The following is a 144,179-nucleotide window of genomic DNA, read 5'->3' on the forward strand; positions in this document are numbered from 1 at the left end:
TCTGTGGACGTAAAACACAGGGCCGAAGCCTCCCAGCATGTCCTAATGCCCCGTTTTAAATACAAAGGTATTAAGAGAGAGCTTCTAGGGGCAGAAAGGGCGGGGCAGCAGCAGAGGAGATGCAGCCATGATTCGGAGTGGTAGTTGCACAGTCTGCAGGTCCCCCCCTCACTTGTTGAGGCCCATCTGTTAAAGGCCGTCGAACGCAGGCCTAAAAGTTGCATAAACAGTATGTTCTTCCGTGCCGCAGCATTTAAATTTTCCTGGAGATAAGGTTGCGGTTTCCCGGGAAGATACGAGGAGTTCAAGGGGAGCAAAATGGTGGACGTTTTTACAGCCTGAAGGTCCATATGATGGGAGATTAGTTTGACCTGCTTATTGATGAGTTTTTACCAGACTGAGTATGGAATGGTGTCTGAAAGAAGAGATGAGTTATCAATCTCTATCACTGTTAAGGCCTTTACAATCTGAGTGTTCCAAGGGTTACCAGGACTAGAAAGAGTTTCTTTTAGCAGGGATTTTAAGGTATTATCTCCAGCTTTTAATGTCCTTATAAAATATTTCAGGGTGTCTGCCTCACAATAGATTGATTGTCTTTGTAGGCCCAGCTCCAAACGTAGTCTTGCCCACTGGATGAAACTTGGGAGATGGAAGCTTTTTTAAAGGTGGAAATTTGAGCAAGATCAAGACTAGCAGAGCATGCACCGGGGAAGACCTGATGCCCGTAGGTTAAGGTAGGAAGTAGAGTAGCTTTCGTCACCTTCAGAATGGATTCTGCGGAGGGGCTGCTCAGGGACAGGTTCAATCGGGTCAGGGAGTATGTAATTGCTCCTGCTCTCTTTTTCAAGGCGGCTAGATGAGCTACTGGTCTAGATGTCTTGTGGAACCAGATTCCCAGGTAATTGTATTTTAGGGTTGTATTGATCCTGGCTGGCCCAATGTTCCACTTTAAACTTTTCTTATTCTTGCATCCGCCAAATATCAGTACCTTGGTCTTTTCCTGGTTAATTTTAAGGGCGTTGACGGTATTGTATGTATGGAGCATACTTAAGGCTCTTTGGAGACCCGATTTTGCTTGGTCCATTCTTACAATGTCATCAGCGTATTGTAATATGTGCAGAGTCCTTTTTGCAGGGCCCAGTTTTGGCGGAAGAAGATTACTATTCTCCAGGAATGTTCCAAGGTCAGCTGTATAAAGATTGAACAAGAGAGGGGCAAGAACGCAGCCTTGCTTTAGCCCGTCTTCAATTGCGATTTTTGAAGAGACTGTCTTCGGACCGGTTTTAATTCGCACCCACGTGTTCTTATGCAGAGAGATGAGTGCTCCTAGCAGGCTCTGCGGAATCCCCCACTTATTCAGTTTCCTCCATAAGATGTTACGAGACACTTTATCGAAAGCCGCACTGTCGTCTGTAAAGCAGCAGTAAAGTGGGAGATGGTTTTTTTGTGCTGCTTGTTTACTTAGAATGGCTAAGGTTGTAATGTTGTCTATTGTGGAGGCAGATACCTGAAACCCTGTTTGGTAGTAGGGTATGATGTTATTTTCTGCAACCCATTTTTCAAGCGACCTTAGAAGACACCGGGCGTATGCCTTTGCCTCAAGATCTAGTAGTGCGATGAGTCAATAATTGGCTGGTAGCGTGGAGTCTCCTTTCTTAAATATGGGGCACAGAGTCGAGCCTAACCATGAGTCCGGTAGCTGACATGTCTTAAACACGTTGTTATATAGGGGAGTCAAAAGTTCCGCCCACTCTTCCAGGGCACATTTGAATACCCCGGCAGGAAGGCCGTTGGGCCCTGGGGCACCATCGTTCTTCATGGCTCGCAGGTACTTGGAAACCTTGGCTACAGTGGTCAACTCGTGAATTTCTGTTTGGATGGAATCAGCACGGTCTCCTAATTCAATCACCACGGGGTCCAAGGCGTCACTGCGATATAGTTGGGTCACGTGCAGGGCCCAATCTTCTTCGCAAACCGCGTTTCCTCTCATCTTGTTTGTGGAACGGAGCTTGTTCATGTAACTCCAAAACTGGGACTGATTGTTGCCCTTTAGCAAGGTGAATATTTTTAGCCACTCATTCTGCTCTTTGAGTCTCTTGGCCTCCCATGAAAATTTCTTGAAGGCCTTTCGCAGTGAGGCCACATTATTCACAGTGTGTACAGTTCCAATCAATTTGTGCCGGTGCACAGCCCTCCTAAGGGTCTTTCTTTGGGAGGCAAATACTGGATCATAGGTTTGCCTCAGGCGTAGCCCGGGTGATCTATGATGAACCACAGGGCCCACTAAGAGATCTTGTAATTTAATGATGGCGTTGTCCCACCGGTGATGTAAATCTGTGGGAACATTGTTCCTGAAATTAGGAGTTTCTCCCTTAAGCCAACTTCCCACCTTGACAGAACCCAATGAGTCCCATTTGATTCTTCTAGCCAGAGTGTGGAGTTCGACCCTCATTGAGTACCCCACTTCTGTTATTTCAATGGCAGCTGGCATTTGCAAGTGCATTGTTACTGTTAGGGGTTTGTGGTCGCTCTCTGAATGATAGGGAATTTCCATCCTAACCAGTTTATTTTCCAGAAGCGGTTATAGAAAAATGTAATCAATAGTCGAAATAGTCCTAAACGTTGGCAAAAAATGAGCACCCGGGTGCTGTTCCAGGGTAATTTGCTGAGCAGAGCCGAGGTTATGAATTCTTAGAAAGGTGGTCATCGTTTCTTGCTCTTTGGTTTTCATTACTATGAGGGCGTTGGTAGCAAGGTTTTTGATGTTAAAGTCCCCTAATAACAGTACCTCCGTGGATGCAACCTCCAGTAAAAGATCTTCCAGGTGTTTTATCAGAAGATCTGTTACAGTTGATTTTGTGGTTTTCGTTGTATTATGGTAACAATTAATTAGGAGCATAGAAAAGGCCCTGCCTGAGGATGAGAGGCCGGTGATAAGTGCAGTCTGTCCTGTCATCATGTTCCGAAAAATAGGTGTGGCCGTTATCTTACACCTGTGCTTGATAAAAGTTGAGAGGCCACCGGAAGGTCTTAGGTGTGAGTTGGCCTGGACGGCTGGTTGAAAAAGTTTGTAGTACCTGAGCAGAGGCGATGGAGATAGAGACCAAGTCTCCTGGAAGCAAATTATGTCACTTTTGTTCAGAAATTAGACGGCTGATTTTGAGGCAAAAGTTGACTTTAGCCCGGCCACATTCCAGGACGTGATTGTTAGTTTAGAGTCAGATCAGTTGGCTTCCTTGTTAGGAAGGGCGCTGCTGTGCAGAGATATTTGGAGGTTCTAGGGCAGGATGCCCGTGGCGGCTGTCATTAGCGTAAGAGACAGGGCAATTGAGTTTGCAACTTATCAAGCGTTGATTGTTATGACATGCGATGTTTATGAGATTGTCCACTTTCGACGCTTTTGGAAGCCAGGCGTGGGTTGCACCCCGGGACCCCTTCAGTACACTAGTAAGCTGCTTCACTGGGGTCTGCGGGAGAAGAACGTGGGGATATTTTTGTTGAGTACGAACCCACATTTCGATGCCCCAATTTTCAAATAGACTGGCTTCCCTGAAAATTGCATCCCTGATGGATTCCTGGGACCACGATGTAGTGGTGGCCTCTGAGCCCCCTTTCCCTGGTATTAAGGAAAACTTGACCGATGTAAGGTCTGAGGAAGTGACTCCAGACAGCGCTGGAACACAGTTAAGTAGACGGATAAGGTTATTTCTGTTAAGAATGTCATATGGGCCCTTATGGTCGTAGTGAGGAAAAAAGACGAGTTCAGCTCCATTTTCCAGGTGCTGGTGATTCTGACTCCTAGCTATTTCAGTTGGAAGTGCTGACACCTTCCGATGTTGGGGACGAGCTTCAGGTGGGTGATTGTTCCCCCCGGTTGGGTTGCCATTCCCAGGACTTGTGTCAGTTGGGGCAAAAAGTGCCTCTGCATGTCCATGGAGGATTCCCAACCAACTTTAGTTGGATCCTCTGGTAGATGGCACACACAGCGGCCTTTCGCTTTACCCTCTATCGGACTTTGAAGGTCCGTGTTCAACATTTTTGCCATTCCCTGGCATTTGAGTGGACTATTCGGTGCATCTGGCATTGCTGCTGCGGACTGTACAGTATTGTTCTGACTGCCAAGGGTTTGGTCATGGATAGTTGTTCTTAGAGTTTTATTTGGCGACGATCCATTCGCTGTCATTGTGGAGTATAATTCGATAGCTCTTGTGGCCCCAGGTACTCCCTGTGTTGATAGCCCGGGCTGTCCACTGGTATCCTTTGAACCCGCGGGGGTCGTGCTTGTCTCGGTGGTTATCGTTTTGGATATTGAGGACAGGTTGAAGATGGGAAAGTAAGGGAGGACCCTTGATTTAATGTCTGGCATGCTGGGTGCCGCTGACCCTTCAAGCCCCGCTCTCCTTTTCGCTAAGCGTTGTTTTTTAGAATGTTTTTTAAGTTTCTTTCTCTCCCTCCTTGACAATGAAGGTTTCATTGGAAGATTGGAGGAACTGTGGATCGTATCAGTATGGGCAGTGTCAGCGCAGTCGGGTCGCAAGATTGCTAATTGCGTTGATGTTAGACTACTAGTGTCAGTGAGTTCCAAGCCCGCTATGGAAATGCCATGGCTGGTCGCCGATGACAAACAGGCCGAACTTTTAGTAGATGAGTCTAGAAAAGGGGGAGTGTTTTTCCTCCCTGGTGGTAGACCGGCTAGTGTGGTGGAGCATGAAGGCTCTTCAGAGGTGAATGAAATTTGAGACTCTTGCGTGGGCTTAGGTGACACATTTCCATTGCTGTGACACTTCACGCTTTTCATGATTCAATCAATCAATCAGGAGTTTGTTAAAGCGCAACTACTCACCTGTAAGGGTCTCAAGGCGCTAGGGGTGGGGGGGTGCAGGTTCCATTCCATCAAGGAGGGGGTCTGTCGAAGAGCCAGGTTTTGAGGTTTCTTGCGAAGATGGGGAGCGATGTTGTCTGTCTGAGGTGGAGCGGAAGGACGTTCCATGCTTTGGCCGCGAGGAAGGAGAAGGAGCGGCCTCCCGATTTGGTCTTTCTGGTGCGGGGGACCTCGGCGTAGGCGAGCTGGGCTGATCGTAGGGTCCTTTGGGGTGCGTGGAATTTGAGCCGGCTGTTCAGGTATACTGGTCCGGTGCCGTGGAGGGTGTTGTGTGCATGGGTGAGCATCTTAAAGGTGATTCTCGCCTCGACGGGGAGCCAGTGGAGTGTGCGCAGGTGCTGGGAGATGTGGCAGTGTTTTGGCAGGTTGAGGACCAGTCTTGCGGCGGCGTTCTGGATGTTCTGTAGCTTGCGGATGAGGTTTTTGTTTATTCCAGCGTAGAGTGCGTTGCCGTAGTCGAGTCTGCTGGTGACCAGGGCGTGAGTGACTGTCTTTCGGTGTTCGAGGGGGATCCATTTGAAGGTCTTACGAAGGAGGCGGAGGGTGTGGAAGCAGGAAGATGAGACAGAGTTGATCTGGCGGTCCATTTTGAGCTCGGAGTCCAGGATGATTCCCAGGTTGCGTGCGTGGTCTGTGGGGGTTGGCGGGTTTCCGAGGGCGGTGGGCCACCAGGTGTCGCTCCAGGCGTCTGGGTTTGGGCCCATGTTGAGTACTTCTGTTTTGTTGGTGTTTAGTTGTAGGCAGCTGTTTTTCATCCATTTGGCGACGGCTTCCATGCCTTCTCGAAAGTTGCGTCTGGCGGTGTTGGGCTCGTTGGATAGGGAGGAGGAGCTGGGTGTCGTCTGCGTATGACACGATGTTGAGTCCGTAGGTTCTGACGATGGGGGCAAGTGGAGCCATGTAGACGTTGAAGAGCGTCGGGCTGAGGGAGGAGCCCTAGGGGACTCCGCAGGTGGTAGGTGTGGGGTCTGAGAGGAAAGGGGGGAGTCTGACCCGTTGCGTCCTGCCGGAGAGGAAGGAGCAGATCCAGTCGAGGGCCTTGTCCTGGATTCCTGCGTCGTAGAGTCTGCGTATTAGGGTGCGGTGGGAGAGTGTCGAACGCCGCTGATAGGTCTAGGAGGATGAGGGCTACTGTTTCTCCTTTGTCCAGTAGGGTGCGGATATCGTCTGTTGCGGCGAGGAGGGCGGTTTCCGTACTGTGTTTTTTTCTGAAGCCGGATTGGGAGGAATCGAGGATGTTGTGTTCTTCAATGAATGCAGCGAGTTGGCTGTTGATGACTTTCTCGATGACTTTTGCTGGGAAAGGGAGCAGGGAGATGGGTCTGTAGTTTTTGAGGTCGGTGGGGTCCGCTGAGGGTTTCTTCAGGAGGGGGTTGACCTCGGCGTGTTTCCAGTCGTCGGGGAACGAGGCGGTCGCCAGGGAGCGGTTGATGGTGTGGCAGAGCATGGGTGCGATGGTGTCAGCGGCTCTGTTGAAGATGTGGTGGGGGCAGGGGTCCGTGATTGCGCCCAGGATTTCGGGGAGAGACGAAAGTTTATTAATTATTGGAGAGCAGGAACAGGAGTTCAAGTTGCCCATTAGTCCCACCGAGCCTTCAAGAGAGCTTAGCCTGCAACCCAGGTCTGACAGCGCTGAAGCCAAAGTTTGCATTAGATCGATCTGCAGTTCCATTTTCTGCGACTGCCATAGCGTGGCTTTAGCGATTGCATCTTGCTTTGCATGAAGGGATGTCAGTGAGACCGAGATAGAGTTTGTGGGGTCCAGGAAGGCAAACACGGGTGATTCCTGGTCCTCTAGTAGAGTTCTAAAATAATTGGAATGCGGGCTGAAGCCCGGTGAGTGGGCGAGTGAATCTTCGATTTGGGCTTCTAGAGAAGCCAAGAATCGGTTGGATAATTTATTAGGTAACAGAGGGCTTCATAATTTGAGCTCTTATTTAAAGATGAAGGGTCCTTGTGACTGATTGGGGGAGCACCTGGGCATAAGCTTAGACTGTGTTGTGATGAGGGCTTCGGTGTTGAATCAGCCACGTTACAGTTGTTGGAGTGTTCTGTCGATGTGGACAGGGCGCTACCATGGACTTGAGCTTGGACTTCTGGCTTGGTCGCGGTGTTTAGTACAGTGAAGTTTATGGAATCTGAGCCGAACACTGGTGAGGATGGATTTCCCAGGGCTATGGAGGAGGCACTTAGTGAAACAAAAAAACTGTCCTGGGTCATAAAGGAGTCTTCCTGGGAGAGCGTGTGCGGCTGGTGGGTCTCATGTGAGGCAGAGGCTTTGGGCGAGGTTAAAGTGGGTTTCTCTAGAGTTGGTTTTTTTGTGTAGGCAAGGCTGGGAGAACAGTGGTTGTCAATCTTAATATCAGCATTTGAATCCGCGTCATGCTGTAATATTGGGGTAGAGGGAGAGCCATTTTGGTGAGCAGTTTTACTAAAAAAGTCGCTAATCCGAGACTGCGATGGAGGGCCGCCTGAGTGTGACATTTTATCTTGAGGTGGCGGCGACTCCCCGGGGGAGGCGGAGCGGAGAGTAGTGCCCTTTCTCCGTGGTAGTTTTCTAAGTGGCTTAGAGGTCTCCATGGCAGCCACAGCTGGGCCAGAAACAGATTCCGTGGGGAGCCGCGGGAGGACCGCGTTGGTCCTCCGCAGTTGTCCTGCCGATTACCGCAGCTCCGCAGCACTCCCCAGGACCCCCCTGTCTCCTCAGGGCCAGGTACCAGGTGCCAGGAGCCAGGTGCCCCGGGCCGAGTGCTGGCGTGGCGGCGGGGGATCAGGCGCGAGTGGTAGAGTTAATAGGATTCGCCCGCCGGCTCAGCTCGGTTCGGCTAGCTCGGCTCGTTTGCTGTGCTGTGCTGTGCTTCGCCGTGGAGTAATGGCGATCTGGCGTTTCTGGCGTCCCTTGCTCCTTGCTAGTACTAAACAATCTCAGAAAGGTTGGTGTGGCTCTATGCTGGCTTAGTGTACAAATGGTCAGCAACACGACAGCTTGTGACAAAACTTTTCAATTTAGACTTTGCAGGCTGTATGGGCTTTGTGGATTTCACAGTTTTAGTAGCTCTAATGGCGGCTAGCTCACGCTAAGAGCAGAACCCACTGCTCCCGCAGACTTTGCCTCTGCTCGCTGCTGCAAATTGAGGGTCTCACCACTCTCTCTTCCCTACTGCTGCCGCCGGAGCCGGCAGCTGCTCCTCTGCTCAACTCTCACTGCGCGGGGCTCAGCTCACGGTACTCTCCTTTCGCGGCTCACAGCCGCCGCTCACCAGCACCACTACAGCTTCAGTTTAGGCTCCTGCTCCGGTCCAGGTAGCTCTCATAACTGCTCCAGCAACTATTCCTCTGCTCCACTGTTCGCTCGGGTCATACAGTTCGAGACTCGAGACTCACTTTGTCCAGCTGACCCGCTGGGAAGACTCGCGGCTCCAGCCGCCAACCAAGCCAGCCCAAGTTCACTCACTGGAAGTGTTTGGAAGTGTCTTGGAGGCTCCTCAGCGGCTTGATGTGACCCGATACATCCTTCGGCTCTCGGCGCGGCCACAGGCCACACACCACGCGCTGGTCACCGTACCGCACCGCAGGCTGCGGGGGGCTTACAGATGGGCACCTCTCCCACCGCGGCACACAACGGCAGCGGCAGAACAATCGGAACCGCAAGCCGTTGCAGATCCGCAGGTCCGCAGCTCCACGCCAACACCCACAACAGTCTCGAGCCTCAGCAAAACGTGGACTGGAATCTCAGCCTAGACATTGGGTAGGTTCACATTCATTAGTCACTTGCCGTTCTCACACATGCCTGCTCGATGCCTCTCCTCACATTCTGCTTTTGTGTGTCTGTGGTGCCAGGCCATGGCTGGGTTGTGGGCATGGCAAGGCCGAATTCCCAATGGAGTCGTGTTGTTGTGTCTGGTCAGTTGGCATGTTGTGTGTCATGTTGGATGTAGTTGTGCTGCGTGCCCATTGGCAGTGTCGTGAGTTTCATGACTGTGGGCAGAAGGTGCGTTTCAGGTGGATCCGCTGTCTTTGTGTACGCTGCCTCTGTGATGTTCCCGGGGGGGGGGGGGCAGGTCCTGGGGGTGGGGGCGAACCTGGCGTGGTTGCAGTGGGTGTTGTAGCCCTCATGGTTATTGGTATTGCATGATCATTGTCTCCATGGCATCTGTGGATCTTCAGGTGTGGCTCTTGGCTGGGCTCCCTTTTATGCTGCAGGTAGTCGTCCTGCTTAACACCAGCAAAAGGCAGGTGATAATTACCTGCTTCTACCACGGCTTATCACCTGTTTTTTTTCCCATCGCAGATCTGGCAGTTTGTTGTGAAAGTGGTGTAGTGTTTTTTTGTGTGTTTTTGCACAGGAACGCCTACTCTGCATCTCATTAGGGTTAGTTGATGGTGTCCACTGTGGAGATAAATTATGGGGCAGTTGTCGCGGGAATACAGGCGATGTCTGCTGTTTGCACCAGCTTGTAAATGGGGTGTTAAATCTATCTCCACTTTTGATGCTTTAAGGTGGGGATACATCAGAATTAAGTCCTTGGAATATCCCCCTTAGTTTGCAATAATGTGTTCCAAAATGCACCATCAGCTACATACCACCTCCTTCCCACTCTGCTGCTGAATGGGCATGGCTCATTTACTACCCATGTTATTTGTGTAATGCTCGGATTTTTCAGAGTCAATATGACTTCACAGATGTAACACTCATGACAGCACCCCCATTCAAAACAAGTGTTGCAGCACCACTGTATATTAATCATAATTGTGGAGAATAAAGATGATGTACAATTGCAGATGAAGAATATCAGACGTGTGCCAATATTTAGAAATAGTACGTGTGTTTTTAATTGGATTAGGTATACCACACGAATTATATAAAACTAGCCAATGCCTTCACATACTTAATTATAAAGATGGTCTTACATTACATTATTATTTAAAAAAATCTTTGATAACGCTGAAATGTAGGCAATTAAATACAACTATGTGCAGTACATATATTGCATGCGTATATTGCAAGTTTTTTGAGAATTCCCAAACAAAGTAGAAACAGAAAGATGGAGACTTTTGCTACTGGAAAAAGGTTTATTTTTATCTGAAACAGTAGCACAGTATTTCCAAAAGCTCTATGACCTCTCCATAAACACCTGACAAAAGGTCACAACTAAAGATACAGAAGGCGGCTGAAAGCAACGATGATTCTTCCCAAGAGCAACCAACAGCCAAATATTTCACTATCAGAAAACAGAACGCCATTTCAGCTTAACGGCCACCATCCGTGGTTCATTACTGGTATAGCAATTGGACGAAATGGCGGAAGAGATTGCCTCTAAGGGTCTGTGTTTGGCTGGCGAGAATTCTAAAGTTACATTTAGCTGCAAAAGCAAATAATCTCATCTGTAAATGTCTAGAGAATCGTCAATGGACCAACCAATGCATGCATCGGAAGTTTGAACAAAAGTGAATGTGCAGGAATAAATCACCTAGAATTGTAAACCAATGCATGGTTCGTTTTTAAACAGAGAATGCATGTGTGTGTGAAAATGTACGTGCTAGGATGTTCAGTATTCCAAACTGCTATTGCAGGTTATAAATGTTCAGCATATTGACACTCTATTGTTATTCTTTTTAGGTCTCTCTACAGACAGTTTTACGAGAACGTTTGTTATGGTATCAAAACCTCAAAAATAATTATAAAGAAGTATAAAGAGAGTTGGGGCAGTGTTCTTCAGCCTTTGGCTTTCATGTGTTTTCCTTTCTTTTCAATTGCTTGGAATGGCTGTCCGTTGAGGCCATGACATTTTGAGGATAGGTACATTGTCAAATGTGAGGTTCCCATTGGCATTTGGTGATGGGATGAAAAGTATGCTGTTTTGTTAAACTGCAGACACAACATTACATGTAGCTTGAAACTGAGACCTCCCTGTACATAAACAATCCCCCCCTGCAGGCAAACACCCTTGCACTATGGGTCAAGGGTGCCTGTGTTGGCGCTACACTGCTAAGTGTAGCGCCAGCGCAGGGGGAAACTCAAGGCTGCACCACATTGTTGTAAATATGGTGCATCCTTGCGTTTCTGAAGTGAGGTGTTAAGCCATGACAGCTAACGCCTCACTCCGATACTTCCTTGAACATATGCCCCTGAATGTTTGTATTTCAAGCTGTGAATTATAAACAACAACCATGCATATTTTCCAGCATTGAATATTTTAACTACTAATCTATAAATAAAAAGTGTTTTCTTTTTAATAAAATGTACTTTTGTGCTTCCCAATAACAATGCTTTGGTTTATAATCAAGAAGTCTATGAACTATTTAAATAGCACAACATTTTAGATGCTCACAGAAAGTAATTTTGTTCTACCACACCTGACCTAGCATGCCATACATAACTATCTACCTAACCCATCTACCTACTATATATAACTTCTACCTACTATATATAACTTACCATATCAACATACAATACCTATTATGCTTACCATGCCAAACCTACCTCTCATACCTATCTCCTATATCTACCAACCATATCTAATCTATCATATCTACATGCCTACCTAGAAAACCCACCAACCACATCTACCTACCTTTCTTATCTCCCATACGGTACATAATTTACATACCCTACAATAGCCATTGCAACTAGCCTATCAGACCTTGCACACCTATCTACCAAACCTGACATATAATCCCTAACCTACCTACCGCAGTTAACCTAAACTTCCTTACCTACCATATCTACCACATGTGTTTCCATACTAACGTACCTACCATACCTACTTGTATATCATACCTACCTACAAGTATCATACATACAATACATTACCTACCCCTGCCTACCATAAATAACCTACTATGCCTAAAATACCATACCTACCACACCTAACCTACCTCCAATTCTGTAGTGAGTATGTCATCTGTCTGCCCTAAGGTGACAGGTTTATGAAAAAGCTAAGCTTATGGGACCTCTAGTAAGCCCCTAATCTACTGCAGCATGCACCAAGATACATTTATTAATGGACCTAGGCACTGCAGACTGCATCAGGAAAGTGCCAATTGCAGCTTTTTCAAGGGCATGATATTTAAAAGAGCAGGGTCTATTGGCTTTTATGTAACACACAATCATCCTTTTTATTCACTGTAATCACTACAATCATAGGCCTTTCTATAATGTGTGTATCAGACTTAGTGGGTTGGGGTATGAAAAGTGAGGCAGAAGGGATATACCAGGGTCATTCACATCTCTTCTTGTCCTATATGATTGTTCATTGCCAGTTGTATATCTGTATTATGATAGTCAGTGAAGTCATGTGCTGTTGAGAGTGCTAGTGTCAGCTATTTGCTGTGTACATTGCTGACGGTCTACACATAATTGTGAGACTGCTAGAATATTATGAGACAGTGAATTGAATGTTTAATTCTACATGCAAGTGAACAGATCAATGCCACGAGATAACATTATTCTACCTCGAACGAGGATGCATCACTGTCATACAAAATATATTTAAGCTATGCTGGGGAAAAGAAATGTGGCTCAATAAAACACAGTGAGCCAGATTTTCAAAGATGCTGTGTGATGTTTGCATCACTTTTGTGATGCAGACCTGACGCAAAATCCTTTGTGGTACTTACAAAATAACACTTATGGTTATTTGAGTTGCTTTGTAAAACAAACTGACACGATGCAGCCTATTGTGCTGCCTTGTGTTGCGTTGTGTGGTGCTTGGCCCTTCTCCTGCTCCACCCATGGACTTTGAGTCAAACCCATAGGTACAGAGGCTATGTTTTGGTGATGAAGAGGGTGTCAAGGTTGCGATAGGTGATGAAGAGATGGTGATAAGTAATGAGTGATGATAGGATTAATACAGTGAAATCCATGCCAAGCTACAAAGTGACAAAGCCTTTTGGCATTTTTACAGCAAAGGTTTTAAGTATAGGATTAGCAAGTGTTATCTAAGCTGAGCAGACAAATGACAAAAGTTTTTTTTACCATTCTAGGCACAGTATTACAGCTTTGAACTGGTAAAGTACCAACCCAGCCAACCTAATCCTATGCATAAAAATTCTGTTAGAAAAGCAGGAACAGACATTGTAGGTGTGCAGTTTTGGAGTGTCAGTGATGTTATAGAGTGTTCTGTATAATAGAGCTGCACTTCACCATGAAACTTGGGAACTAATCACACACACACACACAACCACACACAAACACACACACATACTAATGTAAAAATATTATTTAGGTGAACATGTCAGTTAAAACATACTGTATTAAACAAACAAAACCACTATAACTCACCGGTAATGGTGATCTCAAGTAACTATAACTCATGTTGTTACAGTGATGTCATAGAGCATGCCATGAGTTATGTAATATGTGAGGTCATAAGCAGTGCACGGCAAGGTGCATGAGTTAAAGTTACTTGAGACAACTATAACTGATGTATTTCAGTTGTTGTGTGCATTTAAAATAGTATGCTTTAACTGGCATTTTCCCCTAACTATAACATCCCTATAGCCTTTGATTTTTTTCAGCGAATTTCAAAATGTTTTTTTCTAATGTAAAGTAAGATAAAATTACAGTAACTAATTGGAAAGTCACTTTAACCTTTGTTTTTTTTAGTGACTTGCTTAGGTTTCTTTAATGTGAAGTGAGCCATAATTACAATTACTAACTATAACGTCACGTTAACCTTTGTTTTTTGATGAATTCCAAGTTTTTTCTAAATGTAATGTAATACTTTATTACCATATGTAAAGCCAGGCCAACACCACATATAGCCTTTGGCCATGTGCGGTGTGGGGTTGGCTGCAGGACTTGGCCTGTGGCAAGCCCTGCATTCAATCCTCAATGAGGAACCAAGATAGGGCAGTGTCCTGGTGGTCAAAACACCAAAATATAAAACGTGGGCCTACTGAGGGAATCAACAACATATATAAATCTCACCTACTGTCTTTCTCAAAAAATCATCAATGATTACATGTTTCATTAGATCACACAGTGCAAAATGTGATGCAAGTGACTGTCATAAAAATGACAAAATATTATTTTTTAAAAATCAAGTTGAGTCTTTTTTCAACAATTTTTTATCTTCAATATGCAGTTCTAGAAACAGCCACAAGGGAGATCTGCACTCCAAATGAAGAGCATAGAGCTCCAGCTATGAGTGCTTTATTCAAATATAGTAAGCTCTTCTGGGGTCATGGAGTTAATGACCTATGCCACTTATGTTTCTTCCATGTTGCTGGGGGTCCGATTCAGTTTCTGCAGCCCCCCCACAATATGACAAAAAGAGATTAGTGCTACCCCTTTTTGGGGCACTACTAGGAATGGAAAATAACTATATAAAGCCCTTGCAGTGCATCATTGGGTACTCCCCGGGCAGAAGCAGTGAACATGAAATGAGCGCTAGTCCTTGCAGACCCTCCATGGATACAATAGATCTCAAAATGAGGTCTGATTTGCAGATAACACTTCAACCAGGAAGTGTTGGAAGTCATCCTGGGACAATGGACTCAGCTAGAGTCCCCCCCAAAAACCAAACAAACCAAAGGGGGCACGGTAGGAATATCCTGACCCCCTAGGCCTGGATATGGGGCCAAAAAGGTTTTCTTTTTACAAAAGAAATTGCCACAATTTGTGGAGGATCAGCAAATCTTCATCAAAAATAAAAAAACAACAAGGACTGTCTCAAACACTTGTTTTACATTTGGCCCCCTGGATAGGCCAGGTCTGGGGGGAATATGCTATTATTATTAAGGGGAGTGTGGTACATTGGGCTTCCCTCCCAGGCCAATTATAGCCCTGGAAACCTGCATCTCCTGAGGCCTGGCTGAAAGTGAAAATGTGGAGGGGGCCACACCACCCCTCTCCCCTGCCTATCTTGCCCCCAAGGACCCCATCCCCAAGGTACAGCAGAATGCATGGCCCCCCTCGCAGTACGTTTTTGTCCCTGTGACCCCATCCCCCAGGGCTTGCTCAGTTATGTCCTGGGGTACCCACCCCATGGCAGTTTCCCTGCCTGCACTGGTGCAGGCCGGTAAATCTGTTTGCTCTCACTTGGCATGAGCAATTTGAAGCTCCCGCCATGTGAGAGCAAACAGTAAGTCTGCTCCCAGTAGGAGGGAGCATTACCAGAGGGAGGCATAAAAAATTCTCCCTACCACAAGGGACTTTATTAAGTGGGCAGGGAATCAGATGAAAAAATTGCTCTCGTCCACAGGGAGTAGTATTTTTAGCTGCACCTTGCAGGCAACAACAATGCCAGTTCCTGATGGAGGTGGGAAGCTGGCTGAGGCCGCAAGGGAATTGGGGATCCCCCAGCACCCATTATAGTGAAGTGGGTGCCCTATGCGGGCTCCAGGGTACCCACTCTTTGTTGGCCAGGCCCCGGGGAAAGAGTCCCCAAGGCTAAAATTGCCATGGGGATGGGGGCTGTATACCTCCCTTTTTTATATGGACTCCCCAGGAGATTGGGTACCCAGGGAGATTTGGGTCATGTGGCCAAATACGGACTTGGGAGAGGGTTATGTACCCCCTCCCCTAAAAAAAAATTGTAGACCCCTGGAGATGGGGTCCCTGCGCCAAAATAAGCCCATGGAGGGAAGCTTTATGCCCCCTCCTGGTTTGGCTGCCTTTGGAGTGGTTGGCCACAAATCCATGTGGTTGACCTCACACCACTCTGGCATGGCATGGGGTTGCCTGCATGTTGGGCTAGCCGCTGGACCTGAACGCATGCTGTCAACTCCACACTGCGCATGTCCTTTGGCAGTGTGGGGTTGGCTGCATCCAGGTTGGTCTGTGGATCCGGACTCCAAATAAAAAACACATACATCGGGGGGCGTGGCCAAGTGGCGATCAAAGATGGCCGCGTAAAGTGAGGCTCCGGTACCCGTCCCTTCTCCACGTATATCCTGGCTGATGATCCATCCCGTCTGACGACGGCCCCGTGTGGCGGAGTAGCAGCGGTCACCATCCCAATTCTCCCGACTTGCCCCGAAGGTCGGAAACCGGAGGTACAGGCTCTGGAGCAGTAAGGCCTTCTTTCACGTCCGAAGCTGGGACCCACAGTGAATGGGGAAACTGGGAGAAAGAACCGACCGCCTTGACGGCCTCCTGCAGTGGCGCCGAACCCTGAGGGTGCTGCCGCGGTTTCGACAGAGCCCCGCAGTGGAGCAGAAACCGAGGTCCCGGCATTCCCATGGTGACCGTAGGCCCGCGAGGAGACACTGGTGAGCCAGAGGGACACAGTTCCTGAAGCGGGCATGGTGCTCAACAGCCGCAAATTTGCAAATGGTGGCGGCGCGACCATAATCAGCGGTATGTTCTGCCACACTCCTCTTATCAGTGCAGATTGAAGCTGCAGCAACAGACCACCACTGACGTTGCTGAGCCCACCTGCTGTTCCCAAGAGATGTTGACCGGTACCCAGGGGTCCTAGGAAGTACAGTATTAAGGTGATGGGCCGCCTGGGATACACCCAATAACTAAAGCTGTTTAAAGCTAACAGAGTAAAAGATGACCCCACGGGTGGTCTGTGAGGGGTGCACGGCTGGGCATCATAGTGGACAATGCCCTTGAGACCTGTCACCAGCGAGACAGCCTAGCTCCCGGCACCACCACTGCCACAGAGGACTGAATTGAGGGGCGCATACCCCCGGTGGGTGCCAGAATTGGTGCTGGGTCCCTCTGTGGCCGGAACCAAACAATGGGACCCCTGCCGGCCAGCACATCTGTTCTAAGCTGGGAGAGGCTGCGCGTCCATCTGCCCTGGGTGTCCCGGGCTTGGTTGGGTGCAGACACTTGAAGTCATAATGGAGAGTTCTAAAGGCTTGGGGTCCCAAGGGATGAAGCTGACGCAGACGAACAAACTGGACCGGTACACGGTATCAAAAGACTCGCAGCAGAACAGATTGTCTAGGGATGCCACCCAGGGGAGCCTGGGGGACGAGGAACAGGAACTTTCACTGAAAGATGTCATGGAGGCGATTACCGGAGTCAAAACTTCCCTGGAGCACAAAATGGACACAATGACGATTGACATCAACCTTATCAGAGTCGATCTGAGAAAGCTCAATGAAAAGGTCAAACAGGTAGAAATAACAGCTGCCAGTCTTGCTGGTGATGCCTTGCAGCTGCAGGGGGACGTCCGCAAGCTCCAAGAATCTCGCAAACTCACAGACCTCAAGCTGGATGACTATGAAGGCTGCCTCCGGCACAATAACCTCCGCATTTTGGGTGTTCCAGAGAAATCAGAGGCAATCCCCGGATCTTTTTGTTGCGGATCTCATTCTCAAACATCTGCAACCCAAAAGCCTTGGTAAGTTCTTTGTCATTGAGCAAGCTCACAGGATTGGCCTGGGCGGTAAATTTCGTTCCGCTCGCGGAATTTGGGTAATTTCGCATTCCGCGGAGAACGCGAAATTGCCCAAAATTCTGCGTTCCGCGACTTTGCGACATTTTTTGCTTGTTCGTGTTCTGAAATGTGTGTTCGTGAGATATTTCCCCCAGAGCACGCAAATAGCGATTGGGAGCAGTAAAAAAGCATTGCAAACAAGCAATTCTGCATGTTCGTGGAATTTCTGCGTGTTCGGGGATATTTTTTACCATTTAGCAGAGATTTGCTTAACGCGATTACGCAAATTTTGTCCAACCCTACTCACAGGGTCCCGGGTGACCGTCCCAGACCGGGCGCTCCCCTGCGGCACATGTTGGCTCGGTCTTGAACTATCGGGACAGAGATGTTATTCTCCAGAACTCTAGATCGGGGGCACCCTTTTGCTGCGAAAATGCGGACATCTCCTTTTTCCCAGACTTCACGCAGAGAGTGCAGAGGCCAAGGAGGTCATTCCTTTCCGTGAAGTGTGACCTCAGAGAGAGGGGACTGAAATACGCGATGCTGTTCCCGGTGCGGCTCTGGGTCGAGGCTGAGGGCAGACCGTGGTTCTTTGAACAACCTGAAGCAGTGGCGGAATGGATTGACCATCGTGGGATGAGGAGCCCAAACGACCGCTGCGAAAGGGAGGGCGCAGACAGCCGACCTGCCTGAGAGAGAGACTTGGCTGACGGTGGCATTTGGACTAATGGGGATCTGGAATGGGGTGGGCCTGGGAGGGTGGATTCTTGTCTCTGATTGAGGGGGCCTGTAGACTTATATAGTTTTGAGTTGCTCGCCTTCATGGACACCCCCATGTGGTATGGTTGGGGGTAGGGAAACGGAGAACTTTAATTCTCCCCTTTTTTTATCTTAGATTTCTTACGAGGGTGACAGGCACTCTGCAAGTTTCAATGGGCAGTTTTAGGCCCAGAGTGCAGGGCAGCTGGGTTGCGGGTTGTTGGGAGGGGGTGTTTTGTTATGTTCTTATTAAATTCATTATTTCAGCAACGTCTATTGTAATCTTTGAACGGGTAGTAGGCACACACATTGCCCTCTCCGTAAAGGAGATGTAAAGAAATTTCAAGTGGGTATGGCTGCACGAGGTGACGACGGGATTAAACTGTTAAGCTGGAATGTCAATGGGTTGGGGGACAAGATTAAACACAGTGTTGTACTCCAATGCCTTAAGCGACATGCCCCTGATGGTATTTTGCTTCAGGAAATGCATCTTATCGGAAATGTATGCCAGACCCTACATCACAGGGGTTACATGTTGCTGGCACATGAAGGATTTACCTCTAGCTCACGAGGGGTGGGTATCACGGTGAAGAAATCATTTCAACTTGTGGTGCAGGTGACCTAGACAGGCGATCAAGGACGATACAAAGGTCACCCCATCACACTTATATCAGTTTATGCGCCCCAGACTTGCAAGCTACAACCTTTGGGGACCTAGGGGCGCTGCTGTTAACATTTGCAGAGAGCCTGGTGATATTGGGAGGAGACTTCAACTCGGTAGTCTCGGGTACACTGGATCGCCACCCCCGTGAAACTAGCTCCACTTCCTGTTGGTTCCCTGACTTCCTTGAGACTATGGGGTTGGTGGATAGTTGGCGGTTGTATCACCCGAACACAGTCCAGCACACTTTTCACTCCGGGGCCCATGGGAGCTTATCACGTATAGATTATTTTCTCGTCCCAGCGACCCAGGTCGCCCACATTCATGAGATTAACCATTTGCTGGAGGCATCTCTGACCACTCGCCAGTTTGGCTCCACATGGTCCCCAGCTATAGACAGGGAAGGGTGGTCCCCATCAATCCATGGTATTTCCGTGATCCAAAAATCCGCAAGGAACTCCTTGCGGCCATAGATAATTATTTTATCGACAATGAGGGCTCTGTGGAATCCCCGCAGATCCTGTGGGAGTCCTTCAAAACAGTGATTCGGGGTCAGGCCCTCCCCCTAATCTCGGGAAATAAGAAAGAACGTCGTAGGGAAATGGAGGCTATTGAGGCGGAGATTAGCCAACTAGAGTCTGACCTGAGTTCGGACGTCTCACCTGAAAACTTTCACCGCCTTACACTTAAACAGCAGGAATTTAGAGCGCTAGCTACCAAACAGGCTAAAGCTCTGGGAAGAGCACAACAGTGGCGGCTATACGAGGTGGGAGACAAAGACGTGAAACTCCTGGCGTGGCTAGACAAGAAAGAGTGGGCCAGCCGGCTGGTGCCTGAGCTCCATGACCAGGGGGGTGGGACCCTCACTGATCATCAAGACATCGTGGACAGGTTTGCAGCTCATTTCAAAACTGTATACACCTCAGTGACTCCTTATTTTGTGGAGGACTCCCGCCAGCTGTTAACTGACATAACGCTGCCCAGGCTTTTGGTTACTGACCGCGACTTCCTAGATAGTGCTATATCTAATGATGAAGTAGCAACAGCAATTTGATCCCTCAATTCAGGTAAAGCCACTGGTCCTAATGGATTACCAATCGAACTATACAAACTTAAACCAGACAGGCTGGCCCCATATCCTAAAACTATGTATGAAGATGCCAGAGTCAGGGAGTGCCTTCCGATAGACCAGAGAATGGCAACCATAATCACCATTCACAAGGAAGGGAAGCCCCAAACTGATTGTGGGTCATACCGGTCTATATCCCTTTTAAATGTGGAGCCCAAGATCCAAACTGCTGGCTAATCGGCTGATTATTGTGATCGAGAAACTGGTCCATCCAGACCAATTGGGTTTTATTCTGCATCGAAACACAACCCTTAACCTGCGTAGGGTGCATGGAGTTCTGGGCAGGGCAGCCTCCATCCTAGAGCCAGCTATTATAGTCTCACTCAGTGCCACTATGGCTTTCGACACAATAGAATGACCGTATCGTTGGGCGGTGTTGGAGAAGATGGGGTTTGGCCCACAATATATTCAGTGGGTACAACTTTTATACGCTCAGCCTCTTGCCCAAGTAGTAGTCAATAACAAAAAATCGCAAACCTTTGAGTTGAGTCGGGGGATCCGACAGGGATGTCGATTATTCCCCCTCCTGTTTGCCCTGGCACTGGAACCACAAGCGGCTTGGATATGCAACGATCCAATGATTCGTGGACTCCGGAATGGGAAGACCATATCTCCCTCTACGCAGACGATATTCTGCTTTATCTAAAGTATCCGAGGTGATCCTTGATTGTGGTTTTAGATATTCTCACTGTTTTTGGTAGATTTTCTGGATACTCGGTTAACTGGAGTAAAAACCTACTGTTTGTAGTAGTGGGGTAGCCGCCGGTCCCACCGCGGGGGGGGGGGGTCCAATGCAGATACGGACTGATGGCTTCAAATATCTGGGAATCTTTCTTTCCTTGGACCCTTCTCTTCGCTACACCCATAACCTATGCCCCCCCTTAATTCGGTGGCGGAAAGACATAAATAACTGGAAGTCACTTCCCCTTTCCCTGCTGGGAAAGGCAGCACCTTTTTAAAATGATGTATTTGCCCATGTTTTTATATGTACTGAAAAATTCCTCAGACCAGGTCCCGGCCTCCTACTTCAGGGAGGTAGAGAGCCTCCAGCGAGATTTGTTATGGGAGGGAAAGCCATTTATCACTCTTGGTAAACTCTCCCTGAACTGGTACGATGGGGTTATTAGCCTCCCCGATATAAAAAAGTATTATTGGGCGGCTCAATTGGCCTCCATCAACCACGGTACCTACGCCCGACCCGGAGACCCAGGCTATAACATGGACAGATGGCAGATCTCTGGTGGGAATTATAATAGAGCCCTTTATTCCAAACTGCAACGCTTTCCAATCATGGGCCCCACCAAGCACTCAGTACATGTTTGGCCCACAGCTTCCAAGGGCCTGGGTTGGGAACACAGACTTACGCTTGCAACACCAGTATGGGACTCGGAACGGCTGGGTAATTTGTGGAAATGACAAATGGGACCTCATAGACCTCATAGGCCTCTCACACATGGGTGACCTGTGGGACAAGGCAGATATTAAACCATTCTCTACACTGCAACAGCAATTTGCATTGGCTGACTCAGAATTTTACCGTTATACACAGGTTAGGCATACCCTGAGCTCCCACTTGAAGCGCGGAACTACCCCTCCTGAATTCTCCCCATTGGAGGATAGATTATTAGATGGCCACATCCCATATAGGACTATCTCGTTTATATACAAAAAACCTATAAATAACATATTAGACCCTCTTCACACACTTCGAGAGAAGTGGTCCAAGGATGGATGACGAGGAATCGCAGGACGCCGTCTCCTCGCCCAGAGTCGTGGCCATACCTGCTCGCCTCAGACTAGTCCAACTGAAAATCCTCCATAGGGTTAATGTGACAGTACCTCAGTTGGTACGCATGGGGAGGCTGGACGGGGATGAATGCAGATGGGGTGTGGTCAGGTGGGCACCTTTATGCAGATAATTTGTGAATGCGAGTTTATACAACGTTATTGGTGCCTCATACACAACATAATTATACAGTCTTGGACACACAACTTCGTCTGGTACCCTGTAGATGCCTATTAAATATATGGGAGCCGACAGACCCCAATGACTGCACAACACAGTGGGTTACTTTGGGGCTAATGATTGCCAAGAGAAATATTGCCCAGCAGTGGGGAGCGCTACTCCCACCTAAAGCAGGAGACTGGGAGAAAGATTTGGACTGGTCGATGTTTCGGGAAAAACCAGTATATGTGTCCCGGGGATGTCCTAAGAAATGGACTCTAGTATGGGGTATGTGGAATGCATATCAGGGGGATATCTGTCAACCTCCCCTTGCCATAAGCAACGAAGATCCCCCTTCACCCTAGACTTTCCAGGAAAAATTATGTATTGCTTTTTATTGCCTACTGTAACCGTGCTGCTGGATTTATTACCCCCGATGTAATGTGATTGCAATGCTGATATTTGTTAATAAAAAGTTTGATAAAATAAAAAAAACACATCCTGTCATACACCCACTCACATACTCTCTCACATACCCGCACAACACCTCACACACTGAGTGGCACATCCATACAGCCACTCACATACCCACTCACACAATCATATAGTCCCTTATACATCTACTCAGAGATCCCAAGAACCACTCACACACCAACTCACAGACCCACATAGCCACTCACAAAGCCACTCATACACCAACATACTGAACCAAAAAAACCTCTCACACACCCAATCATAGACCTACAGAGTGACTCATACACACACTCACACCACCACTTGAATGCTCACATAACCACTCACACACCCATACAGCCACTCAGATACCCACTCACAGATCCACAGAGCCACTCACACCCCCACTCCTACACTCACACAGCCACTTACACTCCCACATACTATTCACACAACCACTCACACACTCAGATACCCACTCACAGACCCACAAAACTACTCTCACACCCTCTCACAGACTTACATACCCACTCACACCCCCATTTACACAGCCATTCACACAGCTACTCACCCACCAATACAGCCACTCACACACCCACTCACAGACCCACAAAACCACTCGCACATACCCCAATAGCCACTCACACACATCCACAGCCACACTCACGTACACACCCACAAAGCCACTCACATACCCATATAGCTACTCACACGCCAACATAGACACTCACACAGCCACTAAAACACCAACACACAGGCAGTGCTACACCTATTGAAATTGCAATAGCATATGTTTGTATTAAATGTTTTGCTGTTTTAGTATTGAATGTGTGCAATATTACCAGCAGACCCCGTATTTGTCCTTCGCAACAGATATATGGATCAGTAAAATACATTTAATAAAATGAATTTAAAAAAAAGAAAAACTTGGTGCATTGCATTTATAGAAAGATTACATAAGTTACCTTACATTCATTTTTAAACCTTTAGTTCTAAAATATATAATAAGAATGAATGTGTGAATAAAATGTATTTAAAAACTTGTAAAAATGCATAATAGTAAATTGAATTTATGGGTCAAATCATATTGCAATTTATATAAAAAAGGACCAGTGAAATTCACACTAAAAACAAAGGTTACAGGTATGTTATAGTTAGCAACTAGCATTGAAAAACCATAGAAACTCACAAAAAAAATAAAAGTTTACAGGGGCTGTATAGTTAGAACCAAATTTTACACAGACAAAACCATAGGACTTCAGCAGTTATAGTTATCTCAAGTAACTATAACTCACGCCCTAAAGTAACTATAACAAGCACCCTTGCCCCCACTGCTATTTACCCCACCGCTAATCACCCCACTGCCACCGAGACTGTGGCAAACAATGGTTGCAAATTGCAGAAGACCACGATTTTAAAAAGCAGTACTGTTGATCACTGCCCTTGACCGGTCTGGTCCAGCCCACACCTGTCTCTGGGATCTGCAATCTTGCACCTTGGCCCCTTGTTCAATCTCTTCTGTACTGACTGTGATGAGTGGGTTCTTTCTTGTCTCTCCTTGTGACAGAGGAGTCCACAATTCTCCCTTTTACTCACTATGAGTGTGTAAATACTCAAAATCACCTGCAAGCTCTTCCCCTTTGCACCTATGCCATCCAACTTAGTAGTATGCAATGGACCTACTACCTTTTTCTAAGTTGATCCACAGCTTACCAAAAGGCCCCCAGCGCATTTCCTGCATGTTAGTAACGCATTCTTGATGGAGAGGAATAGGAAGACAAGAAAAGCCAAGGACATTATAGTTAGGAAATAACATTAAAACATAAGAATTAACTGAAAAAAACTCAGGCTAAAGGGATGTTGTAGTTAGGAAATAGAATGAAAAAAGCCTTACAAATTCACTGAAAAAAACAAAGATTGCAGAGAAGCCCAGATTTCACTCATTCAAAACCAGAGAAATGCAGCAATGAAACTTACTGAGCTAACCATAACGTACACACCCACAACTCACTGCTGTAACATCGCTGTAACCTTTGTTTTTTCAGTAAATTTCTAAGGTTTTTAAATTATATTTCCTAATTAAAATTTCCCTCTAGCCTTAGTTTTTTTCAGCGAATTTCTAACTCAGTGACCAAAGAGGCCACGCATGTAGTAGTGGGCCCCCTTGTACGGTAGTTTGGGAACAACTCTAAAATGGCGTAGAACACGTGTGCCCCGTTTTTTTTATACATAGGGTCACGTGTGTAGTGACAGATGTGCTGGATAGGTGTGGTGTGGGTGTATACCAGCCATGAGAGAGTGTGTGTCGATCTGACAACTAGACCTGCAACTAAGAATTCACTACAATGGAAATCTGGGCTTTGTACTGTTGTTGTGTTTTTCAGGTAGCGTAAGCACAGTAGGCTGTACTAACGTATTCAGTCTCGATTAATTTATCACCTCCCCCAGGGGCTTTTAAATGTTGGGAGAGGGGTCAATATTTGTGTTGACTTTTCTTCTTTAGTGTGCAGTGCTATATTGTTTTATAAAATGTATAAGTCTTCAAACTATCTTTACTCTTACGACGTACGTGCAATATTTCCGTAATTGATCTTAAAAGTAATATACGCTTTTTTACAGTTTTAAAAAACTATTTTTATGATTATCCCAGATAATGTCTTGTCTTAATATGTACATTAAATACATAAATATATGTTTTTGAACAATTAGAATCTTACGTGGTGTACGTGTATGGGGCGCCGTATACGACGTCACGCGGGATATATATATATTTTTTTTTTAAACACAGGGTACGCGTTTTGGTCGAAAAAGAAAAAAAACGTGAAGCCCGTTTTATTGCTAATTAGCCTCCGGGGGGGTCAAATCTCTGGGGCAATTTGTTTTTCATAGTTGGGGGCCTAGAGGGTCTCCCCTGCGCGGGGATCGCTACCCCCGGATCTTTAACTATATGTATGCGGGGGGCTCATGGCCCCCCGGAGTTCCGGGGACAGCTTTCTCCTCCACTCGATCCCCCCCACCCCCGGGGCCTCTTTTTATTAAAAATAACTGTGCAAAGGGGTTGCAAATGTGGTATTTTGGTTTTGTTTCTGTCTTGTAGAGGATCCAAGGTAAATATAACGTTTTTTTGTACAGCCACTACTTTTCTGCCTGTTACCATAGTAACAGTTCATGGATCAGTTCCGCGAGTACAGAGGTTTAGAAGTTCATCACAATATGTTGCTAATTGAAATAGTAACTGTGCTGGAGATTTATATTTATTTTTGTTCATAGGAACCGTTAGTTGTAGAAGAAGTTCGTGGAAACGTTTTATTAAGGATTCCTTCCTGTTCGGGGAGTATTAGGGTAACGTGCTCCAAGCGGGACTTTGCGAAGTTTAATGTTCATTGGCTGTAAAGTATTAAAAGTAGAAGGCTTAGCAGTCATTCCTTGCTCGTCTTTGGAACAAGATGGACATTTTATTGGCTAAAGTGTTCCGAACACAAGTGTGCTCCTTATTGGATGGGAATGGTTCACTGTTGTCAGTGATATTGTGATGCATTTTCCAAAGGAGTATGGGGAAAGAAAGTAGTAGAGGGTAGTGTTGGAAAACTATTAGCTCTGTACAGTGCCCATAAGGTGGTGGAGAGGAATTATGAGGTAAACTATTTTTTAGATATGTTTCAAGGGCCATTTATATAATTGCTGTGTGGTGTATAAATCACGGCGGAAAAATGACAGTGTCTTGCGCTGTTTTCTTTGATCAAGTTTGTAGGTGACATACTTCTTAGTACTACTATTTACTTATAATGTGGTGTTTACTTTCATGATGGGGAGGTGTGGTTGTGCAGCAAAAAATTCAGTCTAGGTTTGAAACAGTTTTTATTAAGCAAATACAAATAAACTTTCTTCAGAAACTGTTGCAGTATATATGAAAGGGGTGACAATTAAAAATGGAATTTCATAAAATATCAGTTAAGCGTGGCTATATAGTTCATTTTTGTGCTACAGTTTGTAAAAGTGTTGCCCCACATTCTTGTTGATGTAAGAGGGCATCAGTTACTTTTAGATAAAGTAGAATAGAAGTGCTACAACAAACACTCCCGCACTACATTATCTCAGATCAAGAGAACAAGTAAAACAGCAAAATCTAAATTTTTCATATTACATAGAAATGCATGCATTATTATTTTTAAAATGTGTATTCTGTACAATTCAGAAACGTGCTGTCGTAGAGTCTAAAAGTTGCAGACTGTTCCACTAATAAATCACATACTCACCAAAGAATATATAGAATGTTACTCTTATAATATATAGTACAGGTCCTATATATTCTTTAGGGAGAAGGTGAATAGGAATCGCAAATAAGAATAGAAATTAGAAAATAACATTCAGAAATGTAGGGTTTATTAAATATTTAAAGTAACAAAGTATGCATGATAGCTATATTTTAATATATTTAAAAATATGTGATCAGGTTTTTATAAATATTTGATAATTATATTACAGATGGCGCTGAAAAATCTCCCATTCCTGTTCTTTAGCAATAGGACAATCTATTATAATATAATGATTGATACCATTGTTACAGTAAAAAGAAAAGGAAAATAAAGTTATGTATTTAGCAGAACATCCATAATGAAATAGTTTCGAGCGGTAATTATTTACTGAACTTCTTTTCTCCGGGAGGTGAAAAAATTAGATCTTCGTGGCGGCGTGTCATAAACTCCTCTGAGATCATGACGTTGAGAATAATAATATGTATATATTCTCACAGCATATGATCACAAGGGGAAAATAGACTGAAAGCCGCAAGCCGGTAACGTTGCTTACTTATCGTTACTGTTTGAGACGACGGATTATGAATTACGCTAGGATCACTAAGACTGTTAATGTTATAATATACATATTAACTGTATGTGATCTCTAGGGGAAAACATAATAACAAGTGTATCATTGTCACGTTGATTGTAAATGGTTAGGGTTTGCGTCGACAGGTTAGCAACACCTCTCGAGCGAAGTACAGTATCAATATTTTAACATAAAAAGTCACTATATATAAGGTAAAAGGAGTCAGAATAGGAGTAATAATTGTTATAATATATCTGTTTCTAAGAACAAGCTGCTGACGTTACAGAGAAAAAGCGAAAAACATGCAATAACATTTTTTTCTACATATAAATGTTTAAATATTGACAAATAGTCACAATTTATAACTAAGTAGTATGCCTATGCCATCTTGAAACAACCTACAACTCCGGAATATGTTTGTTGACGCAAAAAGAGAATCCGATGCTAGAGAACGGAACCTGCAACAGAGATTGGCGATTCAGAAATAACTCAGAAAACTAAACTAATTGCACTGTAGGTGTGGTTTATATAGTTTTTTGTTGTTTAGTAGTCTATGGAAGGAAGATGTGGCTCCGCCTATGTAGATGGCATGTTTTGCAGTTTACACGTGCTCACGTTTTAACTGTTTTTCATCTGCACGTGTTCGGAAAAGTTTCAAACTGTGAAGCTGTAAAGGTTTCGATTTTGATAGTAACACGTATAAGGTATTATTATCTACATACGTTGGAGAGTTTAAAAAGTGTTACTGGGTAAAATGTGTTCTTTGCATTTTCATGATTAAAAGCATCTAAATAGAAGACGTATAAAAAAATATCGTTATCATTAGAAGAAAAAAAAAAGGTTTAATATGTGTTATTTTTATGGTTCTTAATTTAAAAAATGCTAGCATTTGTAAATCGTAATCCTACCCTCGTAAAGGTGTGCTGGCGCTTGGGGCTTTGGGAAGGTTATTAAATAATAAATGCCCTTTTCTATGCACCTGTAGACTAGGCTTTTAAAATTTCAATTGCCTAGTCTGTATATTTACACTTCCTCCTAACATTTTGGTACTGCTATTTTAGTATTGTAGTGAGCCATTCAGCAGTATGTGTTTATGTATACACTGTTCTAAAAGTGAAGCTGCTGTACATTTTGCCAGACAGTCTCTTTGCAGAATTGTAATAATTCAGCCAGTACCCAAGTAGTCATGGTGCATAGTGGGCCTTAGGGCATGGACTGCTTCAAACTCTATACACTGTGCATGCAGTCTTCTATGCATGGGAAATTTGTCTTTTATAGCATTTATTATCCAGTCTATATTCTTACACTTCCAGCAAACTCTTTGTGATTGCTGATTCAGTATTGTAGTGAAGTATTCAGCAGAATGCCCTTATGTATGCACTGTGCTAAAAAATAAAGCTTTTCTAAATTCAGACAGACACTCTCCTTGCAGAACTGCAATTATCCAGTCAGTACTCAAGTAATCAGGGTGTAAAGTAGGCCTTAGGCCATGTACTGCTTTAAACCTGTATAGAGTATGCATGCACTCTTCTATGTAGCTGTACATTTGTTTTTATACATTCAATTGTCGAGTCTGTATCATTAGACTTTCACAATCACTCTCACTCTACTGTTTCAATATTGTAGTGAGCCATTCAGCAGTATTTCCTTATATATGTACTGTGGTAAAACTGAAGCTCTTATAAATTCAGTCATGCACTCTCTTTTCAGAACTGTAATCATGTAGTCAGTACACAAGTAATTATGGAGCAAAGTAGGCCTTAGTATATGGACTGCTTCAAACTCCTATTTACTATGCATGCACTGTTCTATGCACCTGCAAATTTACCTTTTATATTTTGAATTCCCCAGTCTCTATCCTTACACTTCCACCAAACACTCTGTCATTCCTGTTATAGTTTTGCAGTGACTCATTGATCAGTGTGTAGTAATCCATTCACTACATTGAAACAGTAGTCAGCAGATGTACAATAAGTGGTACATTCCCAGAGATATGGCAGTTATTGTGCACTGTGATATCAGCACAATGGATGCACCGTATTCACAATGTAGTGTATTATGGAGCAAAAGCTGCACAGATATGTGATGTATCTGTGTTGTGAAGGTGGTGCATTGCTTGACTTGCGTTCCAAGTGCAATGCAGCTCCAGCAATGCTATTGGGGTTCTATGCTCACAAAGCTGTGTCAATCCTTACACCGGTTTCAAGCAGGTGCAGGGTTTTGACGTAGCATAGGACTAAAAGTGACTGAATGAAATATTATAGATTTCACTCAGTCACTTTTAGGAGGTGTTCCTATGCTAGAACACCTCCACTCCCTCCCTCCCCCCCTCTCTGCGCAGGAAAGTCTCTTTCTGGCGCAGGGCTTTAGAATGTGATGCACCTACCATATGCATCACATTGTAAATATCAGGTACTATGATACATCTTTTGCAACAATGCTGCATCACAAAAGTGACCGAAAAGATGTGTAAAAGAGGTACTAGGGGGTTGTAAATTCACTCCTAATACATACAAATTCACCCAGGCAGTTTCACTAGCAGTGCAAATTGAAGTATAGACTTCTAACATATTTATATGGATGTGTTACATTGAAGTGCTTCGGAGGTACTACAGTATAGTATAGGTAAACACCTTATACATTTACGCTGAGGCACTCTCTTATAGTTTTGCACTTTCACATTCACCATACACTACTAATTCATTCGTTCATTTATGCACTGCACATTCATTCTGACAAAGTTTTACACACTAATATAGAAATATCGTTCTTTTTTAAGCTAGTGGAGGTAGTTCTGAATAGAAGTGGGTTTTTTTTCTTTTTAGTTTTCTATTTTTTTGTATTTTTTCAGCAAGTTTTTAGTTGTTTTTTTTTTAAACCAAAAAATGAAACTGGAAGCAAAAAAACTGTGGAACAGGAAGAAAAGAGAAAAAAAAATATTATTGTTTTGGGCAACAGTGCTCTTCTTTGCTCTTCACAATGAGGTGAATAGACTGCTCACCGTAACAAAGGAGTTCTCTGCAAAATTTACAATGAATTGTAAGATCTGCAAACTGAGGCACAATAATAGGATGCGGACTGCTCGGAGGAGGTGGTGGTGCAGTTGAGGTAGAAGGAACTGCAGGTTGAAGGTTTTCCTGGAACCTTTCTGTTGCCATTCTTCCATAATCATTTGGATGCAAATTTTGGACATGGCGAACCATTGAGGCTGTCCAAAAAGAGTACTTTTCAGTAGGGTCAGCCTTGGAAAGTGTAACCTCACAGATCTTGCATGTTACTTTCGGTACATTCACCTTTTTCTGTCCCTCCGGAAATGAAGAAAGTTTCCAAATGAAAGCTTCTTTTCTCTTTTTCTGAGGTGGCTCAGTAACAAAATCTTCCTTAGAGGAATGTACTGATGAAGTCTCTAAAAGAGCAGCCATTGTAGAGTTTGGTTGTAAAAGACTACAGCTCAACAGAATAGATGTTTTTCCTGGGAAAGCCGAAGTAGGATGATCAAAATAAGAGGGGTCTTTCAACAGTTGGAATAGGAAGTATTATGAACCATTCAAAACTCTCCTTTTATGGTCACATGACTTTGCGTACGCTTACAGTGCTCTTAGGGTGCTCTTAAGATGCGAGTATGTACGACGTACCTTTGCGATTTGCGTAATTGCTTTTAAAAGTAAAAAAAATCTATTTTCATGATTATCCTAGATACTGTCTTCCCTTAATATGTACATTAAATACATAAATATATGTTTTTGAACAATTAGAAACTTTTGCGCTGTACACTTACGGGGCGCCGTATATGACGTCACGCAGAAGCGTTGATGCGATGCGCAAGGTCAAAGCATATCCGTAACGAGTGCGCGGCTATGCGCAGAGGAACATTTGCCGTACAAAGTGTGGTGCAATCACTATACGCATACGGTGCGATTACCCAAAAAAATATGAAAAGGGAATTATACAGTTTGTAATTGTAAAAAATGGAAAAAAATTATTTTATATTAAAAAAATGTGGGATTTAGTTTTGTTATTATTTTAGATTAAGAATATGAAATATAATTTAAAAAATAAAATAAATATAAATATCTATACTACTATAATAAAGGAGTAACTTTCAGGCTTTGAGGCGGGTAAACTCGAGAACCACTGTGCCAATCTACACACCCGATACACCGTTGAAATCGGCAGAGTGTGTAGATGGTTATAGGCTAGATAAATGTAAAAATTAACCGGTATTTACAATATTTCTATTTTTTAAAAAAGTAGTCCCCCCCAAAGTAGCGCCGGCGGCGACGTGCGTGCTCACGTCAGCACGGGGAGGAGAGGCGTCCGAGGAGCGGCAGACATGGAGCGGGGGAGGAGCGGTGACGTGAGGCCAGCGGCAGTGGGAGCAGCGGAGAGGCGGACATGGCACGGGGGAGGAGTGGCGGCGGACAGGCGGTGAGGAGCAGAGCGGCGGCTCAGGTAAGGCTCGCGGACAGGCGGTGAGAAGCAGAGCAGCGGCTGAGGTAAGGAAAGCCAATGTCGGGGCAGGCGGGAACATTCCAGGCGGGGGTCGGGCCAGGCGGGAAAAAAGAAAGCAAGAGGAAAGGCAATGTCGGGCCAGGCGGGGGTCGGGGCAGGCGGGAAATGGAGCGGGCGGGGGTACGGGCTGCTGGGCAATGTCGGGGCAGGCGGGGGTAGGAGAAGCCTGAATGCTCCCGGACAAGGTCGGGACAGGCTGCTAGTTTTTAATAAAAATTTAAGAAATTAGTATAAAAAGAAAGAAATGTAATAATGTATACATTTAAAAATTATCATTTACTAAACCTTTGAAATTCACTGAAAAAAACCATAGGTTGCAGCCACGTTATAGGTAGGAATTAGCATTTAAAAAAACCTTGCAAATTCACTGAAAAAACCTAAGGTTTCACACATGTTATAGTTAGCTGGAGATTTCACTCATACAAAATCATTGAAATTCCCCCGTTATAGTTAGTTCAGCTAACTATAACTCACGCGCCCGCAATGCACTGCTGATTACATCACATACTACATCTCTCATGACATGGTCAGTGACATCGCTCATGACATAACTGATGACATCTCAAATGACATCACTGATGACATCACTGATGACTTCATCCTTGTGAAAGAGTGGCAGACCTCCTCTCACCCTAGTATAACCTTTGATACACACATTCAAAAATAGAATGTAAAATTTTCTAAAGAATGGAGATACCAATGCCAGTTAGAACAACCTATTCAGTAATTCCTAAATCTATATACACATCCACTCATTCACCAATAGTTCTATATAGTCAATCATGCATGTACTCACTCATCATATGTACTCATGCACCTATACATCCTGTTACACACCTACACTTATACATAGAGTTATTCACACATATACTCACACATGGAAATAAACATCCATTTACTTGCATATACAGCTCTATACACACCACTACACTTATTTCCACAGAAACGTACATAAACGTACTCTCTTAAACAATCAGTTATAGAAATACATACTTATTTATACAGGAACTCTTCCAATCTGTCACTGTCATATATCCTTACTTATATACATCAATACTCACATATACTAGTTTAAAACATATGTACTTACTCATAAAGACACTATGGAGGCAGTCATTCACTCACTAACACACCCATTCACACAATCATCCACCCATACAGCCCTGCACACATGTTGTCTTCAAAACACATACAGTGAGTCAGTCATTCATGGATCTGTGTGGTAAGTAATACCCCCCACCAAACCATACAGACACTCATTCTGATACTCAAAAAACCAACTAATAACCCATATAGACACTCATGTAGCTACCCATTAACCCATGCAGCCACTTATACACAAAGTGAGACACTGATACAGATATTTACATATTTAAACATTACTCGCTAATACATGTATTCACTAAGATATACTTAATAAGTCAGTTATACAATCAATTTTACAAAAAAAACCATTTAGACACGTATTTACCCATTTATTCTTCCATCAACCTTTAGATATACATATAAAAAATATATTTATATTTCAGAAAGACACACATTCACTGGATGATGTCATCAGTGATGTCATCAGTGATGTCATTTGAGATGTCACTGACCATGTCATGAGTGATGTAGTATGTGATGTCATCAGCAGTGCATTGCGGGCGCGCAAGTTATAGTTAGCTGAACTAACTATAAAGGGGGAATTTCAATGGTTTTGTATGAGTGAAATCTATAGCTAACTATAACATGTGTGAAACCTATGTTTTTTTTCAGTGAATATATATATAAACACTTGAACTTACTGTAAGTTAAGAAAAAAACGCTCGCATTTGGAACTCCGTTTCCCAGCATGCACCTACGAACTGCACTGAGCATGCGCCCAGAAGAGGGCTGTAATGATGACAAATAAAAGCTGAAATTGAACTTTGCGAGGCTCAGGTGTTTGGTTTGTGGCAGCCCTAGAAGAAGGGATATTGTAATCCTGAAACGCGTTGGCAATCTCATTTGAAAAGGAGCACCAAGCAGGTTGCATTCTAAAGCCGTATGGGGAGGCTTTGTCGAGTGACCTCCTAAAGCTTCAGGGCACTTTGAAATACAAAAAAAAAAAAATATATATATATATATATATATATATATATATATATATATATATATATATATATGTATATTGCTGCTCCAATACACCTTTCCGGGAGCACACTCTCGGACGGGTGCTGTGATCGTGGCAGTGCTCCTTGAAATAGCAATGCTCCATTTCCTCCTCCACTCCTCAAGCAAAGAGCACTTACGTGGTAGTGTATTCAGAGCAAACAGACGCATTTTGGCTTGTGCCTTTATTGATGTTTAACTTGCATGCCAAAAAAGAATGTTTTTTCATATAAATAGACATTGACACGTGCTAAACATGATATCAACGATGGACTCACATACAAAGTAATCACAGCTTCCTTATTGGAACGGCGTCATATTAGCACCATAATACAGTCCCTCTCAAGTATAATCAATTCATTTGACCTTGCCGTGAATATATAGTTGAATACATAATAAACATCTTGCTGTGTTTCGGCTTGGAATTATATCTTCTGATATTTTGAACAAAGAATATAATTTCTAAGTGTCGACAATGGACTAACATACATAGTGATTACATCCGTCATATTGAAATGGTATCAAATTAATAAATCAGTCCATCGAATAGACCTACTTCCTCAGTACATCATATACATAGATTTATTACGAAATTCATTAGTTATGCAATACGGCTGTATATCAGCTTTTTATTTATCCTGTACCACATATGTGTTTAATTTAATTACTTCTTTGATTCTAAAATAATCTGCATGCACACATTCACGATTCATTTCTGTTACCAATGGTTCCTACCCCTGCTCCTGCCATGTATTGGCTTGCAGATTGTCAGTAATGACTTTATATTCCACATTATACACAGTAACCCATATTTAATCCCCTAGGTGTATTGCAAGTTCTTCCCCACTATTCCTCCCTTTTGGGGTTTTTGTCTGAAGGTCTATGATGTACCTTGATTCTAACCTCCGAAGTGAAATTCTGTCACCCCTCTCACATTTGGCGGTACATGATCTATGCCAAAGTATTGTAGCAGTTTGAGAAGATCCTTATTAACTACCCCCACAAACATATCGATTGCATCTATGGGTAATTGGGGCAAAAAGTGTGATGCTGGTTTGAAAGGGCTGATTTCTTTTTCTTGTTTAATACCCAATCTGATAGTTCTTTCTACTATATCTAGGGTAATAGCTGTAGTCTTCTCTATCTCTGTATGTAATGTCTCCATATCTTCCAAGGCCGGCAGGTTCTCAGCAGTAAAGGCATCAGTTGCCATATATTTTCTATGCAATTTAGTTGGTTTTGTGGCATTTGGTTTCAATTTAAAGTACTTATGTAGCTTCAGTTGGGTATATTCCAACCTGTTGGACGGGCAGAACGTTAGACCTGACCTTAATACCGACTCCTCATTGCTTGTTAATTTATTTGCTGTAAGTTTAATAATAGTAAGATTTTCTACTTCCATATGTTGCCACTCTTGCTGCGCATCACCCGTGGAGACATATTTGTTCCTACAGCTCCAGCTTCCCCTTCTTGTTTGTCTCTTTTGAACTTTTCTTGTTTTCTTTGCTTAATTTTCAATTCATACTTGGTTAAACGTGTCTTTATTTGTTCTCTTAATTCTTCTGATTTGGTCTAATCCTCCTCCTAACTGCTATTTCAGTTTCCAATTTTTCGATCTCCTGTAATGCTTTATCCCTGTCGCTCCAGGCAAATTTGACCAGAATAACTAGCATCTCTTTACTTGATTGGGTCGTATGCTCCGCCCACTCCTCCAGTAACTGTGGGTCAGGGTGTATATTTGTAATCCCCTAGGGACTCGGTTCTCGTTGATATAGCTCTGAAGGGAGGTTGACTCCCACCGCTTTCTCATTTCATGTTCGTAAAGCCTTTCTAAAGCTGTAAATTTTGATGCCAAGTTTGTAGTAACCATGGAACTTTTGATTTTACATGCTTGTGCAGATGCATAACTAATGAATTTGGTAGTAAATCTATTTATGTGATGGACTGTAGAAGTAAGTCTATTCGAGGTACTGATTTATTAATATGATACCGTTTCAATATGGCGGATGTAATCACTATGTATGTTAGTCCATTGTCAACACCTAAAAATTATATTCTTTGTTCAAAATATCGGAAGATTTAATGCCAAGCTGATACACAGCAAGATATTTAATATGAATTTGAATATATATTCACAGCAAGGTCAAGTGAATTGATTTTATTTGAGATATATGTTACTAATTTGACACCGTTCCAATATGGCGGCTGCGATTACTTTGTACATGAGTCCATCGTTGATATCCATGTGTACCATGTGTCAATGTCTATTTATATAAAATATATATATATATATATATATATATTTCCTGATTTCGCCTCTCACACACAGGATTCGAATCCAAGGAGACGATGCAGACCCAAAGTTCGTGCCAAATATTCCTTTATTTTCGTTTACTCGCCCAACACCACCGCCATGACGCGTTTCGGTCCCTCTCGGACCTTGATCACATGACACTATATATATATATATATGAAACCGACAGGCGAATAAAACATTGAATGCCGTAAAATTGGTCCGTGCTTGGTGTATCTGTGCCAGCTGTAATTGCGACGCGCGGAATATACTGTGGTCGACGATATATATATATATATATATATATATATATATATATTCCCTGAAAGAACCAAAGGTTACAGGGACGTATAATGAGGCTCAGATTTCACTCTTACAAAACCAGTGAAATTCTGCAGTTCTAGTTACCTGAGCTAATTATAACCTACACCCCCACAATGCACTGCTTATGACCTAACATATTACATCACTCATGACATGGTTAGTGATATCACTGATGACATCTCAAATGACATCACTGATGGCATCATCCACACACCCACATAACCCCCAACTACCCATACAGCCACTCACAAACCCACATAACCATTCACATACCCACTAACAGACCCATACAGCCACTCACACACACACTCACAACCATACAATCACCAACACACCCACTCTCAAAGGTTGCCGGTTATATTTAGGAAATACAATTTAAAGCACCTTGGAAATTCACTGAAAAAAACAAAGATTAACGAGACGGTGTAATTAGGCTCAGATTTTATATACACAAACCATAGAAATTAAGCAGTTATACTTACCTGAGCTAACTATAACTTACACCCGCAATACACTGCTTACAACATCACTTATTACATCACTCATGACAGTATCAGTGTAATCACTGATGAGATCTTAAATGACATCACTCATGACACTATGATTGTGTGTGTGTGTGTGTAAAATCTGAGCCCAACTATAACATCTTTGTAACCATTGTTTTTTCAGTGAATGTTTATAAATATATATATGTTACCTACTGGCGGTTGCCAGTAGGTAGTTATAGTTAGGATCTTGTTTCTATTCAAAAAGCGTTTTTTCTTTTGCCAATATCTTTTGCACCGTTTGACAAATGTTTGCAAAATTTTCAAAACTAATAGTTCACACCGGTCAGGTCCTGTCTTGAAAGGTTCGGGGTGATTCGTGAAATGTGATCCGAGAAAAAGGGTGGTTCAAAAGGCATTTTCTCCATGTTAAGTTCCAAAAGAAACTTTAGACACAGCTATGGTGTAAATCCGTTCAGCAGTTCATGAGATATTAATATTAAAAAATATATTGATATCTGGGGACAGGGGATTCTCCTGATGACGAGGTTCACTCTGGTTGGCTACCAACACTTCCTGGTTTGAAGTTTTTGTCACTCTGCAGAACCAAGTCTCAAGAAAACATGTGAAAGAAAAGAAAAGGGGCCTGGTAGGAACAGTTTGACCCTCTAGGGCTGCCCAGGAGGTGCCAAAGAGACCCTGAAGGGTCGGGAATGATGCAGCAAAAAGAGAGAAAAAAATGCGCTGTTGCGCGGTTTGTTTAATTAAGCCCCTGGGTGGGCCAGGTCACAGGAGCAATGGCTAGTTATGTATTGGGTGGCTACTTCTGTACCGGGGACCGGCTCCTTCCTGGGGCATATATAATGATATGAAGGGGGTATGCGGCCCCTCCTCCGGCTTGGAGAGCACCATGTACCCAGGACTATATGTGAAATTTGAGTGTGCAGGGGCTGATGCCCTCAACACTGCTCCAGGGACTAGTATCTCTCAGGGGCATTTGTTTTTTTAAAATACGGGGGGGCCCTTGTGGAATGCCGGTCCCAATGAGTACGATCTTGGGGGCTTTAAATTTGATGGAGGGGGATCGCGTGTGTCAGTTGGGGAGCTCTACATGGCTCTGGGGAGCAGCATCCGTGAGGGCCGGTCCAATGAATGTTTTGTGGTGTCTAAAGCTGGGACATGGCATGGCATAGAAAACTTCTGCTTCCCTTTATAGAAGTGGGAGTAGGAAATTAATTTGTGTTTGGAATTATGGAGGGAAGCGTAATTGCTATTGGGCAAAGGGAAGTGCATGTCAGTAGGTGCCTTTGTTAAAAAGCAATGCCGGCTCCTGCAGGAGTCAGGAGGTTGCAGGGGCCGCCACAGTATTGGAGCTGTCCCTGCTTGAGCTTACATGAGGGCAGGCCCCGGGAGATGGAGTCCGTGGAACCTAGAATGGCATGGGAGGGGGCCAGAGGGCGTCAGTTGTTTTTTAAAAAAAAATAGAAATGGCCAATAGAAATGGGAGGGGATGGGGTTCCCGGAACCCAAAAAGACGAATGAAAACAGGGGTTATTAACTAATGTATTTTTTCATTTCAGGATGTAATTTGTAACTGGATCGCTGCTCACAGCGCGGGCTCCCCTGCCCCGTCACGAAGGGTTCGAGAATCCAAACTAAATTTAATACAATTGAGTTCTAGGTTATAGGGTGGCTCTAAAAAGAGCCCTTGTTTTCATGATGACTTTGTTGGAGCTACATGTAAGTGTGGATGCAGAGCTTAAGGTAGTTGAGAAATACTCAGTTTCCTTCATCTGTGAAGTGAATGCTATCACTTCTGTAGATGTCATCCATATGAAAATGTAGATTATTGTTATAGATGGTGCCCATTCTATGAGCCTAGGTCATTGCCACCACAGTGTACTATCATGAGGTCGGGAGGTTGGGAATGCAAAACGTTTTCAACCAAAGGCATCAAGTGGTGCCACTTTAATCCTCTCTGTGCAAACCATTTAATATCCACATTTTGCAAACCTAGGTCTTTGTCAATCCCTCTGTGTTCAGCACACCTTTTGCACCAGAAAACATAGCTGTGTCCTACGATCCATGCTGTAAGAATTTTGTAAGGATGTGTGCAAGGACAGAAAAGATGTTTGTAGCTGATGAAGTCTGTTGGTAGAATGAAAAATATGTTAAAAAGATTTTTTTCCACAAAACCGATAATTGATTGGCTGATGATCAAGATTGTGCACTGAAAAATAGGATGCATGTTACTTTTGTGAATAAGGGGGATTGTGATTGGTTAATAAAAACTGTTTCAAATGTACAGTTGATAGGATAAGATAAAAGGTTGCAGGAGTCAACCCCACCTGCTATTTGCATTTGTAACTTTGTGTTGTGAAGTTAAAAATATGGTGAACTTGTGACCTCTGACTGCCGTTGAATGTTTCAGAAACTGTTACTATGGAAACTGCCATTAAGGAGAGTGGGGGGAGAGTTGAAACAACTTTGGAATTAACATATGAAATGCCGATTTAAATACAAGTAATAAGCAATTACAGTTAGTTTTTCTAAATCAGTAGTATGTTTACAAGAAGTGTGTTGTTGAAAAAGAATGGTAGTATTACTGGAAATGTGATTTTCAACTGTTGTACGGGTTTGGGAATCCATGGCGATGGTGGAGTGGGGGCTGCAGCACTTTATAGAACTACTTTGGGAGCTTTTAGAAAAGGTTTAATATGAGTAACTAATAGAAATGTGTTTTACAATCAATATAATGAAGGAAAGAATTTCATTTGTTGCTTACATTTATTTCTGGTGAGAAACAGAGGGAAAGTTTGCTATTAATGGTTTTACCTTGTTGAGACTGGTGCATTACATTTATTGTGTGAGAAAGAAAATGTTTCATGCATTTGAGATATTTTATATTCAGTAATAGTATTACTGAGGTGAGTTACAGATTTGTAACGAGTGTTATGTATTGTGTAGTAGTCGTTCAGTTAATAGAGTGATATTTTTAAGTTTGGTCAGAATTTTATTAGTTCTTAGAAAGGTGTGCTGTTTGAAATATGTTATGGAATGTAGAAAGCGTGTCAGTAGTTGTTGAATGGTGAAGCCGGAAGACAAAAGTGAGGTTAGAGATCATGCTGGCAGAAGGATTAGTGATCGTGGTACTTGGTACTTGTTTTTTAAAAAAAAGTACAGTTGAAGTACGGGGTATAGTTTTAGGTCTCTTTGTGAAATAAGAAGTACAGTGTGTTGTTGAAAAGAGTGCCTGGTCATGTAACTGAGTTAAAGGGTTGAATTGGTATGCAAAAGGGGCCCAGGCAACGTTAAAGAAATGGCCCACATTTGAGATTGTGCCTTGCTACTAAATACTGGGGGAGGGGGATTTAAAAAAACGATATTTTATTAACTTTTGTGAGATTAAAAAGAAAGTAAATGTTGCCTTCACAGTTTCAGCATGCATTTTTACACTCTACAGAACCGCACCGGAATAGAAGTGAAGCCCATTCTGAGGCTCTTTGCCCATGCTGAATCTGCGTACATTACAGGGCCGCCATATTGAGAGTCTGGGATTGACACTTCCCTCAACCCCACACCCCGCCCTCCCTCCCCTAATTTTTCCTGCCATCCCTGTTTGTAAAAGGAAGGTAACACAGATCAATGTGCATGGAAAAATCCACTTTGCCCCTCAATGGGCTGGTCACGGCATCTGACCAGCAGAGACAAAATCTCAAATAGCTTCCATGCAGAGGCGCAACTAGAGCCAAAATTGGAGGGGGGCTACTAAATATTTCGGGGGGGGGACTAAATCTTATAGGAATAAGCAGAGTGACAATGAAGGTGTGAATAAAGAACAAAGCCTCGCTAACATGTACATGGGCTTTTAAAGACCTGTGAGTACTTGGGTGGAGCTTCGACAAGCTGAAAAACTGTCTTTTGTGTGCCTGGGAAGCTTCCTGAGCCCGGGCTGACATACAGTTCAGTTTAGTTCAGTTCAGTTTTTAAGCTTTATTCGACATTTGTCATAAAAGCATTCACCTAACCCTAATACAATAAATACTACACATAAAATACTTTCTAAAATGCATATTAAACATAGATTGTCGAATAAATACATAGTAAAATACAAAGCGTTATCACAATTCATATAAAATGTAGATCTTAAAATTTGGGTATAATAATTCATATGGCAAAGTGCAGAATTAATAGCGTACATAATTCATTGGGATGTAATTGCCATTAATGAACGAGTGCGAATTAACCATGCCCAGGCCAAAAATTTTGCTACACCAACCACAAACACAGTGGAACAATCAGATTCAAGTATCCTAAGGGCTACAGATTGGCTGCGAGTTCCCATATTTAGGCACACTGGTTTTAGCCATTTACGTCTAGGGATCGAATACAGTGGACAACAGAACAGCAAATGGGAGATGTGCTCAGTTTGTTCATTGCAATGGTGACAGTGTTCGTCCCAAGCTGGGGACCAATGTTTCTTAAAGGCATTCACCGGAAGTGTACCTATGCGAAATTGGAAATATAATTTTCTATCATACGGTCGTTCAATAACGTCCCAGAAAGGTTCGCATGAAGGGTACATTTTTATATCCAAGAAACGAGATGTTAAACTAGAACTTGAGCCATCACAAGACATTGTAAGATACACCATTTCCCAATATAGTTCTTTCAGCTTTGCTTTCGTGGGGAAGCTGGCCACATCTTTAGTATCCCATAGATATTCCAATTTCAGTTTTACAAGGAGTCCCCGGAGTTCCTTTAACCATGGGATACTATGGAAATGATCGAACTTGATGACGTCCATCAAGGCCGCCGCATAGTGGCTTAGTTCTGGGGTCACCATAGTCCGTCTCCAGTATAGGAGAGGCCGCAGCCTAGCTATGTCCTCTATACTTTTTCTACCGAGGTCCAATTTTAGTGGAATTGTGGGTGTGCTTTGTGGGACCATCACAAGCCCTCGCAGAAACCTGTTTTCTGCACGGCCCAGTTCTCTCAGGTTTGAAAACCCCCATAATTCAGATCCATATAAACAAGCCCCCAGAACTTTCATGGTGTAAATTTCCAATGCACAGTTTACCGGCTTAGTTAGCGAGGTTCGATGTTTTAGGGCAATTGCACCTGCAACTGCCTAAACTTTAGTATGGTTGTATTAATGTGCGATTTCCAGCTCATATTTTCCTGTAGGATGATGCCTAGGTAAGAAAAAGAGTCCACCCTTTCTAGGGGAGTACCTTTATATTTTATTACACCTTTAAAGGTGGACTGCTGGTTAAGGCACATGAATTTGGTTTTAGTGGTATTCAGTTCAAGGCCCCTACCATCACAAAATACACCAAAGGCATCAACCACTTTTTGGAGACCGCTGGGGGTGCGAGAAAGTAAAAGCGTGTCGTCCGCGAACATGAGGACGGGGACACGGGAGCCTGCAATTACTGGGGCGTCACTAGCAATATTCTGTAAATGTTCGACAATACCATTTATGTAGATTGAGAATAGAGTCGGCGCTGATTCTTGCAAAATTATTTTCGTGGAGACGAACAAGGAGTGTAAGGAGTTCCTAGCTTAGGCCTGCATCCGCCAGAGTCTGCCAGAGTTTTTCTCTGGGGACCAAATCGAAAGCGGCTTTTAGGTCCACAAAAACTGCATACAATGTCCCCTTCTTTAGTGTGACGTTTCTCCAGTAGATGGTTAGAAAGTGGAGAACTTGATCAACGCTACTAGTTAAAGGGCGAAACCCTGCTTGGTATGATGACAGAATATTCTTTTCATCAATCCATTGTTGCAGTTTATTCTGGACTAGGCGGCCCATTAGTTTTTGCGCTGTATCAATCAAACTAATGGGTCTGTAGTTTTTAGCCAGAGTTCTATCGCCTTTTTTGAATATGGGAATAATTTCAGCTCCCTTCCATGAGGCAGGTACTTCCCCTCCCATTGCCACCGCATTAGCCAGCATTGTGAAATAACTACACCAGGAGTTCCGGTCCGATAAAAATATGTCAGCCGGAATTCCATCCATACCTGGTGCTTTGCCCCCTGCTACACAATCCAATACAATGCTTACATCCTTTTCAACAAATATTGGAGATTTATAATAAACATGTGGAGGGGGACAATCATGGGTAAAGGCTGGATTTCGGGCATATTGTGGTTGGAAAAATTCTACCCAGTTGTTTTTCGGGACATGGTTCAGAGGCTGGGCAGCTATGCCCCCCTTTTCCCATTTTACTGTGGCCCAGAAACGTTTGGAGTCCTTGGAAGCACATGCCTACTTAAGTTCGCGCCAGCAGTCCTCATCCCAGCGCTTCTTGGCCAGTTTTTGGGTCTGCCTGTACTGATTTCTCGCCAACCTAACTGTTATTGCATTTCCAGTTCTCAACTCCATACTAAGATTTTGTCGTGCTATCCTGCAACTCTTATCGTACCATCCTTGGCTCTCTTGAACCTTTTTCTTTTTATTAGAAACTACCGTTTTGACAAAGAAGCTTTGGATTTTAGAGAATAGCTTCTCATGGGCCTCCATCATGTAGTATTTAAAGTCAAACATCCCACAATGGGACTTAATCTTAGAGACTTCATCCACCATTAATTCTTTAAGAATCTCTAGTTTAGAGACATCTTCTAGAAGCATACTCCACTTCAGGTGGCGAAGGTTATTTGAGCTCACAAGATCTTGCGTCACCATTTCATTTTTGCTTGGATCCTCAGAGGCTTCTTGGTAGGAATGGAGTGTCAGGCATAAGGGATTATGGTCACTTTCTATTTTGTCTTTCACTTCCATATCTACCAATTTGCTCCAAGCCCTTACATCCAGTAGTAGGTAATCTATTCTGCTGGCTGCTCGGCCATTGTCAAATGTGTTTTTCCCCATTAAATCAGAGGGTGCCCGTCCATTAACTGCTCTAAGCCCTCTTGAGAGACAGAAACTCTTTAACTGGATTGCTACTGTGCTCCATTTTCTAATGGCTGGTACCTCTAAGTGAGGAATTCTCCACTTGGCATCCTCCTCTTCGGCCAGGATCCTATCCTCTTCACCCAAGGGTTCAAAGGTGGTATTGAAATCCCCGCCTACTATTACATGGGGTAGCAATGGTAACATTTCGACATGATGCTCTAGAATTGTTATGGCCTCTGATGGTTTTCCCCCACCAACTCCCCTGGAGTAGACATTAAACAAGGCGAGTTGTTGGCCATTTTGCCAACTAATATCAAGGTCTAAGATGTCATTAGAAGGTATAAACCTTTGCTTGATTGTGCAATTCAATGTCTGGCGTATCCAAATTAGCAGGCCCCCAGAAGGGCGGCCTACTCGATTTCTTACTGCTGGGACATAGAAATTCAGATACCCTTGCCGGAAAGTTGGAGTGAGCGACCAAGTTTCTTGCAGCATAATAATATCATAATGGTCAATAAAATCGACCCATTCTGGAATGTTTAGCTTATTTATAATGCCGGCTATGTTCCAAGAGACAAGTGACAATGGTAGCATATCCAGTTGGCGATGTAACTGGTCATTTTCAGGTGCGTTTACTACTTCTTCAGTTTCTAGGCTTATTATTAGACCTTCCCTCAGTATTGGGAACTTCTCAGTCACCTCTGGTGCTCTAGTATGTCCCTCTAAAACTATGTTTAGTTCTTTAGGAACAGGGGTATAGGATTCCTTAGGGGCCAAAGTCAGATTTCCTGATAAGTGCTCATGTAGGTTATCTGTCCTATCATACCCAAGGAGCAGCTGGCTTTTAGGGGGGGCAGAGAGAGAGCCCACGAGTCAGTCGCACTCATTTAGGTCGGATAGTGCAGAATAGTGGTTTTCCAGGTTTAGCCCCCACTCGCATAATGGGCCATTCCTAGCCCTTCTATTTCCCACAACTGTCCACTTTGTTCTCAGTATGCTTGGTTTTGCTACAAGACCTCTTCTACTGTAGAAGAAGTCCAGTGTCAGTGGTATAATTTCTGCTGTTCTATGCTGTGGTGAAAAAATATTCCGCAAGACATCAGGTAATACTTCGGGGCCTTTGAAATTTAAAACCACACAATCCCCTTGGAATTTCTTTGTTTTAGTTTTAGTCCCTATCCACTTTACCCTTCTCGCTGTAAGCTGATAACTTTTCTTTGCCCCAAGGAGATACATGCATATTGTTACTCAACCACTGTAGAGCCTTATTTCGTAAGGAATCTGGAGACTCAATCTGCCCTAATTTCAGTGGTGGTGTGTTAGCAAGCACTAGAATCAAAGGTGATGCTTCAACAATTAATTCGACTGGGCTGGTTTCTGTATTGAAATTGTCAGGGGTGGTGTTGCCTGCTGTTTGCACTGATTCTATGATTGGAGCGTTAATAGGGATATCACCGGGTCTGGAACTAGCTTGCTGAGTTTGGGCAAGTGTGTCTTCTGAGCCATCATTCGAGTTCCCCCCAAGCGTCTTCCCTGCGGCCTGTATGTCCTCAAGTTTATTTATTATTAGGTTTGGTATTACCCCCACCCCATCGTTAGTTTTTCTCAGGAGGGTCTCTAATTTGTTGACTTTATTAGTTAGCTGGTCTATTTTGGATATAAGGGGTTTCATTAACCCTGATAGTTTGGACTCCAGTATACCCATAAGCTTGTTTGAGAACATGTCCTCCCAGGCTATACTTTCATTCTCTTCCTCCCTTATTCCTTCTTCCGCCCTTCTATTTGTTCTTCTAGGTGGGGTTGCGGGTTTATTCTTACTGGAACGCAGTCCACCTCTTTTGGGCGGGGCCTTAGTGATCCCTCTTTTAGCTCTTGGTGCGGGGACAGGGGTAGGAGGGGAAATGCTCTCAGAGTCTAACTCTACGATTGTATTAGAATTATTTAACTCTTCTGCAATTAAAAGGTCGGCAACAGGATCGGGTTGTTGAACAATGGATGCCATGGACACATTTGTTGTAGAACAATCATTCAGGTCCTCGATAAGCTCAGTGATGTTTGTATCATCACCGACAGAATGGGATACCCCTAGTGGATCAATTTGGGCACAAGGTGGAGAGTCCATAAGTCCCAAAGAAGACCTCCGATCATTATTGATTTTGGCCACCTTCTGGACCAAATAATTGTCCATTGTGTTGGCTGGGGTGACAGGTGTTTTTTGTCTCGACATATCAATCGATCAATGCTCTGAACAACAGAGCCCTATGTAGAATTACAACAGTAATAGACAAGTTAAACGGAGTCCGCAGAGGTATATATCACCTTACCGCATGTAGACTTTGAGGTTTAGGGCGAAGAGGGATGGCCCAGTCCAGTCTATCACAGTCTAGAATGGGCTAAAACGGGCCCGCCCTTGGCCCGGGCTTCGCCCTGCGTCCCACTCGCGTCCCGCGAGACGGGGGTGACACGCTTTTTCAGCGCCTCCAGGCGCGCAGGTGACGCGGCGAGCGCCGCTTGGGCTTGTGGGTAGTGTAGTTCCTACCCCCTCGACCGCACTCCTCCAGCCACCACCACACTCTTAGATGAAAGCCGAGTCAGGCAGCGGGAGGCGGGAGGGCAAGCGCCAAAGACCAGAAGACTTCAGGAAGGCAGAGGTTCGTCAGGACACAGGAGCGGTGTTTTTCCAAAGGTTCCCCCCTCGACCGGGGTGACGCGCTTTTTCAGCGCCTCCAGGCGCGCAGGTGACGCGGCGAGCGCCGCTTGGGCTTGTGGGTAGTGTAGTTCCTACCCCCTCGACCGCACTCCTCCAGCCACCACCACACTCTTAGATGAAAGCCGAGTCAGGCAGCGGGAGGCGGGAGGGCAAGCGCCAAAGACCAGAAGACTTCAGGAAGGCAGAGGTTCGTCAGGACACAGGAGCGGTGTTTTTCCAAAGGTTCCCCCCTCGACCGGGGTGACACGCTTTTTCAGCGCCTCCAGGCGCGCAGGTGCTCGGCGAGCGCCGCTTGGGCTTGTGGGTAGTGTAGTTCCTACCCCCTCGACCGCACTCCTCCAGCCACCACCACACTCTTAGATGAAAGCCGAGTCAGGCAGCGGGAGGCGGGAGGGCAAGCGCCAAAGACCAGAAGACTTCAGGAAGGCAGAGGTTCGTCAGGACACAGGAGCGGTGTTTTTCCAAAGGTTCCCCCCTCGACCGGGGTGACGCGCTTTTTCAGCGCCTCCAGGCGCGCAGGTGACGCGGCGAGCGCCGCTTGGGCTTGTGGGTAGTGTAGTTCCTACCCCCTCGACCGCACTCCTCCAGCCACCACCACACTCTTAGATGAAAGCCGAGTCAGGCAGCGGGAGGCGGGAGGGCAAGCGCCAAAGACCAGAAGACTTCAGGAAGGCAGAGGTTCGTCAGGACACAGGAGCGGTGTTTTTCCAAAGGTTCCCCCCTCGACCGGGGTGACGCGCTTTTTCAGCGCCTCCAGGCGCGCAGGTGACGCGGCGAGCGCCGCTTGGGCTTGTGGGTAGTGTAGTTCCTACCCCCTCGACCGCACTCCTCCAGCCACCACCACACTCTTAGATGAAAGCCGAGTCAGGCAGCGGGAGGCGGGAGGGCAAGCGCCAAAGACCAGAAGACTTCAGGAAGGCTGACATACACGACGGGGGCCCTTTGAGGACTAGGGGTGTTGCTCGCCTGCCTCCATGCTATATAAAAAATTTGCACACAGTTGAAAGTTACATAGCGGTGCATTGAACATTCCCGAAGTGTCCATCTTACTAATGTGACCTTCGTTAGCTACTTTTTGCACTGCACAACCACACTGGAATATTAGTGAAGGTAACTCTCAAGCTGCGTGGCCATGGTGAATCTGTGTGGAGGGCCGGCATATGGAGAGTCTGGGATTGACAACTCTCTTGACCCCCCGCCCCTCCTGGTTCCCTTTCTTAATGCTTTCTGCCATCCCCATTTGTAAAAGGAAGGTAACTGAGGCCGATGTGCGTGGAAAAATACCACTGAGGACCTTAGTGGACTGGTCGCGCTATGCGACGAGCTTCCATTGTATATAAAAAAGCTGAACACAGTTGGAAGTTACTTACCAGCGCATTGTAGATTGTCAGAGTGCTCGTGTGATCTAGGTGACCTTGCTAACTTACTTTTTCACACTGGAGAACCACTCCGGATTATTACTGAAGGTAACTATGAGGCTTTCTGCTCATAGTGAATGTGTATACATTACAGAAGTGCCATATCCAGAGTCTGGGATTGACACTTTTCTCGACCTCCCTCACCCCTTCAAGCCTCCCTCCGTCAATGCTTCCTCCGATATCCGTTTGTAAAAGGAAGGTCACAGAGGCCCATTTTTGTGGCAAAATATCACTTAGATCCTTAGTGGGTGGTTAAGGGATCTGAAACGGAGACATTAAAATCTGAATTGGCTTTCATCCGATCACAAAAAAGCGACACACACTTGAAACTTACATACTGGCGCACTGTACATTAGCCAAGTGTCCGTGTTACCAATGGGACCCTGCTGAGCTATTTTTTCACACCAGAGAACCACAGCGGAATATAAGTAAAGATCGTTGTCAGGGTTTGTGTCGATGCTGAATATGCATGCATTACAGGGCCGCCACATCAAGAGAGTGGAATTAAATCCTCACCGTATCTCCCACTCCCCCGGTTTCTATCCCCAATACTTTCTCCAATCCCATTTTGTAAAAGGAAGGTAACAAAGGCCCATCTTTGTAGAAAAATATCACTTAGGCCCTCAGTGGATGTTTGATGCATCAGAACAGCAAAGACAAAATCTAAATTGACTTTTATGCAACAGAAAAATATAAAACACCATTTCAAAATACATACTGGTGCGTTGTATATTGACTGAGTGTTCGTGTTAGGAATGTGATCTTGGTGAGGTCTGTCTATATTTCTACACGTATTTTTACTTGTGTTATTGATCAGAACAGGCCACACCTATGAACCACAGCTATATATTTATTTGTATGTTTATTTCATGAATGGCGACAATAGCAAAAATCACAGCCATATGCCTGCATGCTTTCAGTGATATAATGAGAGTTACAACTGTAACATGTGATTGCTTCTGCATTTATATTTAACTAGGCTGAACACTGTTAGTAGTTGCAGAATACTGAAGCTGCTGAACAATACTTAGGTTTAACACATTCTGGCATAGGGAAAGTGATTAGGCTACTTTGTTCAATTGTTAGTGCCATCCTACATAAAGTAAACAATACAAGTAGAGGCGTAGCTGTGTTTAACCCTTTTGATGCTAATGACGGAACGGTTCTGTCACAAGCATCGGTCGAGCTGTGCTTATGACGGAACCGTTCCGTCATGACCACACCCATTTGCATTGGGGCCCAGCACCGGGGGTAAATCTGCACCGCACGGATGTGGTTAAAGGTGTACTGTGTTTACATGCATAACACATGTAAACGTAGATATTCAAGTAGAAATACAACTGAGTCACAAGATTATGGACTCTTGTGAAATAGAGAGATGCAGTTTGCATTTGAAAAATACACCAAAACTTATATGCTGTAGTTGAACTGTACCTTTCCAAAGACTTGTATAAAAGAACTATAATGACTAAAGCCTTCGATAGCATGTTTAAGACTGGATTTATTTGTAGTAGCTTCAGTATTAAGTGACTAGTCACAGTGTTTGGGGTAGTGAAATATATAGCAGCAACTGTACACATGTGACTGTTGTAAGTGTGTTCACGTTCTTGAAGGTATGCATGTATCTGTTTGTGTTTTGCTCGTTCCCTTTTAGAACATTTTCTGGACTTGTACAGGTCTGTTGGTTGCTTGTACACTTTTATTTCTTTATTTATAATAAAAAGAATAGCAATATAAATGTAATTAATTTCTAACAAGTTAATATTGATATACATATATATATTTTTTTAAATAGTTAAATAGTGTAACAAACTATTGGAATTATTCTTTTATTTTTTTAGATATTTACTTTGTTTGGATTACAAATTCAAGATGAGAAGAAAACAAGAAAAGAGAAAACAACAACAAAAACAGATCTACTTACAGAAAAAGAAAAATACTGCATTAGAAAAAGATGAAAATATTAGTAAGGATGAAGTTTATACGGGTAAGAACACTAAATACTTTCTTAAAACAGTTGGAGAGAAATTAAAGGAAGAGACTAGCAATGAAAGAAAAATAAGAGTTTTACAAGAAATCAGAAGGAGAAGAATATATGTAATGGTAAAAAAAGAATAGTTTGTGGAAAAACAACACATGTTGGAAGAAGCGAAAAACAATTTAAGGAAATACGTACTTGAATGTTTCGAACTAGAATAGTTTAAAATGTATTGAAACGTGGTAAAAAATATGAAAGAAGATCAGCAGTGTTAAAGCAGAAGCAACATATTGAAAGTGTAGGATATACTGCTTTTGATTTGAAACTAAAGTTATTCATCTTAATGTTGAAGAGAATGAAAACATTGGATAAAACACTGAAATGTATGAAGGACAAAAGAAAAAGTAATTTTTGTAAAACGTTCGCTGGTGAATGGAAGCACACTTCTACTACAGAGCTTTTCTTTAATGAAGTAAGCTACTTCCAACAGAACACATTACTGCTTTCAGGTGATATCAGTGGTAGATGTTACGAAATTAAAAATGGTTGTCCCATTCCAAAAGAACAAATGGTTGTTAGGGATGTTGGAGAAGTAATAGCTGAAGAAGTTCTAGGGAAGCGTACACAAGGTCCTGTATTTAAGTGGGATTACAGCAGTATTTGCAGTTTTCGACAGGAATCTATTGATATATTGCAATTTATTTTACAAGACTATGCAAAATAAATCTTAAACAGAAGATTAGGTTATTACAAGGACTAGATCCATGTAAAGTAAGAGGATATACTAAGTTGCATGGGCATTCTCTGGCTTGTCTTTCAAGAAATGTCTGTAAAAGTACTTTTCATCACTTAAGAATGTTAGCAGTACACCACTCAGGAATGCGGAGTTTAGTAAGGAAAGTGTAATAAGTAAAAGTTCTGCATAATGTTTAAGTGAAATGAACACAGCTCTTTTACACGGTTCTTTATCAGATGTACAAAAAGTTTGTGATGGTATACAGTTTTGCTTTTTTGGGTCACAGCAGGATTGTGGAGAAAATGAAAGCTTGGTAAGTGTAGATGTTGAAGAACGCAGGAAAGACATTAGTATTGATGACTTTCAACAAGAAATTACAACGTTTAAGACTGTTTGCTATGACAAACTAAACTTAGGGGCCGATTATGATGGAGGATTTTCCGCATCCTCCGGGCCGGCGGAAGCCACCGCCGACCAGGAGGAGGCGGAAAATCCTCTGCGGACCCACCAAAGACCCACCGCCACATTAGGATGGCTGGTGGGTCTTGGTTTCAGTCCGCCGCTTTTCCGCCGCGGTTGGCTTACAACCGCGGCGGAAAAGCCCTAATATGCTGGTGGTGTCTCTCAGACACCGCCAGACATATTAGGATGGCTGGCAAAAAATGCTTTTCCGCTGCGGTTTCTCCGCCGTGGAAAAGCATACGGATCTTCACCTTGGGGCCCGTAGTGGGCCCCCTGGGTGAAGGGGGGTGGGGGGCGCACATGGGGGTACCTATGGTAACCCCCTGCATTTGTATGCAGAAATCGGCAGGCACCGCGCGGTGCCTGCCGCTTTCTGCATACAAATGCAATGTATGCATTTTTAACATTGCGGCGGGTGCAGCTTGAAGCCGCACCCGCCGCAATGTTAAACATAGAGGATGGGACCGCCAGGGTGGCAGTCACATCCTAATTGCACAGGAGGGAACGCCGCAGCCCATGCGGATGTTCCCTCCTACTCAGGGCTCGCGGACGGACGCAAGTCCGTCCGCGATCGTAATGTGCCCCTAAGTTTGTATTTGTTGTCGACATACTCATTATAGAATACAAACTAGGAATGTTAATTTGTATTTAAAAAGTGAAAAGGAAAACAATGAGAAGTGGCAGCAATTTGGTGTTTACTTGTTGGTTGAAGGTCGGTTGGAGTTGGGCACTGGTTAACGTGTTTGTACATATTGTTACAATAAATTAAATGAGAACAAAATGCCAGCTAGAGATGTAAATAATAAGTTAGATTTAGTAGCTATTCCAGAGGAACTGGGAGATTTGAATACACAAGAATTAATTCTTATTCAATAAGTACATCCATTTCAAGCCATAATTCGTATGGAGACTAAAACAGGTAAGCTGCCACCAACAGATTTACAAAAGGTTGAAAGGAAGAGTTGTGTATTTACCTTTACATTTTAGGAAAAATATTGAAACTGTTGGCGTAGAGAGATAGGAAAATGAACCAATAGGTATTCTAGTAAGTGGCGTCCCAACTAAAAGTAAAACAATATGGCAAGAATTTGTAGATGTTAATAAAGTTCAAAAGGCTACAATGTATCTGGTTTATTTAGTATAAAAGTGTAAATGTTGATGAAGACACAGTTTCTTTAGAAGATGAATCAGAAATATCAAGTGGCCAAATAGAAAAAGTGGACGAGTCTAGAAGTGAAGAGATTTATGAACATTAAAAAATACATTCACTACATTCAAAAGAAGTGATAGGAGACAGCAATGAATTAATTCAAATTAAGAAAGCAAAGGGAACTCCTTTAAGTGTATTGGAAAGAATCTTAGAAGCCTGTTGTATTCCACAGCTGTTCCCCACTGGAGAAGGTGGATGACTTGATGACCGGCCTGTTCCGATTCCAGCTTCAGAATATCGCACAATAAGATTGTACTCTGAATATCCTAAATTTCGACAATGCATTCCATATATATTTCTTCTACTATTTGAAAGTGATTTGTCTTGTCTTTCATATGCAGTGAACCACAATTTAAAAACAAGAGTTTATCAATCAAATGTTTCTTCAAAAGAATTCATGGACAAAGTTCAACAAAGAGATGAACATTTAGAATAACAGTTAATGAATTTGATGGCATGTCAACGGGGTACCAATGAATATTGGTTTCGTTGTCACAGTGAACTAAAATGTATGTTAAGAAACTTAGGTACACCAACATGGATTGTAACACTAATCTGTGCTGAATACGCCTGGGACAATTTACTTGAATTTCTACGAGAAGCAAATTCAAATATAAAAAATATTGAAATGAAGACACCTGGAGATCTGTGTTCTTTGGATCCTGTTATAGTATGCAGGTATTTTAACCATAGGTTTCAAACTATGATGTCATTTATCTGCAATAAAAATATTTGCCCTCTTGGAGAAGTTACTGATTTTTTTGGGCGAAAAGATTACCAAGCCAGAGGTGCTCCTTATATACACATGCTGTTACGGATAAAGAATGCTCCAAAATTTGGTACTCAAATTGATGAAACTGTAGTGCTTTCATCGAACAGTATGTTACCTGTGATTCCAAGAGAAGGAGGAGAAAAAGGCTTGAGATCAGAAATTGTACGTTTTAAAAGTCACCGCTGTGGAAAGTACTGTCGATGAAAATACAAGTCTAAAGGGAAATTTTATACAAAGTGTTGTTTTGGATTCCAATGTCCAATAATTTAGAAAGGAAGAGTACATAGTTTTTTCTCAGCAGTAAGGCATACAATCAGTCGAAAATCTCCCAAAAAACATACAACTTGAAAAGAATAGAACAGTCAAAGTATATTAATGACTACAATCCTGTTACTTTTAAAATGTGGAATGCAAACATGGATATTCAATATGTTGCAGATAAGTATGTTACGTCATATTTAACTAAATCGGAAAAGACAGAAATTAAAGAGATGGGGGAAGAAATTTCACAAGAGTCTAAGTAAGAAATTGTACAGCTTTAGCTTGAAAATGCTTTCCAATTGAGAAATTGGATCCTATGAATGTTCAGATCAGTTGAATTCTTCTAGTTTATATCCAAAGTCAAGAGGAATCATTTGGCTAAGTTTAGGTCTTGCCTGTACATGAAATAGAGTAATGAAAACGTTAGAGGAAATTGAATACTTAGCACAGAATGATCCATAAAGTAAAGATATTGTTAAAAATAATATGTTGGATACATACTATCCAAAAAGGAGTCCACATTTGGAAAAGCATATGTCTGTATGAAATACTTCAACATTATAGCTTTAAGAGAAATGTTACACAAAATATAAAACAAGGAAAATATACAGTGATTGTATGTGACGGATGTTTAGTAGAACATGCCAAAGGAAACAGTTGCGAAACTCCAGATAAGAGAGAATTTTTCAATTTAGCACTTCTGCAACTGTTCAAGCCATGGCATAATGAAACAGAATTACTTGGAGAGTTTGACTGCTACGAAGATTCTTTTAATGCATATAAAGATAGCATTGAATGCACAATCTTCCCTACATATCTACAAATGATAAATGATGAGATTGAACAATAAAATACTATTGCAGCAGAAATAGCTAAAGACAATTCTGAAGATAGTGAAAGTTCTAGTCCACTGAGTCAAGAAACACTGGGACAGCCGATTATTGAAAATGAAGCAGCAATAGCCATGAACGAGGTAGAAACTGCAATGCAACAAGCAAAACAGGATAGTATTAAGTTGGAAAAATTAGAACAACAACTAAATATTGAACAGAATGAAATATACCTACAAGCACAAGAACAGATACAACGTGGTTTGCTACATGAAAAAAAAGGATGCCAATGCTCATCACTTAAACCTATTCTAATGTACATCCATGGTCAAGCTGGAACAGGTAAAAGTTTTTAATTAAAGTTCTAACCAGTTATCTACAGGAAACTCAAAATTCACATTTATCTTGTGTTGTAACAGCTCCACTGGATTAGCAGCACACAATATTAAAGGGATTACTTTACATAGACAACTTATGCTACCAGTTGAACATGATAATAATTTGGAATATCAGAAGCTGTCTGGGGAAACTTGTTATGAAGTGTCAAGAGTACTGAAAAAATGAAACTTTCAATCATTGATGAGGTAAGCATGGTCTCAAACTTAATGCTTGCCTTTGTACACTTGAGAATGTAACAGGTTTTTAAAAGAGAATGCAATATTCTGATTGGAGGAAAACATTTCATTGTATTTAGAGATCTACTATAGGTAACTCCTGTAAAAGGAGAACCAGTTTTTAAAAAATGTGCTCATGAAGACACTAGAACATCTTTGGGAAAAATTGGAAATGTGAACATTTGGTTGAATTTCGAATATAAAGAACTTACAAAGAATATGAGACAAGCAACTGATGAAAATTACGGAAAAATTCTTAAAGATATAACAATTGGTGTCTTGACAAAGCATGGCAAGGAAGCTTTAGAAAATCGGCTAGTAAAAAACTTGTTTACAACTGAAAACACAGCAGCTGAAATAATGTACAAAAATATTGGAATAAACAAGTCTATACTTTACCTAATGCCTACACTTGAAGAGTGTTCTACATTCAATCAAGATCTATTAAAACAGGAAAAAGAACAAATAGTTGATTGATAAAATTGAACACCAGTGAGTGACTATTCTTCTTACAGAGAAACTAGAAACTAAATTGTACTCTTTGGAAAAGTCTGTATCTAAAACTGCAGGCTTAAAAAAAGGTTTTACATTTACGTACAAACTGTCGGGTAATTTTATGGTGTAATTTGAATGTAGAATTAGATTTTGGAAAATTTCAGAGGAGAGATGGAATAGATGTTTTAAAAATAAAATTTGATCAAATTGAAGAGGTGAAACAGATTGAGCACTGTGTTGCTCATTTTTTACTTGTGAAAGATTTGAATGTTCGCAGAAAACAGTTTCATCTGTCTTTAGCATATGCAGTAACTATTCATAAATGTAAAGGTTTAAGAATAGATAATGCTTGAGTAAATATTTGAAGTACAGTGTTCAAAGACAGAATGGCATATGTTGCATTATCTCGAGTAAGAACCTTGGCTGGTTTATATTTGATTGAATTTGATGAGAAAATGAATGAGAAACGTGTAGTGTGTGCAAAATGGAAATATGTGAAAGAGTCAAGTGAGGTTGAAAAAGTAAAAAAATTCAAAGAAAGTTGCAGGTGTAAATAAACTGAAAATAGAAACTGTTGAAGGAATTATAGGATACCCGTCAGAACATAATTCAGGTATCAACTGTTATGCTAATGTGATTCTGAATGTTGTGTTTTATCTACAGGATCTTCATCATGGGAACCGTGAAAAAAGATTCTGTTCTGCACTGCACTACATGATGTATTTCAACAGTTAGTGACTGACAGAAGTAAAATCCATACTGCTTCTGATATTCACCATCTTTTGGATATATGTACTAGTTCTTTGACCTTTACTCTTAATACACAACAAGATGCACAATAATTTCTGATGATTATGCTTGGAGTATTACAATATGAAGGAATACAGATTGAAAACCTATTTGGACTAAGTTACACATGGGATCATGAATGTGAACAGTGTTCATTTACTTCCAGAACTCCAATAGACACAGAACGATTCATATAATTAACCATACCAGACTGCAAACCAGTATCTTTTAACAAATTAGTAAAAGCAGCCAATCATGAAATGAAATGTTCGCATTGTAAATCAGAGATGTTGATGACATTACATATAGAATGATATGGAAAATATCTTATTTTAATGCTACAGCATTGTAGACCAAATGACAGAAAAGTGGAGAGTTAAATCTAAAATGTTGTTGCTAGTCAAATATCTATTTGTGGACAAACTTTTACAACAGTGGCTATTATTTTCCATGCTGGACCTACTGCTACTATGTATTTAAAGTGTAATAAAGGATGGACATATTGTAATGATGCCCACTTGGAATTCAAACCTAGATTGCCTTATGAATTACCAAATTCATATTTGCTATTTCTCCAGCCAAAGTTTTGAGTACATCATTTGGCCTTTTGGGAAGATATGAGCACGAATTAATGAATTCATGTTGGATATTTTGGAAGCCAAAAATTCAAAAACATAATTTGGCCTAGTGGGAAGAGGTGAACAGGAAGTAGACACCACTGCAAATAACTTTTAGTAATTATAATTAGTGTTTGGATTATTATCTGTAGTATTTGGTATTGGATTTCGAAAATTAAGTTGTAAAGAAAATAGTTTACATATTCTGTATATCCTACCAGATGTAAATGAGAGTGCAGATTTTGGAAATGTCTGAGATAAATGATAGACGTAGTGTAGAAAAAGGATGTAATAAAGAAACTGGAGTTAGGAAACACATACCTACACATATTGTAAATAACTTTCTACCCTATATATTTTTTGTCTACAATCTAGTTGATTGTTTTTTCCCCGCTGTTCCAAGATGATACTAGGTTGAAATCACTGTCTGTGGTGATGTTAAATGGAATCTGGGAACAGCAAAAAGGAGAAACTGAAAATGTTACTTAATTCTAAAATTATGTTTTCCACTTAATAATGTAATAGTATTATTGTTGAAACACTTTACATTACATAACAGTTTTTGTTCTTCTCTTTACAGTAGGTTGTTGTGAAAATTGAAAATAGTTATAATCCTGTTTAGGAGATTAGTTGTGTAAAACAGTTCAACAGACTCATGTTTTCAAATTACCTAAAAAGGCAAGAGTACATAGTATAATATGTGTGATATTCTGAAACAATGTTTAAAGTTTATTTAAATATATAAAAAAATATATAAAAATCATTCTTTATGGTTCATAATATTTCAAAACTTTCATGGTGTTTATGATGTTTTAAAGCCAGGTGGTCATTTTTTATACACAAAGACTACGTATGCTGTTCTCTAATCTGTGTAGCACAACTGTAACATTAATAGGATGACTAAGGCATTATTGTGTTATTTTTCCTTTCACAGAGGCACAATCGATGCAATTATGCTACCACGCAAATACTATGCAGAGTTATGTAATCACCAATACACTATCCGTGTACTTATATAATAACCTGGGCATTACTCTTGTAGTTATGATGTCACTGAAGCACTACCAAAGCTGTAATACCATCAACTTAGGCACTAGTCTTGCATACAACCATTTACTCAGGCATTACCCTGGCTCTTGCAGAGATGTTGGCTAAAGTCACACTATGCATAAGATTATGGAACCTTAGTACATTCGGACTGACTTATGATACCATCTCAGTGCCCATAAACTCTTTAGTATCTTGCTATACTGTGTCTTTTTTGGTCTCCTAGACTGTTACAGAGAAATAAGTGATTCGATATGCCAGAACAGTGCCACATGTCTTAGGAATTGCGGTACAAGACATATTCTTTTACAGTGTCTATTGTACTTCTAATATCTCACACAGACATAAAACATTTTTTAATATTTATTTTAAATAATGTGGCATAACGCAGTATATATGCCAAAACAAGAAAAAAATGTATGACACAAATATTATCAGTCTAGTAATTAGTGCATAGCTTATGAATGTAATTGTGAACAAAAAAAGTGAAAGGAGAATAGAGTACACTGCTTAATCTTCCTCTCAAAGGTAAAAATAAGTTTTAATATATAATGGAATCTGTGCTTTGTCTGCAGATGACATAACTTTGCATATAGATGGTAAATTAAAATTATTGCTGCTGTTTCACTGTTTCCCCTTAAACATTTGAATCCAAGTGTGTATTCCACCTTTTGCTGTAGAGCAATTGTATCACAATATGGGTGTTAAGAACAAGTGCTTTAGTACATTTTGTACAGATGCTACGGCATCAGTAGAGGACAATAAGAAGGGATATTGTTTATCAACGTTGCCCACATTGTTGAATTTAAAGTTCAAAAAGATGCGGTGAACAAATACTGCAGACAGTTCTCGTGTGAAAAGTACAGTTTTCTGAAGTGTAGAAATAACAGGCCATAAATTCAGTTTTCCATGTGCAGGTATGGAGATCCATTGAAAGCCAAGAATTCAGAAGCACCCCAGGATGCAATCTGCTCCAAAAGGTCATCTGCACCTCTCCAAGCAAGTAGAGTCCCCATCCAATTCACTAAATCAAAAGAACAGATATGGTCATCGTAATCTTGTGCAAGCAGGGAGAGGTCAGGGCAACCTGCGTGAAATTAAATGATACTGTGCTCCAACAGGTGGTGCGCATCAGAACACGTATTCCAGCTCCCCCTTTTTGCATGATTAAATGCATCCATCAAGCGAGTGTTTGCGGAACAGTGGTGATTATGAGCCAGCAACTAAGCCACCAACCATTCACAATCCACATCAGTGTGTGAATCAATGGAGAGGCAAACTTCCAGCTCTCAGTCAAAGGGACAGCTGAGACAGTAGAAAACAGGTTGCACACACGTGAAATAGAGGTAGCGGAAGTTGAGCCTATAGCTCATGCCAAGACTCGCCAATGGCAAGAATCCGAAAAGTTGGAGCATTTGTTCACGGTACAGCTCCAATTGGTGTGGATGGGGCTCAAGCTGAGGATGGGCAGCCATTTCGTAGTAGGAGCACAAGGACGAGCACTGTCCAAAACAGTAGGAGCACAAGGTCAATCCTGCCAAATGTGCTTCAAAAATGAGAGTGAATAAAATTAGGTAGTACTACAAAAACAGTCAGAAAAGACAAAACGAGGCCAGAGTCGAGTAGTTTAAAAAAAATGTGGTTGGCCTTCAGTTTTACACGCATTAAATATTTGGTGTATTAACTCGGCAAAATATAGTTGGAGATTGATATTTAGCACTGAGTCAATGTCACTTGGTGGTTTAGCCACCCGCTATTTGATGGTCCCACAAGCTGTTGGGAGCGTTTCTTCTTGTTGAAATAATAGTGCTTTCAGTTATTGTACATTATTGAAGTCTGTTTTCAAAGTGGGAAAGGGAGGCCATAGGAAACTATGTACAATCTCATGTGGAGGAGGAGAACATGTAACATGTTGAGAAAGAGTTCCTGTGTACGGGCTGCCTCTTCGTAAGCCACAGCAGTTGTGGTTACTTGGGATAAGATAAGTCGCGTTCGAAACAACGAGTGTGGGAATACTAACAGGCAGTGGAATTTCTTTAAAAAAACACTAGAAATAACAGGATGACAATTGAAAATCCCAGTGTACTTTAATTTGTTTATAAAGTAAAGAATGTTGTACAGAACAATCTCTGTCTTTCACTGCGAGGAAAACTTATTTATCTTCACCGTCACAGCAAAATGCAAAAGCAACGAATAAAAATCATAAATAAAAGTATTTTCAAGGGAATTGAATGTAACAATAGGCTAATGTTACGTGCAATGGAGCATGCAGTACCTATACACACATCTTAATAATTACACATGACAATACGATCATGGAATCATCTAGGTAGCACTGTTACAGTCAATTATTCACTCATGCATTATCGATTTACTGATTCATTTTCTCAGGTACTACCCATGCACTTATACAATAACCGAGCATTGACTTGTAAAGTTATTGTTTTACTGAGGCAGCAGCGAGAAGTTTCACTGGGCCGGGCCTCACCTTTGTGGAGCACCCGTAGGTTTTAAAGGGGGCCTCCAAACGGGTCTGTATCGGTCTCTGTTTTCCGCCCTGGCAGAGGCGGTGCGTTTCTTCTGGAGTGCAGTGACAGCAGGTACATTGATGTGAACGTACTCACACTACTCACTTCTGACTATTCGAGAAGTATGTTATCATGCTGGGTGAGTGTTGTACAGGAAAAGTAATCCTTTAAGCAGAGCCATTTACTGTGTGCATTTCCCTTTTGTTTTTAAGACTGAGTACCACCAACATTCTCCTGCTGTTACCAGGGCTTTAAGTTCTAGTTTCCTCAATATAAATTGAAAAAACATAGGCTTCAGAGAGGTTATATTTACGAATTAGCATTTGAAAAACCTTGGAAATTCACTGTAAAACCAAAGGTTTCAGGGACATTATAGTTAGAAATTAGCATTTGAAAAACCTTTGAAATTCGCTGAAATAAACCATGGGTTTTAGGGATGTTATAGTTTGAAATTAGCATTTAAAAAACCTTAGAAATTCACTGAAAAAAAAACAGGTTTCAGGGACATTATAGTTAGTTGGACATTTGAATCGTACAAAACTAGAGAATTTCAGCCGTTAGCGTTAGTTGAGGTAACCATAACTTGCGCCCCTGCAATGCACTGCTGATGACGTCACATATTACATTACTCATGACATGGTCAGTGACATCACTGTTGACATCACTGATGACATCTCAAATGGTATCACTGATGACATCACTGACAACATCATCCACGTAATGTCTGATGCACCTCCTCACACCCTAATATAACCTTTGATACACCCACTCTAAAATACAGATGACCAATATCGAAACCATAGACAGACCGATAACAGTTAGTACATACCCACTCAGTGATTCATACATCTGCACACACATCCACTCACTAACCCATACAGTCACTCATACATGTAGTCATTCATCAATCCAGCCACTGATATATCCACTCATACACCCATATAGACATTCACACAGTGCCACTCACCCAAGGAGTTACTCAAACACCAAGTCAATCACCCAAAGAATTAATTACACTGCCATGTACGCACCTATACAGTTATACACACACACACACACCAACTCACTTATTCATACAGATAGTACCATATATGTACTCTCTTCCACAATTACTGTCACTGGATGATGTCATCAGTGATGTCATTTGAGATGTCATCAGTGATGTTATCAGTGATGTCACTGACCATGTTATGAGTGAAGTAATATGTGATGTCATCAGCAGTGCATTGCTGGGGGCGCAAGTTATAGTTAGCTCAACTAACTATAATGCCCACATTTCTCTGGTTTTGTACGAGTAAAATGTCCAACTAACTATAACCTCCCTGATACCTATGTTGTTTTCAGTGAATATATATATAGATGTAGCACTTGCACTTTATTGATATTCATTTTCAGCATTTAGATCTTGCCTGTGGGCTGCCTCAATTGTTAGTTTTGTTTAATGAGTATGGGTATTATATTTATAATACTCTTGGTTGCACTAGGTTTGCTATTTGCACTGCACTTTCATGACACAACAGACTGTATTGTTTTAGGAAATAAAATCGAATGATTATTCGAACAAAACAGGTCAAGTAACTAGTCATTAGAGGTTTAAATAGTACATCAAAACTGTGCCACATATAAAATAAGTGTATATACATGTTTCTTTTAAAATTCTCTTACTATTCAAGTATATAAATCTATATAAGCACTAGCACTTCATTTGGAAAAAGTTAGGACAAATATGAAACGTCACTAATACTGATGAAATAGAAAGATATTATTCCATTGGAGAACAGTTGTTTGTACTTATTGTTGTTAGAACAGGGTGGTCTAATTGTACATAATGATTCAACATGTATATATACGAAGTACTGTAGATATATATATTTTTATTTGATCAAGTTGCTCATCATAGTATTGTACTATGTAATGAATTAGTTTGGATTTTGCAGTTGGTATTATTTACGAATGCAGTCTGTTTTCTATACCTATTTACTTGCCGGAGAGTTTCTGTAACCGATTGGGCACACACATTATGTAATGGTCTAATGTCATGTGGCGTGTCATGTGATCAAGATCGCGTTCGTGCAATCGAAACGCGTCATGGTGGCCACTATGCCTGATTTATGCTGAGGTTCACGAATTGGAATAAAAAGACTTTGGAAGGAGCAACATTGAGTCTGTGCGTGGTGTGGTCCATACCTGTTTAGTCCCACCATGAAGGGAGGTGGGTCAGGACTGTTTAATCTTTATATATATATATATATATATATATATATATATATATATATATATATATATATATATATATATATATATATATATATATATATATAGCTGCACGTTCCTGTGTCCATTTGTAGGTATCAGAAAAAACGGCTGGCACGCTGGTATCCAGTTTAAAGATGTATTCCACCAAACCCCCCCTCACCCCAACAGACGCGTTTCGCCTTTGCAGGCTTCGTCAGTGTTACGTTTGTGCAAGATACTTTCCGCCATTTAAAGCCATCAGTCAGTTTCACATTTCATCCACATAAAAAAAGGACTACTGGCATCCACACGAATGGTGGCCATCTTGTAATGTGCAAATTGCATCCAAATCTCAGGCTTGCAAATGGCGATTTTAAGATTAAAGTGCATAGTGCTCATTAAAAACAATTAACGTAATTCTATTGATACATGATTCTATTATACAATTTTAAACACAGTGAAAATGATTTTACACACACAATTTTTCATATTCTTATACCGATTTCCTCTTTTTTTTATATATAAATGAGTTATATTTGCCGTGTCCCTTTTGGACCTCTATTTTATCGGTTAAGGAATTGTTAGGAAAGATAGTTTCCTATTCTGTGTGGTGTTGATTATTAAGCCCTGAATGGGCAATTAAACAGGCAGTGCAACACAGGTTTGTAAGAACATGCAGATCGGTGGAAAGGGCTTCTTACTTTAAGATGGTTTATGATTTATGTGTGTCAGATTTCACCACATGTCGGTTTCTTTACTCAGTTTATAGGTGAACCCAAAGCTCTTCATTATTATTAAGTCCCCACGGAGTCATGGTTTTTAGACTGATAATGTGCTTTGACTCCAAGATGCGTAGGGACTTATCCCTGTCACCACCCCGCTCTAATTTGGGTACCTGATCGATGCAATAAAAACTAAGTTTCTCCCAGTCGCTTTGATGGTGTTCAGCGAAATGGCGGGCAACCGGGTATGATTTATCTCTATTTGTAATTGCCCGCATGTGTTCTAGGATCCTTAGTTTTGCAGGCTTTATGGTGCTGCCAATGTATCGCAGCTTGCAGGGGCAAGTGAGACAGTAGATTGTATATTCTGAGTTGCAATTGAGCAACTGTTTTATTTTTATATTGGGTTTATTGTCACCTGTTCGATTCGGGTATTCTGACACTTTGCCACTGAATCTGCATGCCTTGCATTTAAGACAAGGAAAAAAGCCCACTGATTTCGATAATTTGATGGGTTGCTTCATTGTTTTAAAATGACTGTGAACCAGATGATCTGCCAAAGAGGGACATCTTTTGTGTGTAATGAGTGGTTTTTGCGGCAGATTTCTTTTAAGAATTTTATCGGCAGTAAGTATATGCCAGTGTTTTTGAAAAATATTTACAATTTCTCCTGACTTGGTGTTGAATTCAGTTATCATTCGCACCTCATCACTTGCCTCTGTTCTTACTTTAGGTATTAGGAGATCCCTCCTATTTATCCCAGAGGCTTTGACACTGGCCTGTTTGAGGATATTTTTCTTATATCCTCTTCTCTCAAACCTTTCTTGTGCCTCACTGGTCGCCTGCCTAAAGTCTTGTTCCAAACAGCAATTTCTCTTCAGACGGAGAAACTCGCCATATGGTACATTCTTTACCAAACTCTTTGGATGGTAAGAGCTGGCGTGCAAAACCGCATTACCCGCCGTAGGTTTTCTGTACAGGCGGGTTTGCAAGATGTTATTGTGCACAAATACTTCCAGATCTAAGTAGTTAATGCTGGTAGTACTAATGGTACTTGTAAATTTTAGGTTGAGAGTGTTGTTATTTAAGATGGCAATATACTTTTCCGCAGATAGACGATCACCGTGCCAAATTAGGAACAGATCGTCTATGTATCTGGTCCACATAAGGATCTTTTCTGTCCACTCATTGTTAGCATCTTTCCATGCCTCATGCCTCTCCCACCAACCAACCAACAAGTTCGCGTAGCTGGGGGAGAAGCATGAGCCCATGGAAGTACCCCGCTTCTGGTTATACATAGTCCCATCAAATAGAAAGTTGTTATTGAATAAGCAGAATCTAATCATAGACAAGATCATGTTACTGTGACTGCGAAAATGTTCGGGTTTTTGATCTAAAAACCACTTGATGGCGGTTAGACCCTCCTCGTGATTGATGCAGGTGTATAAATTCACTACATCTAATGTAATTAATAACATTTCGGAGTCCCATGTTATATTGTCCATGATACTTAAGAAATCTTGAGTGTCTTTCAGATAGGATGGAAGGTCTCTTACAAAGGGCGCTAGATATGAATCAATGAATCTGGAGGTATTTTCAAGGAGGCTCCCAATGGAGGACACAATTGGGTGTCCCGGAGGTTTTTTTGCATGTTTGTGCACCTTTGGAAGGTGGTAAAAGGTTGGTACAATTGGTGCTTCACATTTCAAGAAAAGGTACTCATCCATAGTTAACATGCCTTCCTTCTGCCAGTTCTCTAGCATATTGTGAAAAGTCAGAATGCTTTTGTTGTATTCCGTTCTTTGTATGGGAGTATAACATTCCTTGTCTCTCAATTGTCTATGTGCCTCTGCAAGGTAATGATCTCGATCAAAGATAACAACGTTTCCTCCCTTATCTGAAGGTTTGATTTGAAAAAAAAAAAAAAAATATATATATATATATATATATATATATATATATCTATATATATATATATATATATATATATATATATATATATATTCACTGAAAAAACCATAGGTTAGAGACCATATATAGTTAGCTGGACATTTTATTGACATAAAACCAATGAAATTCCATATATAGTTAGTTGCACTAACTATATATTGCGCACCCGCAATCCACTGCTGATGATGTCACATATTACATCATTCATGACATGGTCAGTGACATCACTGATGACATCACTGATGACATCTCAAATGACATCACTGATGACATCACTGATGACATCTCAAATGACATCACTGATAACATCATCTAGTGTCTGTGTGTTTTTGTAAAGTTTAATTATGTTTTACATATTGAAGAATGAGTGGATGTATGGAAGACTGAGTGTGTGTGTGGCTGGCTGGGAGGTGTGTGACTCTGTGCATATCAATGTGTACTTGTATCAGTGATTGTATAAGAGAGTAAGTATGTGTTAGTATATGTGTGAAAAGTATGGTGTTCTGTGTTTAACTGTATAGATGAGGAAATCGAAGTGTGATTGATTCTTCACAGGACTAACTAGGTGTATGAGTGCATATGATATTCTTGTAATAATGAGTGACTGTATGTATGAGTGATTGTATGGGTGAATGAGTGAATGTGTGTGTAGACGTAGGAATCAGTGAGTGCGTATGTAGTAACTGGTATTGGTGTGTCATGATGTCATCAGTGATGTCATTTGAGATGTCATCAGTGATGTCATTTGAGATGTCATCAGTGATGTCATCAGTGATGTCACTGAAGTATGGTGTTCTGTGTTTAACTGTATAGATGAGGAAATGGAAGTGTGATTGATTCTTTACAGGACTGACTAGATGTGTGAGTAACTCCATGGATGAGTGGCAGTGTGTGAGTGTCTGCATAGGTGTATGAGTGCATCTGATAGTGTTGTAATAATGAGTGACTGTATGTATGAGTGATTGTATGGGTGAATGAGTGAATGTGTGTGTAGACGTAGGAATCAGTGAGTGTGTATGTAGTAACTGGTATTGGTGTATCATGATGTCATCAGTGATGTCATTTGAGATGTCATCAGTGATGTCATCAGTGATGTCATTTGAGATGTCATCAGTGATGTCATCAGTGATGTCACTGACCATGTCATGAATGATGTAATATGTGACATCATCAGCAGTGGATTGCGGGTGCGCAATATATAGTTAGTGCAACTAACTATATATGGAATTTCATTGGTTTTATGTCAATAAAATGTCCAGCTAACTATATATGGTCTCTAACCTATGGTTTTTTCAGTGAATTTTCAAGGTTTTGTAAATGCAAATTCCTAACTATATATGGTCTATAACCTATGGTTTTTTCAGTGAATTTCATTGTTTTTTTAAAAGCTAATATCTATAGCTGTAAAATATATTCTTTATTACGTGACGTATCACGTAGCCACGTGAGACGCCTCATGACGCGTCGCATAACCGTGACGTATCGGCTCTGCAGCGCAAACAAAACCCGTAACGTAAGCGTGCCGGAGCATGCTTACAGATATATATATTTTTTTTAACCTTAATTAGACAAAATCCACACGTGCACATATCTTGAGGCCTTGCAAAGGCACATCAAACAAACAGTCCCTACAATTTTGTCAAGTTTGCTGGAAATCTATTCCCTTAATTTTTTTTTCACTGTTTCTCTTGGTTTTCCCCTTGTTACGCTTACCGGGACGCTACCCGGTACACGAACCGGACGCTCCAAAAACACAAGATGGCAGACTCCCGTTACGCTGCCGGTTAGCTGCCCGGTTCGCGTACCGGGAAGCGCCTCTACCGCGAAAAATCGCTGGGGACTTTAATATCCCCCTCATCAATCCTAGGGGGTCAGGAGGGGTTTACCTTGCCCCCTTTCCTTCATTTCCCCCTTCTTTTTTCACCACATCTTGTCTCTCGAACCTACCGAGAGACAAGATGGCGGCCGCTCCGGACTGTTTACAATGTTGACAGCTGCGCTGCCGGTTAGCTGCCCGGTTAGCTGCCGGGTGAGCTGCCCGGTTCGCGTACCGGGACGCGCCTCTACGGCGTAAAATCGCAAAAAAATTATTTTTATTTTTTTTGCCCCGCGGGGCACTTTAATATCCCCCTCATCAATCCTAGGGGGTCAGGAGGGGTCTACCTTGCCCCCTTTCCTTCATTTCCCCCTTCGTTTTTCACCACATCTTGTCTCTCGATCGTACCGAGAGACAAGATGGCGGCCGCTACGGACTGTTTAGAATGTTGACAGACACCGGAGAGCCAATCAGCTTCGCTTCGCGAAGTTCCGTTACGCGTCAGGTACGCAAACCGGGGCGCTAACCGGAGCGCTGTCACAGATATATATTTTTTTTTAAACGTTAATTTCTCAAAATCCACTGGAGCACATATATTGAGACATAGCAAAGGCCCGTCGGGCAAACCATATCTACAATTTTGCCAAGTTTCATGTAAATCTATTCAGCCGTTCGAGCTAAAAGTGAGTCCAACCGCCCTATGGAAAAATGAATGGGAAAAACGTGTTTTGGGACCCCCCTTGTTTCTCGACCCCCCCTTGACGAAACCCCCCCAAATTTTCAGGGGCTGCTAAGAAACGAAATGTGCCATTTTCCTGAAAATCTCAGCCAATTCCGTCCACAAACGCCAAAGTTATTAGACATAGAATTTTCAGAAATCCCATAGAGAAAAAATCCTAACTATATATACCCACTGGCTATCGCCAGTAGGTAATATACATATATAAACATATATAATCTGCATATCTATATAAATATAAATGCATGCATACATATACATATATGCATACATATGCATGTTATTTACATGAAAGTTTTAAAAACACTAATAAAAGCAAAGCTAAAAAGCCACCTCATTACAAACAGAATGGCTTTAACTTAAACGAGGGCGAGATCTATTGCATTTTCAATGCTTGTTTACTTTGGTTCTATCAAGAAGGCATTCAGATGTTTCACACATTTGCCATAAATTCTGAATGTTAGCACTCTAGTTGCTCATTAGATCACTGTAGTAAAGCTAGTGCTCACCAGGGAAGTCTGCTGCTAATCATGGTTTGCAGCCATTTTCCAGCATTTTTTATGCCGCAGACTTTCAGTCCGCATACCATTATCCCGCAAGGTCATTGACCTCGCATACCATTATCCCGCATTTTTTCAAAACGCATGTGCATTTATCGCGCATGCCTTTACAAAGAATTACGTTTTAAAGGCATGTATGGTAAATGCATTTGCGTTGTGAAAACCACGATGACGAGAGAGGTAAGTGGGTTTGTGTTAATTTTTTCGTGGGTTAGTGATTGTGTAGTGTAGTGTAGTGTTGTGTAGTGTAGTGTTGTGTTAGTGTAGTGTAGAGTTGTGGTGGTTGTTTAGTGTAGGGTCATGCTGGGGGTAGTGTTTTAGGGTTTAGGGTTGTGTTGTAGTGTTTGCGTAGTGTAGGGTCATGCTGAGGGTAGTGTTTTAGGGTTTAGGGTTGTGTTGTAGTGTTTGCGTAGTGTAGGGTCATGTTGGGGTGTAGTGTTTTAGGGTTTTGGGTAGTGTTGTAGTGTTTGCGTAGTGAAGGGTCATGCTGGGGGTAGTGTTTTAGGGTTTTGGGTAGTGTTGTAGTGTTTGCGTAGTGTAGGGTCATGCTGGGGGTAGTGTTTTAGGGTTTTGGGTAGTGTTGTAGTGTTTGCGTAGTGTAGGGTCATGCTGGGGGTAGTGTTTTAGGGTTTTGGGTAGTGTTGTAGTGTTTGCGTAGTGTAGGGTCATGCTGGGGGTAGTGTTTTAGGGTTTAGGGTAGTGTTGTAGTGTTTGCGTAGTGTAGGGTCATGCTGGGGGTAGTGTTTTAGGGTTTAGGGTAGTGTTGTAGTGTTTGCGTAGTGTAGGGTCATGCTGGGGGTAGTGTTTTAGGGTTTAGGGTAGTGTTGCAGTGTTTGCGTAGTGTAGGGTCATGCTGGGGTGTAGTGTTTTAGGGTTTTGGGTAGTGTTGTAGTGTTTGCGTAGTGTAGGGTCATGCTGGGGGTAGTGTTTTAGGGTTTAGGGTAGTGTTGTAGTGTTTGCGTAGTGTAGGGTCATGCTGGGGTGTAGTGTTTTAGGGTTTTGGGTAGTGTTGTAGTGTTTGCGTAGTGTAGGGTCATGCTGGGGGTAGTGTTTTAGGGTTTAGGGTTGTGTTGTAGTGTTTGCGTAGTGTAGGGTCATGCTGAGGGTAGTGTTTTAGGGTTTAGGGTAGTGTTGTAGTGTTTGCGTAGTGTAGGGTCATGCTGGGGGTAGTGTTTTAGGGTTTAGGGTTGTGTTGTAGTGTTTGCGTAGTGTAGGGTCATGTTGGGGTGTAGTGTTTTAGGGTTTTGGGTAGTGTTGTAGTGTTTGCGTAGTGAAGGGTCATGCTGGGGGTAGTGTTTTAGGGTTTTGGGTAGTGTTGTAGTGTTTGCGTAGTGTAGGGTCATGCTGGGGGTAGTGTTTTAGGGTTTTGGGTAGTGTTGTAGTGTTTGCGTAGTGTAGGGTCATGCTGGGGGTAGTGTTTTAGGGTTTAGGGTAGTGTTGTAGTGTTTGCGTAGTGTAGGGTCATGCTGGGGGTAGTGTTTTAGGGTTTAGGGTAGTGTTGTAGTGTTTGCGTAGTGTAGGGTCATGCTGGGGGTAGTGTTTTAGGGTTTAGGGTAGTGTTGTAGTGTTTGCGTAGTGTAGGGTCATGCTGGGGGTAGTGTTTTAGGGTTTAGGGTAGTGTTGCAGTGTTTGCGTAGTGTAGGGTCATGCTGGGGTGTAGTGTTTTAGGGTTTTGGGTAGTGTTGCAGTGTTTGCGTAGTGTAGGGTCATGCTGGGGGTAGTGTTTTAGGGTTTAGGGTAGTGTTGTAGTGTTTGCGTAGTGTAGGGTCATGCTGGGGTGTAGTGTTTTAGGGTTTTGGGTAGTGTTGTAGTGTTTGCGTAGTGTAGGGTCATGCTGGGGGTAGTGTTTTAGGGTTTTGGGTAGTGTTGTAGTGTTTGCGTAGTGTAGGGTCATGCTGGGGGTAGTGTTTTAGGGTTTAGGGTAGTGTTGTAGTGTTTGCGTAGTGTAGGGTCATGCTGGGGGTAGTGTTTTAGGGTTTAGGGTAGTGTTGTAGTGTTTGCGTAGTGTAGGGTCATGCTGGGGGTAGTGTTTTAGGGTTTAGGGTAGTGTTGTAGTGTTTGCGTAGTGTAGGGTCATGCTGGGGTGTAGTGTTTTAGGGTTTTGGGTAGTGTTGTAGTGTTTGCGTAGTGTAGGGTCATGCTGGGGGTAGTGTTTTAGGGTTTTGGGTAGTGTTGTAGTGTTTGCGTAGTGTAGGGTCATGCTGGGGGTAGTGTTTTAGGGTTTAGGGTAGTGTTGTAGTGTTTGCGTAGTGTAGGGTCATGCTGGGGTGTAGTGTTTTAGGGTTTTGGGTAGTGTTGTAGTGTTTGCGTAGTGTAGGGTCATGCTGGGGGTAGTGTTTTAGGGTTTAGGGTTGTGTTGTAGTGTTTGCGTAGTGTAGGGTCATGCTGAGGGTAGTGTTTTAGGGTTTAGGGTAGTGTTGTAGTGTTTGCGTAGTGTAGGGTCATGCTGGGGGTAGTGTTTTAGGGTTTAGGGTTGTGTTGTAGTGTTTGCGTAGTGTAGGGTCATGCTGGGGTGTAGTGTTTTAGGGTTTTGGGTAGTGTTGTAGTGTTTGCGTAGTGAAGGGTCATGCTGGGGGTAGTGTTTTAGGGTTTTGGGTAGTGTTGTAGTGTTTGCGTTGTGTAGGGTCATGCTGGGGGTAGTGTTTTAGGGTTTTGGGTAGTGTTGTAGTGTTTGCGTAGTGTAGGGTCATGCTGGGGGTAGTGTTTTAGGGTTTAGGGTAGTGTTGTAGTGTTTGCGTAGTGTAGGGTCATGCTGGGGGTAGTGTTTTAGGGTTTAGGGTAGTGTTGTAGTGTTTGCGTAGTGTAGGGTCATGCTGGGGTGTAGTGTTTTAGGGTTTAGGGTAGTGTTGTAGTGTTTGCGTAGTGTAGGGTCATGCTGGGGGTAGTGTTTTAGGGTTTAGGGTAGTGTTGCAGTGTTTGCGTAGTGTAGGGTCATGCTGGGGTGTAGTGTTTTAGGGTTTTGGGTAGTGTTGTAGTGTTTGCGTAGTGTAGGGTCATGCTGGGGGTAGTGTTTTAGGGTTTTGGGTAGTGTTGTAGTGTTTGCGTAGTGTAGGGTCATGCTGGGGGTAGTGTTTTAGGGTTTAGGGTAGTGTTGTAGTGTTTGCGTAGTGTAGGGTCATGCTGGGGGTAGTGTTTTAGGGTTTAGGGTTGTGTTGTAGTGTTTGCGTAGTGTAGGGTCATGCTGGGGGTAGTGTTTTAGGGTTTAGGGTAGTGTTGTAGTGTTTGCGTAGTGTAGGTTCATGCTGGGGTGTAGTGTTTTAGGGTTTTGGGTAGTGTTGTAGTGTTTGCGTAGTGTAGGGTCATGCTGGGGGTAGTGTTTTAGGGTTTAGGGTAGTGTTGTACTGTTTGTGTAGTGTAGGGTCATGCTGGGGGTAGTGTTTTAGGGTTTAGGGTAGTTTAGTTGTTTAGTGTATGCTAAAGGCATATTCGTTCTAAAAGTTTTCGTTATTTTAATTTCCGGCCTAATAGTACATGCGGGATTTTTTTTGCAGACTGATGGTATGCGGGATTTCGTCATATATTCGCTAATCATACTTTCTATGGCAAAATGAACCCCCTCATTTTGTTCCTTTTTAAATTAAATGTTTTAAGAGTTACCACTTTATTCCAATCAAGATGGCTTCAGGTGTGCCATACCTTTGTAATAAGTAGGACTGTTAGCACTCTAGTTGTTCTTTAGAACACACTGGGACATTCTGTCATTGGGCTATAGTTGGGCTACATCTGGCTGATATTTGGGCTACATTTGTTTTTTTTGTCTCTGGTGGCCATCTTTGGGCTACATTGGGCTACATTGGGCTACATTGGGCTACATTTGGGCTCCAACATATATATAGCCCAAAGTAGCCCAATATATATTTTTCAAAGTTAATTTTCGTAAAAACCACTGGAGCCTATATCTTGAGACATAGCAAAGGCACATCGGGCTACCAGCCCCTACAATTTTGCCAAGTTTGGTGTAAATCCATTCAGCCGTTCAGGCTAAAAGTGAGGCCAACCGCCCTATGGAAAATTGCATGGGAAAAACACGTTTTGGGACCCCCCTTTTTTCTCGGCCCCCCCTTGACGAAACCCCCCCAAATTTTCAGGGGCTGCTCAGAAACAAAATGTTCCATTTTCCTGAACATTTCAGCCAATTCTGTCCTCAAACGCCAAAGTTATTCGACATAGAATTTTCAAAAATCCCATAGGAAAAAAATCCTAACTATATATACCTACTGGCTATCGCCAGTAGGTAATATATATATATATATATATATATATATATATATATATATATATATATATATATTACCTACTGGCGGTCGCCAGTAGGTATATATAGTTAGGATTTTTTCTCTATGGGATTTTTGAAAATTCTATGTCTAATAACTTTGGCGTTTGTGGACGGAATTGGCTGAAATTTTCAGGAAAATGGAACATTTTGTTTCTGAGCAGCACCTGACAATTTGGGGGGGTTTCATCAAGGGGGGGCCGAGAAAAAAGGGGGGTCCCAAAACGCGTTTTTCCCATGTTCATTTCCATAGGGCGGTTGGCCTCACTTTTAGCTCGAACGGCTGAATGGATTTGCACGAAACTTGGCAAAACTGTAGGGACTGTTAGCCCGATGTGCCTTTGCTAGGTCTCAATATATGTGCTCCAGTGGATTTTGAGTAATTTAGGTTCAAAAAAAGATATATATCTGGGTGGAGCCTAACCACACATCTGATCTGATTAGCTGTCAGCACTTCATCCAAGAAGTGTTGGCAGCCATCTTGGGACCAATATACATGATAGCACCTCATTAAAAAGCATTGTAGTTAATAGAGGGTTTTAGGACTTTAGTTACATTATAAATCATTTGTTGATGGTACCATACTCGTTTTAGGAATTGTGGTGGGTTCTAAGGTGATTTTACCATGTGAAAAAACCTTCTGCTGTGATATCATGAATATTGTTTGAAAGAAAACTAATATCTCATGATTTTCCCACAGTGGTTTGGAAGGGGATCTATAAGCTAAACTGAAAGCATATTTTCTGTAAATTCACATTATCTTTCTCAGTCATGTGAAAATGAAGTCTGACATTCTCAGTAAAACATGTACATCCAACAAGGACAGAGACTGTCAGTTGATTCCTTTGTGTTCTACTGCAGCCTCCTAGAGTGTTCTAAAGAACAACTAGAGCGCTAACAGTCCTACTTATTACAAAGGTATGGCACACCTGAAGCCATCTTGATTGGAATAAAGTGGTAACTCTTAAAACATTTAATTTAAAAAGAAACAACATGAGGGGGTATATTTTGCCATAGAAAGTATGATTAGTGCTGCAGAATGAAAAATTAGGGCACATTTTGAGTGACTTCTCAAATCCTTTTCTATTTCATTAAAACATTCTGACATGCAGTCTCCCAAAATGGCCACCAGAGACAAAAGAGCCCAAATGTAGCCCAAATATCACCCAGATGTAGCCCAAGTATAGCCCAATGACAGAATGTCCCAGAGTGTTCTAAAGAACAACTAGAGCGCTAACAGTCCTACTTATTACAAAGGTATAGCACACCTGGAGCCATCGTGATGGGAATAAAGTGGTAACTCTTAAAACATTTAATTTAAAAAGGAACAAAATGAGGGGGTATATTATGCAATAGAAGGTATTATTAGTGCTGCAGAATGAAAAATTAGGGCACATTTTGAGTGACTTCTCAAATCCTTTTCTATTTCATTAAAACATTCTGACATGCAGTCTCCCAAAATGGCCACCAGAGACAAAAGAGCCCAAATGTAGCCCAAATATCACCCAGATGTAGCCCAAGTATAGCCCAATGACAGAATGTCCCAGAGTGTTCTAAAGAACAACTAGAGCGCTAACAGTCCTACTTATTACAAAGGTATGGCACACCTGAAGCCATCTTGATTGGAATAAAGTGGTAACTCTTAAAACATTTAATTTAAAAAGGAACAAAATGAGGGGGTATATTTTGCCATATGAATTATGATTAGTGCTGCAGAAAGAAAAATTAGGGCACATTTTGAGTGACTTCTCAAACCCTCTTCAATTTCATTAAAAAATTCTGACATACAGTCTCCCAAGATGGCCACCAGAGACAAAAGAGCCTAAATGTAGCCCAAATATCACCCAGATGTACCCCAAGTATAGCCCAATGACAGAATGTCCCAGAGTGTTCTAAAGAACAACTAGAGCGCTAACAGTCTTACTTATGACAAAAGTATGGCACACCAGAAGCCATCTTGATTGGAATGAAGTGATAAGTCTGAAAACACTCAATTTAAAAAGGAACAACATGAGGGGGTTAATTTTGCCATAGAAAGTATGATTATTGCTTCAGAAAGAAAAATTAGGGATCATTTTGAGTGACTTCTCAAATCCTCTTCTATTTCATTAAAAAAATTCTGACATGCAGACTGAAACATGCACTTTGAATACCAGCAGCAGACGTCCCTGGTGAGCAGTAGCTTTACTACAGTGATCTAATGTGCAACTAGAGTGCTAACATTCAGAATTTATGGCAAATGTGTGACACATCTGAATGCCTTCTTGATGGAACCAAAGTAAACAAGCATTGAAAATGCAATAGATCTCGCCCTCGTTTAAGTTAAAGCCATTCTGTTTGTAATGAGGTGGCTTTTTAGCTTTGCTTTTATTAGTGTTTTTTCAACTTTCATGTAAATAACATGCATCTGTATGCATATAAGTATATGTATGCATGCATTTATGTTTGTATTTATATAGATATACAGATGATATATGTTTATATATGAATGTATATATATATATTCACTAAAAAAAACATAGGCTATAGACCATATATAGTTAGGAATTAGCATTTACAAAACCTTGAAAATTCACTGAAAAAACCATAGGTTATAGACCATATATAGTTAGGAATTAGCATTCACAAAACCTTGAAAATTCACTGAAAAAACCATAGGTTATAGACCATATATAGTTAGGAATTCGCATTTACAAAACCTTATTTTACTCACACAAAACCATTGAAATTCCATATATAGTTAGTTGCACTAACTATATATCGCGCACCCGCAATCCACTGCTGATGATGTCACATATTACATCATTCATGTCATGGTCAGTGACATCACTGATGACATCACTGATGACATCTCAAATGACATCACTGATGACATCTCAAATGACATCACTGATGACATCACTGATGACATCTCATTTGACATTACTGATCACATCACTGATGATATCATTCATGTGATAATACGATGAACCTCTTCAGACTCTAATATAACCTTAGATACAATCAGTGTAAACAGACACTCACAGACTGTCACTCATCCATGGAGTTACTCACACACCTAGTCAGTCATGCAAAGAATCAATCACACCTCCATTTCCTCAACTATACAGTTATACAAACTTTACTTATTCAAACATATACTAACACATATTTACTCTCTTATACAATCCCTGATACAAGTTCACAATGATCCATACAGCCACTCACACATTTACTGGCTCTTATGCACAGTTATTTATATATGTCAACTCTCACATGTACTGTGTTTTACATATGTACTTACTTTGACATGTAGCACTGAGATATCCATTCACTCACCAATACACTCATGCACACAGTCAACCGCCCATACAGCTGTTTCCACATGCACTTTTGAAACCATACATCTAGTGAATCAACTGCTCACACATCTATGCACAGAGTCATACACCTCCCAGCCACCCACACACACACTCAGTCTCCCATACAAATACTTGGGCAACCAATCAATAACCCATATAGTTACTCATATAGCTACTTATCAACACATGCAACAGTTTACAGAACAACAGACATAATGATGCACAAATTAAGACAGTTTAGTCACTAACCCATGCACTCAGTGAGACACATTTAATCACTCACTCATACAGTCAGTCATGCACCTACTAAATCCTTCATCCAGACACTTATACATCCACTCATTCTTCAATATGTAAGACATATTTTAACTTTACAGAAACATACAGTCACTGGATGTTGTCATCAGTGATGTCATCAGTGATGTCATTTGAGATGTCATCAGTGATGTCATCAGTGATGTCACTGACCATGTCATGAATGATGTAATATGTGACATCATCAGCAGTGGATTGCGGGTGCGCGATATATAGTTAGTGCAACTAACTATATATGGAATTTCAATGGTTTTGGGTGAGTAAAATAAGGTTTTGTAAATGCGAATTCCTAACTATATATGGTCTATAACCTATGGTTTTTTCAGTGAATATATATATATATATTATTATTATTATTATTATTATATTTCTTATATAGCGCCAGAATCGACCCCCGAAGGGGTATCTCCGCGCTTGCCTTGGGAACCCGTCCTGGTTTTTCCCTGTGAGATAGCCCCTACAGGGCATCCCCAAGGTGAAAGCCAGGCATCCCGCCGCGGGGGGGCCGTTGTGGAGATTAAGCAAGCTTAATGCCCAGAGTTGCAGAGTGTGAACCCATGATTAGGTCAGGCACCGAAGCGAGAATTATCGAGTCCGTGGACATTTGAGCTCAACACCCTGCCGCGTCGGGAATCGAACCCTGGTCCCGGGTCTGACCTCTGCTTCAGGGTCTGCCTGCTCTAACCAGTGAGCCACACTTCTCCACTATATATATATATATATATTCACTATATATATATATATCTATACTTACTATCTATACTTACTATCTTACTGGGAAAGATCTGCCTGCAATAGAATGCCTCGAAGACTTAAGATCTGAAACTGGTAGTGAACCAGAACATGACATTCAAGATTTTCCAACAAGAGCGGCAAATACAGGTGTGGAACAGGACAGAGAAGAGAGTCCATTCAAACCTAAGTCCCTGTTCAATCCACAGATGCCACCTGACGCTATTGACATTTTTTCAGATGCGATGACTAATGACCTCCTTAAGTTCAGAAGGAGACCCAAATATCATCTACGCTCGGATAATCTAACAAAAATGGAGAAACAAGCATTACAGCAACTATTACAAGACCACAAAATCATCATTAAACCCTCAGATAAGGGGGGTAATGTAGTATTACAAACAAGGGAAGCATACTGTGAGGAAGCACTTCGTCAATTGAATACAGACTGTTACTTGAAGGTTACAGCTAAGGAGTATCAGACCAGCATCTTGGAATATGACAATTTAATCGCCAAGTGGTATAACAAAAACATGCTAGGTCGGGAAGAACATTTGTTTTTACGAAGTTCGAATCCTGTCACACCAACTTTCTATCATATACCTAAACTACATAAGGATGATAAACATCCGCCTGGCAGGCCTATTGTTTCTTCTATGAATGGATTAACCGAACACTTGTCTATGTTCATCGATCACTTTTTATTTGTATGGGTACTTCAACTTGACTCTTATATTAGGGATACCCAAGACTTTCTGAACAAAATAGAAAACATCGAATGGGACCCTTGCTACCAACTAATGGTTTTAGACATTGCTAGTCTGTATACGTGCATATGGCACGAGGATGGTATAACAGCAGTAATGTCTTTTTTGGAAAGACGGCAATTGAGGTACTCAGCACATACTACCATGCTCATTGAGTATATCGAGTTTTGCCTTACACGCAATATTTTTCTATTTGAAGATCAACATTACAGGCAACTCACTGGGACGGCGATGGGCACCTGCTTTGCCCCCAGCTATGCGAACTTGTTCGTTGGCTGGTGGGAGGAGCGGGTGCCCAGAACCTACCATGATGAGTTCAATTCAGGACGGGTCATCAAGTGGTATCGATATATCGACGATTTATTCATTATTTGGCAGGGAAATACAGAGTCAGCAAATCGATATATCGATCTCCTCAACAACAATGAAGTCAATCTTAGATTCTCGGGCACAGTTAGTCCAGTGGCAGTGGACTACCTGGACCTGAGGATCTATGTTGAGGAGAAGACTTTACAAACCACTTTGTTCCGTAAAGCAACAGCGGGCAACTCGATACTCTTTGCCAGCAGCAGCCATCCACCCAAACTCATCCAAAGCATTCCCTATGGGGAATTGCTTAGGCTGAGAAGAAACTGTTCAACGGTCAATGAATTTGACAAAGCTGCTGCTGCGAGCATTGCCAGATTCAGAGTCAGGGGATATGATCCAGTTACCCTTGAGACTACATTAAACAAAGTGAGAGGCATAGATAGAAAGCAGTTGCTCACTGGCAGCAAGAGGGCCACAGATGAGGTGGGTAAGTTCCGGCTGGTAACTCCCTACTCAGCTGAGGCAAGTTATCTCAAGAAAATGCTACGTAAAAACTGGCCCATCCTCCTAACAGATACAATGATTGGGATGGATGTTCCACCTCAACCATTGGTTACCTTTAAAAGAGCGAGATCTCTGCGTGACATCTTGGTCAAAAGTCACCTTGATAAACTGCCTGGAAAACCTAGCGGGCTCAAACAGATGATGGGCTTTTTTCCATGCAGTAAATGCAAGGCCTGCGCTAACAGTAGGAGGGTGTTAACATATGAAATACCGGATGCAGGAATCAACAACAAAAAGATAATGAAGTTTATCACCTGCTCAACACCCTTCGTTGTATATTGTTTGTTGTGCCCGTGCGGTCTCCGTTACATCGGGAGTACCGTCAACCCAGTAAAAATGCGGGTGCTAGAACATATGCGGGCCATTGACAAAAATGATCAGGCATACCCCGTTGCGCGCCATTTTGCAGAAAACCATAATAGAGATCGCAATCAGCTGCAATATTTTGGTTTAGACCACGTAGCTCAAAGTCCTAGGGGCGGTGATAGACTTAAGAAGCTGCGCAGATTGGAATTGCGTTACATAATTGATTTACACACCAAACATCCGTATGGTTTAAACTGCGGGGAGGAACTGATAGTCCACATCGGCTGAAGTAAATTGTGGCAAAAGTACAGTACAGGAGATTTGTGTTATTTACTTAATCAATTTGTATATAGTAGCAATGATTTGAGAAGCTTATGAATGAAAATTGATATCGCAATATTATGTTTTGTTTTTTGACATGCACTTTGATGAATTCATGTATTATTACATAGCAATATGTTCACGCATTCTTGATATCTATGACTAGTCACAGTCTATTCTAATCTATGGTACAATTGGGATGATATATGGAAGGATACTAGCCGATCCACGGCTCTATCAGCAAAGTTTTTCATCTATAATGAAATGTTAGATTCACAAACATTATACAATATGATGAATCATCAAACAACTCTTAGATGAGTAATTGTAACATACTTGTTTATATATTACATGATGTTACAAAATGGCGCCCATGTTAGAAGTGGTACGCAAGTCCTTCCTTTATTTTGATATAGTGAATGCTAATAAAACATGGTGTTTTGTACGAGTGCCGGTAACATCGAAAAAGGCACTTCCGCCGAAACGCATCTGTTTGCTGTAATAAAATAGATATTTGCAATCACAGCTGCCCGGAGTGCGGTTTCCTTTGTGCACGTTAAGTGTGATATTGGATTTGAGCTGAATATATATATATATCTATATATATCTATATATATATATATATTCACTGAAAAAACCATAGGTTATAGACCATATATAGTTAGGAATTAGCATTTACAAAACCTTGAAAATTCACTGAAAAAACCATAGGTCATAGACCATATATAGTTAGGAATTCGCATTTACAAAACCTTATTTTACTCACACAAAACCATTGAAATTCCATATATAGTTAGTTGCACTAACTATATATCGCGCACCCGCAATCCACTGCTGATGATGTCACATATTACATCATTCATGACATGGTCAGTGACATCACTGATGACATCACTGATGACATCTCAAATGACATCACTGATGACATCACTGATGACAACATCCAGTGACTGTATGTTTCTGTAAAGTTAAAATATGTCTTACATATTGAAGAATGAGTGGATGTATAAGTGTCTGGATGAAGGATTTAGTAGGTGCATGACTGACTGTATGAGTGAGTGATTAAATGTGTCTCACTGAGCGCATTGGTTAGTGACTAAACTGTCTTAATTTGTGCATCATTATGTCTGTTGTTCTGTAAACTGTTGCATGTGTTGATAAGTAGCTATATGAGTAACTATATGGGTTATTGATTGGTTGCCCAAGTATTTGTATGGGAGACTGAGTGTGTGTGTGGGTGGCTGGGAGGTGTATGACTCTGTGCATAGATGTGTGAGCAGGTGATTCACTAGATGTATGGTTTCAAAAGTGCATGTGGAAACAGCTGTATGGGCGGTTGACTGTGTGCATGAGTGTATTGGTGAGTGAATGGATATCTCAGTGCTACATGTCAAAGTAAGTACATATGTAAAACACAGTACATGTGAGAGTTGACATATATAAATAACTGTGCATAAGAGCCAGTGAATGTGTGAGTGGCTGTATGGATCATTGTGAACTTATATCAGGGATTGTATAAGAGAGTAAATATGTGTTAGTATATGTTTGAATAAGTAAAGTTTGTATAACTGTATAGTTGAGGAAATGGAGGTGTGATTGATTCTTTGCATGACTGACTAGGTGTGTGAGTAACTCCATGGATGAGTGACAGTCTGTGAGTGTCTGTTTACACTGATTGTATCTAAGGTTATATTAGAGCCTGAAGAGGTTCATCGTATTATCACATGAATGATATCATCAGTGATGTGATCAGTAATGTCAAATGAGATGTCATCAGTGATGTCATCAGTGATGTCATTTGAGATGTCATCAGTGATGTCATTTGAGATGTCATCAGTGATGTCATTTGAGATGTCATCAGTGATGTAATCAGTGATGTCACTGACCATGTCATGAATGATGTAATATGTGACATCATCAGCAGTGGATTGCGGGTGCGGGATATATAGTTAGTGCAACTAACTATATATGGAATTTCAATGGTTTTGTGTGAGTAAAATAAGGTTTTGTAAATGCGAATTCCTAACTATATATGGTCTATAACCTATGGTTTTTTCAGTGAATATATATATATATATATATATATATATATATATATATATATATATATATATATATATATATATATATATATATATATATATATATATATATTGCCTACTGGCGGTCGCCAGTAGGTAGTTATAGTTAGGATCTACTTTCCATAGGAAATCCGCAACATTCTATTGGGAATAACTTTAGCGCCGGTGGACGAATCTTCGTGAATTTCTCCAAGAAAATGGCCCGCTCCACTCCTTCCCTGAAAGTTTGGGGGGATTCGTCAAGCGGGGACCGAGATAAAAGGGGGGTCCCAAAACGTGTTTTCCCCATGTTAATTTCCATAGGGCGGTCGCCTTCACCTTTAGCCCGAACGGCTGAATGGATTTCCACCAAACTTGGCAAAATTGTAGGGACTGGTAGCCCGATGTGCCTTTGCTATGTCTCAAGATATGTGCTCCAGTGGATTTTGAGTAATTTAGATCCAAAAAAATATATATATCTATGGCAGCGCCCCGGTACATGAGTGATGTCATGAGTGATGTCACTGACCATGTCATGAGTGATGTAATATGTGACGTCATCAGCAGTGCATTGCAGGCGTGCAAGTTATAGTGAGTCCAACTAACTATAACGTGGAATTTCATTGGTTTTATGTCAGAAAAATTTCCAGCTAACTATAACTGGTGTCAAACCTATGGTTTTTTCAGTGAATATATATATATATATATATATATATATATATATATATATATATATATATATATATACATACATACATACATACATACATACATACATACATATATATATATATATATATATATATATATATATATATATATATATATATATATATATATATATATATATATATATATATATATATATATATATATATATATATATATATATATATATATTACCTACTGGCGGTCGCCAGTAGGTATATATAGTTAGGATTTTTTCTCTATGGGATTTTTGAAAATTCTATGTCTAATAACTTTGGCGTTTGTGGACGGAATTGGCTGAAATTTTCAGGAAAATGGAACATTTTGTTTCTGAGCAGCCCCTGACAATTTGGGGGGGTTTCATCAAGGGGGGGCCGAGAAAAAAGGGGGGTCCCAAAACGCGTTTTTCCCATGTTAATTTCCATAGGGGGGTTGGCCTCACTTTTAGCTCGAACGGCTGAATGGATTTGCACGAAACTTGGCAAAATTGTAGGGACTGTTAGCCCGATGTGCCTTTGCTCGGTCTCAATATATGTGCTCCAGTGGATTTTGAGTAATTTAGGTTCAAAAAAAGATATATATCTGGGCGGAGCCTAACCACACATCTGATCTGATTGGCTGTCAGCACTTCATCCAAGAAGTGTTGGCAGCCATCTTGGGACCAATATACATGATAGCACCTCATTAAAAAGCATTGTAGTTAATAGAGGGTTTTAGGACTTTAGTTACATTATAAATCATTTGTTGATGGTACCATACTCGTTTTAGGAATTGTGGTGGGTTCTAAGGTGATTTTACCATGTGAAAAAACCTTCTGCTGTGATATCATGAATATTGTTTGAAAGAAAACTAATATCTCATGATTTTCCCACAGTGGTTTGGAAGGGGATCTATAAGCTAAACTGAAAGCATATTTTCTGTAAATTCACATTATCTTTCTCAGTCATGTGAAAATGAAGTCTGACATTCTCAGTAAAACATGTACATCCAACAAGGACAGAGACTGTCAGTTGATTCCTTTGTGTTCTACTGCAGCCTCCTAGAGTGTTCTAAAGAACAACTAGAGCGCTAACAGTCCTACTTATTACAAAGGTATGGCACACCTGAAGCCATCTTGATTGAAATAAAGTGGTAACTCTTAAAACATTTAATTTAAAAAGAAACATCATGAGGGGGTATATTTTGCCATAGAAAGTATGATTAGTGCTGCAGAATGAAAAATTAGGGCACATTTTGAGTGACTTCTCAAATCCTTTTCTATTTCATTAAAACATTCTGACATGCAGTCTCCCAAAATGGCCACCAGAGACAAAAGAGCCCACATGTAGCCCAAATATCACCCAGATGTAGCCCAAGTATAGCCCAATGACAGAATGTCCCAGAGTGTTCTAAAGAACAACTAGAGCGCTAACAGTCCTACTTATTACAAAGGTATGGCACACCTGAAGCCATCTTGATTGGAATAAAGTGGTAACTCTTAAAACATTTAATTTAAAAAGAAACAACATGAGGGGGTATATTTTGCCATAGAAAGTATGATTAGTGCTGCAGAATGAAAAATTAGGGCACATTTTGAGTGACTTCTCAAATCCTTTTCTATTTCATTAAAACATTCTGACATGCAGTCTCCCAAAATGGCCACCAGAGACAAAAGAGCCCAAATGTAGCCCAAATATCACCCAGATGTAGCCCAAGTATAACCCAATGACAGAATGTCCCAGAGTGTTCTAAAGAACAACTAGAGCGCTAACAGTCCTACTTATTACAAAGGTATAGCACACCTGGAGCCATCGTGATGGGAATAAAGTGGTAACTCTTAAAACATTTAATTTAAAAAGGAACAAAATGAGGGGGTATATTATGCAATAGAAGGTATTATTAGTGCTGCAGAAAGAAAAATTAGGGCACATTTTGAGTGACTTTTCAAATCCTCTTCTATTTCATTAAAAAATTCTGACATGCAGTCTCCCAAAATGGCCACCAGAGACAAAAGAGCCCAAATGTAGCCCAAATATCACCCAGATGTAGCCCAAGTATAGCCCAATGACAGAATGTCCCAGAGTGTTCTAAAGAACAACTAGAGCGCTAACAGTTCTACTTATTACAAAGGTATGGCACACCTGAAGCCATCTTGATTGGAATAAAGTGGTAACTCTTAAAACATTTAATTTAAAAAGGAACAAAATGAGGGGCTATATTTTGCCATATGAATTATGATTAGTGCTGCAGAAAGAAAAATTAGGGCACATTTTGAGTGACTTCTCAAACCCTCTTCAATTTCATTAAAAAATTCTGACATACAGTCTCCCAAGATGGCCACCAGAGACAAAAGAGCCTAAATGTAGCCCAAATATCACCCAGATGTACCCCAAGTATAGCCCAATGACAGAATGTCCCAGAGTGTTCTAAAGAACAACTAGAGCGCTAACAGTCTTACTTATGGCAAAAGTATGGCACACCAGAATCCATCTTGATTGGAATGAAGTGGTAAGTCTGAAAACACTCAATTTAAAAAGGAACAACATGAGGGGGTTAATTTTGCCATAGAAAGTATGATTAGTGCTTCAGAAAGAAAAATTAGGGATCATTTTGAGTGACTTCTCAAATCCTCTTCTATTTCATGAAAAAAATTCTGACATGCAGACTGAAACATGCACTTTGAATACCAGCAGCAGACGTCCCTGGTGAGCAGTAGCTTTACTACAGTGATCTAATGTGCAACTAGAGTGCTAACATTCAGAATTGATGGCAAATGTGTGACACATCTGAATGCCTTCTTGATGGAACCAAAGTAAACAAGCATTGAAAATGCAATAGATCTCGCCCTCGTTTAAGTTAAAGCCATTCTTTTTGTAATGAGGTGGCTTTTTAGCTTTGCTTTTATTAGTGTTTTTTTCAACTTTCATGTAAATAACATGCATCTGTATGCATATAAGTATATGTATGCATGCATTTCTGTTTGTATTTATATAGATATACAGATGATATATGTTTATATATGTATGTATATATATATATATATTCACTGAAAAAACCATAGGTTATAGACCATATATAGTTAGGAATTAGCATTTACAAAACCTTGAAAATTCACTGAAAAAACCATAGGTTATAGACCATATATAGTTAGGAATTAGCATTTACAAAACCTTGAAAATTCACTGAAAAAACCATAGGTTATAGACCATATATAGTTAGGAATTCGCATTTACAAAACCTTATTTTACTCACACAAAACCATTGAAATTCCATATATAGTTAGTTGCACTAACTATATATCGCGCACCCGCAATCCACTGCTGATGATGTCACATATTACATCATTCATGACATGGTCAGTGACATCACTGATGACATCACTGATGACATCTCAAATGACATCACTGATGACATCACTGATGACAACATCCAGTGACTGTATGTTTCTGTAAAGTTAAAATATGTCTTACATATTGAAGAATGAGTGGATGTATAAGTGTCTGGATGAAGGATTTAGTAGGTGCATGACTGACTGTATGAGTGAGTGATTAAATGTGTCTCACTGAGTGCATGGGTTAGTGACTAAACTGTCTTAATTTGTGCATCATTATGTCTGTTGTTCTGTAAACTGTTGCATGTGTTGATAAGTAGCTATATGAGTAACTATATGGGTTATTGATTGGTTGCCCAAGTATTTGTATGGGAGACTGAGTGTGTGTGTGGGTGGCTGGGAGGTGTATGACTCTGTGCATAGATGTGTGAGCAGTTGATTCACTAGATGTATGGTTTCAAAAGTGCATGTGGAAACAGCTGTATGGGCGGTTGACTGTGTGCATGAGTGTATTGGTGAGTGAATGGATATCTCAGTGCTACATGTCAAAGTAAGTACATATGTAAAACACAGTACATGTGAGAGTTGACATATATAAATAACTGTGCATAAGAGCCAGTGAATGTGTGAGTGGCTGTATGGATCATTGTGAACTTGTATCAGGGATTGTATAAGAGAGTAAATATGTGTTAGTATATGTTTGAATAAGTAAAGTTTGTATAACTGTATAGTTGAGGAAATGGAGGTGTGATTGATTCTTTGCATGACTGACTAGGTGTGTGAGTAACTCCATGGATGAGTGACAGTCTGTGAGTGTCTGTTTACACTGATTGTATCTAAGGTTATATTAGAGTCTGAAGAGGTTCATCGTATTATCACATGAATGATATCACCAGTGATGTGATCAGTAATGTCAAATGAGATGTCATCAGTGATGTCATCAGTGATGTCATTTGAGATGTCATCAGTGATGTCATTTGAGATGTCATCAGTGATGTCATCAGTGATGTCACTGACCATGTCATGAATGATGTAATATGTGACATCATCAGCAGTGGATTGCGGGTGCGCGATATATAGTTAGTGCAACTAACTATATATGGAATTTCAATGGTTTTGTGTGAGTAAAATAAGGTTTTGTAAATGCGAATTCCTAACTATATATGGTCTATAACCTATGGTTTTTTCAGTGAATTTTCAAGGTTTTGTAAATGCTAATTCCTAACTATATATGGTCTATAACCTATGGTTTTTTCAGTGAATATATATATATATATATTCTTTGAATATTCACTCCTCCAAGTACCAGACATGCAGCACATTTGGGTCCTAGTATCCCTCAATTGCTGACTCCAACATCCATTGAAATCCATTACTCAGTTTAAAATATAGCTTTTAACAAGATGATTCAGTTAATGGCTGGAACGTTTTGGCTTGACACCTCCTACTGGGCCAATCTCACATAAAGTGAAATACTGTGGCACCAAATTTAAATTGATTTAAGTCACATTTAAATGGTGGAACAACAACCTGTTACCTTACCATGACTTTTGGCACCTGCTCTGTACCTTCACATTCAAACACAGATTCTTATCATACAGATGCAAAACATTAAACAATTAAAGTTTACATTACACTAGTAATTTTTCCCCAATTCACATCAGTTATTTCTTTAAATTAATGATTTCATTAAGGGCCTGAAATATCATAATAAAAACAACAACTCAAAAGCATGGCACTCATCATTGTTAGCATTGCATAATACATTGTTGTTCTAACTTGCTGGTATCAGAGCGCTTTTCAAGAGTTGTGCGTAGGAAACAAAAGGAACATATGAAAACATAGGTAAGAATTGAAATACAGGTCTTAGTTGCGTGGATGCAAATGTACAAGACTTGACATAGGTCTAGAGTAGGAACAAAAGGAACGTATGAATACATAGTTACAAACTTGAGATACATCCTTGTATAAATATATTTCCTCTTTCCCGGTACAGCTTTCACCATTATTCTATGAATCAAATTGTGTGGCTATATTTTTCCCTTCCGAAACTCATTTTCAAAGTGCTGGTAACCCGATTCCACATTATCTTCCTCAATCATGCTCCCAAAGTTATATGTGCTTCAAATTGCTGATTGTTAAGGGGTTAGCTCCTAAAGTGCAAAGTATGTCTGAGTGCAATTCCAAAGTGCTGTTTTATAGAACTTTGAGTATAAGTATAATGGATTCATATATACGACAATATCTGTAAAGTGTTATTCTAGAGGTCTAAAAAATAATTTTGAAAATCTAGAGTGGAGATTTGATGATTATTGTTTCGATCACGACCCGTGGGGCTCGTCATCTCATATATTTTAATTCATTACAGATTCTTCCCCATAGCAAATAAAATCTCACATTTTACATCTTATCACACCCAAATTAATTATCAGTTTCCAGAAATGGAGGACACTACCACTAAAGTGCATAGTGCTAAAATACCCATAGAATATTAAACTCATGCCCGAGACCACAGTCAATTCATTAGTGCATGTTCCCATTCTTAAATCCACTTAAGTTACTGATAAATCAGAAATACCTGGAAACATAATATATATTAGCACATTAAAGGACATAATTAAGATGTAAAGTTAATCATGAAGTTCAAAGATAAACTTAAAGCCTGCATCTCTATTATGACCCCATTAACTCTCAGTACCCAGCATTAACATTGTTCTTGAACTCCTGTTTTCTCAGTTCAAGCTCTTCATCACATTTCCAGCAAATCCTTATGTCAGTCCATGAAGTGTTTGGCCATTGGATAACTTCTGTCATGATATTTAATGGCTCTTATGTGTTGTAATGTTCTAATTTTTAGTCTTTTGGTCATACTGTCACATTTAGCTTTCTGCAATTACATTCATGGACATAAACCAATATTTCTGCATTGAATGTAATTCTCTCGATGATTCTCATTTTGTGACCTTCATAGTCTTTCTTATTTATACCATATTTACATGTTTTACAGACATCACATTTCACAAACACTTTATTATTGTCTTCCAGCCAATGTCTGAGCTATTGATAGGGTTATAGTAGCTATTCAGTAAATTATCACCCAAAGTAGCAGTTCTCCAATATGTCATACTGGGTTGAGGGCCCACAATCTTATTGGTGTTTGTCATGTCTTAATATGTGCCAGTTCTTCTTCAGAATCACTCTCAATTTGGGATATGTCACATTTAATTCCATTAAGAATCTAAATTTCATGTCCCATTGCTCACACCCTGTATTTATTTTATATTATGTTAGCATGTTTTGTAAAGCGCACAGCTGCCTTAGCAAAGAGGCGTCCCAGTGCTGAAACAGAAAATGGAGGCTGGTAACCAGAAGGAGGCACAATAGTGAAGGGAAAAGATGAGTTTTGATGGCCTTACAGAAGTTGATTCTATTTGAAACTTATAAACTGTGTTCATTTGTAGTGTAATATTAATCTGATGGCAGTGGTAGCTACAAGAAGAGTCAGCACCACTGTTAACATATTGCACACGTTTTATCTAAATTATCTTATGGCGTGCTCAATGTTAAACACTGTGCCATCCACAGTGTCCCCCTGTACAGAGAGGAAGCAAGACCTCTTAGCACATACAATCTAAAACATCAAACAACAGAGCACAGCGCCAGTATAATTAATCTCTGACTGTAGTGTAGTTCCTATATTGCCAATAGGCTCTGCGCATTGGAATAATATATCCTATAGATTAGACGTAGGACTGAAGTCGACTAGGTCTCTATCGAGTATACTAAACTTAATAGTGAGTGCCAACTAGCTCAGAGGTCACTAGACGTTTTCTAGCATTCACAAGAAGGGATTAGTTTCTGACAACCGCATAAACATGACAACTTTGTTTCCCAAGAATGAGAAATATATCTCTAGAGTCGCGGAAACAATAGATAAGTATTTCACTCAGTCAACCGTGCATGCTTCGTTTCAACAGAGGTGCAGGGAAATAGAGAGACAGGCGTTTTCAATAAAAGGTTTTATTGAACAGTCTTCTTTCTCATGCAAGAAAAGTGAACTGCTGCAATCGCAATGCAGACTGCAAAGTACAATGCGTACAGAGATAACAATATTAAAAAATAATACTATAAGATCATTGTGTGGTTTCTAAACCATACATAAATACATACATAAATAACAATGGCTAAAATGCTCAACTGGTGTTTCTAAAATACGCCAACCCCAATGTACTAACCTAAGTCTAGCACTCGGGAAGAAGTAAGTATTGTGTAGCATAGGTCTAGTTTTCTTTGCCAAGAATCTATCCAAGATTTCTCTAGGTTCTTATCAGCTCCACACATTAGTTTAGAATGAAGGAGGTCTGGTATCTCAGTCTAGGGACTCGATTTCCCAACACCCTGCAAGGGGAGCTTGGAAACACTGGAGCTGGATTCTCACCGCGAGAAATGCAGTCTCTCGATCAGCTGGAGGGTCGGCTTCCTTCGGCAATTGCTGTAGCGAGCTGCGTCGGGCAAGTAGATAGTCGAACTGCTCCGAACCACTGTGTCTTGCTAGAGAGAGTGAAGGCATATTTATACCTTGAAGGTGTCTAGTTTGACGTAAAGTCTGGCATAATAACGTCAGGAAAGAACCCCTAGGGGATAGAGTTCTTTGTAAAGTACATGAGTTCTTAGACAAATCAATATTCAAGCAAGGGAAGGTCCCTGACTGCTTAAACAGATTGTCCAAGAAATCGTTGTGACGTTTGGTACGGGTGGAAGTAGCCATGCCTGTATTTGGTCTGCAAGGGCTATGTCTAAATAAGGGATTGATTTATATGCCTATATTAGGGCAATGTGAATTGTACCTATATAAGGGCATGAATCGGGAAAATTCACTCGGTGCCTAAAACGCCACACAACACCCACTCCACTTTATTATGTATGACATTACTAAGTTCTAAAACACATAAAACATATCTAAACATGATGTGTTAAAAACCCCACCCAAAATACATAATAATGCACTCAAAATGGTTGTACATGAAAAGAGCATTTGTGCTGTACGCATTTAACAGCAATGTTTCATTCAAAGCATATAGATGACATTTAAAAATGCTATCCGAATGAATCATGAAAATACATTAATGAAATGGCTCTTAAATACGGAAGAAAAAGTCGAGACCATTCCATGACAGAATATGTAAATTGTCTGGTTGTGGACAAGGTCAAATATTGTCTCTCGGAAGTATTCAAAGAATTCTTGTTCTCTAGGAATAGTTCTACTTTAAGCAGATTACTTTGTGCCAAAAAAAAGTTCAATTTTGGAAAAAGGTCAAATCAAAGAAAAATAGAGTTCCAAATTTAGAAGTTTGTTTTGGAAAGTGAAGGTCGAATTCAGAGAACACTGTGTGCTAACTTCAAAGGTCAGTGTCATTGTTTGGAGAAAACATCAAATCCTCTAAGCTGGTAAAGATTTGTCTACTACTGTAGGTGAAAGTTGGACTACTTCGTTAAGCAGATCAATTGCACATAGATGCGAAGCATCGCCGTCAGCATCAGCCGCATTAGCAATGTTCGAAGTAGATGGTACCTGTGTGCCTGTTGCTCCACGTATCTCACCGTCTGCAGTTTGAGTCTGTGAGATCTCAACGAATGCCGTCATCAGGATTGGTAGCCGCTGGGGACAACACAGTGCATGAGCTGTTACCAGTTCAAACAAAGCATCAACTTCTGTTGGCAGGACTGATGGGAGTGTCAGACAGATGTCTAACATGCATTCTTCTCCACATAGGGCGTAGTAGAACAGGTAAGATGCAATCTTGCCAGATTGGTCGGAATGATAGGAACCACGTGGTATTCAGATCTCCTAAACGAGTCAAGCCCAGTATTTGTATCATGCGCTCATGACACTTCATTGCCAGGAGGGTGTTCTCCAAGGTGATCTGGGTGTCGATGGTGACTTGGCTTGCCATATCGGAGCAGAAGGAGTAAAAATAGTATCCCTGCTAAGAGTCCCAAAACGAGAGGCAGGCCGCAAAACACAGAGTGCACGAAGTTTGGAAATATGCCTAGGACTGCTTCAAAGGGTGTTAACAGTCCATAAAAAATCGTCTTAAATACATGTACAATACCACTCGTATCAGACATGTTTAAGATACTACCTAACATTTCTGAGAAATGTATAGAGCAGTTTGTCGATAAAAGGGTATGTATCTCTGCAGAAGTCCTTGCAACTTGCAGGTCATACGTCTCTTTGGCCGAGGTCAGTGGCACAGTTTTTTGTAAAAGAATGGCTTTCATTCTGCTTAAAGTATCAATTCGTATAGAAGAGATGTTCAGTGAATGCCATAATGGCGACTCCCCGTCTGTCTTAGTTTTAGGAATGTAGTGGGGCTGAGCCTTGCATTTCTACAGTGTTAAGTTAGCATGAGCTTATTAGAGGTTTAAACACCATTTTACCTTTTTGCTTTCTCTTGCACCCGGCACACATGTTAGTAATTGTTTCACGTGAGGCTGAGTTTTGCTTCACATGAGAATAACTTATTTTTCCACATTGCTAGACTTGCTTTGTAAGCGCATTCTGAACAGTGAGTGCTGATGCCTTCAAGGTTATCAATCAATCGATAACTTTATTTCGGCCACCAGGGCCATAAAAGCACATGATAAAAAACATAGATTCATTACAGTTAAAAAATAAATAAGTTAAGAACTAGCAAACTACAAAGACATTGGTGCTTGATAATAAATTACAAATTTTCTAGAAACATATATTAAAAACTTATTAAACCATGCAAAATAGTTATCAGAAAGATGCAATAATTATCAATAAAATACAATAGCAGAAAATTCATCAGATAATCATGGTATAAGGGAGTTACGTCGCTTCAGCCACATTGCATTTAAGAAGCGAGACACAGGGAAGACTATCGGGGGGTGTGTGTCAAATTTTAGAACTCTCAGAGCCGTGGAACATTCCCTGAATCCGAGGTTCCTACAGATTGATTTAACCCAACATCTGCGTGCTGCCTGATATTTAGGACAGAAAAAGAGGACATGAATTTCATTTTCTAGACGGTGATTGCATGATGGGCACTCAGTGCTTTGGTTTGTGTCCCATTTGCTGGTAAAAGATTTGATTGGCAAACTACCCATCCTGAACTGCATGTACAATTTCCTTGACATGGCCCGGAAGATCACATCCAGAAACTGTTCCAGTTTGTACTCTACTTTGACATGCAGGAACTGGGATGTCAGCTTGCCGAGTGTAGTGCTCCTGTGTAGGAGGGTTAAATTGTAATACCTACAGTGATGCACAAGATTAGCCTTAGATTTTGTAGAGCAGGCTGCTTCTGGTGCGGCCCACAACTCAGGCAGAACAATCCTACTGGTATATTTCTTAATGTGATTTAGCCATGGAATCCTTTTGGCTCTAATATCAGCCCAAACATCATTAAACTCGTTCTTGTAGGCAGATAATTCAGGAGCAGTCCACAACCTTCTCCAGAATGTTAGCGTCCTTAGTGCTGCCTCCTCCTCGATAGAAAGGAGCCCTAAATCCAGTCTGAGGGGTACTAGAGGAGTGCTGACAGGCAGCCCCAACAAGTTCCTCATAAATGTATTTTCAGTCTTGGTGAGGTTGGTAAGCTTGTTGTGACCCCATAGCTCAGCTCCATACATCGATGCAGCTCTAACCTGCACTTTATACCTTTCTATGACGGGTGCAGTAGGCTTGTGGGCCGAGAGTCTACGCATTTTAGTTAACCTTCCGACTTTTTGTCCCATTTTAAGAGCTGCCTTTGACAGCTGGGTACCCCAATTCAGATGTTCTTCAAGCGTGATACCCAGATACTCAAAGGTTTTTACCCTCTCTAAAGGAGTACAATCTAACACTGGATTTTGGCGGGTCTTACTGGGGGGGTTGAAAATCATGAACTTGGTTTTGGACAAATTGATTTCCAATCCTCTCAGTGCACAAAAGTTGTCAATGCCGTCCAGGACGCGTTGGATCCCCATTGATGTTCTGAATAACAACAGAGTGTCATCCGCGAACATCAATGCTGGTACACGACCTGTGACTAGCCTCGGGGAATCAATGTCCTTTATACCCACTAAATGGTCCACAAGTCCATTTATGTAAATACTGAAAAGGGTGGGGGCCAGGAAGCACCCCTGGCGTACTCCCTTTCCTACCGGAAAACATTTGGAGAGTTCTCCTTGTCTCCCACAGCTGACCTGGGCATAGGTTTCTGTGTGTAGCCTGATTAATACATCAAGAAGGTAAGGAGGTAAACCTAGATCTGCGAGAACTTTCCACAGTTTGCCCCTGGGCACCAGGTCAAATGCAGGCCTCAGGTCCACGAAAATGAGGTAGAGGCTGCCACTCTCTACACTCACTGCTCTCCAATACAGGACCTGAAGTCTAAATAACTGGTCAGTGGTTGACGTACCTGCCCTGAAGCCAGCCTGGAGAGGACTCAGGATCTCGTTTTCCTCTATCCAGGCTTGCACCCTATCCAGGATAATTCGACCCATCAGCTTCTGCGTGTTATCTATTAGACTGATGGGCCTATAGTTTGATGGTAAGAGAGGGCAGCCTTTTTATGAATGGGTACTTTTCTACCCCCCGCCAGCTTTCTGGTGGGTCCATTCCCCTCAGGATAGAGTTATAAAGCACACAGAGATAGGGGGCCCATATGTTTGGTTGTGACCTAAACAAGTCCCCTGGCAGTCTATCCAGTCCGGGCGCCTTGTTTGGCACTAATTTGTTCATAGCAGAAACAACTTCTACAAGAGTAATTTTGTGTTCCCCACCCAGTCGATACTCATGGGTGGGGAAGAAGCAGAGAATACTACTGCATTTTCACTTGAACAAGCATATAGAGATCCGAAGTGTCCCTCCCATACAATTGGAGCTATATTAGGTTTAATTGCCGCTTTAGGCTCTCTCCCACCACCACTCACTATGGCCCAAAAGGATTTCAAATCTCTGTTCTGAAGTGAAACTCTCAGTTCCTCCCATTTCTTGGCATCCCAGTCTTTCTTAGCGTTTAGGATAGCCCGCTTATATAGGTACCTACATTCCTTGATACCTGTCCTATCCCTGGCTTTAATAGCTTTCAATAAGTCTTTCTTAGTGCTTCGACAGGATGAATTATACCAGGGATGTGACGGGAGGGGTTTTGCCTTAGCAGTAACTTCTGGGTAGAACATCTCCAGAAGACTAGCAGTCAACTGGCTATGGATTTCTAGCGGCCTGGTTACCTGGCCTGCTTGTGGACCCATTTGCCCCACCTCTGCCATTTCCTTAAGGTGAGGCACAACCCGCTGATAAATACTTGCCAATTTGTCTGGGCAATCCTGTATATAGGGCCATTTTACCCTCCTCCTGTTGTTATGTAGCAGGAGTGGTTCATGTACTGGTGGGGGTGGTTCAGGATTGTTCACCAGGCCCCAGCTTCCTGGCTTGAGTGACATTACTAGAGAGTTATGGTCACTGTCTCTCCGTCTAACAATCTGAAAATCAAGAATCCTGTCCAAGGACCGACATTCGACCATAATATAATCTATGATCGAAGTATGCCCTTCTCTATTGAACGTAGTTTGCCCCGGACTATCTGATTTGAACCTCCCGTTACAGGCCCTCAGGGAAAAGGAGAGTGTTAAGGAATTTATTTGGAGGACCAACGGTGTCAATGCTCTAACTGGTGAAATGCATGGTTCCAAGATGTTCCAGTGTTGGTTCTCACTATCCTCTTCAGACTCTGTACTCAGATTATTGAGGGGTTTGAACTGGGAGTTAAAGTCCCCCCGACTATTAAAATGATCTCAGGGTCTAAAGTTGGCAAGTAATTGCTAAGGTTTTCAACAGGTATAGATTCTAGCCCATTCTGGGTCGGTCTCGAGTAGACATTAATTAGGGCGAGTCGTTTTTTGGAGGGCAAGGTTAAAAGGACACATTGTATATCCATTGAGTTGGTGGGCAGATGCTCTGCTGTTGCACTAAGGTGCGTACCTATCCAAATACTTAATCTCCTCTCCCTGGGCACTTATTCTTGGTTTAGCACGCACTGGGCATCCCCGTGCAGCGGATCTTAGCGCTGCCGCGGGCTACAAAATATTCTTGCCGCCATTACCGGAGAACCCTCAGGCCACGCCCACCATCGTTAGGCCACGCCCCCCCACGTCTCCTCTCTCCTATAACTATGTGCATTCCCCGGACGCGCAGCGGACGAGCGCAGCGGGCGCGCCATCTGCGCGCCGAAGGTGCGCCTAAGGCAAGCCCGTCTGTGCCCGTCCGTGCCAGCTCCGGGCCTAGGGCCAGCCATGCTGCCGGTTCCCATCTCGCACAGAGGCAGGTTTGGTCTAGATCGCAGCTTCTGGATTTAAGAGAGAAAATTTGCACTCTATCGGCACGGTGCAATCTCTCACTGACTAGCCCCCTCCATTTTAAATGTAACAGCTGCCCTTTCTCCTTTACTCCTCACATAAAATGCTCCCATGTGTCACCAAAAATCCATCCCCCACCTATACGAACCTATTCCATGGGATTACTGAATTGTCGCTCTTTGCCATGCCACTCTAGTGACATTTGGCTGCTGCTCTCATCAATGTCCTGGGACCTACTCTTTCTTACTGAGACGTGGATTAAGCACTCTTCCAACCCAGACATTTCTCTTGCCTTGCCCCCGGGATACCGCCTCACAGGAGTAAGCCGTGAAGGCTCCAAGCCCGGAGGCGGAATCGCGGTTATCTTACAGACTCACTTGACGATCACGTCCAGGAAAATCCCGAATTTAGGGCCCATAGAGGCACTATACTTTTCCATCTCGGATGCCCTTACGGCTATCTTTTCGGGGGTCCTGGTATATAGCCCTCCCAATACCCCACAGCCTGCCATTTCTGCACTGCTAGCAGTTATTGCAGATCTGTCTCTTAAACACCCTCACTTCACGGTATTGGGAGACTTTAACAATCATGTGGATGTAAGTGACTGTACTCGTGCCAATCATCTTTTAGATTCCATGCAAAGTTTGAATCTGACTCAAGGGGTTAGTGGCCCCACACATTCTGCTGAACACACCCTTGATCTGATCTTCTCTAATTGGACGGAGCTTAAGATTCTCCCCTCCATACCTCTGACTTGGTCTGATCATTTCTTGATCCCATTCGAAGTGTCTCTATCCCAGCCTACTGAGAGGGATTCCGCCATCAAAGAACAAGGCAGAAAATGGCATAAGGTCTCATGTACTGCCCTGGAGCAAACGAATAAGAGTAGTTCATACTCACTCTCTGACGATCTCAATGCAGCAGTATCTATATTTAATAAAGATCTCACGTCCGCCATTGAGCAAGTCGCGCCCTTACAGACCCTCACCTCTCGTAGATTAAAACTGTCAGCTCCCTGGTTCACTCAGGAATTAAGGGAAAATAGAAGCAGTTGCAAAAAATTGGAGCGCTTATGGCGCCGGACTTATGACCCGGCAGCCAAATCCCTTTATAGACTGGCCCTCAAAGAGTTTCATAAACTCAAACGCAATACCATGAGTCAACACTTTGCAGAAATAATAATTAGTGCGAAAAACTCCACTAAGACCCTCTTCAACATTGTTAAAGAGTTCACAAATCCTACTGCTCTGTCCGTTCCTGTCACCCCCAGCCAAGCACTTAGTGAAGGCCTATTTGATTTCTTTTCTAAAAAAATTGCTAATATTACGGCAACAATCCTTCAGAATCATACAGAAGTAACTTCAGATCTTGACACCACCTGTGCCAAAGTATTTACTTCTTTTAAACTGCTGACTAAAGAGTATGCCCTGACTCTATTTCTAAAATGTAAATCAGGCTCACCGCTTGATCCAGCACCATCACTGATCCTGAATGATATTGCCCCATTAGTAATTAATCCCCTGCTTGAAATCTGGAACTCCTCCCTGCAATCGGGTGTTGTCCCTTCTTTATGGAAACACGCGTTGCTAATTCCAATTTTTAAAAAAGCTGGTGTCGACCCAATGTGTTTTAGCAACTACCGACCGATTTCACTCCTTCCCAAGCCAGCCAAAGTGCTCGAGAAGGCGGTACAAGAACAACTGTCCGACTATCTAGAGTCAAACTTGCTGCTCCATGACTCTCAGTCAGGATTCAGGCCAGACTTCAGTACTGAATCAGCTTTACTAGAAGTGTCTGAGTCTATTTGTGAGTGCGCGGATAGGGGAGAGGAGGCCATGCTGGTCCTCCTCGACCTATCCACAGCATTCGACACCATCTCCCATGAAACTCTGTTAACACGCCTTCAGGAGGTGGGAGTTGGTGGGATCCCACTGGCCTGGGTCAAATCATTCCTGACGGATCGATTTCAACAAGTGATGCTGGGCTCTTTCTTTTCCACCAAGAAACCGTTGAAATGGGGGGTTCCGCAGGGATCTGCTCTCAGCCCACTCTTGTTCAACTTATACCTGAAGCCTTTAGCGAAAGTGGTGGAATCATGGGGCGTCAGAGTGATCTTTTATGCAGACGATACTCAGCTTGTGTTTTCCTTTAAAGATCACTCTGAAAGCTCTCTGTTAAATTTTCGCCACTGTTTGGTGGATATCGCCTCTTGGATGTCCTTAAATAATTTAAAACTGAACACGGATAAGACGGAAGTCTTATTCTTTAATCAGAAATCCCCTATCTCCACTGGCCTCTGGTGGCCGGCGGAATTGGATCCTCCCCTGTACCTGTCCAAGCTGCCCGCAATCTGGGCTTCCAATTCGACACAGCCCTCTCCTGCAAAACCCAAATTAATAAAGTCTCGGTGTCCTGTTTCGGAAAGCTTCGTATGATCAAAAAAATTATCCCTTTCCTACCATTTGATTCACGCAGGATAGTAGTCCACGCCCTCATAACGTCCCATTTGGATTACGCAAATAGTCTGTACGTTGGAGCCCCGGCGTACCTCATTAATCGATTGCAGACAGTACAGAATTCAGCAGCCAGGTTAATCTGCAATATCCCCTACCGCCACTCCATCTCACCTCACCTGATCAAACTGCACTGGCTCCCAGTGAGACTACGTATTCAGTTCAAATCCCTGACCCTTGCTTTTAGAGCTCTTAATGATCGAGGCCCCGCCTACCTGAGACACAGAGTGAAGATCTCACAAGCAACGCGGAATCTCAGATCTAACCATCTTCGCTTAATGCTCTGCCCCCGTTTTCGTCTTGCGCGCATGGGAGGGAGGGCCTTTGCAGTGGCCACCTCCAGACTTTGGAATCATCTGCCATTGGAACTCAGACTTCCGACATCAAAGCCTCTGTTTCGAAAGAAACTTAAGACCTGGCTCTTCTCTCTGATCTAGACCACTCTCTATCCCCCTGGACGTCACTGAACCTCACTAGATGTTGTCTTCAGCGCCGGGACACCCCCGTTGGGGGTAGCTGCGCGTTTAACAAGCTTCTATAATAAATAAATAAATAAATAAATAAATACTAAGGCCTCCCGAAGGTCTGCCCCTGGTCTTCTTTGAGGCCAATATGTCAAATATAGCATAGCCAGCTCGTTTATTACTTTCAAGAGCCCAGGTTTCCTGTAGTAGACAGATGTCGTGTTCACCTATAAACGTATCCGAGGCAGGGCATAATAATTTATTTTTCATCCCTGCAAGGTTCCATGAGAGGATAAGGATGTTTCCTTTTGTCTCTTGCGGTCCATCCCCATGCCCTTCCCCCACTTCTGGGTCTGCTGGCACTGTAGTCCCCTCCTCTATTTGGACTATTTTGCTTGATCTTCCCTCCTCCGCATTCGATTTTGTAGTTCCAATTACATCTTGCCTTATTATAGAAATCACCCCATCTGGTTCACTTACATCGTTCCTCCTGATACTCATACTGTCACTACTCCTTCTTCTAGTTGTCACCCCCTTTGTCTCACTACTCTGAAGACCAAACTGTGCATCAAGACGATCAACTCATACTGGGCAACAGTTTGCTTCATCAGTATCCCTTCTAACGGGACCAACTGATGTTGTCAAGCTGCGCCTCAACCGTCAATCTACAAGGTCCAGAGTACTAAAATGGTTCTCATGGTAAAACAAAGCCAAATCTGGCGTGCAGTTCTGGGGCCCAAACCCTATGTCACTCCCTGCCTGCGCACGGTGGTCAAAGTTGTCCCTTGTCTCCCACAATTGCCTTCTAAACACTTTATCTGAGTTAGCAAAGGTAGGTACGACCAGATAGAAATAGGTCAGGGGTAGGGATTTAATCTGTGTTATTGGACTTCCCATTGGCCAGTTGCAAATGTGGTCTACAGCCCTTCTGTCCCTAAAGTTAATCACTACACTATCACCCTGTGTCTGTTTCACCCGTGTGCCAACCCAAGCCACACGTCGTGCGAAAAGGATTTCACCGGAGACTTGATTTGGAAGGGGCCTATTTTGTCTCAGCCAATGAATGCATTTGTTTTTGAGGTCTCTATAAGTTTCCCTTTTCCCTTGTTTCAGTTCTGGGACCCCTACTAGTACCACCACATATGGTGTAGACTCTGGGGGAAGGTCTAAGTGTGGGAGGATATTTGGATCCTGTGGCGTATTTACCCTGTTTCCTGACTTATTAATTTCCCCCCTGCCTCTTTCCTGGCCCTGCTCAGCCCTAATTTGGGTCTCCCCACTATTTGGTGGATCATTTCTCCTTAATCGGTCTTCATTTAAGGGTTGTGAAGTTGGTATTTCCGCTACGGCGTTGCAAACCTCTGATATTACGGGGTTAGGCACCACATTAGCTGGCATTATAGGCCCCTCATTGATTCCTGTCCCACATTCGGCCCGCATTCTGCCCCCAGCATGCACAGTGGACAAAAGTGTTTCCAAGTGGGTCAGCCTAGTTTCTATAGAATTCAGTCTGTCATATATAGGCAGACAGGTCTCAGTAAAAACAAGTTCCAGTTTAACCAGAAGTCTTCTCCTTGATCAAAGTGGGCCGTCTTTCCAGTGTCTGATGTTATCATAGGTCGGTGCACAGGAGACTGGGAAGACTCCGGGCTAGATATGGCCCTTGGGCGCTGATCTGGCTCCTGATCCTCGTGCACTTAAGTTTTGGCCTTCTTGTTGTTATTCTTGGTCGTGGCCCCGCCTCGCTTTCTTTTAACAACAGGATCAGGTGCCGGGTTTGTGTACCTAGATTTAGCACTGTTGGCGGACCGAGATCTAAGACACAATTTCGCTATTTCCGGGCTTTCATGGGTAGTTAAAGCAAGTGGTAAACCAGTTACAGCAGTGTTCATAGTTACGGGGTCACTGGGTGTACTGACTGATGCCATCAGTAGTTGCAGGTCCTCTCCTTCGTGACCAGGTATTGTAGCTGCAATCTCTATCAGCTGTGTAGTTACCAGTGACGATGCTCGAGCTATCCCACCCAGTGATGACCGTTTCTGGAGAAATGGTTCTATGGATAGCCTTTTTTCTGTTAGCTCGATCTCATGGGACAACAATTTAGAAGCTCTTGATAAAAATTGGTCTAAAGTGCCCACAGTTGTTGTTCCACCAGAGAGGGATTTCCTCCCCTTTCCTGCCTTTTTAGTGTTCATAGCTGCCTTTAGATAGTGCTGGATTACCAGATTTTAAGTTGCAAGTTGAAGACGGTGAGCTAAAAGTCACTAACCTTTTATGTAGCGTAGATGGCGGAATCAAAGGGGGTGGCCCCGTCCCGTCCTTGGACGTTCTCGGATGGGCTCAGACGGGCCCGCCCATGGCCCGGGCTTCGCCCGGAGCGCGTCCGCGCGCGTCCCGCAAAGCAAGTGGCGCAAGTTCTTTTTGTGGCTGTGGCTGCGTCGGTAAGGAGGGGCTGGGGCCATCACTTCCTGCTCGAGTGGCCCAGTGCACTCTGGGGCTTGTGGTCTGCTTAGCCCCCGCAGGTAGTCCTGATGCAAGGTGGTGGTGGCGACGCTTCTCCCGCGAAGCGGGAGGCGCTAGGTCCTTTCTAGTAAAACTGCTGCCAAAGGGATAGACTTGAAATCAGCTCCCACAGCTGATCTTCTCACTATTTCCACACTGCGTCCCCGCGAAGCGGGTGGCTCGAGTTCTTTTTGTGGCTGTGGCTGCGTCGGTAAGGAGGGGCTGGGGCCGTCCCTTCCTGCTCGAGTGGCCCGGTGCACTCTGGGGCTTGTGGTCTGCTTAGCCCCCGCTGGTAGTCCTGATGCAAGGTGGTGGTGGCGACGCGTCTCCCGCGAAGCGGGAGGCGCTAGGTCCTTTCTAGTAAAACTGCTGCCAAAGGGATAGACTTGAAATCAGCTCCCACAGCTGATCTTCTCACTATTTCCACGCTGCGTCTCAACACTGTTGCTTTTGTTCGAACTGATCAGCGCACGTTCTAGACATAACATATATGCAGCTTTGGACAGCTCAGATACTGGCGCCTTTAATAATACACTGTGTAGGCATGATTGAACACACTTGGAAATCTTTCGTATGCTGAGAGCTTGTCCAGAACTCGATGTGATTAACTCCTGCTAAACTCTGAGGTATGGGGTCGCCTATGCAAGCCTAAGAGACCTTCGTTAGTTATAAAATAACCTACTAGCAAGGGAGGGTGAAATATAGGTATATATTTAACCTGTTTCCATTTAGCATTATACCATGCTTTCTCCCTTTGTATTTTATGAAATAGTAACTATGCTGACAATCTTATTTCTTATCATATGTCTGCTTGTATTAGCTAAGATGCTGCACCTGAGATCACGGCGTTGAAATAAAAATGTTAAACTTGCTTGTGTCTCCGTTTAGTCCCTGTTCTGGACTGGTATGAGAGTATAACGAAAGAGTGCTCATGTTTCCCACCTTACCTAAGGTTTCCTAAGTCGCATGTTCTGGGTTGTCTAATCATTGGTGACTTTGCTATAGGACGAAGAGCTAATGTGACACTGATGCTAGTCTGGTAGGGGATTTTGGGTACTAAGGTGAGTTTTGGTACACCCTAATGCACTGAGGTCCTGATTCTCTGTGCACAGTTCTGTGACTGAGCAGAATCCCTGCAACAGGAAACAATACTTGCAAACAGCAAGTGACCCTGGCAGACACAGTTACGAGATAGAGGGTTCCTGGCATCATGCCACAGCAGCTGTGATCATTCAACATAATGTAACTTCCATTTGAAAGCAGCCTAAAAATTGGATCTATCACTGCAGCCGGAGAACCTTGCAGGTGGCAGGATAAGTTGTTCGAGGAACCTTCGCAGGCCCTGTGTAAATTAATACCCTGACATAAGAGTGAACCGCTTAGTGTATTCTCGCAATTTGTACCACTAAGAAACACTTCTTTTCCCCCAATCCAACATTTGTGTGTATAAGGTATGTCTTGATGTATTCTTTACCCAACCTTTCATATACGCCTGCTGGTATGTGTTTCAAACAATACTGAAAATGAAAAATCGTAACAGGCAGAGTGATTGTACTGTATATTATCCATTCTGTTGCTGGTTTCTCAGGAACAGTTAATGGCAATCTTTCCAGTTTTTCAATGCTCAGCACTGTATAGTCTGCTCCCCTCTGTGCCAAAGTGTTTTGTTTATCTGTAAGGTTAAATTAAGAAAACAATGACGTGGTGTTGATTAGACGCCACGGCACAAAGCCAGAACGAAGGTTTTGCAATGTCCAGCCCAAAAGTATTATTGAACGCAATTGTGACTGACCATGTTGTAACATGACCAAGTTCTGTTCCATTATGTCAATGGCAGAGGATACTATGCTGTCCAAAGAATATATACTGGATGACAGAGTCATTAACCCATTGTCAACTACAGAGAGAGATTTCTCTAAATTAATGCAATCAATTCCTCATATTCATTCTGCAGACTCTGCTTGTGTTGTTTTCCAAGCTTCATTATAAATGGCATAGATACCGGCGTATATAAAACGTTTATGACACGGTTTTGCAGGTCCTTGTAAGAAGTCCCTTAAATCAACACCATCTTTAAGTAAAGATAAGTGTTGTTTTACTTCCCTTAGTGTAGATTTTTGTAGCCACTCAAGGCACAGTTTTCCCACACTGTATGATGTTTCTATTCCTGGATGTTGTCTATGGACATATCTTTGATCTGGCCTAGTGAATGTGAACCCTTGTGTCTTATTCAGGAATCAATCTAAACAGTTGTTTGTGTCTGTGGGCCAGATTAACCATTGTTTCCAATCAGGATCTGTCTGTTGTTAAGTAAAATATTTTTTACGTTAACCACCCCCTCTGAATTGTTACTTCTTTCAGTTGTAGTTGTAGGTACTGATGGTTTGCTTATATTTTTTATCTTTACTAATCCAAGACAAGATGTCTGTTGAACAGTGTCATTCGAAAACATTATTTGTTCTGGGATAATGCAGGCTCTAAATAAAGCTTCTAAGCCCTGCACCTGCCATTCTTTTGTGCCACAGACAGTTTTTGTCTCAATATTGTCTTTCCAAAAGTCAAAGCCTAAAGTAGACAGCTGAGCATAAAATGCTGCAAAATAAATTTGCTTCGTATTTGTCAACATACTTTTCATTCCCTTTCTATTAACATTAAGTAAAATGAAACATTATACCCAGAAAAGTATGGAAATTTGCCATAACATGTTTTAGAGCTACCCTTTGGTGGTGTCAGACAATGTTCCCATTGGTTATAAGTTAATACATTTCTAGGATTTGCAGATTTATGCAAGATATGAGGACCATAGTGATTATAACAATACATTTGTTCATAATCTGATGAACCTTCTAAGTATTCATGATTTGTAAATGTTGCAGACACTTCTAAGTCTGACGTCATATTATTAATAGTCCCAAAGTCTCAATCATCAGAAAAGGTGCTGGATGAAACAAAGTCACTCAAGGAAACCTTGAATTGGTGTGGAATCTTCAACAGCTCCACCAGATCTAGAATGTCATATTCAGTTCTGTCCCAAGCTATACCACCTGGTATAGGAACGGCTGTGATGTTCACTGCTGACAAGTCTCTTTGTTCACAATGGGATGATTTGTGTGGCTTGAGGAGTAAGTTGATGTTCTTTCTTACTGTTTCCTTTGTACTATATTTTCCATTGATCCGCATTCCCAAGGTAAATACCAGAGTCAACCAAAGTAGAAGAAAAAGTACACCCAAGACAATGCATAATTCAACCCAGGGTAAAACCAGATGTGTTTTTCCAGTTGGCGAAAGAGTTCCGTTGCTTGTTCTTTAAAACATTTTTTAACTGGCGTAATTTCAGGTTCACTTGGATCCTCAGAAAACGTATCAGAGTTAATGAACTAGCCAGAGGCAGTTCTGTCAATCTTAGGGATTGCTTCAGGATTCAATGAAATTGCTGGAACCACTTGATCACTTGTCATATTAGTATGGTCAGATGCTATTTCCTTGTAGACAGGCATTTCTTGACGAACTGTTATTTGGGTCTCAAGAGGCACAAGTTCCATGGCTTTGTTGCGTAGTCCTGTATTCCGTACCGCAGAGTCTTAAAATGTTATTACTCTCAGTTTGAACCTCTTGGATTGTAGCCAGATTCGGGTATCACAGTAACACTTTTCTTGATCCGTGGATTGATAGCACAGGTACTGGTTGTCCGTAAGAAGGCCCAAATTCCTTTCTTGTCCACGATCTTTTCTCTGACTAGATCCCCAATCTTTGGAATCCAGGAAGGCCTTGCTGGAAAAGGTGGTTTCTCTTCAGTGATTGTTGGCTTCTGCAATGCGTTGCTTTTACTTTTTCTTGTTTCATTTAAGTCCTGCAAAACAGCCAAATGGTCTTTGATATCAAAAGGTTTTTGTTCTACCACTGAAGTGTGACGAGCATGGTCCTGGACAATCATTCTAGTTCCAAAAAGGAGTTCATATTGAGTGATTTCCCTGGAGAACTTCTTGGCAGATTGTTAAGACTACGTTGGACACTTATTAGATGTTTGACCCACCCGGCACCAGAGCCTAGGAGCCTAGCTGGTATTGATTGCTTTATGTCCCGTTTTTTTCTCTCCACAACCGAATTTCCCTCAGGATGGAATGGATTAGAATAGCACAATGCAACACCCAGATTGGCCATGGCCTCTTTGTAAGCTTTTGAGCTAAACGCAGGACCCTGGTCAGAATGTAGCGTGCCGACTGCGTATGTGCAGATAAAGACTCGCAAATCTTTTATAACAGTTTGGGCATCAGCCGAGCACTGGGGCCACATCCAAATGAATCTTGAGCATGAATCTACTGCGACCATGATATACTTATAGTTACCATCCCTTTGTAAGGGACAGAAGTGGTCCAGGTAAACACAAGCCAATGGTTTATCTGAAATTAACAAGGGTGTCTGCGCAGGACGTTTCACAGTAGAGACTTTCATCTTTTGGCAGATTTCACATTCCAAAACATAGTTTCTGGTTTGCTTCCTCATGCACGGCCACCAGTATAGCTGTTTTAATAATGACACTGTGGCTGAAACACCTGCGTGTGCAGAAGCGAGCCCTTCATGTGCTGCTAAAATTAGTCCTAATCTATGTTCCATGTTTGGAATTACTCTATCCCCCACTCCAGGGATTCGAGCAAACGGAACATTATTTGCATCAGTTATATATAAGTATTTGAGTGGAAAGCCTTTTGGTAATGTTTTACCACTGTCTTTGCTTGAAGCATTGACAGCTAGCATTATTTCGCAGTCTATTTTCATTTCTGAACAAGTGATTGCAGCTACGGAAGCCGTTTGCACAGCTGCCTTAGCGGCTTCATCAGCCAATGAATTCCTTGCAACGTGAACGCCATCACGTTGATGACTCAGTGTATGAATCACGTGAGCTTTGTGTAGTTCTTTTCGCAACTGAACTACTTGTTCCCAAAGCAACTTATGCTTGATTGTGCCACCTTTGAAACCGTTTTCAATCCAGTTCTGCAAGTATTTATTATAAGATTGAACGCAATAATATGAATCGCACACTATCAGTGTGGGGAATTCGCAATCAGTATTTTCAAGCGCCATCTTGAATGCTTGTAGTTCAGCTCGCTGAGCTGTACAATCTCCGAGAGATTGTGTTTTAGTGACCATAGGTCGGAATTTACCATCACGCCAGCAACCTTTAAAGATCACGCACGCAGCACTATAAGCTTGCTTTCCCCCAATTGCGGGCTGTGGTGATCCGTCAGTATAAATGACACATTCATACTGCTCTAGAGGCAGAATCTCAGTGGGCAGAGGACATTCTAGTTCGTATTGCAGAAATTCTTGTGTTTTCAAATAAGGGTCGAAAACGTATTCAACGTCTGTTGCAGCAAGAGAATTAACCCATTGTATCCATCTCGGATGTAAAGCCTTTTCATTTGCCATGCTCGCTTTTGTCACTGCCTCTAAGGCAGGTACAGGAGTAACGACCATTATGCGTTTACCCTGTGCGAGGGCTCTCTCTTTTGCTACTGCAGTTTGAACCGCTGTCAGAATTTTTTCTGTAGAAGTGAATTTCCTTTCTGCTTGTGTGTACAAGTGTGATTTATAAGCAATAGGTACCTTTTATCCCTCGTTAAAGGTTACATACATGAATCCGCATCTTCCTGGAATGATTCGGATTACTAGGTTGCGTACGTTTACGCGTGTTTGTAAGTGTGTTGTTGCTAACATGTCTGTTTGCACTGAACATAACATTTCTGTGTGTTTTTGAGTCCAATGAACTGTTTTGAAATCAGGTTTGATTAATTCATAGAGAGGTTTAACTCTTTCTGCGTAATTTGGAATGTAAGTTCCTTTCAAAATTTAGAAAACCTAGAATTGACTGTAAGTTTTTCAGGGTTTTGGAGGTTGGAGCAGCGCACATTTCTCTAGAAAATTTGCTGCTAGGCTTTTGCCTTCACTTGATAATTCATATTCTAGAAACAGGACGTTGAGGTGGGCAATTCGTGATTTTTTTAAATTGAATTCATACCCTTCAGAGGCGAAGCCAAGTATTATGGTGTTCACCCAGTTCAAGTGCCTATCCAAGTTATTGTCCGTTGGATAAATGTCATTGACATATGATAATGCTTCATCATCATATGTTTGTAGTAACTCTGTTACTCTGTCTCAAAATAACCCTGGAGTATTCTGGAATCCCTGAGGGAGACGTCAGAATTGACGCTGTGTCCCCATTTTGGAGAAAGTGGTCAAATTTTGCTTTCCGGTGCAATGTTTTGACAGAAGAAACCGTTATATAAATATCTAACGTCGTTTTATATTTTTTGCGCACAATGTTATTCATTAGTGCTGCACTGTGTGCATTTTGTACTGCAAAAATTTTGCAACAGGAGTTTAAATGTCTGTAAACCAAAACAAGACAATATGTATTGTCTCCTTTGGAGACAGGAAACAAAGGATTGTTCAAGGACGAGGTGCATGTTTCAATCACCCCTTGGTATTCAAGTTGATCTAAGATCTCCCTGACCTGTTTTTTAGCTTCTTGCTTAACTGGGTACTACCTTTGTGCAGTTGGTTGAGTTTTTAACTGGATTTTATGTTGAGTAGAATCCTCATCCCATCCTACCTGATTTTTATATAATGCAGGAGCCTGGGCTACTTCCCATTTCCTGGCACAGGTGTATTTTTTATGACTTGGAATATGATTGGAGAAGGCTGGCATAATGATTTCTTCGCCATGTGAGCACTCCCTGACAAATTCAGGAGGCCAGTCTTGTTCAGCTAGAAGAATGTCATAACCCTTAGAGAGCTTCTCCAAAAAGAGTGCTCTTATTTTTCTAGTTATATCCCCCTCCATCCGGAAGTGTATTTCATATATCTTATGTGGGACACTAACCTTGGTATCAGCAGTTTCAACTTGGATGTACTCATTTAAGTCCACTGTCTCCAGATGATCCTTCAAGATCTTGCGAGCTACGGTTACTTTTGCTGTGCTGTCCAACATTGTCTGAGCCCACTCCCCGTTCTTGAGTTGTGTCCTCAAGATCCTTGGCATGTCTGATTTTTAGACCTGCTACCTTCTTTTTGGTGAATTGGGTTTTCTTATTTCTTGGAACGTGCTGGTTGTCTTTGGACTTCACGCGTTCTTCCTTGTGTTCTGATCGTCTTCTTCTTTCGGATTTCTGTGGTGAAGTCTGAAAGGTACGAGAGGACCGTGTATCAGTATCTTGATATCTATCAGGTTTTGTCAAATTATCCCTGTTCCTGAGGTTATACCTCCTTTCAGAGGGCTCTTTTTGAGGAGACCTACCTCAGGATTGAGAACGCTTCTCTTTGGAAGTTTGTTTAGTGTTTTTCCTCTTCTTTTTGGAAGAGTGAGAGTGTTTTTATTAAAAACCTTTTCGGGACTTTTAGTCCGTTGGGGTTTCAGTGGTTTACCACCCAAACTGTCTCTACCTAGTTCTTCATAGGATTTCTCGATTATTCTGGCTAGTTCTTGTGGTTGCTCAGTTACCTAAAATTCTCTTAGCTTTTGGCGGATCGCCACAGATGCTGCTTCACCTTTAATATTAGCTAATATTATTGTTGTGACCTGTTTGAAATCTTTCAGTAATTTCATACCTAGATTTAAAGCAGGTTCTGCCACATATTCATTTTTAATCTGTTTCAGGACGTCTGGTATTACCGCCATAGACAGAACACCATGTGTTTTGGTGTAGATTGCAGTAAAGACTGTACCCCAAGTGTCGCAATCCTCCAAGTGTGGTGCGAGCCCCATTGGTAAACAGATTGTTAGAATCCTGTGTTTCTCATGAGGGGTAGTATCAGGAAATACTGACTCGATTTGAGTAATTTTTTGAGCTATCTGGAATGGAATTTGTTCCCTTTTTGTGGGTAATTTACCAATACTGATTGCATAGTCTGTGGTGTAATTTTATTTGTGTTCCACTGGTAAGGGGTGTGTTGTGGAATTCTTAAAGGAGGCTGGACTGTTAGAGTCCGCATGACATATTGAACCAATTGTCTATGGATTTTTATTAGTTGTTTTAGTTGAACTAATAGTTCCGCATCTGACATTTCTTCAATGGCAGGATGTGGTGTATAGCTGGATAATACCGGCCATGTTGCTCCTGGTCTACCTAGTGGACCGAGCCTGTTAATGTGATTTTGATGTTGTAGGGTTCCTTTAAACCAGAGCGTATGCTCTTGGTAAGTTAGTGGAATTTCAATATCCTCGAAAGGAATGTATTCCATTGGATGTTCCTCTTCTTTGTAGAAGTGAAACACACGTGATACTGAATTTGCTTCAGGGAAGATAATCCATGAATAGAATACCTCTGTCTGACGATTATGTGCATGTATTCTAAAAATTTCCCTACCACCACTCAATGATAGGCCATTTTTTTTTGTAAAACAATTTTTATTGCAGATTTCAATACAAGCATTACAGTCATTCCGTTTGTATATATATGCGGGATCCCAAGTTCTCAAAGTCTCTACAACAAAGTTTCGACATCGTCATTGCTCGTGGGCCTGGGGCTGGATGATGGTTGTCTTACCTAGTGCTCCCCTTCCACCACTACTCAATGGCGTGTCCAATGATCAACCGCTATCTGCTTTTAACTTTTCTCCCCCCCCCCACCACCCCCCCCCCTTGTCCAGTATCCGGTCTGTTCCTACTGATAGCTCAGTGTCAATGACATACTGCGACCCCCCCTCCCCCCCTCCCTTAGCCCTCCCCCCACCCCCGGTGTTCCATGGTGTCTAGTGTCTGGGTTGCCGCACGCTGGGGTGTGTTGGTGACCTGCGGAGTTTTGAGATGTCTAAGGAGTGTGTGTGTCCATGGGGGGAGCTGTGGTAGACACCGCTACCCTAGGTTCCCCAGGGTCCTCTGCTTCCTCCTCATCCTCGCTCTCTATTGTACTATCCCTAAGTGCCTGGACTAGAGTTTCCCACGCTAGTGCCGCTTCCTGGGCCTTCTCGTCAGGCCCCCGTCGAGCCAATTGATACCTGATCGTGCTCTCTGCGGCCGCCCATTTCAGGAATTCAGTGAGCCATTTCCCATATGTCGGTGCCACCTTCGCTTTTCATCCCCTAGTGAGTTCCCTCTTCGCAAGGAGTAGGCCCATGTCTATAAATTTGCTTGTCAATTTGTTCTTACGTGTGTGTGGAAACCAGTGTAGGAGTGTGGTTGCGCTGTCGTAGTGTAGTTCCCTGTCTGTGACCGCGTTCATGGTATCGCCCACTTCCCTCCAGAAGTCCTGCAGGTGCGGGCAGTCCCTTAGCATGTGCAGCAAGTCTGCTTCCAACCGTGCGCATCTAGGACACGCTGCGTCCTCTGCTCCAAAGTATCTCGCTATTTTGTGCGGGGTGAGGTAAGCCCTATGAAGGATATAGAGCTGTATCAATTGGAACCGGGCATTCCTGGTACTCCTCCTGGGCCTCTGAACCAGCTGGGCCCACGTCGTATCCGGGATCTCCCTCTGCAGGTCAGTCTCCCATTGGGTCTTTAAGCGTGCAAGGGGTCGTAAGGTGCTCTCGAGTATTCTGGAGTGTAGGCACGTGACTGCCTTGACTGTTCCTGCGGCCATCATCACATATTGACATGGTGGCGACGTCGCGGGTTCACACAGTCCCTCGCCCCAGTGCGCTTGGATCCCTCGTACCACAGCTGCGTGCAGGAGATAGTCCCCTCTCGGAAGGTCGTATTGTTCCTGTAGGGAGTGGTACGGCGTGAGCACCCCGTCGGTGAAGAGGTCTCCCACCACCTGTAGGCCAGCCTCCTCCCAGCCCCGGAGGCTCGACCAGTCGCCGCCATGTGGCAGCGCCGTGAGCATGCCCAGTGGTATTTCGGGTGCGTACGGGTGGCCGGGGCCAGCGCGCTTATGCACGCGGTTCCAGCAGAGCCTCAATGTCCGTTCCTCTTGAGACAAGTCTCTGAGTGCTAGCCTCTGTTGCAGGGTGATGTACGCCAGCACATGGCGAGGGGTGCCAGTGTCCCTCTCCTGCTCCGGGCCTCGGTATACCCTAGCCACTTCCTGCGTGAGGAATTGCAGCTGGGCGGCCAAATAATAATACTCGAAATCAGGGACCGCGAGTCCGCCCTCGTTCTTCGGGCGGGTCAGGGTTGCCAAGGCTATTCTCCGCCTACCAGTTCCCCACAGAAAGGACACCACTTGGGATTTTAGTCGTCGAAATACGGCACTCGGTATCCACACAGGCAAGGTTCGAAAGAAGTACAGCAACCGCGGCAGGGCGATCATTTTAAGCAGCGAGACACGGCCTGTCATAGACAAAGGGAGGGTGGCCCAGAAAAGCATGTTACCCTGCAGCGTTCGGATACAACGGTTTATATTGCCTTCTAACAGGTCTGTGGGTTCGTGGTAAATGTACACCCCTAGGTAGGGCAAACAGGTTGGCTCCCAGCGGGGCTCGGGACGGGTCATGGGGCATCTCTCCGCCCTCCAGAGAGGAAAGAGGCAGGTCTTCGCCCAGTTCACCCTCAGGCCCGATACATCCCCGAAACGTGCTAGTAGGTCTTCCGCCCCTTCCACTGCCTCTTCGGCATTCTCCAGGAACAGTAGGAGGTCGTCCGCATATAATGACATGTGATGATGAATTCCGTCCACCTCCAGTCCTTGGTAGGAGTCACCGTTCCTGGCCAGTGCCGCCAGGGGTTCTATCGCGAGGGCGAACAGCAAGGGAGAGAGTGCACATCCCTGTCTAGTACCCCTATGCACTGCATATCTATCCGATATCAACGCTCCTACTCGCACCCTAGCTCCCGCCGAGGCATATAGCACTTCCGTCCACCGCACATATTCATCACCAATGCCAAAACTTCGCAGCACCCTGTACAAGTAGCTCCATTCCAGGCTGTCGAAGGCTTTTTCTATGTCGATCGCCATCACCACCGGTGCTCTGGCGGTCGGTGGAGGGTTCGCAACTAGCCACAACAACCTGCGAATGTTGTGAGACGTATTTCTAGTGGGGATAAAGCCCGATTGGTCCTTGTGGATCAAGTCTTGCATATGGGCCATCAGCCTGGTGGCTAGTATAGTGCTCAAGATTTTATAATCCGTCGTGAGCATCGACAGTGGTCTGTACGATGCCGGGTCAGAGCTGGTTCTATGTGGCTTGAGCAAGGGAATCATGAGCGCCTCGCGCATCGAGCAGGGCAGTTCCCCCCTCTCTTTCGCCTCATTATATATGATTTGGAGTCGTGGGGCTAGGATATCAATGTATTTACCGTAGAACTCGATGGGCAGACCGTCCACTCCTGGAGTTTTCCTGCGTGCCATTTTCTTTATGGCTCCCCTAATTTCCGCAAGGTCAATTGGGCCCCCGAGGGCTTCCGCTTGGTCTGGTTCTAGGCACGGTAAGTGTATTTCAGACAACAAGTTCTCTAACACCTCGGTTCGGTCTACCGGGCCTCTCCTATACAGTCGCTCGTAGTATGTTTTAAAGCATTGTAAAATGTCTGGCTGGGTGTTACACTCAGTGCCGTTCGCATCAGTCAGAGATAATATTGGGGCAGCACCCCTATTGGGGTTTGCTAACCAGGCTAGGAGCGTCCCCGTCTTATCTCCCTCGGCGAGTGCTTTGGTTAAGTATGTTTTGTGATCAAAACAGCGAAGGCGCTCCACCTCTACCGCCATTGCCTCCCGCGCTGAACACACTCTATCCTGCAAGTCGGGGTGGTTGGGCCGCTGTTTCTCTACCGCACACAAGGCTTGCTCGGCCTTGTACACATCTTCGACTAGTGTTCGCCGTACGCCCGCGAACTTCCCTATACAGTGCCCCCTTACTACCACCTTGAGCGCGTCCCATTCCACTGCCCTGGAAGAGGCAGTCCCCTCATTCTCGGCAAAGTATTGGGAGATTCTACCTTCCAACGCTCCGCTGAACGGCGGATCGTCCAAAGTGTCCGGATGAAGCCGCCACGTTGGAATTGGCGAGACTTCGTTCATCCAGGCAAATGTAAGGAGTAGGGGGTTGTGGTCCGAAATCGTGCGTGCTAGGTATTCGGTTCGAGTAACCATTGGCAACACCGACTGGGAGCATAGGAACGCGTCAATGCGAACATGGAGGTCGTGCAGACCCGAATAGAAGGAATAATCCCTGTCTGTTGGGTGTTGGGCGCGCCATGCATCCGTCAGGTCCCACAACCCCTGCCAGTTTGATCTGTGTTTTGCCAGTCTGTGAACTGGGGATGCATGTAGAGGTGGGTGTGACCTATCAAGGGTGGCATCCGCCACGGAGTTGAGATCTCCCCCCAGCAGCACTGATCCCGTTAAATAAGAGGCTAACTGTTTGGTCAGTCTATTGAAGTATGATGCCTGCTCTACGTTTGGCGCATAGACGCTGCAAAGTGTCAACTGACGACCCCGGAGCAGACCCTCAACTGCCACATACCTCCCTTCTGGGTCTATAGTGTGCCTAGTAGCTTGAAAGGGAACCCCCGCCCGGATCCAAAGAAGTGTTCCCCTGGCAAATGCCGAGTACGTGGTGTGGAATAGGTGACCCCTCCATCTCCTCTGCAGTGCGATGCCCTCCTTTTTAGTCAAGTGGGTCTCTTGTAGGAAGGCAATGTGTATCCCTCTGCGGACCAGGTAGGCGTGTACCTTGTGTCGTTTTGTCATGGAATTCAGTCCCCGCACATTCCAGGACACACACTTCAACGAGCCCATGTCAGCCATCACCCCAGTCAGTGCAGACTAAATCAATAAACGTACGCTTCCGGACACCAGGCACCTTCCCACCACCTCCCAACCCCACCCCCCCACCCAACTTCCCATCCCCAACTGCACCTCGAGTCACCCCAACTACTCCAGGTCCCCCCTCCCCCAGAACAGGACTCAACTGCGAAGTAGAGGCACCCATCCAAACTAGCGAGCAAACGTGCTCACGTAAACTTGTAGTCCGTAGTAATCACCACGGGGGCCTTATGGGCCCTGTGGCGCGTGAGCTGGCTACTAGGCCTGTTAAGCTACGGTCCCATGACCCTCTGCCCCACAATACTCAATGCGACTCATAAAAGAAAAGTCTCACATTAGTCTGTTCCAATGTCCATGGGGGGCGCCGCCTTCAGGGTCCCTTCACTCAGAAGCTGCGGACAGCTGCTAGGGTCCAACGATTTCCCCCGAAGTCTGGGGGGTGACCTTCGGGCCCCTAGCCCCGTCCAGCCCCGAGAAGTCAGTGTCTGATCCCGTGGCCAGGGCCTCCGAGGCTGATTCTCTTGCCGATTGGACTGGCGCCGTTCCTGACACCTCTTTAACCGCCTGCAGTGCTGCTCTCCGTTCTTCTTCAGTTTGCGATGTTGAAGGCTTCTTGGCTCCCCGGTTGCGTCCCCGGAGTCTTCTCGATCGTCTGGTCGCATGGTTCTGGCGCTCCTCCTCGGCCCTAAATCGAGCCCCATCCGTGCCCGCCTTGTAGGTGTCCCACCAGGCCCAGGCGTCCGCCGAAGTTTCAAAGAATAACGCCTTGTCGTCCACTATCACTCTCAGTTTGGCCGGGAACAGCAGAGAGTATTGCAGTCCCTCGGTGCGTAGCTCCTTTTTGATGGAGAGAAAGGAGGCTCGCTGTTTCTGGGTTTCGAACGTATAGTCCGGGAATAGTGTGACGTTACTATTGTCCACTTGGAATGGGCCCGCTTCCCTGGCCCGCTGAAGGAGCCAGTCTCTGTCCTTATAGTGGAGCAATTTGATGACCACTGGGCGCGGCGGGAGACCCTGGCGCGGGGGTCGGGAAGGTACGCGGTGCGCCCGTTCTAGTGTGAAGAAGGGAGATAAGCCCTCCGGGGCAACCACAGTCTTGAAACAGTCGGTCAGGTAGCCCACCATGTCCGTACCTTCTTTTTTTTCCGGCAGGCCAACCAGGCGTACGTTGTTCCGCCGACTGCGGTTTTCAGCATCCTCTGCTCTCTTCTCCAGGGTCTTTATCCGCTCCAGCGCCTCCGTGAGTCGCCCCTCCATCGATTTGTGGGCCGGTACGACATCCTGCAGGGTAACTTCTGCGGCCTTGACTCTGTCCTGCAGCTTTGCGTGATCTGCGCGCAGGTGCCCCAGCCCCGTCGCTACCTGACCAATATCGTGATGTAGGGCCTCCTTCGTAGCAGCAATGGCGTCCAGAATCCGGTCCTGCATCATCTGGAGCTCCGTGGGGGGTTGCGGGGAGTCGTCTGGTGTTTCCGTGGCTGGGCTCCCGTCCCCTTTGGGCCCTCTAGGCTTTCCCATCTTGCACCTCCCTGCAATTTAGGACCCTCAGGGTGGTCCGGCGTCAACGATGTCTCCCGCAATATTCTGCCACCAACCTCAAGGTAGTCTCACTACTAGCCGTCGTCAGGCGGTGAGCCGAATCTCCGGGGGCCGCGTTGCGGAGATCGAAAATGGCGCCGGTGATCTGGTAGGGCTTACAGCTTCCCCCGGCGACCGGGCGTCAGGGGTCAGCACCGGGGTCCACCAGCCGATTCCGTCTTCCGGTCAGTACTCCATGGAGCACATCTCAGCGTTTTGCTACGCCGACGATCTGGAGTCACCCTCCACGCAGGGAGCACAACCCGGGGCCAGGGGCGGAGTGGAGAGTGTAAGATGCACAGTACCCCAGCAGGTGTAATCCTCCCTCCGGTCCCGGCTCTCCGTCTCCCACGGGTCCAGGGCCGATTCAATGCCCCTCCTTCGCGGAGTCAGTTTCACCCTGCTCGCTCGGTCCGGGCCGGGCCGCCGCCCAATCAGGTCCCAGGCCCTGCCGGTGGGCCATGCAGTGTCCCCTCCGATCGAGGCTGGACGTCCTCTAAGCACCCTCCACTCTTGGTGCCTCCGTAAGGCCTCCTCAAGGCAGGCCCGCTGTGTCACGGCCGCTTCCGGGGGTATTGCGCCGTTGCAGGACGTCGTAGGCCTCAAAGCCGGGGCCTAGAGTGAGCCCCTTGTGGTTGTGGGCGGAGCCCCGCCAGCACTCCGCTCCCGAGCGGACCTCGCACTGACCTCAGGGTCCGCCGAAGCTCCGTGTGGCCGCCGCCGTGTCCCGCGAGTCCAGCACTTTACGATGCGCCACGCTGTGGCCTCAGGACATCAGGGACGGAGTCGGCGCTATTCCTTAGCGGCTGTGATGCAGGGAGCCGCCATCTTATCCCCTGCCGTCTTGGGTATTCCGTGCCCTTCAGCGCCCGCTATGCCTGGTGTTGCGGCGCGCTGACCCAACCGGAACAGACCTGAGGGTTGGCTCCGGGATCGACCCGATTTCCACGGGGATCCCGGGTCTGAGACAGGATTTGAGGCGGATTACAGGCTGAGGGTCGGGAGCCTCGCTAGGCTGCGACCGTTTCCATCGGCTGCTAGCCACGCCCCCCCATGATAGGCCATTTGTTATAAGTTTTATAGTGATGGATTTCCTTAAATTCTCTGGGATGATTATAGCATCCGTGTCATCTTCTTGGAAACCAGTAACGTCAACGCCTGGTACGGTATTATTGCCTGTAGCTCCACTGTTCTCAGTGCTTTTGCCGTTATTTGACATTGTTTAATGAAAGTTGCAGAGCAAGTTTCAAGGAAACAAAGACAATATTGCACAATATTTTGGAACACTGTATCCTTCAACGTTGAACAAACCAAAAAACGAATACATAGGATTTTCGTCCTACTCAGTTATGGCGGATATTTTATCCCTTTACCCACTCCAGACGTCTATTGAAGTATTTTACAGGAAAAAAGGGTTCTCTGAGAAAAGCACGACTGAGTTACTTTAGTAAGTAGTGTTAAATTAGTGCCTTACCAAACGTTGGACGCCATGTAGTGTAGTTCCTATATTCCCAATAGGCTCTGCGCATTGGAATATTATATCCTATAGATTAGATCTTGGACTGAGGTCGACTAGGTCTCTATCGAATTTACTGAAAATTAATAGTGAGTGCCAGCTAGCTCAGTGGTCACTAGAAACTTTCTCGAATTCACAAGAAGGGATTAGTTTCTGACAACCGCATACACATGTCAACTTTGTTTCCCAAGAATTGGAAATATATATCTAGAGTTGTGGAAACAATGGATAAGTATTTCACTCAGTCAATCGTGCATGCTTCGTTTCAACAGAGGTGCAGAGAAATGGAGAGACAGGCGTTTTCAATAAAAGGTTTGTTTGAACAGTCTTCTTTCTCATGCAAGAAAAGTGAACTGCTGCAATTGTAATGCAGAATGCAAAGTATAATGCGTACAGCGAGAACAATATTATAAAAAAATACTGTAAGATAATTGTATGGTTTCTAAACCATATATAAATCAAACATAAATAACAATGGCTAAAAATGCTCAACTGGTGCTTCTAAAATATGCCTACCCCAATGTACCTAAGCTAAGTCTAGCACGCGGGAAGAAGTAAGTATTGTGTAGCATAGGTCTAGTTTTCTTTGCCAAGAATCTATCCAAGATTTCTCTAGGTTCTTATCAGCTTCATACCTTAGTTTAGAATGAAGGAGTTCTGGTATCTCAGTCTAGGGACTCTATTTCCCAACACCCCGCAAGGGGAGCTTGGACACTGGAGCTGGATTCTCACCGAGAGAAATGCAGCCTCTCGATCAGTGCGTCAGCTGGAGGGTCGGCTTCCTTTGGCACTTGCTGTAGCGAGCTTCGTCGGGCAAGTAGATAGTCGAACTGCTCCGAACCACTGTGTCTTGCTAGAGCAAGTGAAGGCATATTTATACCTTGAAGGTGTCTAGTTTGACGTTAAGTCGGGCATAATAACGTCAGGAAAGAACTCCTAGGGGATAGTAGTTCTTTGTAAAGTACATGAGTTCTTGGACAAATCAATATTCAAGCAAGGGAAGGTCCCTGACTGCTTAAGCCGATTTCCCAAGAAATCGTTGTGACGTTTGGTATGGGTGGAAGTAGCCATGCCTGTATTTGGTCTGCATGGGCTATGTCTAAATAAAGGATTGATTTCTATGCCTATATTAGGGCAAAGTGAATTGTACCTATATAAGGAAATGAATCAGGAAAATTCACTCTGTGCCTAAAACGCCACACAACATGACCAACTCAGGTCTGGGTTGTGTTTTAATTTCCCAAGGCCAACCTAGCATACTGCAATCCAAATGACAAATAAGCAGCATATATTTGTTTTTACAGGTTGACACATCATTGTACAACATCCACAGCCGACACGTGTTTCGTCATAAGAACGACTTTCTCAACGCTGTTGATAAAACAAATACATCTGTTTGTCTAGTTTGTTAAAACAAGAATTCAAGAAGGAAATATTCACTAAAATCTCAAAGTTTAACATAAATATCTCGCCAAAGCCTAACCAGTGAAACACCAAAAATTATTCACAATAAAAGTGCCGCCAAAGGGAATATTTGAACAATCGGAGGGAACCTTAACCCAAAAAGAACGTGAGAACAAGAAGGATTGAAAGAAAGAGAGAGAAACCATTTGTGAAGTCTTGTGATCACACGAGAAAGAATACTTACATCCAGTAAGTATATTTAGGAAACCCTCACTGTGTCTTGTCTTCAGAATGGATCTACACAGCCCGTGACATGCAAGGGCCAATAAAAATATGAGAAAAGAAAAAAGTAAGGCACAAACTATTTATATAAGGAGTCGTCTGGTAGCTATACCTCAAGGTAGTAAATCCTATATAAAGTCAAACGTTTTCTCAGTAAGAACGGAAAGTCTCTCTTTGGACCGAATAAGTAAGAATCTGACAAACCAAAGAAAACGGGGGAGGAGGGAATGGGTGGGAAATAAGGAACATTATTAAACTGAATGTTGCCATGATAGCAGAAAAGTCTATTCTCAATTGTCCTTGCTTTATAATCAACCTAGTGTACCTTTAAAAGTATCTTGAGGTCGGAATATCCACGTTGGCACTCCTTATGAACTCTCTCTTTGATTAGTAACTTGTGAGATTAATAGCTAAATCATTCTGTGGGCACAATAATCAATAGTGCTTGATTAGTACGTATGGGCCAAATGTGATGAGCTACAACAGCTAAATCTCACACAGCGAGTGCTTGGACGTATTACAAAGATCAGTTCTCGAAACCCAAAATTATTAAAAATACATATGGCCAAAGTCAGCCTTTCATTTTACCCTGATGCAATATATATTTACACCAATAGTATCTCCCCATCTTACTTGATAAATGTTATTTATTTGTATTTATTTATTTAACATGTTTTATATAGCGCTAGCTGGACCGGGGGGTATCAGAGCACTTTACAGGAGTAATTTGTTGCAATATGGTAAAAGAAAAACAATTCAGAAATCAACACAAACGGTAAAAAGCCTATAAAATATTGCATAGTCTGAACAAAAACAAAGGCGGGAGTAGGGAATGGGGATGGGGGGAGAAAGGGAGTGGGTTAATTAGGGCAACATAATACAGCAATACATAGATAGGATTAAATGAATGTAACAGGATAACAGTGAGGTAGAAATCAATACCCAACAGGAAGGTCAAAACAGTTCTAGAATTAACATCGTCATAATATATTAGTTGAGAGGGATTACCAGCTAGTCCTGGGATATTAGCTTGGCATGGGAGGGAAAGAAGGGGGGAAGGGTAGTTGAAAGGTGCTGGGTGTTCCTATTCAATTCGAAATAGTCATCACCCAAGGTTTCTTAGTATGGAACATCAATCCATTCCCCAACATCTACAAAACACAGGTTGCGGAAAGTATAGACAATGTGACTCTGCATTTTGCATACAGTTGTTAACAAAAGGCAAAAGTCCACTACCAAATGTAAAAACCAAGCTGAAATGGGTTTGCATGTACCCCCTATGTACTGTTTGAAGTCATACCCATATTGGTTTAGGGGTCAACAATAGTTTAAACGATCAGGTTTAATTTAAACATCACAGTTTCCATTTCAATCAACACTTTAAGAAAGATCAGTGTCAATGACTCCCTACTTCTTCGTTAGCAACGCCCGACAAACGGCACATGTTAATAACGGATACTCCCAACCAACAGCCCCCTCTCCCGTAGTCCTACCTATCTTGAAAGCCTTAGCCTTTTCAACCCCGTACTATAGCACTCACCTGTACTGTGTGCCAGACTGGTCCCGACGTGTTCGTGGACGGTGCAACCGTTTGCTCGACCAACAGTATCTATAAAGTAAGGTGTACTGTGCATGCGTCTACAAAATGGAGCGACGAGTTCGTGATCTCATCTTAGCTGAGTCATACGAACGTGAGCATCTTTGTAGTTCTAAACAGTGCTCATCTTTTTACGACGAGTGATGAAATGCTCCTCTGTCTACTATATTTAACAAGAGTCCAATTTGATTAGTGTCATGTAATTCCAAGTTTTTCAAGTATGGTTGTATCACCCTAGTAAGACTTTTTAACATCCCAAACTTTGTCTTTACAGCCAGCGTTCTAAAACCCAGCACGATTAAGTATAATGAGTGGCGGGACTCATAAACGAGAAATCCCCACCACAATCTGAAAGGAGCCCCAGGATGGCTGATAATAAAGCAAAAAGAAATTTCTAATTTGGATGCACTCCAATAAGTAAAAGCCCCTCTCTAGAGAACTAAATGGATTGTCTAAAAAACAACAGTCATCACTAAAGTCAATGCTATGCAGACAAGTAGACTGTTCTTTCCAAGAAATTAACCAAATGTGTGCAGAGCAGCAGACCTCCAATACTTCGAATGCAACTCAAGACGGGGGCAAATCCTTATCAGTATAGTATAGTTAATACTGACAGTATTGGCTAGTAGAAGAGACAGAGTCCCGAAGTGAAACCAATAGAGGTGCATATTCTAGTTTTTTTCACCATTTAAACACTAACAACGTTGCCATTTGTGGAGGATGGCAACACAATATTTAAACTATCAACAATGTATTGGTGACCAAAAATTATATAGTCATCACCAATCCTTGTAATTACAGATCTTCTTCTCTACTGAGCATTCTTAACATATTATACACAAGAGACCACAGATTAACATCTGTCAAATTACATCCCAAGCAGTTATTCGCATGTCGTCTGCCAGTATACAGATCTTTCATCCTAACCTAGTACTCAAGTACTCATGATATATAACAGCAGTACATTTATCAATTGGCATGCACAGGGTGACCAGCATTAGTTATAACAAACAGTATGATAGGAATTATCGAGACCTATAGCAATAGATCACACATCAGGTGCTTAATAAATGTATCACAGACACTTACAGGTACCCTTTAAATGACAGCAACCAAACATTTCTATGCAAATTCTCATACAACATACAATTCTCTGTCAGTATTGAGTCCCTGGTCAACAGATCTCATTTTACAAATCCAGGAGACTTCTAATTTGCTTAGTTGTTGGACTTTGTCCCCCCTCTAGGATTATCCAAGACTGTTTCTAACCCATGAAATCTCACACTAGAGATTTCAGCTGGACCGTGCATTGTATTACAAATGCACTGCTGACGGATAGCTTGCATTACCATTTCTGATTGCCCGTAAATGTTTCTGTATCCTTTTTTTTACAGGCCATATTGTACTACCCACGTAGATACCTTTACAAACGCAGATAATGCAGTAGACCATGCATTTTGTGTTACAATTCATAAAGGATTTGATCCTATAAACTGTTGGTGTATTGTATTTGAAGCTCTTAATTCTGTCCAGTATATGCGGACAGACAAAGCAGTGTCCACACTTATGAAAACCGAATGGTGGTGTACCTAGCCAGGTAATGCCTTTCTTATCCTGCTTAGGATTGTAGAAACTTGAACTCAAAAATATTTCTCAATGTCTGTCCTTGTTTGTATATAATGTTGGGCCTCTCAGTGTTGACTTTGTTTATGTTTGAATCCACCCTTAGTACATGCCAATGTTTGAGCACAATCTTGTGAAACTGATTGCTGGTTGAGTTGTAGGAGGTAACCAGGGATCTCTGAGTATTTATTGTTAGTCTTTGCCTTAGTTTTTGGGTCAACAAACGGCTTCTATTTAGGCCAAGTGCCTTTCTTCCAGCTCTTTCCAATACTTTCCCATCATATCCTCTTAATTTGAATCTTTTGATAGCCTCATGTAGTTTTTTTTTGTAAATCACATCCTCACTCCAATTGCTTCTTAGACGTGTAAATTCCCTGAATGGTATTGAGTTTACTTGCGATTTCGGATGTGAAGTATCCACAAATAATACGGAATTACACGCCATTGGTTTTCCATGTAAGGCAGAGAGGGTAGAGCTATCTTTGATGTACAACCTGAGATCAAGAAAGCTGATCTCTTCTTTCTGTAGATGGTATGTAAACTGAATGTTGAACGTGTTGGAATTGAGAAAGGAACAAAAATCATGTAAGGAAGCAATATGCCCTGTCCAAATTAATAGAACGTCGTCTATGTAGCGACCCCAATAAATTACATAATTCATCAGTGTTGACGGGCATTTGGACCAGATGTAAAACTTTTCCATCCAGCCTACGAACAGATTGGCAAAAGAGGGAGAGAAATTTGATCCCATGGCTACCCCTCGATGTTGTCTAAACTGTGTACCATGGTGAAGGAAAACATTATTCTCTAACACTAGAGTAATCATGTCTAATAACATTGATGTATGTTCCCATAGAGAAGCATCTCTTTTAGCCAGACAGTATTGTATTGCTTCCATACCCAAAGTGATGGGAATGGAAGTAAATAGGGAGCATATGTCTAATGTCACAAAACAATAAAATCAAACAATAGGAGAGACAGGGTTAGGAGACACTCCTCATCCCCTTGTAAAGATAATTTCAACAATGAAGGAGTGACTATAGGTGCAAAACACAAAAGGAAGAGGGCTAGTGTTTGCAACCAGAAATCTGAAAATAAGAACAGTGTGTGATATAGTGAAAAAATAAAACAACTTTTTTTTTTTTTTTAAATTTTTGGTAAACCTTTATTGTTACGTAAAGCAGTTACAATCACGGGCAAGCAAATCAATAAAGCCATAAGCATGCAACATTCCGCTTTCCAAATGCCCTATCGTAGCTCAGGATAATGATCGTACCATATCGGTACCAGGATGAAAGAGGTTTCTTTTTAAAAGTTTCTAGAGATTACAGGATCAATGCCAAGCGATCGTTTCAGGACCTGCAGCTGGCCATCAAAATGTGTAAAGGCAACCAGCATAGCAATTAAAGTGGGAGTGAAGGGCGAAGTAAACAAAACAGAGTAGTCCTCAATACCATCACTATACGTGATAAACCAATGCCCCACCCCACAAAAACTGAGTACACTACAGGAATCCTATGGAACGATAACACAGAAAAAGAATAAAGAAAAAGGGCCATAGAACCAAGGAGGAAACAAAAAAAATAGAAAGAAACCCACCCCCCAAACCCCCCACCCCGCACCCCTGCAGAAGGCCATGGCCTACACCCCCCCCCCCCAGCAGTGTGCCCGTCGCCCTAAATAGGAGACCCGAAATATAGTAAGACAAAAGAGAAAGAAAGTGGAGGAGGAGAGAGAATAATTATACTGGCTCCCAGCCACCCACCCATCCGAACCCCGGCCCTTCAAATCGGCACCCGGGCGACCATCATTTCAATCATCAGAAGGCATGTCCCACATAGTCACCAGGAAATCAAACTCCAGCAATCTAGGACACGACCTCAACCCTGTCCCGAGCGATCTAATGCACCAACGAGGTCAACCGCAGTCGACCTATTCCCATAACGAATGTTGCGAGGGAACGGAGCCTCAAATCTAGCCCAGACTGCAGTCCACACACAATGAGGCGACATATCCGAATACAAACACAGTCATCAGCTTGGCAGTCCAATGATCTCAATACCGCTCCAAAGCGTATCTTCCAGTTCACGTGCACAATATCCGGGAAGGAGAGGAGAAACAAAATGTCCGACAGTGTCTGAGACATCACTAGGGTCTTCGGGAGCATAGCGTAGAACGATACTGCCACCTCTGGATCCAGTGTTAGACCTACCGGACAGTCCGAACATCCGGGAGCCTTCGCACCAGTTACCACATGAACCGGGACCTCCGGTGTTGCAATGTTCACAGGGGCAGCCATCGCGCTCCTCTCGGGTATAGAACGAGGCAGGTCATCGTGAGCCTGAAGACTGACTGGTAGCGAATGTCTCAAGGTAGACGCCATGGCATCCAATTTATTCCCCAATGCTTGGGCGCCATGTTCCAGGGTGGAGTGTAGGGCACTAAGAGCCGCTAGAAGGTCACGACACGTTAATCCAACTCCATGTGCCGACGCTTCCACGCTCCTCAGTTCCATGCACTCCCTTTCTTGCTGCAAGCCGGCACTCCGGGTGTTAAACTCCACATTGTCGAGTTGATCAGCAAGCCGCTTCATTGCCGTGTGGGACCGAGCCTCAAACAAAGGCATATCAGGTTCCATAGTACTCGAGCAGTTCTGTGAGGGCAGTATCAATAAATGCCTAATTGGCAGCCTCCGATGCGAGCCATCCGTGAAAGGGAGCAGTTCATGCGAAAATTCGGGAGCAGCCCGCCAAAAGCGGGCCGGGCGGCCAACAGCGTCCGAGCGGCTCACTTGTAATTAGACGCATAATTTAACAATCCCTCAAAATTACTACGCCGGGCATACTCCGATCCGCACCGCTAGTTGTTCTGGCTGTCCTCGGCAAGAAGCAAGCCGATTATCTCACTGCTCCAGCTGACCGACTCCTCCCCCGCACGGGTGACCGCTGTTGTTCACTCAGTGCCCGGCCCCATTTTCAACTCCCAGTCCCGGTCCCAACGCCATTGCAGGCCGCAAGATGCGAATGGATGTTTCTCCGGGTGTATGGCCGGGAGAGACCCCGGGATCACGCGACCTGTGACCGGGCGTCCTCACCGACGCGGGAGCGTGAAGTAAGTCCAGGATCAATTACAGGATGTCCACACGGGAGGAGAAGGGCCGCGGAGCCGAGGTCTTAGGCGGCCATCACAGTCGCTGTCTTGGCTCCTCCCCAACTTTTTAGTTTTTAAAAAGAACCCTCACTCACCAACCTGGTTGGTGACATGCATCATCATAGGGTTCCCACAGGGAAGACAGAATGTCTCCCTGGTGTGCTACGACACCTGTATTTACAGTGGAGCTATTTTTTTTCGTTGTGAAGTGACTTCACAACGAAAAAAAACAGGGTTCTTTTTAACAACTAAAACGTTTTTTTTTTACTATATCACACACTGTTCTTATTTTCAGATTTCTGGTTGCAAACACTAGCCCTCTTCCTTTTGTGTTTTGCACCTATAGTCACTCCTTCATTGTTGAAATTAATGTCACAAAACAACAATCCTTTGTCCAATTAAAATTGCTAAGTTGATTAAGCAAATTTTTTGTATCTAAAATGAACAATGGTAGGTTCCTGACAAAAGGTTGTAAAAATTGGTCGATATACTCTGATATGTGGATTGTGATATGTGGATTGTAGTATGCTATGTTGTACTTGGGAAATGAAAACACAACCCTGACCTGAGTTGGTCAGAGATTACTTATACTGGTGCTGTGCTCTGTTGTTTGATGTTTTCATCTGTAGTGTCTCTTTAGGTTGGAGTTCAGTCTCAGGTCTGGTATCTTGAGCTTGTATGCACGTCATTTGTTTTTGTGTCACTGTCATGCTGAATTTAGTGTTTTACAGCCATTGAAGTTATATTCAGGCCCACTGGAATTACACAGCAGGAGACAGCTGAAGTATGCAACAGGGTTGATTAAATTATGCGGCAAGAAAAGGCAAATTGTACAGCATAATGCAGCCCATTCTTTGATAGTATTATTTCATTCTTTTGTAATTTATACACATGGTACTACTGTTTGGGCAAATATTTCACCTCATTAGTAGCAGTTTAACAGGCAAATGCAGGAATAGCCAGTTAACCTTTCTGAAGGACCTTTCGCTGCAAATGTTGCCACGTTTTTTTAGTAAATCCGTTTGAGCTAGAAAAAGGTTTTGGGGTAAAATCTGCAGGTTATGCACCAGATGATGCTTGTTGTGGCAAATGTGGCAAATCCATAATTATGTGAAAAAAAGCTGTGGTCACATAATTCCTGTGGCCCTGCTTATCTCCATTACTTTGTTGTTTCAATTTAGAAACATCCATCATTACCTAGAACCCTAGAAAAGGAAAGGATTTGAAATGTTGTACATCAACTCTTTTACAGTCACTAGTACATTTCGTCTACAGAGTAACATCCAAGGTCTCCACCCAACAGCACACCGTGCAAAGGTACGTGCACAACAACTTGGCTTTCATTACAGCACGTTTCAAGGAAAAATTCAATAAGCTTTCTGAAAAACTGAATACTTTTTAAAGTTGTATTTGCATGCTCCTCCCGAGACTGACTGGATGGTAAACAGGATCAAAAATAGCCTTCCCTCTGTTTACTCATTCATTCATGCCAATTACGAAGTATAATGTATTTATTTATACTAAAGTATGCTAAAAGGTGATACTATAATGACTTTGAATTATACAAAAAGGAACAAGTCTGATTTCAATGATACATTACAAATTTACATATCTATTCAGACACTATAATATATTTGCATCAATTATGTACCAACATTTTAAGTTGTCTACAATCGTGTTTGGGTAAAAAGGAAAATTGCAGAAAATAATCATGAGCAACATACGGTACCATCTCCACAAGGAATTATTTCACTATAGGAGAGATATTAGTTATGCAAATGCTGCTGATCTCGTGGTGCTTATGACATTTATGAAGTTTAGGCAATTTAGTTTCTATTTTCTCAGTTTTCTTGCACTTTGAAATATATTGCCAAAGCTTTTTGATAATATAGGTCAAACTTCAGAAATTAATGATCAGCCTCTGAGCAGGGTTTAATCAATTTTTATCTCTACATATAATTACCTTCATGGCATTGGGGTAGTCGACAATTTGGATAGGATGCGATATCCTAGCAAGTCGATGTTTATTCACTTGATATTGTGCTATTCAGTGACATTATATTTTGACAAAGTAGTGCAAGAAAAGTGCACATCAAGTTCAGGTTTCAGCTCATTTTCAGCTGGCATTGATGAAAAGAAAAATTCACTGTGGTCCCTCTTCTGTGACATCTGTATATGTAATTCTTAGTTTCCTGCCTATTAGCATCAGCCAAAGCTCTATACAGGAAAGCGACCTTCAAAATGAAGGAAACGTACTATGGGGTCAAGCATCAGATACTCATAAATAACTCCCCTACCTTCAGCAATATTTTACCCAGGACTTGTATAAACTAGGGGCATGCACAATTCACATATTAGCCTTTCACCGGTTTCGTGAAGTTTTATAAAAATTTATGAAATAGGCAACGTTTTAAAATTACATTTATGTGTGAAACATGTCAACAACAAAAAAATCGCAAAACCTATTTTCGTCTCATAATTATCCAACAAACACTTTTTTTTTTTAAATGTTGTTCCCTCCAAAGTTTTGCAAAGGTGTCAAAATGTGCTTCCTAGGTGTGAGTTGCATGTTCCCATGGCATGGAAATATCTGGGCCAAATTACCATTTCAAACTTGCTTTGCCCCTCCTCACCCATACCGTGAAATAATAAGCTTACAGTCTGACACAAGAAAATAAAATGTGAGACCCAGAATTACAGGCATACATGAAAAGCAGGTGGTTTTCCGGGGGGTGTGTCGCACCCATTAAAACTCGAAATGCCGCACTGTGTTTTCCAGCAAAGGTACTCCTGCTCACAAATTGTGATCGGACCCTTGTTTATGTTTATGGGATTTATATAGTTAGTCACTTTCCCTAACTTCATCATCAGTTTTACAGTTTCAGAGACCAAGGGGCATATTTAAGAGCCATTTCGCTGCCGGAGTGTCAGTTTTTGTGATGCTTCGGTGGCACAAATCCCAAAATCATATCTATGAGGCCATGCAAAGCCACTATGAGGCTTTGCATGGCCTCATAGATATGGTGTAAGGCAAGGGAGTGCTAATCACTGCGTTGCCTAACTCCACACTCAGGAGGCATTCCACAGGGTTGTGTTGGGGTTTCACCCATGGATTTTGACACTTCTCCAGATTTATGAGAGCATGTAAACCTGGGGAAGCATCAAACCTTACGCCTTCCGAGGTGAGGCGTAACAAGGAGAAATAACCTATTTCTCATAGTTTTTAGGTCTCGCTGAGCCAGCGCATGCGTTTCTCTGACACATTTAGTAGGTGAGTTTTCACACTTTGGCTGGCCTAGCGCTTGCATTCACGTGAGCGTTCACGTGCGCAGCTGCCATCTGTCTTTCACAGGTCAATAAGTGCACCACTCTGCAGCACGTCTTGTGGCTCCTGCCATGTCTGCTTTTGACTCTCGCGTACAGCACTCTGCCACAACTCTTGTGGCTCCTGCCATATCTGTTTTTGACTCTTGCGCGCGCACCACTCGTTTCTTTAGCCTGAAGTGTGTGTTCTGGATGCTGGTGCTTTGCAGTGCTTTTCATGTACCTTACCTGCATTACAGGGGCCTGAAGCGAGCAGTTGCTGATATCTGTCCCCATCCGTTGTAATAACGGTGCGCCAGATGTTCAACACACAGCAGTAGCACTGACAGTCATTGTAAATACAGTGTGGTAGTGAGGGGGTTGTAGCACAGCCACTTGTCCTGAGACCTCCCACTGCACTGGAGATTGGTACCCCCACCATTCCTCCAACTATCGGGGCAATTTTAGGGCACAGTCACCGATAAATCGATGTTTCTGTAGAAAAGTCCCTGAAAGTTTTCACAAACCTCATTTGCTTCCTAAAAATAGATACCATGGCTATTTGGAAAAGGTAATTTTTGTAATATCACCTTGCACGTCACATGGTGGATTTATGCCAAGCTCTTTGAAACTGATACTCAGTTCATTAATCAAGGAGGGTGAAAGCCAGAAACGAGTTTGCCCAAATTCTAACACCAAAAAATATAGCTCAGACACAGATCCCAACAGCCATCCTTTAACGGGCTTTGTGTCCTATATATAGGTGCACACCGCTACATACATACATTTATTCCCGTTGTTTGTGAATTTGGGGGACACCTGATGGAAGAAAAACACCCTTGTTCCAATACATTCTAAAATAACAGATTTTCACATCACTGGAAACATATATACTTAGTCCTGTAATGTCAGTGCTAATTAACCCCTTAAGTGCTCATTTCGGCCGATGGCCGTCGCAAGCACTACCTGGCTGGTGCAGCGAACGGCCAACGGCCGACGCGGCCCCGCCCGTTTCTTCAAACGTTCCGCACTGGCGCGGAACATTCGAAGCAGCTATGAGGTTAAGTTCACTTTCTGTACGCTATAGATTACACACCTAAATAAAACAATAAAGTAAGAAACTTCCGTTTTATTTGTGCATAATATCATTTAATAGACATGGCAGCGCATACAGACTTTTGAGTTTTTCATTATTTAAAATCCTTTAAGTGAAAGGTCGTTGGGATTATTCAGTGCCACGTGGATGAAACAATCGACCTTGTGTGCAAAATATATAGCCCAGAAGGATGGGTTATCTCAGACATCATGTGCAGGATAGTGAATGGATATGTTGCTCACCACCTCCTGTTTCACATTATCCTACTATGGACAAGGGTGCCATCTTGTGGCTTCAGAGAGAGAAGCAACAAAGCACATAATACGAATGCTTGCTGGCTAACCATCAACAACAGCACTGCCTTGCGGCCAGAGGTTCCAAGTCACAACCCTCAGTCAACAAGGCGGAGGCTGGGGATGCCTGTATTTGGACTGGGAAAGGAAAAAATGTAAAACTCCTCACTGTTATTGGTGTTTTGTCCTCACAAATACTTTATTGTGCATATACTCTGTACTCTCCCCTACCCATTAACAAACAAGCCCTGGCAAAGCCAATAGGTCTAGCCTATGAGAGCTACTTGTTAGTCAATGTTTTGTAGCCATGCTGTACAGCAGCGCACCTGAACCGCATGACTCAAAGTAATTTGTTTTAAAGTACTATGATGCGGTCAGTGCTAACAATGTCATAGCGATTTTTAAAATACCTTTTAGCCATGCTACACAGCAGCAGCGTTACTATGACAAAGCCAATATCTCTGGCAGGGAAGAACTGTTTGGCCTTCCTAATGCTTGTTTTTTAAAGCTGGAGAGATTCCAAGGTTCATGCTTGTGGTCCCGGTTTTATAATGGAATCAACAAGACTACATGTCGCAGGATCAAAATAAAAATGTATACTGGACAGGTAGTGACTCATGTACCTTGCAAACGTGGATTGGCTGGTTTTTGCATACCATGGCACTTTTGGTCCTTTTCCAATTAGAACAGCCAAGCTCAAACTTCCAGCCACGTCCTCTATGTGTAGGAACACAAACAACCCCACACCACTTTCAGCCTGTTTTGGCTATACCTCACAGATGAGGCCTGAGTAGGTTAAAGCCGATCTGGAGTCTCTTGTGTTTCCTTCTGGAGGTGCTTGGCCTGCCAATTTAGGCTCAGCTGTGCTTAAGCAAGCATTACCTAGACTGATTTGCATATGGAATGCCTCTGTCAAGAGTGTTATAGTGGTGAAAAGTGAAGAGGTGGACTGTGGCCCAAGTGACTGGCAGTGACTGAAATTAATTCAAGCATTCCATCCGTCACCTTGCTTTTTTTTGTTTGAAGCCCTAGTATGACGGGTATACCCGGTCGTGGGTCCTTTGTTTACTGTATCACACAACTCAAGTTATACCTCACTGACGATGCCTAAGGAGGCTAAAACTGATCCGGGGTTGCTTATGTTGCCTTCTGGAGTGGACCTAGCCTGACAGTTTGGACTGGCCCGCTCCTGTTAAATGAGGCTAATACTGATTTGCAAATGTCATATCTCTACTTTGCTTACATCTCTGTTTTGAATGGCATAGTGGTCAGAAAACAGTTAACTGGAATGAGGCCTGAATGATTGCTAATGAATTAGATGAATTCAAGCATTCCACCCATCTCTTTGTTTGTTGCAGTTGACGTCCTAAGTGAAACTGGATTGTCCAGGCATGGGTTATGTACTCACTGTCAATAAACAAAAGAAGAGTGTCTTGGAGGTAGGCTAGACCACAGTAGGGAGCACAGAGAACAACCACACTGGGATGTTAAGGAAAGCCCTCACTCACCACCTAGTCATGACATGCTTCATCATCGGGCCCCACCAAAGAGACCGAGTGTCTCTTTGGTGTGCTACAACGCCAGGTCTACTGCGGAGCGGGATGGTGAGTTCAGGACGTGTTGGGTGAGAGTAAAATAGTGAGTGATGAGGGTAATAAAATTGTCAGTAGTGTATCAAAAGTAATTATTTTATTCTATGATCACTAAAGACAAGGTTTTAAAAATTATGTGTAAGGAAACAGTCCACTTTAAATTGAGTGGTGGGTTCCTATGCGTTAGTCGACATGTTTCTTGCCATCAAAACGGTGTGAATTTACCCGGCAATTCTTCAGGACTGTGTGTGATAAACCCTGGCGGTATGGGCGCGCTAAGGCCCACCCTTACCTAGGGGCGTGAAAGTGAAAATAAATTAAAGGTGAAAAAGTGCAAAAAAATTAGGAAGGAAGAAACTCTTCCTAATTACTCCTGGTTTAGGAGGCTTCTAATTTCCGTTTTATGCACCTAGAAAGTAAAAGGGACAGAGACATACATGTAGGACAGAACAAACACTTAGTACTAGTATTGATTGTTACTGTAGGTCTACGGTGCTCCAACTGGTGACAATAAAAACAGCTGTGGTTGAATAGCGCTATAGTTATCACCACCTGTTAACCCAGGGTTCATATGAACTAGGAGAAGTGCAGTGCACTAATCGTGATATGAGCTGGGAGTGACTGTGGATTAAAAGTGAAAATCTTCAAGGAAAATTTTCAACTGAGCGATCAAAATAAATGTCATGGTTGTTGTTATTGTTATTGTTATAGTAGTTTGTATAGCGCGCGGCTGCCCCAGCCAAGGGGCGTCCCGGCGCTGCGAGAAGACTGAATGCAGCGAGTTGGGACACAGAAAGAGAGAAGCAATTACTGAAAGAGATGAGTTTTGATGGCCTTTCTGAAGGCCAAAAGGTCCTGCAGGCCACGGATAGATTCCGGAAGACTGTTCCATAGCCTGGCAGCTAGGAAGCTAAAGGATCGTCCGCCTTTTCTGGCCAGTTTAATACGAGGGATGACCGCGAGATGTTGTCCATCAGAGCGAAGCGGCCTCCTAGGTATGTACTCCGACAGAAGGGGGCACAGCATAGGGGGAGAGGCGGTTTTAAGGATTTTAAAGGCTAAACACAGTGCCTTAAACTGAATCCTTTTGCCCACCGGGAGCCAGTGCAGTTTTTTCAAGGCTCCGGCCACCGAGGATTGGCGAGGGAGGCCTACCAGCGCCCTGGCAGCCGCATTCTGGACTCTCTGTAGTCTGGTGGTTTCAGCAAGGTTAGCCCCCAATAAAAGAGAACTGGCATAGTCCAGTCTTGAAAGGATGGTCGCCTGGACAATAAGCTGGCGGGTGCGGCAGTCGAAGAACCTCAAAATAGGTCTGAGGTTACGTAGTATGCCGAAGCAGGTGGCGGCCACCTTTTTAGTATGGTGAGTGAACTTCAGTGCCGAGTCCACCCAGACTCCCAGATTTTTAACGCATTCCTTTGGCTTAGGAGGTTGGCCCAAGACGTCAGGCCACCAGCTATTTCCCCAGGACGCGGTGTTTTTCCCCAGGAGCAGTATCTCTGTTTTCCCCGCGTTAAGTTGGAGGAAATTCGCTGCCATCCAGTTGGTGATGTCAGTAAGTGTCTGTTTGAAGTGAGAAGCCTCCAAACCACTGTTGTCATTAAGAGCCACCACCAACTGGGTGTCGTCAGCGTAGGACACCAATGCTAGTCCGCTCCGTCTAGCCACCTCTGCTAGAGGGCGGACATAGACATTGAACAGGGTAGGGCTCACGGAAGAACCTTGCGGCACTCCCTGTCCGATGTTATGCTCCTTAGAGATGTAAGGGGGGGTGGAGACTTTGAAAGACCTGTTGGAAAGAAAGTCTCTAAACCATCCTAGGGCTGTCCCTGTGATTCCAATTTCCTCCAGTCTCATCAGAAGGACCTCATGCGACACCGTGTCGAAGGCAGCACTAAGGTCCAACAGGACCAGTGCTGCCGTTCCGCCGGTGTCAAGGATGGTACGGAGGTCCTCTGTTACACTGAGCAAGGCTGTCTCGGTGCTGTGACCAGCTCTAAACCCGTGTTGGGAGTTATCCAGAATGTTGTTGGTCAGGAGGAAGTTGGTCAGAATGGTGTTAACATGTGCCTCGATAATTTTGGCTGGCCAGGGAAGCAGGGAAATGGGCCTAAAATTTTCAGGAAGCGTGGGGTCTAATGTAGGTTTTTTTAAGATGGGGGATACCCATGCCTGCTTCCATTTGGAGGGAATTCTGGCAGTAGAGAGAGACAGATTGATAATGTCTCGTATATGTTCTGTGATAAGTTCGTGGGCTTCACAGAAAGTCTCAGGTTTTAAGGGATCCGCCGGGGAACCAGATTTGATTTTTTTACAAATTTTTTGAAAACTCTCTCGCTCAAGTGTAGGAAGAGAGGAAAGAGAAGGTCTGGTGGGGTCCAGAATAGCCGAAAGCTGCGGACAGTTTGGGAAGGTGTCATAAATTTTCCTAATCTTGTTGGTAAAAAAATTGGCCATATTGTTGCAGAGGTCAGGGGAGGTAGTAGCAGTGATAGCAGTTTTTTTAGCAATAAGGTCTTTCAAGATTTTAAAAACAGATTTGGAGGTATTGGAACTACTGTTGATTTCATCGGCATAGTATGCCGCTCTTGTTCTGCAGACCTTTCGATGATAAGTTTCTGGAGTAAAACATATTTCTGTTTGAGATTGGCGTCATAATTTTTTCTCCAACCTCTCTCCTCCTTTTTACACTCCTTTTTCAGGTTGGCTAGTTCAGAATTGTACCAGGGACTAGCCGTATGGGCGCGGGCCTTGGTCCATCTAGCAGGGATCAGGATGTCTAGTGCTTGGGTAATCCAGAGGCAAAACTGGTCATACCCTACGTCCAGGTCCTCACTTGAGGGAGGGGGATTTAACACTAAGAGGTTATGCAAGTCCTGTAGGCGAAGTTTTCTCCATGGACGTTTTTGAACTAGCGGGGTGGGCACCAATACCGGGTTCGAGTTGCAGGGAATAGTCAGTATTACTAGATGGTGGTCTGTCCAGGTCATAGGAATAGGCGGGCATGCGGATCCACTCGTAATATTAGAAAAGATGGGATCAAGAAGGTGTCCCGCTCTATGGGTGGGACCACTTACCAGTTGGTTAAGCTGAAAGGCAGCGAGATCCGCAGGAAAGGTGGCAATTTTGGGCTCGGTGTCTCTGTCTAGATGTAGGTTGAGGTCACCTATGATCGTGAGATTAGCCGTTTTAGTGATATTAGTGCCCAGAAACTGTAGGAGAGAATTGATGAAGGGGGCGTCAGCGCCAGGAGGTCTATAGATCAAGAGGCCAGCAGCGCAGAACTGTGGATTGGCTTTGATAGAGAAGCGGACGCTTTCGCTGCCCTTAATGTCCACTTTAGTTAGTTGGCAGGCAAAGTGCGATTTGACTATGAGCGCTAGCCCGCCCCCGCTTGAGCTCCTATTCACAGTATATGTGGTGTATCCCGTTGGAGTAGCTAAATTGCTAACCGAGTCCATGTCGTCGTGGAGCCACGTCTCGGTCATGAACAGGGCGTCAAGAGAGTGATCTATTAAAAGATCATGGATTTCTAGATGAAGTTTTTGCATGGATCTAACATTGAGGTGTCCTAGCCTGAGGGCCTGGGGCGGTTTAGGTTTAGATTTGGAAGTAGTGCAGAGTTTGGAAGGGTGTAGCAGGGGATTTGAAATATGGGCTGGGTTCCGCCTGGTACATGAACAAGTGGGGTGTTGAAGACTCAACAGCTCTGTCTTGGTATAACACATCTTACCGTGGAATTGCCGCTAGAGGGAACAATATGTCTGGCGCCTGGCGCTGCCTTAGCGCGGACGGGCGCAGACGGGCAGCTCTTTGGCGGGTCTTCGGCGGGGCTGTGCGCGATCGCTGCGCGCTCGTGGTTCTGCGAGGGCTAAATAGCCCAGAGGAAGTAATGCACTAGAGCGCTAACCGCTCTTCGTGCAGGCCGACCGGAAGTGTCTGCTGGCCCCCACGAGGTGTAGCAGGGAGGCGGCTCCGGCAGTCAAGGCAGGTCAGTAATGACGTGTGGTGCAGGGGAGTAGTGAATTTTACCAAAAGCACACGATTTAAAAATAACACAGAAACACAGCTGAATATAAAATTGCACTTAAAAGCAAAGCGCAGTCCGAACTCTTACTGCCCAGGTCAGTTTCGCCAAGCGGGTCGGGGACACTGCCACTGTCTCCTTCCCGCAGCGCGCTACAATCCCTGCTCAGCCTAAATAGCCCAGAGGAAGTAATGCACTAGAGCGCTAACCGCTCTTCGTGCAGGCCGACCGGAAGTGTCTGCTGGCCCCCACGAGGTGTAGCAGGGAGGCGGCTCCGGCAGTCAAGGCAGGTCAGTAATGACGTGTGGTGCAGGGGAGTAGTGAATTTTACCAAAAGCACACGATTTAAAAATAACACAGAAACACAGCTGAATATAAAATTGCACTTAAAAGCAAAGCGCAGTCCGAACTCTTACTGCCCAGGTCAGTTTCGCCAAGCGGGTCGGGGACACTGCCACTGTCTCCTTCCCGCAGCGCGCTACAATCCCTGCTCAGCCTAAATAGCCCAGAGGAAGTAATGCACTAGAGCGCTAACTGCTCTTCGTGCAGGCCGACCGGAAGTGTCTGCTGGCCCCCACGAGGTGTAGCAGGGAGGCGGCTCCGGCAGTCAAGGCAGGTCAGTAATGACGTGTGGTGCAGGGGAGTAGTGAATGGTATGATCGCAAACGATAAATTAAAAATGTCTCACTTTATAGGTATTAAGATCAAACACCATGGGTCTCAGGAGTAGGTATGAGCGGATTCTGCGGATTGGCAATCCGCGAATTTGCGGATTTGCGGATTGCCAAAATCCGCAAAATCCGCAAATCCGCGCGGATTTTTTTTTTTTTTATGTTCGCACGGGTTTCTGCAAGTTCGCACGCGTTTTGTACAATTTCGCAAATTGCGAAATTGTACAAAACGCGTGCGAACTTGCAGCAACCCGTGCGAACACAAAGAGAAAGAAGCTCCTGGTCACAGGAACAGCACAGGGATTGCGCTCATGAAAGTCAAGGATGCAAAGGCCTCTACCCAGCATCACAGCTGATTTTCCACGGTAGATTTGGGAAGAGGCACACCTGTCCAGCCTCGAAGACGCTCATGATTGTTTTTGGGCTAATGAATGAGTCACAGAATTTGAGCATTAACTAGTTTGAGCGACCATGATTTGCGGATTTTGTGGTGGGGGGGGGGCTTCCATGCGAGTTCACATGCCTCTTGCATGTATAAAAGGTCAGAGAAAGATTGGTTCAGCAGATGAAGAAAAAGAAGCTCCTGGTCACAGGAACAGCACGGGTATTGCGCTCGTGAAAGTCAAGGATGCAAAGGCCTCTATCCAGCATCACAGCTGATTTTCCGCGGTACATTTGGGAAGAGGCACACCTGTCCAGCCTCGAAGACGCTCATGATTGTTTTTGGGCTAATGAATGAGTCACTGAATTTGAGCATTAACTAGTTCGAGCGACCATGTGTGTGTTACTATGCAATCGCCCTGAAGGGGTCCCTTGAGTGACCTGTAAGGCTGTGCTGCCCTGTAACTATTTTACAATGGCGCCAGCAAGCTGCCAGCGCCGTTGTAAAATAGTTACAAAGTTAGCTTGCACAGGAAGCACCTGCTTCATTTTATCTAGTGGTTCCTGTGCAAGCTAACTTTGTAACTATTTTACAACGGCGCTGGCAGCTTGCTGGCGCCATTGTAAAATAGTTAAATGAGTGTGGGTTCAACTTTTGAACCCGTTAAGTTTGCGGATTTTTTTTGCGGATTTTGCGGGAAATCCGCAAAATTCGCGGATTGCGGATTTCCCGAAAATCCGCAAAATACGCGAGCGTAACGGATTTCACGCTCATGCCTACTCAGGAGGGGAGTGGAAGCGTATTCGGCACACCCTATGACATGTCAAACCGTAGGGAGAAAGAGAAATGCAAGGAATCAATGTAACCCCCATCGGTATATAAATCACGATCGGTACTTAGCTTAGTAACTTTGCATGGTTTTCACTCACGCCCTTGACGCTTGGCACCCTCAGTCTACCTACGTCGCCCTCGAACCGGACCCCGAGGATGGTGCAGCCGGCTCGGTTTGCTGTTTAAAAGCAGAGCGGCGAGGCGGCGAACACTTCCGGGTGGGCGTGGTCTCAGGTCAGTATACGTCACCGAACGTGTGTGACCAATCAGAGTGCCTGGTAGTTGGTGATGTTATGGTCACGAGGGTTCTAGGAGATGGTTGCTACGCGACCCGATGTAAACAATGGTCGCCCTAAACTAGGAATGGGTTCTTATTAACCAGAGAGTCCGAATCTGGATCGCGCCTTCAAGTAACTTGTATATATTTATAAATTCAGACGAAAAAATACAAGCTCACGTAAAGGAAAGATATTGTATCCTTTAGCAGTGAAAATAAAGGCGGCAAAAGGTATTCTTAAGGGGACATGCACAAGTTAATGGGTGATATTGGTTGGTTACATTTTTGGTATGCATTGTATTGCCTGTGTTGTGTGAAGAACTCACACTTTGACAGACCGTATGTGGATTTTCTGTCATCAACATTATGATGAAAAGGAGTAGAGACAGTGATTGGTGCCATGACTAAGATGCTAGACTCACTATTTGTTCACTTTAATACAGTATTCCAAGGAATATCATCGTTCAGACCAACATGGTGGGTACCAAGCCTGTATACCCACCTTTGTTCTCTTTCAAAGAGGCGATTGTTCGTGTTCATTCCGCCATCCAAATGTTCAATAATAGTCCACTGCATGTCATTGGTGGTATGGTTAAATTCCAAGAAATGTCGGCTCATTTTTGTGGTTAGTTTTTTACATCTGATGACTCACCATCCCGCTCCGCAGTAGACCTGGCGTTGTAGCACACCAAAGAGACACTCGGTCTCTTTGGTGGGGCCCGATGATGAAGCATGTCATCACTAGGTGGTGAGTGAGGGCTTTCCTTAACATCCCAGTGTGGTTGTTCTCTGTGCTCCCTACTGTGGTCTAGCCTACCTTCAAGACACTCTTCTTTTGTTTATTGATAATTGACTGGGGAACAAGAGTGTCAAACTACTCTCTCTACCTCTCTTTTTGTTAAACTATACATAGCAGCGCAGAGCTGTGAGAGCTTTTCTTAACGAGCGCACCTTTGGCTCTTTTAAGAATTTTATCTTTCCAACTGTCTCCTTAAACCCTGGGGCCACCATGTCAAACGTAGGGCTAACATTCTCTGAGTCAGAAGTAGCTGACATCTTGTCTGACTCCAATTTGTTTGCTGACCCAGCTATTTCACAGGTAATAGCTCACACTTCAGAGTGGGAAAAACTCACAGAAATAAAACGTGACAGAATACGAACCATTCTCCATGGCACAATACTCAAACAAGCCTTTTGCCGCCTTTATTTTCACTGCTAAAGGATACAATATCTTTCCTTTACGTGAGCTTGTATTTTTTGTTCTGAAATTATAAATATATACAAGTTACTCGAAGGCGCGATCCAGATTCGGCCTCTCTGGTTAATAGGAACCCTTCCTAGTTTAGCGCGACCATTGTTTACATCGGGTCGCGTAGCAACCATCTCCTTGAACCCTCGTGACCATAACGTCACCAACTACCAGGCACTCTGATTGGTCACACACGTTCGGTGACGTATACTGACCTGAGACCACGCCCACCCGGAAGTGTTCGCCGCCTCGCCGCTCTGCTTTTAAACAGCAAACCGAGCCCGCTCCACCATCCTCGGGGTCCGGTTCAAGGGCGACGTAGGTAGACTGAGGGTGCCAAGCGTCAAGGGCGTGACCATGCAAAGTTACTAAGCTAAGTACCGATCGTGATTTATATACCGATGGGGGTTACATTGATTCCTTGCATTTCTCTTTCTCCCTACGGTTTGACATGTCATAGGGTGTGCTGAATACGCTTCCACCCCCCTCCTGAGACCCATGGTGTTTGAGCTTAATACCTATAAAGTGAGACATTTTTAATTTATCGTTTGCGATCATACCATGACATTTATTTTGATCGCTCAGTTGAAAATTTTCCTTGAAGATTTTCACTTTTAATCCACAGTCACTCCCAGCTCATATCACGATTAGTGCACTGCACTTCTCCTAGTTCATATGAACCCTGGGTTAACAGGTGGTGATAACTATAGCGCTATTCAACCACAGCTGTTTTTATTGTCACCAGTTGGAGCACCGTAGACCTACAGTAACAATCAATACTAGTACTAAGTGTTTGTTCTGTCCTACATGTATGTCTCTGTCTCTTTTACTTTCTAGGTGCAGAAAACGGAAATTAGAAGCCTCCTAAACCAGGAGTAATTAGGAAGAGTTTCTTCCTTCCTAATTTTTTTGCACTTTTTCACCTTTAATTTATTTTCACTTTCACGCCCCTAGGTAAGGGTGGGCCTTAGCGCGCCCATACCGCCAGGGTTTATCACACACAGTCCTGAAGAATTGCCGGGTAAATTCACACCGTTTTGATGGCAAGAAACATGTCGACTAACGCATAGGAACCCACCACTCAATTTAAAGTGGACTGTTTCCTTACACATAATTTTTAAAACCTTGTCTTTAGTGATCATAGAATAAAATAATTACTTTTGATACACTACTGACAGTTTTATTACCCTCATCACTCACTATTTTACTCTCACCCAACACGTCCTGAACTCACCATCCCGCTCCGCAGTAGACCTGGCGTTGTAGCACACCAAAGAGACACTCGGTCTCTTTGGTGGGGCCCGATGATGAAGCAGGGCTTTCCTTAACATCCCAGTGTGGTTGTTCTCTGTGCTCCCTACTGTGGTCTAGCCTACCTCCAAGACACTCTTCTTTTGTTTATTGATAATTGACCGGGGAACAAGAGTGTCAAACTACTCTCCCTACCTCTCTTTTTGTTAAACTATGTACTCACTGTGCCACAGGGCTCAGGCAACCTCACTAACTAGGCTGAAGTAGGCCGAAACCGCTCTAGTGTTGCTTGTGTTCCTGTCCGTAGGAGATCCGAGCTGACAGTTCTGGTTGGACTGACTTCATATGGCAGATCTCTCTCTCTCTAGAGTGGCAAAGTGGGTGAGAAACAATGGAGGGAATGTACCCCGAGTGATTGCCTGTGACTAAGATGAATTTAAGCATACCATCAATCAACTTGTTTGTTTCAGCATGTGAAAGAGAGCAGGGATTCCCATCTCTGCACAATCCTCAGAAGCTTCAGTGCTGTCCAAAATGTTAACTGTTTACCATCTAAGACAAGTCCAGCAACATCTTACATTAATGGAATCGGAATTAACTGGCAAATATGTAAGCAATAACTTAAAGCGATATGATGATAATCCAACCATATCCTCTACCCATAATACTGATAATTATGCAAATGAGTAGAATATTATCTCTGACCATGGCTCTCCCTTTTACTGCATGGGGGACATGCTCCTCTCATAAACAGTGACAGGCAGGGATTTGATAGCTGGTTAACAAATGGCCGTTGGGCTGCTTTGCACGCCCACATATGAAGTACAAGCATTGGCATAGCCAATAGGTCTCGCTTTTAGGACCTCACAAGTATTTAATTATTCAGCACAATATCCTTGGTGCAACAACATCAACTGTTGCATGGCTAAACACTTATAAGGTCCCAAAAGCGAGACCTATTGGATATGCCAATGCTTGTTACTCTTTCTATGTGTGCTGCATCCTACAGCACACATAGAAAGAGGAAAACTTCTCCTAGGATTCTTTCTGTGCAGGAATGCCCCCGCTGCAGAAAAACAATCCTTCCGACAACACATGCACTCACATTGGGGAAAGGGTGCCTGCATTGACAAGAGGCTGCCGAAACTGCGCCAGCAAGGGGGAGAAAGGACAGGAATGCACCTTATTGCATAGTTACGGGGCATTCCTGTCCTTTCACTTTGGTGTAGGGCAGCACAGCATGCTGACTCGATGCACTACCCTAAGTCAAACCCCCCTAAATGAGGGCCCTAAAGTCTCAAGCACATTCATTTAGATCAATGTGTGTAAGCTTCCAATGCTGCCGCTATTTCTGCCCCTAAGTTTTAGATACAAAGAGGGAAATTTACAAAGATTTTTCCATGAGTAAAATATACTTTAAAGACACATAGAATCAGTTAGACACAAGTGGCAGCGTGCAAACAGGTGCAAATGAACAAGTCATGCATTTTAGCCTGAGTGCCTACTTGGAGTAAAGAGCAAATTGAGCTAAATGTTTCATTAGCCCCAGACTTTCGGTGCCTTTGTAAAAAGAAGGAAATATGTTAACAGCAGCGCAAATGTCATTCCAAAAGATACTGCCCCGTTCTTATTTATTTATTTATTTATTTATTTTCGTCTTTATTTCGATACGTTGTATCATAAAAGTTACAAAAAGAAAAAATCACAGCTTTTACAAAGAGGCTTAACATCATTACGCAATCATAGGTTGATAAAAGTACGGACATTTCTAATCATGAGGGGGAGGAATTAATCGTAATTAAAACCGTAAAATAATTTAAATAGTTAAAATAATTTAAAAGGCGCAATAAAATCATTGTTTTAAAAATCATCAATTCTTTAGTATGTTGGGACTCAAATGAATTTCAAAGTTTTTCACCAGCTTTTTTTCTGAGGAAATACACTGCTAGCAGAAACCTACTGATGCCAAAAACAAAGACCTGGCGCGTGTCAGTTTTTAAAATTCTTTCTGCAACTCTGCACGATCGCACCCCAATATTTAAACAGAGGGCTTTGATCCATCTTTTCCTTGGAGTCAAATAAGCAGGACAAATGAACAAAACATGCACAATATCCTCCCTAACTTCCTCACTGCACATGGTATATTTATCATTACTATCTTTGTTCCACTTTACTAAACAGCTTTGTAGCATCAATACTCCATATCTAAATTTTAGATATAATGTTTTAGCCAAAGGAGGATTTACTTCATTCAAAAAAGTTTCAAAATTTGGGCCCGCCTTGAACGAAAAAAATTCTCTAGTCAAGGAACCGTTTTTTATATCTTCGGTTCTATGATCGTTCATGTAAACCCAAAAAATTGCTTTTAAAATCTTCCTTGACCCCGGCATTAATGCAGATGGATTACTCCAGAAATGTGATAGTCCAACCCTCTCTAACCATGTTCTAGTATGTTTAAACCATGTGATGCAGTTAGAGGTATCTAGATCTTTTATCTCCACCAGAGCCTCTCCATAATGTAGGAGCTCTGGTGTTGTCCAAATTCTAACCCAAAACATTAAGCGTCTAAGTATAGCATGATGATCTGTACGCTTCATGTTAAGGTCAAATATCAGCGGAATTGTGGGAGTGCGTACTGGTACCTTTAGGAGGGCTCTATAAAATATATTCTCTTTCACCTCAAACGCCTTTTTACAGGACGGGCCCCACAATTCTGCCCCATATAGGGCTGCCGATTGCGCTTTGGCACGAAACACCTCGAGTGCAGGAAGCACAGCTTTATTAAGGCTGTTACCATGTCTTTTTAATATTGGACGACTGCTCTGTATTAGTAGCATCTTACTCTTTTCAATTTGTGATTTCCACAGCATTTTTGAGTCAAGTAAAACACCCAGGTAGCTGAAGTTTTGAACATATTCCAGCTTTTGATTATTCAAGGCCAAGTTTTCCCTAAATGAACTATGAGGATTTATTGCCATGTATTTTGTCTTGCCAGTGTTTATCTCTAATCCTTTTTTGCTACAATAAGATTGGAAAGTGTTAAGCAAGGATTGTAGGCCCTTAGAAGTTTGCGATATTAGGAGGGTGTCATCCGCGAAAAGTAGGGCCGGAATTTTCTCACCCCCCAATTTCGGCGCATTGTTAGTAGAATTACTTAAAAAGGAAGGAATATCGTTAAAAAATAAGGAAAACAAAGTTGGTGCCAGGACGCAACCTTGGCGAACTCCCCTTTCTATTGGGATTGATCTAGTGAGTTCACCACCTGGGCCCCACCTTACCTTTGCGAAGTTATTGTGATGTAATCTTATTAGTTGAACTAAGAGGTGGGTCGGTAGTCCCAGGCTATCAAGTGCTTTCCACAACAAATGCCTGGGGATGAGATCAAAAGCGGCTCTTAGATCGACGAATGCCACATACAGATGGCCTTTTTTTAAATTAACATATTTCCAACAGATACAGCAAAACCTGAATACTTGGTCTATGGTACTAATTTTAGATCTAAAACCCGCCTGGAATTTAGTAAGAACCTCTCTTTCATCAATCCAAACATTAATTCGATTTAAAATGTGCCTGGCATACATTGTTTGTAAAACATCTATTAAACTGATTGGCGATAGTTCGCCGGATCGCTCCTATCGCCCTTTTTAAAAATACAAATGATTTCTGCCCCCCTCCACGTGTCTGGTATATCGGCTCCTGCAGCTATAAAATTACACAAATAATTAAGATACGGCCCCCAGACACCCATATCATGCTTATATAAGTCGCCGGGAATCGTGTCTAAGCCTGGAGCTTTACCAATTTTAGCAGAGTTGATAGCCGTAATAGTTTCCTGGAGGCTAAGTACTAAAATACATTTGCACGAGTTAGTTAATATCAGATCATCTCCCCTGATACCAATCTCTGGGGCTGCATATAACTTTGTGAAGTGGTCTATCCATGTCATTTCATCCAAATAGACTTCTCTGGAACCCATTTCTTTCCTATTCCCATTAGCAACTATTTTCCAAAATGCCATGGAATCCCTACTTTTTGCTGCATCCAGCATGTCTGACCAGATTGCTTCGTCCCAGACTGTTTTAGCATTGTCTAATGCCTTCTTATAGCTATCTCGTGCTTCCTTAACCTTAGAACTGTTGTTCTTGTTTTTGATGACATTAATTAATTCTGTTTTAGCATTGCAACATGCTTTATCATACCATGGTTTCCCCATCTGCTTTTGATTTCCTTTCTCTATATTTACTTTAATTTTCTTAGTTAGTAGGGGAAAAAAATCCTTAAAAAAACCCTTGTGTGAATCTAAAAATGTATCTCCTTCAATTACCATTTCAGGGATTGTGTAAATACCAAAGGTCCTTGCAAAAATGGCGTAAAT

This window comes from Lissotriton vulgaris, chromosome 3_1 (assembly GCF_964263255.1).
Source record: "Lissotriton vulgaris chromosome 3_1, aLisVul1.2, whole genome shotgun sequence".
Taxonomy (NCBI): Eukaryota; Metazoa; Chordata; class Amphibia; order Caudata; family Salamandridae; genus Lissotriton; species Lissotriton vulgaris.